At 32.0% G+C, this 126,566-nt stretch overlaps 5 protein-coding genes and 2 long non-coding RNA genes across 9 annotated transcripts; 2 read left to right on the top strand and 5 right to left on the bottom strand.

Annotated features, from left to right (window-relative positions):
- Nucleotides 1-5,159: 5,159 nt before the first annotated feature.
- LOC139501573 (glutathione S-transferase kappa 1-like) lies at nucleotides 5,160-37,170 on the bottom strand. The gene is made up of 8 exons (XM_071290691.1): nucleotides 37,061-37,170; nucleotides 33,951-34,035; nucleotides 33,497-33,600; nucleotides 31,364-31,492; nucleotides 30,811-30,846; nucleotides 13,271-13,387; nucleotides 11,700-11,793; nucleotides 5,160-6,259 (listed from the first exon to the last, which is right to left on the bottom strand). The coding sequence occupies exons 1-8, from the start codon at nucleotides 37,133-37,135 to the stop codon at nucleotides 6,210-6,212; spliced, it is 690 nt and encodes a 229-aa protein (XP_071146792.1). The 5' UTR covers nucleotides 37,136-37,170; the 3' UTR covers nucleotides 5,160-6,209.
- On the bottom strand, nucleotides 15,931-25,348 carry LOC139501572 (uncharacterized). Its single transcript, XM_071290690.1, has 11 exons — nucleotides 25,252-25,348; nucleotides 24,248-24,419; nucleotides 23,740-23,858; nucleotides 23,258-23,529; nucleotides 22,780-22,901; nucleotides 21,260-21,601; nucleotides 20,785-20,898; nucleotides 19,078-19,315; nucleotides 18,402-18,591; nucleotides 17,484-17,617; nucleotides 15,931-16,591 (listed from the first exon to the last, which is right to left on the bottom strand). The coding sequence occupies exons 4-11, from the start codon at nucleotides 23,417-23,419 to the stop codon at nucleotides 16,244-16,246; spliced, it is 1,650 nt and encodes a 549-aa protein (XP_071146791.1). The 5' UTR covers nucleotides 23,420-23,529; nucleotides 23,740-23,858; nucleotides 24,248-24,419; nucleotides 25,252-25,348; the 3' UTR covers nucleotides 15,931-16,243.
- A 192-nt stretch (nucleotides 37,171-37,362) lies between the features above and the next one.
- Nucleotides 37,363-46,228, top strand: LOC139501571 (mitochondrial coenzyme A diphosphatase NUDT8-like). Its single transcript, XM_071290689.1, has 5 exons — nucleotides 37,363-37,446; nucleotides 43,248-43,710; nucleotides 44,381-44,513; nucleotides 45,031-45,114; nucleotides 45,649-46,228. The coding sequence occupies exons 2-5, from the start codon at nucleotides 43,403-43,405 to the stop codon at nucleotides 45,859-45,861; spliced, it is 738 nt and encodes a 245-aa protein (XP_071146790.1). The 5' UTR covers nucleotides 37,363-37,446; nucleotides 43,248-43,402; the 3' UTR covers nucleotides 45,862-46,228.
- A 6,262-nt stretch (nucleotides 46,229-52,490) lies between these two features.
- On the bottom strand, nucleotides 52,491-68,036 carry LOC139501476 (elongator complex protein 5-like). Of its 2 annotated transcripts, none has more exons than XM_071290552.1 (8): nucleotides 67,885-68,036; nucleotides 63,872-63,932; nucleotides 62,382-62,453; nucleotides 61,650-61,870; nucleotides 60,067-60,245; nucleotides 59,460-59,555; nucleotides 54,573-54,673; nucleotides 52,491-52,675 (listed from the first exon to the last, which is right to left on the bottom strand). In XM_071290552.1, exons 1-8 carry the CDS (start codon nucleotides 67,937-67,939, stop codon nucleotides 52,567-52,569), a joined length of 894 nt encoding a protein of 297 aa, XP_071146653.1. In that variant the 5' UTR covers nucleotides 67,940-68,036; the 3' UTR covers nucleotides 52,491-52,566. The 2 variants fall into 2 exon arrangements, with proteins under 2 accessions (XP_071146653.1, XP_071146654.1); XM_071290553.1 differs by lacking the exon at nucleotides 67,885-68,036 and adding an exon at nucleotides 66,852-66,902.
- A 120-nt stretch (nucleotides 68,037-68,156) lies between these two features.
- Nucleotides 68,157-73,922, top strand: LOC139501475 (uncharacterized). Its single transcript, XM_071290551.1, has 5 exons — nucleotides 68,157-68,309; nucleotides 69,838-70,018; nucleotides 71,313-71,532; nucleotides 71,814-72,375; nucleotides 73,104-73,922. The coding sequence occupies exons 1-5, from the start codon at nucleotides 68,183-68,185 to the stop codon at nucleotides 73,685-73,687; spliced, it is 1,674 nt and encodes a 557-aa protein (XP_071146652.1). The 5' UTR covers nucleotides 68,157-68,182; the 3' UTR covers nucleotides 73,688-73,922.
- A 1,680-nt stretch (nucleotides 73,923-75,602) lies between these two features.
- Nucleotides 75,603-76,106, bottom strand: LOC139501477 (uncharacterized). Its single transcript, XR_011658577.1, has 2 exons — nucleotides 75,979-76,106; nucleotides 75,603-75,720 (listed from the first exon to the last, which is right to left on the bottom strand). It is a non-coding gene; the product is annotated as an uncharacterized lncRNA (long non-coding RNA).
- A 9,806-nt stretch (nucleotides 76,107-85,912) lies between these two features.
- Nucleotides 85,913-94,933, bottom strand: LOC139501290 (uncharacterized). 2 transcript variants are annotated; one of them, XR_011658508.1, is made up of 4 exons: nucleotides 90,940-94,933; nucleotides 89,908-90,035; nucleotides 88,796-88,933; nucleotides 85,913-88,059 (listed from the first exon to the last, which is right to left on the bottom strand). It is a non-coding gene; the product is annotated as an uncharacterized lncRNA (long non-coding RNA). The 2 variants fall into 2 exon arrangements; XR_011658507.1 differs by having other exon boundaries at nucleotides 85,913-88,066; nucleotides 88,800-88,933.
- Between the last annotated feature and the right edge of the window lie 31,633 nt (nucleotides 94,934-126,566).

The raw sequence follows: 126,566 nt of genomic DNA, 5'->3' as shown, positions 1-126,566 counted from the left end.
ATTTTACTTTTGAGACCAAAAATGTAACTTTTACAGGAGACTTGTTTTTTGTTTTGTTTTTTTTAGTTAAATGTTAAGCCCCCAAGTCAAATCAAAGACTTAAAAACTGGTACTCCAAAAGGAAAAGATTGGTGACCCACTGTGGGCATTTGTCTTGGTGAACTAGCACCTTAAAAGTCCAGCTAACCCACAGGACAGCTGGCTAGTACAAGCAGACAGGTATTTTTAATACCATTTGGCATTTTTAAACTTTGGCTTTTTTCATTTGGCTTTTTTTTATGTGGATTTTTATACCATTTGGCATTTTTCATTTATGTTTTTTCATCAACACACCCAAAACACTTCAAAGTTTAGAGTTAGATATATACTTTTGGCCGTCATAATGTTTATCAATCAAAATAGCATTCTATTTTCAAATTTACATTACACAATTTGGCTTTCTGTAACTATGGCTGTTAATCTTTTGTACGAATGCTATGATGACCATTATGTGTAGAAAATAAGACTACATTTCTAAAAGTGGCTCAGGATCATATATTTATGTTTGATATCAATCAGTTCAAAATTTCTTTCATATTTCTAAAATTTAAGTTCTTCCATATCTGGTACATTTTATAATATTGTATTCCTCTACTAATCCAATTTTCTCATAGGGATTTAACACGACGAAGAAGGGGTATAGGTGGTACTATGTAGGTGGTTAAGGGTGTTACAAAAAGTTGAAAGTGAAAGAAAGGGAGGGAGAAAAATAAAGTGATGGAGAGGGTGAGGGTATATGATTGTGAGTGGAATATAGAGAGGGAGGGAATCTGTGAGAGAATATGATTTCATAGTAAGGACAGGATGTACTGTACTGGAAGTGCACTTTTCTATTTTGTCTCATGTAGTTTCTGTTTTCTTCATCAATTTGATAACTTTAAATATTGAAATTGCTGCCGTTTAAAACTTCACAGGTTAACAGCCTTTCTTGTTACTGTTTATGTGCTGCTTTTATATAAACATTGTAGCACTTCTCAGTGACTAGATAGAGTTGTAGCTTTTCATCAAATTAAGCAGGAGCTTCTGTACAGTTCATTTTGGAATGATGCCAAGTGCTGATAGCATGATACTTCTGTTGGTTTTTCCAAGTTGAGAACATTTCTTGTCTTTCTATGAATTGAACTAATAATTACACATGATTAAGCTTTCTTTTTTTGCAACATTTTATTCATCAACACGACCAAAACACTTCAAAATTAAGAATTAAAAATACATTTTTGCAGTTGTCTTCTCTTTGGTTGGGTTGTTGTCTCTTTGACACTCTAGTACACTAATTGATCATGTTTATGTCACCAATAAAGATTTGATACTAGAATCACATGTTGCTAAATTTTCAATAAGTGATCATTATCCAGTTTGTTTAACTAGAAAAGAAAAACATTCCTCTTATATCAAAAAAAATATTCATACTACCATTTCTTACAGAAATTTTAAAAAATTCAATGAGATAATTTTTCTAAGTGACTTAGCTATTGCACCTTTTGATAAAATTGAACATGAAAGTCACCCAAATACATGTATTCAGATGTGGTATGACATATTTAATGCAGTTCTAGATAAACATGCACCAATTGTTACTAAAAGAGTTAAAAGAGACAGACAACCTGAATGGTTCAATAATGAAATTGCAAATGCCAGAAAAATGAGAGACAAATACCATAAATTAGGAATGTGGTCCGAGTTCAAATTTTGGCGAAACAGGACAAAACACATAATCGATGAATCAAAAAGAAATTTTTATTCAAAGATGGTATAAGATTCAAAAGCTTCTAAAGATTTGTGGAAATGTATTCGAAGTCTTAACCCATCCCAACAAGAAAAGCCATATAAACTTTTAAATGAAGATGGTGTTAAAACTAATAATGTCAGTGACATTTGTAATGTTTTTAATAAGTTTTTTACATCTTGTGTTGAAAACCTGAGGACTGACAGATGTATGAGCAAAACTCATGATTATGCAAAATTAAATCAATTTGTACAAAAGAGAACAAGTAAAATTTTCAATTCCACCAGTCACAATAAATGGTCTATTTAATGAGATGATCAAACTTGACATTTATAAATCCACCGGATCTGATAACATAGGACCAAAAATTTTAAAATTGAGTGCTCCTTTCATAACGTCATCTTTAACTTACATTTTTAACAGAATAATAGATACAAGTACATTACCCAGTGTACTAAAGAATGCAAGAGTAACCCCTGTTTTTAAAGCTGGTGAAAAATTCATGGCAACAAATTATAGACCAATTTCTGTACTTCCCGTTTTATCAAAACTTTTAGAAAAGCATGTTTCAAAACATTTGTATGACTACCTAAAAAAAAAGATCTTTTACACCCAGCACAGTCTGGGTTTCGACAAGAACACTCTTGCCAAACTGCCCTTATCAATATCATAGATAAATGGATACAGGATATGAATGATGGTAATATCAACTTAGCAGTCCTGTTGGATTTTAAGAAAGCTTTTGATGTAGTAGATCATGATATTCTCTGTAAAAAACTTGAAATTTATGGATTTGATAATACTGCTGTTTCTTTTTTTTAAATCATATTTGAATGAAAGAACTCAACAAGTACAAATTGGTAATGCTCATTCTGAAAAACTTTATATCAAGTATGGTGTCCCCCAAGGCTCCATATTAGGCCCCCTTCTGTTTATATTATACATAAACGATCCTCCTATTTATATGCAAAATTGTTGCACTGATTTATATGCCGATGATTCAACTTTACATCTTTCTGGTAATTGTTATCAAACTCTACAGTCAAAGGTACAAGAAGATTTACATGGTGTAGAGGAATGGTGCAATGATAACAATATGTTCATCAATAAAAATAAAACAAAATATATGATTATTGGAATGAAGCAAAGAGCAATGCCACATTAAAATGAGAGTTGTTTAACTATTAACAATCAAGTGATACAATCTTCCACATGTGAAAGTCTTTTAGGCATTAAAATTGACCCTTCCCTCACATGAACAAACCAAATTGATGTGATCTGCTCAAAAATATCATCTAGACTATATCTACTATTAAAGATTAAAAAATTTCTAAATCTAAACTGCAGAAAATTATTCTATAATGGTTATATCTTGCCACTAATTGATTATTGTTGTATAGTGTGGAGTAGTTGTAGCAGTGAGGGTTTAAAAAGGATATTAAAATTACAAAAGAGGGCTGCTAGATTAATACTAGAAACAGACCAATTCGCTCCTTCTGCACCCTTATTCAAACATTTAAACTGGATGACAGTTGAACAGAGAATAAAATATCATAAGTTAGTGATGACATTTAAGTGCATTAAAAATGATGCCCCATCATATCTTACTAACAAGTTTCATTATGTTTCAGACAGAAATCCATACCCCTTGAGTTGTTCAAGGAAACCTCATACTCCCTAAACCAAAAACAGAATCGTTCAAAAAATCTTTTATGTATTCTGGACCATTCTTGTGGAATAATTTGCCAATACCGTTAAGAAATATTACAAATGTTAATTCTTTCAAATACAAAATAACAGATCATTTATTGAAATCAACCTAGCTATATCAATAATATTAAAAACTGATCATGTCATCATGTTTATTTTTTTTCATCACATTTTATCAAGTTGTATTAAACATTATTATCATACTTGACTTTTTTTACTAATGTATGCAATGTATATGTTTGCATTTTGTTTGATTTCTCATGATGATGGCCTCAGGGAAGATTAATTATATAGCTAACTGTGTAACCCTCTTAAAATAAAGTATTGTTGTTGTTGTTATTGACACATTCTCCATTACCATTCTCATTTTATTCTCAAATTTATTGGGGGAGGGGGGGGGTCAATATACAACAGCATAGCAGGGGCGGATCCAGCCATTTTAAAAAGGGGGGGGTTCCTAGCCGAGGACAAAGGGGGGGTTCCAACTACATGTCTCCATTCAAATGCATTGATCGTCCAAAAAAAAGGGGGGTTCCAACCCCCGGAACCCCCCCTCTGGATCCGCGCCTGCATAGTGTATTGCCAAAATCAAAAATGCGCTCGGCAAAGCAATTTATTTTAAATACAACCGGAAACTTCATGTGACAATGGTTGAATTTAGTCAAGTGAATCCCTGTTTAATGACGTAATTTATGTGTGATTATAACCAATGTATATATAAAGCAAATCAAAAATACACCATTTGGTGGTGTGCCTGACAGGTGCAGAACATCTTGAGTAAGTAGAAGGTAAAAAGTGACATTCTTGGTATCAGTATTGGATTTGACTAGAACTTGTTAATTATTGGTAATGTTTACAAGTATGTGGAAAACAAATGGGCCTGGATTGGTGCAATTTTTATCAATCCCCTATGTCCTTTATAAGTTATATATAAAGTTGAATTCTTTGATTTGTCTTTGATTCATCGTGCTGACTAACAAATTGGACCTTGTTATTTTAGTATCATGGTGTTTTAAACATGTGGGGTCAGCGCTTATTCTCATAGATACTAAATTCTTGCTTCTAGACATCATCTTTTACCTTGAATATCTGAGTATATATTTCTTCTTGATAAACTTCTTGGAATGTTCATTGATAGAATAATAAATGTTGTGCTAAAAAAGAGGCAAAAGATACCAGATGGACATTCAAAGTCGAAAAATAAACTTACAATGCCATGGCTAAAATAGAAAAGAAAAGACCAACAAACAACAGCTCACAAAATAGAAAACTAAAGACTGAGCTACACAAACTCTGCTATTTGTTTGTCTACCAGTTGTCTGGAAGTGATATCTATCTATATTCAAAGCAGAAAGTACCTAATCAATTGGCAAAATCAACAGCTTAAACACATCAAATGAATGAATAACTACTGTCATATTCCTGACTTGCTACAGACATTTTCTTATGTAGAAAATGGTGGATTAAACTTGGTTTTATAGCTACCTAAACCTTTTGCTTGTATGCCAGTCACATACAATTCCATTATATTGACAACCCAGTCACACAAGGGTCCTGATTGCATGAACTCAATTTCTACTCTCCGAAATTCTTAACAATTACAATTAGTATACAACTAACATACATATAGGGATGTACAAAAGTAAATAAATCTGTCCCAGCAAAGAATTTAAAATTACAGAGACCCATTAGCATAATCTTTTATTCATATTTATTATAAAAAATAACAAAAATACATCTTAAAAGTTTTTAATTATTTTTGCATAGATCTAAACTAGAATTCTTTCATTGCATTGTCAATGTTACATTGTACATGTAGTTGCATTTTGCGTTTTTAGTGTTAGACTAAACAAAAGCAAAGGAATTCTGGTAATATTGGACAATATCAAGAATGTTGGAACTATGTACTACCATACAATAATAAGACAACTAACAAATTAAAAAGGTATAATTAACATTCTACCCTAGAATGCATAAATTTCATGTCTTTCCAAAGATTACCAAAGATTTTGTAATTCCATTCTGGTCTTTTCAAAAATCTTGAAGACAATTTTCTTACAAATACCTTTACATGAAACCCTGAGTAAATAATAAATATATTAATTGTATATATATTTGGTAAAAACAAAATTGATAGATTGTAAAGTTAATACATAAAATGGCATTTACTGTGGATTCATCAATAAAACTGAGGTTCTAATTTTCATTGATAGATATATTGGTAATCATACCATGAAAAAAAAAATTGTATCTCCTTAAGGGAAGAACTGTCCTCAGACGTCAAACAGTAATTTTTGGCCCGGATACCGTCAAATTTCGTTAACATTGTATCATGATTCATCAAAGATTGTGATTGTGAAAGTATCCTTATCTTGATTCGTCAGATGTCTCAATTTGTTATCTGTTACCTTATTTTTGGAAAAATTTATCATGAGTCTTCAAAATCAGTTGATTTTTTATCATTATAAAGAAAGTGTACAGTTTATCTTCATGCACAAAAAATTACCATTAATGTCATTTGGCAAGATATTTCTCTGTTATTTGTGATGAAGGTATCCCCATTACAAGCCTCATATCTTGGTTACACATTTGATTATTATCACAGATATTAACAACCAGATTTTCACATTGTTCTTCCAGTCAACTGTCACTACGACTTATGATAATCAAATTTATTTAAATAATCACTGAAAATCACTCTATATCTTCACACTTGTAGGTAGCTTTCCATACACTATAATTTACATTTGGACAGCTCTGCTTGTGGTCCTTTCCATTCTTCGTCTAAAAAAGTAATAAATTCAAAGTATATTCTTAAATCTTGAAAAAAAATAAAAGGTGCTCTCTACAATTACATTTATATATACATTTACAAACATGGCAGAACGTAAATAAAACAACTAAAAAGGTTTTTTTTCCTGTGAATTCTTGCTTATACTATTTCAGTATAAATACTATTTTACTCTACAATTCCCATCCCTGTCTGGCAATATAAATTTTGGAGTAAAAGATTGTGAACACTACATGACCTAATTTGGTATATACATGTACATATCTTTTCAGTGGTTGTCTTATTTCATACCTTCAAGTTGGGTACTTATAAAGTGAGAAACGGAATCGAAACGAAACGAAACGAAATATAACGAAACGAAACGAAATACAACGAAACGCAACGAAATACAACGAAACGAAACGAAATATAACGAAACGAAACGAAATGTAAAAATGAAGAAACGAAACCCTCTTCAAAAGCATCAAATATATTGCCCCTCCCCAGCCCTTTTAGTTCAAAAGAAATTTTCCTCAATCATAATACAAATACTTCAAAATAAAACTATTATATAGAAAAGATATTTTCAAATTCAATTATACAAATGTCATGTATAAAGAAGTCTTTTCAACGACCCTGTAATTGGGCAGGTCCATGATTTCAATACGGGTGGTGTAAAAGGGATTGAATTTGCCGTGCAGAAAGAGTCACGAACACAACATTTAAATGGTGACGCCCCTCACAAGAAAAAATGATCTCCCCTTTCTCAAGTTTCTCCGATTTACCGAATTTAATAATGCTATGTAAGTACTTATATTCGAAAAAAATTATTAGGACAGGAACTTGTTTTTCCCCAATAGTACCGACCGTGCAAGGGCTTTATAGCCAGTCAAAGTAGTTAAAAACTCCCGTAGTACCCAATAGTTCTCCGTTTCTGATATAAAGGCAAAAAGATTTTTTTCAACGGCTTTTTATAGTTCGTTCCTATATTGGACGGTCTTCAACAATGAGCAAAGCCCGTACCGCATAGTCAGCTATAAAATGCCCCGAAATGACAAATGTAAAACCATTCAAACGAGAAAACTAACGGCCTAATTAATGTACAAAAAATTAACGAAAAAAAACCAAATACAATGTATGTAACACAGCAACAAACGGCAACCACTGAATTACAGGCTCCTGACTTGGGACAGGCACATACATGTACATATACACATACATGCATACTGTGGCGGGGTAAACATGTTAGCGGGATCCCAACCCTCCCCTAACGTGGGACAGTGATGTAACAGTAAAATATAGGAACGAACTATAAAAATCAATTGAAAAGGGCTTAACTCATCAGATGGATACAAATAGAAATACATAGACAAAAACCAGAGTGGAATCGTTTTCGAAATTCTTGCACAAAACAGGGTAAAACATTCATATCTTATTATATTAAATGTTCTCGTCCTGAATATTTATTTAACTTGCCACTGGACGTTAAAGACCATTTATATACATTAACCCTCAAACCCCTAAAATACTCTTAAAATAAATCATTTTTTTATTCACAATTTATTATGACCTGGGCTATTGAAATATTTTGCCATTATGGTCTATAAAGATATCAGATATCAGCTGGTTAGCTACTAAAAATTGCAATGACTCAACATCAAAATGTTTTTAAGTTCTGTTTCCTTAACTACTAACACTGTCGAAATAAATTTTAAAATGTACATGTATAAGGGTACTTACATTTTCTTTTCCTTCTCATTGGGCTCCATTTTGCGTAATAACGGTTGAATAAAAAATATTCCTTTTATATATACCCGGCTGGAGCCCGTGCAACATCTGGTGCTGAATGCGTTTTAGAAAACTTCAAAGACCTTTGATTTTTTTTCTCACGCTCACAACTTACCCATATATAAACTCAGGCATGATAAAGGGAGCCGACAGGATGAAAGACAATGCCTTTAAAAAGTATTTTTGGAACATCAAAGTGTTATATTGTACGTCAGAACGGGTAGCACGTCCATACGGGGTTGTAGAAAAGTATGCAGTCTTTCAATAAACAATAAATTAATTTACAATCCTCAATTAAGAGATCAAAGGAGTTTTTCTTTTCATCTTACATACTGTTTTAGCGTGGTTGTAACAATGATAACTACATCAACAGCACCACACAATTGCATAACATAAGGGTCAGATTCATTTCGTTGTATTTCGTTTCTTCATTTTTTCATTTCGTTTCGTTTCGTTATATTTCGTTTCGTTTCGTTGTATTTCGTTGCGTTTCGTTGTATTTCGTTTCGTTTCGTTATATTTCGTTTCGTTTCGTTTCGATTCCTTTTCTCACTTTATAAGTACCCCTTCAAGTTTTGGTATTTGGAGAATTTGATATTGGTTGCAGATTTGTTAGTTTTGGGAATTATTCGTAATTTTCTGCACTCAGGACACTTTAAAGCTTGGCATATTGTTTAAACACCTGTCTATTGTTTAAGACTTATTGCCCTCCAAAATTATATGTGTCTTTGAGGTATTTCTCCACTTATCCTTTCATTCATTTATATATATATATGGTTTGTTTATCTCAGTTCTTCATAATCATGATTTTTAAAATCATGACGTCAAATTTTCTTGCTTTCCTCTGAAATTCCTATTGTGACTTCTTTTTGCAGGTTGTTCGAAAAGAAGGATTAAGATTGTATGCATATCATTTAAAAATCATTAGAGAAACAGATTCCACCACCAAATCTTGAGCTATACAATATTTATCCACTCATGACAGGTAAATTTAAATTATTTAAAACGCTCAACAAGCCTCACGTTTTAAATTTGAAAATTTAACTGTCTCGAATGGATAATTATATTATCACTAGGGATGGCAACGAGTTCTCGAGTACTCGGGTACTCAATCGGAATACCGAGTACTCAAGTACAGTTTTAGTACTCGGATACTCGTTTGCCTGTTATACATCTTGAGATATTATGTTCTCTTCACATTTCCACTCCCTTTAGTTCCGTTGAAATATCACATTCGTAAAACTTAATAAAACAATTAAGAGCATACATATGTTTATCATGAGGTTTCTATTTGTTATAGTAGCAAAGTTCTTTTCTTCCAAGGGAATGTTTTCGTGTGCACTACTTGTAACAAAAAATCAAAGAGCTGAATAGCTCTGAGGGGAAAGACGGCCCTTGTTTCTATTTCATTTTTTTGGGGGGTTGGGGTTGGGGTGGGGTTATCTTTTGATAGTCTTCATATAAAGAATGAAAAAAAGAACAGCTAGAACATGTGGAAGGTTGACACTATTGGAATCAATTGTTTAATGTAATTTCGTTTCTTTAGTTTAGAATTCAATTTAGACCAATGGAAGAGATCTGCATCTTCTAAATCTAAACATTCAATCAAAGTTGATAGTTAATTATCTAAAATTCAACTAGTTGAATTCAGTCATTTAACAACAACTACAATTATTTTTGAAATCTTAATAGTGTACGACTGAACTGTAGGCTAGGGCCATTTTCCATTTTTATGATTATCATAGTACTCTTAAAATTTGTTTCTTAAGAAAGTTAGGACTGAAAAATCTATTCAGTTTTAAATTTCCATTGATAAAGTTCCCAGTTATATCTCTCATCACAGGGATACAGGTACTAATAAAAATAACAATATGATTGATGTAAACTGTGTGAAGCTTGTTTCCAAATCCTGCATTTTGAAATATTTGTAAAATTTCATGAATAAATAGGTTTAAACCACAAAATGCAACATTTGTAATTTTTTTGTAACTATTACAATGATTATGTTGGTACACAAAATTTAGTTTTAATGAAAGACTACTTATCATATACTAAATGTCACATTTTAAGTGTTTATTTTAGTGGATAATTAGCTCATAAATTGAGGTGCTCCTAAATTGGAGGAAGATTCTCAAAACAGAGTTTTACAGAAAAAAATTGAAAAGATCGTTTCTGTCCCCGATCTCATGTAGCCCCTCGGACTTCCTCAGTGTTTCTTTGAAAGTTGTTGACCTACAAATTAAAGTATTGCATGTTGATGTTTAAATCATCTACAGCAAACATCATTATGTTTAAATTCAATAAATACTATTTTTTAATAAGTGCACAATCTTTGAGAATGATTTAAATAACCAGTGAAGGATATCCCTGCTTATGCGTAGTGTGGCATTCCAACAATGACGTCACTATAAAATATAATGTAGGTTGGATATATTTAGAATATCTCGTCATACTGATTTTTCCGGATTGTAAAAGAAACGTAAATAGTGTAAAGGAGAGCTTGATATACGATAATTTCGAGAGAAACAGAAAGGAAATGTGTAAAAAAGTATTTAAAGTCAATTTATTCATTTGTGTCTCCCCATCTCATCATTCTTAGTAAGATTTGTTGGGGGGTTTTCCACACTATAAAAACAAAATGAATGATGTGAGGGAATGTCACTCTGGTCAACCCCATTGGAGATTGACGGCTTGAAGCCGTCTTCCCCAAAAATGGAAAGTCAACCAGTCTTTCGTCTGAAATGGTTGACCATATCATATTATTAAACAAGAACAAAATCAGAGTGACCTGCGGTAAACCATACGCAACTGATTGGAGACATTTTTGACGGTGTTTTTACACAGATTAATATTTTCATGGATTACTAATTAACTCATCACACAAGCCGTAAAACTTATCTTTGTTTGTTAATCAAGACTTCTATGTATTTAAACGTGATTGGTATGCGATTTACATTTAAATCAATTTGATTACACAGTATTTGAAATTTAACTATAATTGTTTAATTTACAATTAAAAGATAGGCCAATATATGAGAGCGGCATTCAAACTCAAAAGTCGAAAAACTGCTGACAACGTCGTGGCTAAAAAAAAAGAAAATCAGACAAACGAATGGTGCCAAATAAAACCAAACAACACAAAACAAGTAAGACTGAGAGGCACGAAAAAGCACAAGTAATTTGTAGACCAATATTCCTGATGACAAGTTAATGGACAAGTCGTATCATAAAAAATACCAATTTCCCAGAAACACTGTGTCGGACTTTATATTCAAATTTTTTTTTTTATTTTATTGAAATTTGGTTCATGAACACGTACACAAACAAAGATTGGTATTATGATAGATATGATATTTTTAGAAATGGCGGTTGGTAATTCATTGTTAAATTGACACAAACAAAAAACAGAAGAGCAAGCTATGTTTGTAAATAGTTTGACTTATGGTTATGAAAGGTAATAACAAAAGCACTGCATCCCACCTTAAATCTAAACTTTTTAATAGACGTTTGAGATTCATCCGAGTACTCGCGAGTACTCGAGTATCTTGACCGAGTATCCGAGTCAGTAAATGGTTTCATTATACATCAGGATGAAATGGAAACTACCAGAAATCTTTTTATTTCTTTTTCTATATAATAAAATATGAATTACAGAACATAAATTACCTAATAACATGGCAAGAATTGGGAATCTATCTGATCCAAACACTAACTCTGGTTTGTTATTTACATGAGCTATTATTGTTGGTGCACCAAATGTCTGGAAAAAAAAACAACATGTAAAAGATAATCTGATCCAATTCAGCTTTTATTTTCATGTGTGAAAGTGACTGTTGTTAGAAAATAAAAGCATGTCAAATAAGCATGCATTTTTGTTTAGGTACTTTTTTTCTGTTAAACTAATAGGATAGGTGAAAAAAAGGTAATATCGAAATAAAAAAAGAACTAAATTACAGAAATCACTTAAATTTTACAATAGTTTAGTTTAAGTACAGCTTTTTCGAAAAACATAATAAAAAATATAGGTCACCGATGAGTTAAAAAAGATATTTCAATTTTAATGCAAAAAATGGCATGTTTTCACCAAAGGGAGATAATTTGGAGCTTTTTCAATGATATAAACATTTTAAAAGTCGTTTGGGGCCTAAACGAATTGATTTTTTTTGTCCTTAAGGGTTATGTATTTCTTTGTTTTAGTCAATACCCTCAGGTACTATCAGTGGCAGAAAATTTGCACAACTAAAGGTGGTATTAAACACTATGACTAAAAAATTATTTTGACGCATTTAAGCGAGCCGCTGGTCTAAAACAATTTTTATTTTAAATATAGGATTTCGCTTTTTTTTCTATACATAAACTTTATCCTATACTTAATGGAAAAATTAAATAAAATTTTGGGGTCACCGTTAATTTAAGCTCACAATGTGCCTTTGAAAGAAGCATGCATTTTTGTTAAGGTACTTTTTTCTGTTGAATTAATAGGAGAAAAAAAGGTAAAATCGTAATAAAAAAAGAACTAAATTACAGAAATCGCTTAAATTTTACAGTAGTTTAGTTTAAGTACGGTTCATTTGAAAAAAAATAATAAAAAATATAGGTCACTGATGAATTAAAAAAGTTATTTCAATTTTATGCAAAAAAATTGCACTTTTTCACCAAAGGGAGACACTAAGGAGCTTTTTCAGTGTTATAAACATTTTAAAGTCATCTGGGGCTAAAACAAATTGATTTTTTTTGTCAATTTTTGTACCATATCATAAAGTAACAACTAATAGTGTAATAAATAAAATTTGTAATGAAAAAACAAATGTTTCAATTTTTTTGCTGATTTTTTTGTACCCTCGAGTCTCCTTAATTTACATAGAATGTTGACTAAATATTTACTTTGATCGGCTTTAACAAAAATGTAAAAATTTGAAAAAACTTAAACCACACATGTTATCGGAATAATTTCACTGGATATATAGCAGTTTGACACACAATGATTTTGTTCTTTGAGAAGCTTCATATTTCCTTAACAATAGAACATGATTAAAAGTTCAGCTGATTTTTACAGAGTTATCTCCCTGTAGTGTTATGTACCACCTTAAAATGAATTTAAAACCATGTTCTATATTAGAGCATTACTAGGACAATGTGATTATATGCACTGGTGCCCTGTTGCTTGTTTCACAATAATGTAAACTGGACAATAATTTCTGAGTTTACAGTATAAGGGGCAATAAAAGAAACCATACCCCATAATTTAAAGCTTCTGTTGTGTTTTTCTTCAATCTGTTTTTCACATCATCATCTTTTATTCTAGCTAAAGCATTCTTAGCAATCTCTTCACTTATTCCAACTTTCTTGGCTGCCTGTTTGAATGAAATTATATTGAAATATAAATTAGGGTAGCACTATTTAAACAACCCTATGACATGTGTAACCAGACATTCCAGTTAAAATTGCAGTGTCTGGGACTCAAACCCAGGAACTCTATATTCCAAGGCAGGTCTTTGACAGTTAAGGCTAAAGAATTTCTTCTTTGTTCAACCACTATCTACCATATATGTACTAAGGTAAGCAATCATGTCACACATGTATTGTGTCCCTTTGTAATCAGGAACTCCATCATTGTTGTCTTTGCTCATATGCAAGTATTTTGTGTTATGAATATTTCATGCCATATCTTTGATAATCTCTATTACATGTATTAAATATATTCAAATCACTTATTTGTCATCTTTAAGATGTCCTAAGTCTAAATCTGTTGGGTGTTTCCTAATTGATAATTTATTCTGGGAAAACGTTTTTTCTTCACTGGTTGTGATTAGCTTCGTAAACTGCCAGTGTCTTGGAATGGTACTTATTTGTCTTTTGGTCTTTTTTTATTTTGTACCGCATGCAGATCTGATGAGTCTTTCCATTTCAAACTGATTTTTACACTTTATTATGGAATGCTTTAACAGGCTAGCACTTACAGACATGTTTAAATCTACAATAAACATTAAATTATTTAAATTAAGAGTTTATTAAGAATTCTAGAAAATGGAAAGGTTTAGACCATGGGATGTTACTCCAGTGTTGTCATTAGTTTTCTTCTTAAAAAAAGGCTTTCCATTGGCCAAAAACTATTTTGTGATCATGTATGTATGGTTACACACCTGTGATCATGTATGTATAGTCACACCACTGTGATCATGTTATGTATGTGTGGTTAAACCCGTGATCATGTATTTATTTGTCACAACACTGTGATTATGTATGTATGGTTACACACCTGTGATCATGTATGTATGGTCACACCACTGTGATCATGTTATGTATGTGTGATTAAACCCGTGATCATGTATGTATGGTCACAACACTGTGATCATGTATGTATGGTTACAACACTCAAGCATTGTGGTTTTCAAACTAGTTTATGTAATGGTCAATGTGCTGTTACCATTCTGGAAAAGTTAAATTATTGTTGTCATTTTATGATTATCAATGTTGTGTTACCATTCTGGAATAGTCAATCTAAGGATACTTTTGAAAGATCAATTAAATGATAATTAACACTACATTGACCATTCTGGAATGGTAACACTACATTGACCATTCTGGAATGGTAACACTACATTGACCATTCTGGAATGGTAACACTACATTGACCATTCTGGAATGGTAACACTACATCGACCATTCTGGAATGGTAACACTACATTGACCATTCTGGAATGGTAACACTACATCGACCATTCTGGAATGGTAACACTACATTGACCATTCTGGAATGGTAACACTACATCGACCATTCTGGAATGGTAACACTACATTGACCATTCTGGAATGGTAACACTACACTACATTGACCATTCTGGAATGGTAACACTACATTGACCATTCTGGCATGGTAACACTACATCGACCATTCTGGAATGGTAACACTACATCGACCATTCTGGAATGGTAACACTTCATTGAACATTATCAAAAACAATACTTTGAACAATGATTGCATTTTTTGTAGATCCAGATTGGTAGTACAATAAAATGAAGGTGATAATAGAACCTTAAGATATGTAAATTAATAATCCATCACTGAAAACTTTAAACTAAGCATACTGCTCCAATTAGAAGACCATAGATTCCATTGACAACGTCAGCAAATGAGCCAGATGTAAATTTATTAAACTATGTCACCTACTATAGAAGCCAATACAGAGGTAACCTTTAAGATAAAAATTGATTATATTACTTTTCATTTTGATTGTCATTTTTTTCACTTTAATGTTTACATATATGTAGTTAACTTTTTCAACTACAAATTCTAAATGAGGATGAAGAAATGTGTCAGTGTTATGGAGGTAGACTGATTTTATCAGTCTAAATAATTTTCTGAAGATTAAATTTCAGTGGATAATAAAAATATTCTGACAGATATGTGACCCAACCATAAGTCATATATTGAGTCTGTTACTTTAAGTGCATTTCCAAAACCGAGATACTTAATACATTAGCACCATTTTTTGTTTATTACAGTTTGACCTGACTACACTCCTGACTTATTTTTAATTACAGATAGAACAGCAAACAAGCATATACTTTCTTCCTGGAATTGATCAAGTTTGTTTTTGCTCATTGTTGAAGGATGACCTATAGTTTTTAAATTCTATGACATCTGTTGTCTGGGGGAGAGTTGTCTAATTAGCAATCTTACCACATCTTAATTCAGTTCACCTGCATCAGATTAACTATTTGACTTATAGTGGGAAAGGGCAGTTCTATAAAAAGTATACTGGGAACCCAATGAATGAAAAATTAAATTTACCACTTTGAATGGGTGACAATTTCATATTGTAGACAACTATCAATACTAGATCCAATCTGCCCACATCTAAATTTTCATTTTTACACAACTAAAACAAATACAGGAATTTAAATCACCTTCTATGGATTGCTACTTTATTTTCAATGTGCTTTTCATGAATACTAAGTGTCTTTTAATAGTACAGCTGCTATGAAGTGTTTGTGGTAAATGATGAGTTTTTTTCGTAACAGATGTTGCTGTTTTATTGACTCCTTTCCCACATCACCTTTTATTCATATAATCATCATTTATTTATGATTGCAAATTATGGTTGGTAACTTTAATTACTTCTAGGCTCTTTTAAATAATAAGTTGCTATTCATAAACTTTTTTAAAATAATAAAGTGCATTCTATCTGTTAAAATAAATATTTTATTCAATATCTGTCAATTGCATCCTTGACAGATTTTGGTAGGTATCCATTGTTGGTTAATTGGAAACCACTTTTCCAAATTTGGTCCCGTGTTACTGTTTCAATGAACGGCTCCCTCTTTCCTCTTTGTCCTGAAATAGGCATTGTGCATGGAGACCAGCTTGTCGACTTACTGCCCTTATACCATAGTATATGTATATTGTGACCACAAATTGAAATTACTTTTCCAATTTGTGGCCACTCATCGCTGTACTTTTCCAGATTTGTTAAAACAAAATCATCTGCCTTGAGACCTTCCTCCATTATGATTGGTTGAGACTTGGCAGGCTTTGTTTTCTTCCCAAGGATAACCTAAAAAAGATGAGCAACCAGTTGAAGTGCATGGTTGATACATTTATTATAAGATAATAAAAAATATGAATATTTGTAATATCTGTTTGATTAAATGTACTTGATATGTTTTATTTTTTAATGAATATCTATTGAGTTGTCAAAATCTACTGTACATGTATTAACCAAATAATCAAAAAGAATGGTATAATGCATGATGTATACAGATTTGACCCTGATTTAAGTTCAATGGTAAGAGGTAAAAAATGTTTAAGTTATCATAAAGACATGTGAGAAAGTTAAATAGAACTATTTGTGTCAAAGTTTTATTCGAAAACGATGATTTTTTCATCCTAAATAGGTCAAAAGTAAGTGAATTTGAGGAAATTTGACAAAATTGTCCAGATTTTAACCAAATTTAGGACCAGTAAACATAGAGTGCAGGTGTCAAGAAACTAGATATTCAAGGTTTAACATGTAAAATGTCATTACAAACTCTTTTTTCAAAAAATCAATTTTGTCTACATATGTGCTTTAGGTTTCTTGTCCAAAAACATAAAATTTACTAATTTTTATTGATTTTTCATGGACAATAAAAATGAGTACTGTTTATGACGTCATCAGCAGAACACAAGAACTTCAATTTTCAACAAAAAGGCATCGTTTGTACCTTGTCACTATTTTAGCTATTATTCATTGTGATAGTGGTCAATAAATCCAAATTTGAAATTTAGTGTAAAAAAGAGAGCTATTTAAGGGCCTTATCAAAACTACTCCTTTTGTATATATTTATTTCCAGTTCGTGTACCAACAAAGTAAAATAAAGTGTCATGATATTCATATATTTCATATGTAATATTCATTTATTGCAAACTATAGCAATGTTGAGGAACTTATGAAGAGTTCAACTTACAGGTGGCATGACATCTCTGTTTACTACTATCTCTGGCACTGAAAATGTTGTTATATCAGGAAGTGGTCTTTGCGCCACAAATCGGGCCAATTCAAATAGTTTAAAACTCGAGTCATCATCTTCATATTCCAGTTCTGCAAACATTAAATATTTGAAATAAATTTCACATAACTAGTTTAAATTTGATGTACCAAAAATAGGCATACAATTACTACTTTTAAAAAGTATGGGTGTCCTTCTCATTCTTCGATTTAAAAAAAACAAGAATATAAGTTCCAGATTTTCAAAAATTTTGATGCAGGAATACAGCTGATGAATGTGAATAAGCATTTAAAAGAACTAATTTATAGGATTATAATTCATAAATATTCATATCTTTACATGCAAAGATTACCTTTTGCTCTATTTTGATTGTTTTTGAATTTACATTTTAAGGGAAGGTAACTCTAAAATAGTGCATTTTCTGAAGGAAATTTCCTGGAATTTTGCTATTATTTTAGCTGGAAAAACACCTGGTTACCCTGCCTTTTTTTTTAAATATTCTCAGAGCATTTTATTCTTGTATTTTGTTTTACAATTCTATTATTTAGTTTAGCTTATGTTCACATAATGATGTTTTTTTCGTGTATAAGCAATACAAAATGTGTCATTTTGTCACAACCTGTAGCATGAGAAAATGCCTGTTAACCTATCATTTTTATTATTTTTTTATTAGATATAAAAATTTACCATGAACTTATACATTCAAATAGCAAACATCCTTGGAAGCAAGTTAGAATTTCTTTTCAGCTCTGTTTTACTCAAATAAAGGAAAATATAAGGAAAATGAAATTCTAAATAAAAGACAACAGTCATAAACTGCAGGTCTACAAATAGTTTGTGCATAAATAATAATAACTCTGAATAACCAGGCCTTACCTTCATTATGTTTTTCCTGGAAAAATCTCTCCCACCATATCATATCTTTTTTATCTATAAATTTCCTTGCTCCCAAGATTGAGCTTTCCACTTTGTCTAAATCTTGGAAATTAGGTTGTAAAAGTTTTGGTTGAGTAGTGGGCAGCCTTAATAGGGGATATCTATCACTGCCCTCACATTCTCTCCAAGCCTATAATTAAAATTAAAACATGAAAAGTAATCATCAATTATTTTAAGCTGACAATTATAATACCAGTGAAAGATATTTCATAGTTCTATTAAATTACAGTAAAAGGCTTTCGAGCCTAATGAATGACAAAGAAACATTTTAAATTGTGAACTTTATTTTTTTTAGCGGCTATTTATAGACCACATCTAATTTTTTTAATTTATTTTATGTATAACCAATTGACAGTTTCCACCTTGGAAATTAAATTTAAAATTGATAAATAGTAATTCATCCAAGAAAGAATACCAAATTATCTCAAATATGAATTGAATTTATGCGTGACACAAAACAAGTCACAAAATTTTTAAATGCCTTGTATATATAAAATAAAGGACTTTTTGTTCTTGATACTGACTTTATCACTGTTAAATATCTGGTGAGCCTGAAGGAAAAAGATCGAAGTAAATATTCCAGGATCTAGTGAATAATATATTAACAATGTATTACCTTTGTAGTTGTCCATTCTTTGAAGACCATTTTTGTTTTGCCATTTTCTAGTTTGAACTTATAGACATGGTGTCTAGAATGCCCACTCATTGGTGCAAGGTAGGGAGTAATCCATTCAGAATAATTATATACTTGGCACGTTTTGATACTGGTTGGTTTGGGGTTATAGCAGTTTTGAAATCCATTCATTAGTGAATCCATGGTTTTACAACTATTGTGGTTTAACCAAATGGAAAACCTAAAATTGAAAAAAATTATAAAGAATTCAAAATGAGCCATGTATATATAACATACGAAGTAGGTCTGGAGTCTTTTTCTTGTACATGTTGGAAAAACATCTAGTTTGAATTAATTTCACACCTATCATTCAATATAAAACAGAAACCCTAAAAAATGTGAATTTTAAAAAGTTAAAGTGTCTTAGAACAGATTTAAAATTGTATAAAAAAGTCATTTGAAAGTCAAGTGGAGATAATTATATTTATTAACCAACCAAAAGTGCATTATTGCCAAATGTGACTTCATTAAAAACTACATATTTTCTGTAATGGCCCTGTTTTTTTGTGTAATGGCCCTGTTTTTCTGTAATGGCCCTGTTTTTTCTGCAATGGCCCTGTTTTTCTGTAATGGCCCTGTTTTTTTGTGTAATGGCCCTGTTTTTCTGTAATGGCCCTGTATTAATGCCCAGTTTGTTTGTATTAAGCCCTGTTAGGGTTTTTAATAAAGTTAATAAAACTAAGTTGTAAAGAGTATAATACCTTTTTGTATTTTATTTAATTTTGTAACAAGCAACCAACATTAAAGAACCATATAAAGGGATCACTGTTCATCCTGTTTTTTAACACATATCTCTTTCAACTTAATATCTTGGATATTTGGTATATTTAAAGCTTTATAATGGTGAAGTGCAAATTATTTTGTTCAAACTAAACTGTCATTAAAAGAGTAAGATAGTACATCAAGTTAGCAGCAACACATACACTTTTGTTCAGTTGGTTAATAAATGTATTAAGAAATGGGTGTTTTTATAATGGCCCTGTTATATGTCCTCGACCATTATTACAGACCTTGGACATATAACAGACCCATTATAAAAACACCCATTCATTAATACTATAGTAATTTGATAGGAAAGTCTGTGTTTTGTTGTTTTGTCTGCAAATAATATTCATGGCTAGCTTTTATTAATTGATAGATTAGTAGTAACCTATATCTACCAGATACTCTGCAGGGCGCAGCTTTATACGACTGCAGATGTCTAACCCTGAACAGTTGGGGCTAGTAAAGACACAACATTCAAACTGGATACAGCTCTGAATTTGGATTGTGATTAAATAGTTGACACAGCATAGGTTTCTGACACAGAATGAATGTGGTCTAATGAACTTAAAATGTTTTTTTTTGCTTTGAGCAATTCAGTATGCTGTTGAATAGTGTTAAACTTTGGAATATAAGTTTCATTGTATTATGCAGTCAATTGAATGAATAATATGAACTATAACGTGGACATCTTTGATACAGATGAGGAAGTGTAGCTAGGTGTTACAGATGTTAACAAAGATGAACATCTACATTTATGTTAGTTGATATGTCTTGTATATGCCTTACTTGTTAACTCACACATCATGTGACCTTTACAGTCATGACTTTAAAAAGTTTTAAAAAAAATATATACTTTTCAACTCTTATGTATAGATTATACTTTACCTTGAAAACATTTGATCTATGTCTTCATGAGTGTGGCCCACCATAAGGAAACTTAATTTTATTTTCCTGAATACCTTCAGTTCCACTAAGAAGGCCAGGAAAGACATCAGATATCTGAAAAAATTGTTTGATGCTAAATAATAGACATAAAAACTTCAAAAGGTTAACATTTTTTTAGGTAGTCAATAAAGTATGATCGTCACTGTCCCCCATTTATGACAAATTCTGGATTCCCAATTGTTTTAAGAACTAAGAAGATTGAATATTTACAATATGCTTGTTGAAATATTGTTTAAAAATCAAACAGCTCAAAAATTTTCATAACTATGAATCCTGGAATTATTTAAAGCAGTTAATTATTACAAAATCAGTTTCATTTCTATGAAATAGGTACATCAAAAGAAGACAATGGGGAATTTTAGAGATTTCTATTTGTTCATTGCATTTGTCACTATTCTTAATATAATAATCATACCGGTTTTTGTTCTCCCTCCCACAGTTATCCATCTGAAGGTATAGCACTTCAGGTAACGAGTCCTTCATCATGAACAGAATATTCATTAAAGTTGAAACGGTTAAGTTACTGCCATGAGGCCATTGAAATATGTCAAAAAATCCATAAGCACCTATCCCATGGACAATGGCACCAAGAAGATGGGTTTTAAGCTTCCACATTCCGTCTGCAAACTTTGGTGTTGCTGTGAAATGTGGAATCATAGTCTTTGCTTGGTCCATTGCGTCCATGATAATAGATAGGTACTTATCAGGATTCCTCCTGGCCTTCATGGCATGTTTGTAGTACTTTTCTCTTTCAGATCTGAAATATAAAATTAATAGAAATAAAAACATAAAATGTTACACTAGTAATTTTGGGGCCCTTTATAACTTGTTGTTCGGTTAGCCTGGGGTCCTGGTTAATCTTGTTGCAACGCACAGCTAGTTTGGGCCCGGATGCCAGGCTAGTTGTTTGGTGTTAGCCAAGGCTTAGTGTTGAAGCCCGTACATTGACCTATAATGGTTCATTTTTTTAAACTGTTATTTGGATGGAGAGTTGTCTCATTGGCACTCACACCACATCTTCCTATAACTATATAAAGAAATAAAATGCTTTACTCCTTCATGAATTGGGCAATAACCCCCAAACTCAATCCTGGGCTTTCCTTTTGTGATATGGAACCTTGTGGTACAATATAAGACAGATTCATACACTTACATACAAGTTATTGCCCAGAAATTACAAAAATGTTAGTTTTTGGTCCCTCTTCAATTCCTAAAGTGTAAGCACCATAACCCCTTAAATGAATACAAACCTTCTACTTGAGGTATAAGACATTGTGGAACAATTTCAGAGCAATCAAAATATTTATAATTATACACAAGTTATTATCCTGTTTTGGGCCCCCAATTCCTAAACTTTTTGGACCATCATCCCCAAAATCAACCCCAACCTTCATTTTGTGGTATGAACCTTCTTATAATATTTCAAATAAGATCCATTAATGTCAACTAAAGTTGTTTTCCATAAACCAATGATATTGTTTTGTGGTAATAAGCATTGTGTGTAAGCTTCATGGCATTTGGTTGAGACTAACTAAAGTTGGAGATTGGAAACAAGAATTTAATATTTTTTCCATGTGTAAATGGGCATAACTTCAGAACAGATGAAACCAATGTTTACCAAATTTCAAACTTGATCAGTGGTTTGTGTTAAAAAACATTTGTGTATAAGTTCCATAATTTTAGGTTGATGCAAACTGAAGTTAGAGAACTAATGTGAAAAGATTGGTTAGCAGGAATCAAGAAGCTATTCACTTTTTTTATTTTTGTTTCTGTTTATTTATCTATTTAATTATCTATTTATTTATTATTATTATTTTTTTTTTTTTTTTGGGGGGGGGGGGATATTTAATATTTGGTGCTTTAAATCTGTATACCTAATAAATTTAATTAGGAGTACCTATGATAAGATATTTCAAAGAATGAACAGTAACTTACTTCTGTTGTTTAAGATGTGTATCACGTTGCTGCATCAGCTGCTTCCGTACCTCCTTATTCCTTGTAGATTCTATTTCATTTTTCAGAAGAACACAAGTATTACATTCTGAAAATCTTGATCTCTGCAAAATATTATAAGTAAAATATCAAATGATTTGCATGAATTTGGAGATACAAATTTATCTATAATAAGAAAAAACTAATATGACGCGTTTCATAACAAATTCCCAATGACCATCATCATAAATAATCATCCATATCCCCCTTTTTCAAAAGAACATTAAGGTCCAAGTCAGTTAAATTTAACAAAAAAGTTTTAATTTTCATCTTATGTTCGCTACTCTGTTTTAAAATAACAAGCTTGTGTTTGCATATATCTTGAAATAATTTTTTATGGAAACATAGTTTGCTTGGGCAATAATGAATTTGTACATTTCTATGAATAAAATACAGTTCCAATTATAACTTCATGACTTACTCTTGGTATTGCAATATGGCGTAGTTCTGTTCTCCATACAAGAAGGAAATGAGACAGTGATATACATTGTGAAGTTGGTCCCTCCAATTCACTGACCATTGTACTGTAAACTGAAGATTTTGTTAAACAACAAGGTAGATGAAGCTGCTTACTGTCTGGCATAAAACCGGCCTAAGAGTTTGCAAAATCCTGAAGCCACGCTAGGGCAGTCAATGTTTTTGGCTCTACACTTCCTAATGGTCGTCCACTTTTCTCTGCTGTTACCTTTCCATCTATAAAAAAAAAAGTTCAAATTTTATTGCTTAATTTATATTTTTTTTTTTACATGTTTGAACCAAGTAAATAGGGTTGACATACAGACACAGTATGCTTTTTAGAATTTGTGTGTTGAAATTAATCTCATGATATTTAATAGGTGTTTATGATTATGTTTTCATACACATTTCTGAAAAAGGTAAAAAAGAGTAAAATAACATTCCTACCTAAAACCTGCTTTTGAATAGTATAAAACGTTGACTCTGGAATTCCTAAGGTAAGCCTCCATGCCTTCAGACACACATTTTTCGATCCTACAATCCATTGTCTTTCACTTCCTCTTGAACTAAAAATTGAGACATAGATTTGATTTTTGATCATAGCCATATAAACACAATATTGTGATAAATTCTTTCATTCCCATAAAAAGAAAGTAACATTTTTAAGTAATTGTTTCAATCATATGAAAGACAATTTTATTAAACTTTTTCTATCATTGCATGTTTTGTATCTATAGATTTAAAATAATATGGCCATTTTAATTATCAAAATGTTTTAGTAAAAATAAATAATAGATATACTCCCTTAAGGTGGTAACTTACACTACAGGGAGATAATTCTGTAAGAATCAGCTGACCATTTAAATCAAGTGGAATTGTTAAGGAAATATAAAATTAACAAGCCAAATTAATATTAGTAAAGGTGTCAGGTACCACTTTATGTCTTGAAACTCACTTTGAAGATAAAATAATCCAGTCAATTATACATTGGCTTCTCTCAGATTTTGTTTTTTCTTGGAAAAGGTTTCTTGCCATTGCTAGATCTTCAACTTTCACACCTGACAGGCAAAATACAGAACAACAAAATACTACTTGGAGTGTGTCTAATGCAAGAATCTTCATTTTTCCTGTAAAATAAAATGTATTTTAGCCATAAATATATAAAATCCTAAAACACATTTCACACAATCTTGGATGCTGTATGGGTTTTACTCAATGTTGATGGCTATGTGGTGGCCTATATTTCAATGGCAGTCAGCAGGGTTTAGGAACATCAGTTGTTTAATCTGCTAGTCAAATGCGTTTTGTTAAAATATATTTTTTCACTATTTTGTATGTGCTGTATTTAGACCATTCTACAGTGAAATTTGTTACATGCACACGTATAAAATTTTCATCTGACAAAATCATAGGTTGAACATTGTTTTCAATTAAGATTTGTATATACTATATATATAATGTATAAGAAAATGGTTTTTTTTATAATTAATGCATATATATGAATATCCAAATAAAAACAGTTTTTTTTAAATATATATAAATATGCGTGATATGCATAAAAAAAATAATTTTCACATTTGCAGATACATATATTCATAAAATAAATAGTAAACAAGTGAAACTGCGAGCTACTGCTCACTGATGATACCCCCGCCGCAAAAAAAATATGCAAGTGTTCGGTAAACAGGAAGTTGTCGAGTGATGAATCTGAAAACGCATCACACTGTATAGCTGACTTAGATAAACCCTGAAACCAAATTTCAGAAATCCTTGTATTGTTGTTCTTGGGAAAAATGCGACAAAAATATTCATGGGACGGAATATTGACTGACTGACAGAAGGACGGACTGACAGACTGACGGAAGGACAGACAGAGGTAAAACAGTATACCCCCCCTTTTTTATTAGAAAATGGACAGACATATTGACAGAAAATTCTTATGAACTATTCCATATTTACCTTTCCTCTCTGAATGCCTGTCATCCATTGTTCTTTTTTTGGGTAATGTTTCAACAGAACCTATAATTCATGGAGAAAAAAAAATGTGTATAACTGATAAGCTGCCTCAAGTTGTTGTATGGGTAATAGTTTTACATAGGAATATTTACTTGGGACAGGCGCAAAAATGTGGCGGGGTTAAACATGTTTGTGAGATCTCAACCCTAAATGAAAATATGCTTTCAAGTATTAATGCATTGAGAAAAACAAATACAAATATTTCATCAAATAAATTTAAGTCAGATATTCCTATGATATTCCTTTTCATATTTGATACAATTTTATTTAGTATACTGCAAACATATAAGAGTCATAGTTCTTCAACTGCGGTACTACACAGGCGTCAAAAGGCGTTATTAAGGAGTAAAGGGTGTGGCGTCAAAAGGCGTCACTATGGAGGAAAGGGTTAAAAATTGTTAATAGGTATAATGGATACTTTTAAGCTGAATCCTAAAAATAATTTGGTGTGTATCCTAAAAATAATTTGGTGACTGGATTATATGGTTTTCTGTTTAGAATGGATATAATTAAAATAGCAGCACACATTTTTGTAAGAGTAAATGTAGAGTATTGGTTTGTATAAATATGAAACTGGTTAGCTGATTTAGGCCAAAATAGAGTTTGTTATATAATATGAACATTTCTCTTTTGTTGAATACCATACATTCACTTTGTATCTCTGGTTGAGTTTTGTTTTGTTGTTTTGCTGTCTGATTTATCAGTATCAGCAGCCTCATTAAATCTCATCTTACTTTAAATTAACACATCATAGATACCAGGATTAAATTTTTTATTTATGCCAGATGTAGTTTTTTCTTTAAAAGACTCTCGATTTTCTTATTTACATGTTTACATTGAAACATTATGTGATTTACAAATCAAGATCAGAATTGATATTGACCTTATTTTATTGGATCCCATTAAGTTTATGTGATACTTGTAGTAAAGCTTAATATTTAGGACTATTAAAATAATATCAATAATTAGTAAATAAGACAAGACATTTCAGCATGTACACTCTTGTTTTCTACAAATCAAAGCTGTGATAGGTTTTTCCAAACTGGTTTATTGTAGAAGTATAATACATAGGAATCATGATGCAGACTGATTAAAGGTTAAGAGCCTCTAAAATATAAGCTATTTTATAATTAGTTAATTGATGTTATACACAGTCATGACCAAAGCAACTGTTTTAATAATTGTTTTGTTTTTTTCAGATTTAGATATTACAAAAAATTGTATTCCATCATCATTTGTTAGTTACTGCCAGGAAGCCGTGGACACAGCGGATCTGGACAACACCCTTCCTGAAGATTTCAGTCCAGATATTAACATTAACATTAATCTAAATGGAACCAATATTTCAAACAATACAATTGTAAATAATATCATCAATCATATAAAGAAACATACACTTAAAAAATTATTGAGTAAAAAAAAATATATTTTGGAATCCATTGTTGATAAAAATGATATATGTGATAGTGATAATAATGATATTTGTGATAGTGATAATAATGATATTTGTGATAGTGATAATCATGATAATACTGCAGATGATTCTGGATTCCCAGATACCTCTGAAATGAATATTAGCAGTTTTGATACTGAAATTGATTTGAATAGTATATGTACAGAAAGTAATGCTGAAACCCAGCAACCTGAAACCTCAAGTATTGTGTCTCAGGACCTATTTGTTGATTGATATTTTTAACCTTTAAGGATGTACTTAGGTGAGGTATTTGAATAAGTGTTCAGACTCCTTGATGTTTTTCCATATGATACAAGGTAAAATGTTTTGCCCCATAACACCTACATGACCTATTATCTTTTTTCATAAGACTTTATAGCTCATAAAAGATCATTTGACAAAATTTGAGCAGATTCTTGATTTTCTTTCTTTTGATTTGAGACGAAAACAATACCAATGCAAACATGAGGTAAAAGTCCAATTCAGCCTTTTCCCGCAAATTTTATAAATCAAATATTTTGAAAAAAAAGCTCCATGACCTATCAATATTTTTAGCTTATTTTGATCCTGAACTATAATACTCTTCCAGCTTAAAGTATCAATTTTGAAATCTTGATTTATTTAACTATACATAAGATTGCCTAAGTACATCCTTAACAAAATTATTATTCAAAAATTGAATCATGAATAAGACTTATAAGTTAATTGAAGTACAATATGTGTAATAGTCATATAGAATATATCAAATGAATAAATTATTATCAAATTCATACATGTGATTTTATCGATAACAACAGATGAGAATATGCTCAACAGAATAAAAGAGCATTTCAAATTAAAAATGTATATAATGTAGACATTAATAATCAAAGGTTCAGGTATTGTGCTGTATCATAACTGGGATATTTAACTCTTGTTTAGTAGCTATAAGAACATATTGGTATGTGATTCTTGTTATGTGGCTCTTCTGTGTTGTTCAAAGTGTAGATCTGTAATGTAATCTCATCTCATTTGGGACCTAGTTAATTCTTGGCTTCTGAACTGAATGCATTCTTGGATACATTTTTGCAAAGGCTACACTGTAAAATGGGATTTGTTTAAAATGCTCTTCATTATGGAATTCCAAGGAATGATGTGACATTTTTTCTCATTTAATGGTTTGATAAGTGAAATAGTAAAAGACTTCATCATACACAGACAATTTTGGTATGCCTTCAAATTAAAATAGAACTAAAAAAGGTGTATCAACATTTACATGGACATGTAGGTAGATATACTATATAAATCATCAGACATGTATGAAAACAAACCAATGCACATTATGATTATATTGATGTGTACAGTTAATTACACATACTTTCCTAGTTTGTGTTCCAAGAAATTATTGGAAATTGCATACCATCTACAGAAAAGACAGTGACATTCAGCTTGTTTAAATTACCCTAAATACTGTTTCCAAATACAGTTAATATAGCATCAAAGAATTATCAATGTGGTAGCAGTGTTTGACCATTCCAGAAAAGTCAATGTGCTGTTACCATGGTCGATGTAGTGTTACCATTCCAGAATGGTCGATGTAGTGTTACCATTCCAGAATGGTCAATGTAGTATTACCATTCCAGAATGGTCGATGTAGTGTTACCATTCCAGAATGGTCGATGTAGTGTTACCATTCCAGAATGGTCGATGTAGTGTTACCATTCCAGAATGGTCGATGTAGTGTTACCATTCCAGAATGGTCAATGTAGTCTTACCATTCCAGAATGGTCAATGTAGTATTACATTTCCAGAATGATCAATGTAGTGTTACCATTCCAGAATGGTCGATGTAGTGTTACCATTCCAGAAAGGTCGATGTAGTGTTACCATTCCAGAATGGTTGATGTAGTGTTACCATTTCAGAATGGTCAATGTAGTGTTACCATTCCAGAATGGTCAATGTAGTATTACATTTCCAGAATGGTCGATGTAGTGTTACCATTCCAGAATGGTCGATGTAGTGTTACCATTCCAGAATGGTGGATGTAGTGTAGTGTTACCATTCCAGAATGGTCAATGTAGTGTTACCATTCCAGAATGGTCGATGTAGTGTTACCATTCCAGAATGGTAAATGTAGTGTTAATTATCATTTAATTGATCTTTCAAAAGTATCCTTAGATTGACTATTCCAGAATGGTAACAGCACATTGACCATTACATAAACAAGTTTGAAAACCACAGTGCTTGAGTGTTGTGATCATACATACATGATCACGGGTGTAACCATAAATACATGATCACAAGGGTGTGACCGTACATACATGATCACAGTGGTGTAACCATACATACATGATCACAGGGGTGTGACCATACATTCATGATCACAGTGGTGTAACCACACATACATGATCACAGGGGTGTAACCATACATGTAACCATGTTGTCTGTGCTATGATAGAGTTGTTGTCTCTTTGACACATTCCCCATTTCCATTCTAAATTTGATACATGGTCACAATAATGTATGTGGCCAACAGAAGGCCTTTTTTCAGAAGAAAACTAATGACAACACTGGAGTAACATCCCATGGTCTAAACCTTTCCATTTTCTAGAATTCTTAATAAACTCTTAATCTAAATAATTTAATGTTAATATTCTTTATATACACATCCCAATCAGAAGCCTGTAATTCACAGGCTGTTGTTTGATTACTATGTCATTTTTCTTTTCTGTTTACTGTTTTAGTATAAATCAGCTGGTTGGTCTATTTCTTGTTTCAGATGTTTCACATGTTGTCATGCAAGGGCCTTCTATAAGCTATTGGGGTGTTCAAATTGTTAAAGGCAGACAGTGTCATACAGTGGCTTACATACCATGCAACATTTCAAAATGTCCTGGACCTATGGGGGTTTAATTTGCAAGAGGGCTCTTATAGTCCAACAAAACCTTCAAGAGTGTCTTTAAATGTATTTTAATGTTGTTTTTGGCTTCTTCATACTTGTACATTCTTAAAGCCATGGTAAAACTGATTGTTTTGCTTAAAATTGTAGACAAAGTTGTTCTATCAAAATTTCCGTTTGGGAGCTTTCATGGGGGAAATCCCCCTCAAATAGTGACAGTTGGCAGGTAGTGGTTTACATCGATGTCCATTGGTCTCTGGTGGATAGGTTGTTTCATTAGCAGTCATACCACATCTTCCCATTTTTATTGATATGAGTTAGTTCAAGTTGGTATAGTTTGTTCAGTGATTTAATGTTTTTTTAGTGCATATATTTTAATCTTCAGTTTCATTTCATGAAACTATGGGTATTGAGTTAAAAAATTTGTAAGGGTTCCGCGGAACCCAGTGTCTCGCCTACTTTTGCTGTTAATCACACACTCATCAAAAATGATGAAAAAAATCAATAAAATTATTACTCTCAATACTATCTTTTGATTGTCAGAAGCCTCTGTCCAAGTTTGGTAAAAATCCAGGCTAGTTTTAGAATCTTAAAAATGTTTTAAATACTTTAACTGCAGACTGTATGTAATGTTAACTGGAAGAAAAACTAAGTCGATTTATAAGTAAAATACGGAAAAAATGGAATTTTATTTTTACAAAATTTACTTCTAAATACTATCTCCTGATCATAAACAAGCTTCTGGCCAAGTTTTGTACATTACCAGGATAGTTTAAGAAAGTTATGAAATTTTAAAAACTTTAACCACAGAGTGAATTTTATGTTTCCTGGCAGAAAAAACTAAGTCCATTTATAAGTAAAATATGGAAAAAATGGAATTCTATTTTTACAAAATTTACTTCTGGATACTATCTTATGAACATAAATAAGCTTCTGTCCAAGTTTCGTACAATTCAAGGATAGTTTAAGAAAGTTATTAAAATTTCAAAAACTTTAACCACAGAGTGAATATTTGTGGACGCCACCGACGGAAGGTAGGATCGCTATGTCTCGCTTTTTCGACTAAAGTCGAAGGCTCGACAAAAATGAAATGTGGTAAAATAGAACAATGAACCATGTGACCATAAAGAGTAATTCCATGTAAGCTTTCAAAATATGATATAATCTTACCTCTAAGAAATCATTCTGGTTAAAGATGCCTTCATCCTGTCAAAAACAAAACTGTGTATAAAAACTTTGCTTCAATGATGTTTGATATGCTTCTAAAATGTATACAGTTGACAAAACAATTCCTCATTTTTCAATGTATATAGTAAATGTATTTCAATTTCTTGATATTCTCATTTTTCTTAATTTTAACACCCTAATATGTCAATTGTTTTAGATATACATATGATTAAAAATGATAGTTTAAAGTATAACTATTTGAATGTGTACTTCATATCTAATATTGAATTTGCTTGTTTGTTAGGTGAACCATGAATTATTTAAAGGCAATTGGAAATGTAGAAAACTGTTTTTTCAAACAATATTTCAGTCATCCTTTTTGTTAACCATTCAATGATTTGAATGGTTAAATAGTTATTTTTACATTTTTAACTATAATTCTGGATAATACTAGGTAGTCCTATCTTGCACAAGGGTACAAAAACCTGACCTACCATCCATAGGAATATTTTGTAAAGAATCCCTTACTATAATAACATAATTTGTTTAGCCTTACCCTGCACCAAGCTCTCATCCATAGTTCTCGTGACAGGTTTTCTGTACATTCTGGATGGTCAATATCTACTGCTGTTATAAATCTCATGGCTGTCAGAGACCCTTTCTCAAACATTACTTCAGATGGATTCTGTGAAAAAAATAATAATACCATAATCCATGAAAATTGGTACATGTATCAAATGATCAATCTACAGTTTTGCAAAATAATCAAAGACATATTATCTTAAATGGACATTATGTATGTGTTTTTCCTAATTCAAGAGCCTTTTCTTCAGTGGTTTTTATTGGTCAGTGTCATATTTGCTTTTCATTTTTTCATCATGTTTGTTTAATTTATTCATTTTTAATTGAATTACATTCTGCCAATACAGGCATTTAAAAATAATGAGATGTGGCATGATTGCAAATTAGATAACTATAAATAAGTGAACAACTATTATGGAATCGCACAATTATTCATCAAAAAGCAAAAACAATCCTGCTCTTCTGAACCCCATCAATGGTCTTATTGTAGTGTTGTTGTTGTTGTTGTTGTTTTTTTTTTTTAGGTCAGAAGGTCATTGAAACAAGATAAGAAATATACAGTGAAACCTGAATAATCAGAATCCTGCATAAACCGAAAACCTGTATAAACCAAACATGTTTTTAAGCACGTCATACCAAATTGTATGTGTTGTGAACCTGATAAAACTGATTATCGGCCAAAACCGAACAAAATTTTAAGTCCCGAAGAGGTTCGGTTTAAACAGGTTTCACTGTAAAAGTAGAGTGTATCAATGTTGTTTTTTTCATGTTTGCACTGAAACTCAGAAAAATATGTTCACAAAGAACACCCTTATGTAAAAATGTAAGTCTCTGGGACAAGGCTTCCAAAATTTCCTGACGACAGCCGGACATTTTACAAAGAAATATTTTTGACGGTCAATGATCAGCTGGATACTTAAATGTAACTGAGAGGATGCATAAGATATATGTGTCTAAGTAATTAGAAGTGTTATATGCAATAAAATTATTTATAACTGTTTTGTTTTCTTCATTCTAAAAATAAATTAAATATTATCCTCGGTATTGTGTCATTTTTCTGTGTATCGTAATACAGGAACCATCATTGCATCAGTCAGCTTAAGTACCTGACTTTCTCATGTTTTTTGTTTTTGTTTATATAATCTGTCTTCTCTCTGTTAAACCGTGTAAAATCTACTGAACAGTGATAACATTTTTCTTTGTACAATTTTCAAACCTGATTTAGAAAATAAGGTATAAATAAAAATATACTCAGTTTTAGAGTACCCCAGTATTTAACACGATGTACAGTGTTAAATAAATAATATATATCTGATATCATACTTATTCATTTATAAATAGACTTATTTGAAGAATAACTTTTAAATATCAGGAAACTTTGTTAAACTGAATGCTCATTTAAAATAATATCTATAAAGCGTAATTAAATAGGATGTTGTTCCGTACACGCTTACATATTTGACCTCGTTACCTGATCACCTTTATGTACATTGTTATGCATCATTAGTTCTATTGATAAAGACAGCTAAGGACACCTCATCAAAGGTAACAAACCTGTAATCAGTGAATGATTTATGGCTTCAATATAACTTATTGAAGGGATAATTGTATGACAGCTTGTTGTTATTTAAATAAAAGAAAACATGTTTTTTCTACTTTTTATTGATGTACACAAGCTTAAGACCAAGCCGTACATTTATGAACCCAGATAATTAGACTAACTGAGACACTTCAAAGTATCTTAAATATGCTGCATCTGTTGTAAATAAACCCAATTATGACCAAAATATCTTTGTGAAATAGTATGCCCAAGCGGACATGTCCAAAGCCCCAAACGTACATTTTTAATGATCAATAGTTGATCAAAATTAAAATGACCGTTTTATGAAAAATGCCTTGAATAACAAACTAATTCTATTTGACCGTTTGAGGCTGAGAGCAGCCAGACTTTTTATGAAAGTTTCGGTCAAGTCCGGAATATATGACCGTTTTGGAAGCCTTGCTCTTGGACCAACACTGTGAAACAATTCCAAATCATTACAGAGGATATGATAGATGTTTCATATCTTGCTGGAGTTTCTGTAAATCAAATACATCTTAGACTTACCTTTGGAATTTTTATAGGCACTTGATAATACGTTCCTAGTCTGGGAATATCATATTTCATCATGTAAGCTCCTTTAGCAGGTACCATAGCTGGTGGACGATTTGCTGTGTGTAAAAAAATACTATAATTATCACTGCGACATTAGTTCCTCTTTTCATTTTTAGCATCATATGACATTTTTGTTCAAAAAAGTTTAACATCCAGGTCTAGATCAATCAAATTAAAATCCTATCCTTAACCTGGTTGTTGAAGTCAAGGTTTTAAGTTGTATCCCTAATTTTTTAAACCTTTTTTCTAATTTTCTTGTTGCAGTCAGAGGAGCTGAAAAAGGCATTTATGAACACAAAACAAGCTGTGAATCTCTGCCTTTAAGCTGTCAGTCTGAACAACAATGTTCCAGTATGTTTATAAAAGTCTGATTTTTGAAAACCAAAATCAATTAAAGAATACTTACAGGATTCATTCATGACACCTCCAAGAAAAAAAGGCCTAAGTTTTAGATCCATGTTACCCCATACTGACTTATATCTGGTTAGGACCTGAAAAGATAAACCAGATTTTTCTTACCAGTCAAGACCATCCATATAAGCAGTTATTTTTTAAAATAATTTGGTTTAAGTCGCAATTCAAAAGTTAATTGATTAAGGTTACCATGGTTACTAAGGATTCTTTTAATTTTATGGGTACCATTTGAAGGAAAAATTCAGTTTTGTTGCAGTCTGCACAATTAGCCACTAGTCCGATGCCCTAGACTAGTAAAATTTCAATCGGACTAGTAAGTTTTTGCAAAACTTTGTTTGGACCAATAAAAGAAATGTCAGAATATTGGTCTTCGGACTAGTAGTTGAAAAAGTTTTTGGTACAGACTGTTGTTGCTATTTGATCATGTTGATATTGTTATGCCAGTGTAATTTGTATTTCTTTTAAAATTTCTTTAAATTGTACCTACATTCATGACATTGTTTATATCCATGAAATCCTTGAAAATTGGTATCCCTTGAATAAAATGTATCCACAGCATTTAGAAACTATGTTCTGAAAATGGTCAATATTCAATGTCGTTTCCCTCAATAAAACAATAATCATCCAATGTGGAATGACCCTTCACCTCTGTGAATTACCAACAGTTTTCTACTAAAGTACATTGTTGTTTAAGAATGTGTCAAAGACTCCCAATAGTAAAAACCTTGGGATATTATATTCAAATTAAATTGATATCTTTCAGACACAATAATATTAACAGAGATTAATTGCATCATTCTGCATATCTTAATGGACCTTGAAAAAAGGAGGTAAACATGTAGTTAAAAATATCAGCATGCTCAGAGACTCTCCAATAAAAAAAAACTTCCAATTACTTTGATTGCTCTTCTGAATAAAACTAACAATACATTTGGAAAATAACTAAATTTGGATATACTCAAGATTTTCTGGAGACCCTTTTAATGCTAATTAAGACCTAATCTTAATTATATAAAATAACTGCTTTTTTTATTACCCAAAAACATGAAAACTGGAGAGAAAAATGCTGATAATATTATAGGTAAAATTATAATGTCTTTGATCATCTCACTAATTGTTATATTGTAAGGCCAAACAAAATATTTTTCTGTTTAAGGATACATGCTTTAAAAAAAAATAGTATAGTAGGTCGGTATTTTCATTTTATTTTATTTTTTCATTTTATTTTTTGTGACATGATTTTGAGTGTGCTTTTTCATCTTGTTGTGGTCCGAGTTGATCATGGGCCAAGTTTACCCGTTATTTTTATGATTGGATTATTTACTTTGTTATTGATTGGAAAAAATTCGCAGCAAAATGTTTATTTCATCACACGAGTCACGAATTTCCTTAAAACAGCTATCATATTCATGATTATGAACATTGGGATGTATCAGGCAACACTATCTTCACTTTAAACACAAGTTCAGTTTTTTTTTTCACTTTACAACAGAAATAAAAGGGCTTAGGGTCAGCGCTCAAAATAGGGTCCGTCGGGTAACCTTAAACAGACATATATTTTTTTTTGGCCTAAGCCAAAAAAGTGTCCCATGCATTTGTGTCTTCTTGAACTATATTTCACAGTTCATCTGTGAAATTTCATCCACGTGACAGAATATCACATTTGTGAACTATAAAATAGTGTCTCCTTTAGTGAAAAATTGTCCCTAGTACTTGGACATAATTTTATGGATGTTTTATAAAAATATGTCACAAGGGACAATTTTTCATAGTGTAGCTTTTTTTTCTGTCCTTAAAGGGAAATAATTTAGCAAACATTGAAATATTTTTCTATTAGTTAAATCATAATTGAAATTTAAATCAAGACAACACAGATGTAAAACAAAAATGGAAAATGGTGAATATAAACAGTTATATGACTTTCTTGTGATGGTCAATACCCTCCAGAGTAAAATAATAATGAAAGAAGATCATTTAGAATGAAGGCCAAGCACTTTGAAATTAAAAACAATGAAATGTCTATTAAGACTTATCATTTTTTGTTAATTAAATTATTTGGTATTAGACAAGACTTTTATGCAATTTGGATATGATTTCACTATGAAATGTCCATGAAACATCATTTAATGGGGGATACTATTTAATCCTACAATATCATATGTAGCCTATACGGTATTTGTTCAATTCACTATAGTGCACCCTATTTCAGTATTTGATCTGAAGCTAAAAATCTTGAATGAAACTAAACAGAATCATTTTTCTTATATGGCAACGAAGTCCCCTATTACAGTAAAAAAATCGATAAAAAAAAAAAAAAATATTGGGAAAATTTCCCGAAATTTTCATTGTCATTGTAATAATAAACTCCAAATCGTTCAAACTTTCTTTGTCGCTTTTTTTAATTCCTTCATTTGCGTAGAACGCAGAAATCTACTTCCTTCTTCAGGACTCGTTGTTGTGAGACTTTGATCGATCGAGTAGTCTAGTAAAATATAGGAACTCAAAGGAACACAATACCAATATTTCATTTTTAATAATTCTTTGTCTTTGATTCGAATTGACGGTACCTGATGAATTACATTTCTTTGTTTACATTGAACATAACGTCATAACTTAAATAACGTCACAAGTAAAATCCCTAACAACAGAACCAAAATTGGAAACGTTACGGTATTTCCCTTTCTCTTTTTAACAAATATTTAAGTTACACCAAAAAATAATTCATACAGACTTCGTCCCCATACACCTTATCGGTATTTGTCCACCATTACTGGATATCACACAGGTTCCCGTAAAATTTGAGGTCATAAAACAAAATATCTGACGCCACAATGGAAAAGTGATTGTTGTATGCGTCAAAAGTTCAAGACCATAGATGGTCGGCAAATAGTAAAAAAATAACATCAGGACCAAATAACATAAGGACCTAAGAGCTACGGTTCCGCAGCTAAGGTAATGCCTGCCTTATATTATTGATCTTGATCTGATCTGATATAATTAGAGCTGAAAGAATGTAAATATACAATGTCATCGTGTTCCGAATGTTTTATGGAATATTCTAAAGGGTTATTTTACTAAGTAACATAAATAAAATCTAAATACTTCAAACGCTATCCAAGAATACGGCGAAACAACATCGTAAAACAATTCCACAGTTTTCTTCATGGGCGCAGCCATCTTTAATTTAAAAATTCAAAATTAAGATAAATAAAAAACGAAACTAAATTATACATAATATTTTTATATTTGAGGTAACTTATATTTATTTTATAAAAGTTTTTCACTTTAAAAAGATCTATAAGAAACTTTGTTTGAGACAATAATTCGTTCGTAATAATTTTAAGAAAAATTTACTGCCTATAAAGGAAAGTTTCGTTTTTTGTATAATTCTGTAAATTGTATTTGCTCTAAAAACAACGACCTTTGACAAAGGCTTTGAGCCAGTAGTTGTTGCAAATTGTCCTGATAGATAATTTAACTGTAAGAAAGTGAGAAGCATTTTTTCTATGATGAATCTCTATAAAATTTTTAATAAAAGCATACATATAATGTCAGAAGACCGTTGGATAAATGTACAAATATATCATATTAACATGAAAATTTTAAAATTGAAATGAAATTTATTAAGATCTGATTTAATCAGTTAATCACTAAATTAGACAGCAAAACAAGAGTTCAGACATAACGTAGTATTAAATGCCCTATACCGTCAGGCGTCAGACAGATATTTCGGCTAATATGAGGCAGGCATTATCTGTAAATGGGGATGAAGTCTGTATTCATTTTTTTTTTAATCAAACATGTTGATAAAAGAAACGGCAATACCGTAACGTTTCCGATATTGGTTTTGTTGTTAGGGATATAGTTGTGATGTTATTTAAGTTATGACGTCATATTCAATGTAAACAAAGAAAGGCTGTTATCAGGTAACGTTTTTTTCATATTATCAAACACTTATTAAAAATGATTGGGTGTTGAATTCCGTCCTATATTTGTTGATATGTTGATAAATATATATTTTATTCTAAGTCTCATGCAAACAAGACCAGAACAGGAAGTAGATCTGAAAAAAAAGTTAACGATTTTGAGTTCATTAGTAGAATGAAAAATTCTGGAAATTTTACCGATTTAAAAAAAAATATTTTTTATTGATTTTTCTACTGTAATTGGGGACTTTGTCCCCATATCAAATTGATTAAAATTTTACTGCGATTTGTTAATTTAAAATGTCTTTATCGTTCGTGTAATTTGTCAGAGGTCTCAATTAATACTGTTGGGAGTTTCCTCTATCTTGGAGTAAAATTAAAGTGAGTTGTCAAGATCAGTCGATTTTTTTATTGTCTATATGAAAGTGTACATTTTATCATCATTCACCAAAAATTACCTTTTAAATAATGTCATTTGGCAAAAAATTTTACCGTTAATAATCATTAAAGTGGTCCGCATAATTTACGACCCTCAACATGCTCAAGCATACCAACCACTATTAACAAATACAACCAAAAATATTCATACAAATTCTCATTTTATCCACACTCAATCTGGTCAATATATAGTGCAATGGAACCTGCTTTCAACTTCAGCAATTCTTTGTACGACTGTTAATGACCCCTGCATATGGAGTATAGATCTCTAAGTTGGAATGATATGTAACAGAGCTTGCATTTCCTTTTATGATTTCTTTGATAGATGGTTACTAGTCACAAGGAATCTTTGGAACCAAAGGTTCCAATTCATGAATGCATTCCTTCAAAAGTTTGATAAACATGATGAACACCACTACAAGTAAAGTGGGTTGAATGTTTTTATGGGCTGAGCTATCTGTGTGTTAGGTGCCTACAGATATTGTTCAATTGTCGTAACCATAATCCTGTCTGGTTTTCCTAGATTGTGCCATCATTGCTTACTCTTTTGGACTAGGAGCACATGAGTTCACCCCTGGTTTTTGTATGGTGTGGTTCATGTTGCCCAATCTTTAGTTTTCTATCATATGTATTTTTTGTGGATTTTCATTTTTCAAATTTTGCAATGGTGCTGTCAGTTTTCTTCAAATCAAGGATTTGTATAGTAAGACAATACAAATCCTTGTTCAAATTAATTTATTTACTTTTTTTCTTTAAAATTATTTTTGATTTAGTACCGGTAGTATAAAAATATTCTTGAAGCCATATATTTGTATTCTTTTTGTTGCGATAAGTAACACATTTTTTTCATTTTAGTAAGTCTTTAGTAAGAACTTGAAGGTTATATTAATCCCATTTGGCTCCAAGTGGTTTTTCTACTATTAAGGTGGCTCGGGACTATTTGACTGCGCATAATTTCACGCATGAATTGCAAAAGTATTTGTCGTAAATTCAACATAATTTTTCTAAATATTTTGATGGATTAGAAATGTTAAATCATTGTTGTTATATGACTAAAAGAATATTTTCGTTATTATCCGTATTTTTTAAAGGGTCAAAGTGACATTTCACCCATTTTCACCATTTTCTCGCCAAAATTTGGGTTTTAAGGCAAAAATTTTTTTTTTGCTTATCGGTGACCTATTTTTTTTGTTGGCTCATTCTTTGAAGCTATATTCCAGCTTTTCATATTGCAGTTTTGGACCAATTGTCATAGAACGTTTTTTTGATATTCCGATAAAAATATGTCAACACCTCCATTTTCCCTATCATTTCATTGAAAAATGGTCCCTTTAACATACCTGTTTAAAAGTAAAATTTTGAGCTTAAATGGTCCGTGACCCCCTATTTTTATTCGATCAATTTGATTCATTTTGTTTAAAGAATAAAATAACCAAAAATACGGCACTTCTGATAGAAACTTTGAATAGGCCCGAGCCACCTTAATCATGATTAAAACCCATACTAATTACTATATGATGTAAAATTGAGAATGGAAACAGGGAATATGTCAAAGAGGCAACAACCCAACCAAAAGACAGAAAACAGACTTTAAAAGTTATAAAAGGCTCAAAGTTGAATTAATGAGATATGCATGAATGAATTTAAAAGATACATGTAACACCTACAATGTATTAACAAACAAAACAGAAAATGATTATTGAAGCAGGTTGAACATTTTGTTTTGTTTTTTTATACGACCGCAAAATTTGAAAAAATTTTCGTCGTATATTGCTATCACAGTCAGGGTACTTGTACAAGTGTATTTTATTTACTTGAAGAAGTAAAAAAAAATATACACATATAAGTAAATAAATAATGTTTGAATAATCTCCCCTTAATTTTCTAAAAAATTTACTTGTATAAGTAAATTTTTCTTACAATCCCACAAAAATCCTCAAGTTTTGAGATGTGAAATCATGCCTTTAATGATTTTTCCCAGGTTTGCTTAAATTTTTTCATTAAAGTTCAATGTTTCATCTCATTAATTCATCAAAGAAACTGATTGAGCAAAGATCTTATATATTTGCGCAAGGCAATCGAAAATTGCTCCTTTGGGGCTTGTAAATGAGCAGTGTTATGAAGGTAACAGACAAATGGGATTTTCATTGTCCATGAAATTACACTTAAATGATTAGTAAAGACATCTGTAAAGGGTACACAATTTAAAATTCTATTAGAGCAAATAAATCTTAAGAATTCAAGAAAAAAAGAAAGGATGATTTTTTTACTTATAAATACAAGTAAAAAATTCTGAATGCCTAAGGGACATAACTAAGCCAATTTTTTTTTAACCTATACAAGTAAATAAAATTCACTTGTATAAGTATCCTACAAATTTACTTGTATGTGTATATTTTTTTTTACTTCTTTAAGTAAATATAATACACTTCTACAAGTAGTACTCCTGACTGTATCACGTTGGCGTCGTCGTCGTCGTCGTCGTCCGAATACTTTTAGTTTTCGCACTCTAACTTTAGTAAAAGTGAATGGAAATGTATGAAATTTTAACACAAGGTTTATGACCACAAAAGGAAGGTTGGTATTGATTTTTGGAGTTTTGGTTCCAACATTTTAGGAATTAGGGGCCAAAAAGGGCCCAAATAAGCATTTTTTTGGTTTTCGCACAATAACTTTAGTTTAAGTTAATAGAAATCTATGAAATTTTGACACAAGGTTTATGACCACAAAAGAACGGTTGGGATTGATTTTGGGAGTTTTGGTTTCAACAGTTTAGGAATTAGGGGCCAAAAAAGGGCCCAAATAAGCATTATTCTTGGTTTTCGCACAATAACTTTAGTTTAAGTAAATAGAAATCAATGAAATTTAAACACAATGTTAATGACTACAAAAGGAAGGTTGGTATTGATTTTGGGAGTTTAGGTCCCAACAGTTTAGGAATTAGGGGCCAAAAAGGGACCCAAATAAGCATTTTTCTTGGTTTTCGCACCATAACGTTAGTATAAGTAAATAGAAATCTATGAAATTTAAACACAAGGTTTATGACCATAAAAGGCAGGTTGGTATTGATTTTGGGAGTTTTGGTCCCAACAGAATAAGGGGCCCAAAGGGTCCAAAATTAAACTAAAATTTTATCCAAAATTGAATAATTGGGGTTCTTTGATATGCCGAATCTAACTGTCATGACTGTGTATGTAGATTCTTAACTTTTGGTCCCGTTTTCAAATTGGTCTACATTAAGGTCCAAAGGGTCCAAAATTAAACTTAGTTTGATTTTGACAAAAAATGAATCAGTTAGGTTCTTTGATATGCTGAATCTAAAAATGTACTTAGATTCTTGATTATTGGCCCAGTTTTCAAGTTGGTCCAAATCAGGGTCCAAAATTAAACTTTGTTTGATTTCATCAAAAATTGAATAAATGGGGTTCTTTGATATACCAAATCTAACTGTGTATGTAGATTCTTCATTTTTGGTCCTGTTTTCAAATTGGTCTACACTAAAGTCCAAAGGGTCCAAAATTAAACTTAGTCTAATTTTAACAAAAATTGAAATCTTGGGGTTCTTTGATATGCTGAATCCAAAAATGTACTTAGATTTTTTATTATGGGCCCAGTTTTCAAGTTGGTCCAAATCAGGATCTAAAATTATTATATTAAGTATTGTGCAATAGCAAGTCTTTTCAATTGAACAGTATTGCGCAATGGCAAGAAATATCTAAGGCAGCAACCATTTGATTTTCTGGGGGGGGCTATGGGGTTTTTTTCTGTGCAAACTTTTTTTTTCGCCTTCGGCGAAGAACAATCTAGTTTTTTAGCGACAAACCGAAGACAATTTTTTTCTTTCAATTTTAGCATTACATATAGTGGCAGCTGAGGGTGAAACAAACAATTTTCTTTACTCAGGGTCCAAAACAAATTATTTTTTTCACCAAGACCTGGAAACAAACTTTTTTTTCCAAAAAAAACCATAGCCCCCCCCCAGAAAATCAAATGGTTGCTGCCTAATTGCACAATATTGTGAAATAGCAAATTTTTTTTTAATTAGAGTTATCTTTCTTTGTCCAGAATAGTAAGCAAGAAATATCTAATTGCAAAATATTGTGCAATAGCAAGTTTTTTTTTAAATTGGAGTTATCTTTCTTTGTCCAGAATCAACTTAAATCTTTGTTATATACAATATACAATGTAACACATGGCCAGCGAAAGCTCTTTTTTGAGAGCCCAGGTGGTCGTGTGGTCTAGCGGGACGGCTGCAGTGCAGGCGATTTGGTGTCACAATATCACAGTAGCATGGGTTCGAATCCTGGCGAGGGAAGAACCAAAAATTTGCGAAAGCAAATTTACAGATCTAACATTGTTGGGTTGTTGTTTAGACGAGTTCAATATACAATGTATATTCACTTTTTACTACACACTGATAAATTAAAATAATCTTTACCATTCAGTGATAACAAGCAGTTTTTTTACATCTTAATATTTTATGATGTATTTAAATGAGTAGTTATTGTTGCAAACTCCATTAGAAATTTTAATTGAGATTAGTTTTGGAATAAGAGAAAGGGGGATGTGATTACAAAAATTGGGTTCAATTTTTCTCATTTGAAATTTCATAAATAAAAAAGAAAATTTCTTCAAACATTTTTTTGAGAGGATTAATATTCAACAGCATAGTGAATTGCCCTAAGAGAAAACAAAAATTTTAAGTTCATTAGAACACATTCATTCTGTGTCAGAAACCTATGCTGTGTCAACTATTTAATCACAATCCAAATTTAGAGCTGAATCCAGCTTGAATGTTGTGTCCATACTTGCCCCAACCGTTCAGGGTTCAACCTCTGCGGTCGTATAAAGCTACGCCCTGCGGAGCATCTGGTTTACTCATGATTTAGTTAATACTGTCTTAGTTTTGCTTTTATATTTTTCAGGATTATTTTAACAGCCAGCATAATTAAAGAAATTGTCAGAGTCTAAAAGAGCTAAACCACTTGTATATATGCTTACAAGTACTTGCTGAAAATGGTTTAAAGAGAAATTAGACTTGTAGGATACTTGTTCATTTTAAATCTTTTGGACTTTTGAAATGAGACTACTAACTCATAAATGGACATGTGCTCTGTGTAAATGTTCTTCTTTTATTAGCAAAAATTTAGCTGCTAGACACATTTCAAGTTCTGCAAATGTCAGTCTAAAGAATGTTTTCAGTGAAGATAATAAAACTGCAGTACAAAAGAAGTTATCCACTTACACTAATAAAATTCCTGAGAAATTCAAAAAGAAAGGGGCAAGGAATGCCTCAGTATTAATTCCGTTATGTACAGTAAATGGAGAGCCCTCATTGTTATTTATGGTACGTCCAATGACCATGGCAAAACACAGAGGAGAAGTATGGTAAGAGACTTTTTGGTTACTTTGGATTTATTAATTTAAGTTAGTATTTTTTGTGGATACAGACCGGAAAGATAATATTTTACTATGTCATGGTCACTCATGGATCTTATAATGTTATAGTTCATGTGGTATTTGTAGTAAAGTCTTAATCTAACTTTTAACATAAACTCAGTGGTCAGTAAAGCAGGTGAGACATTTCAGTTTTTGCACTTTTGTTAAAAACAAATTATTTTTTAAATCCTTTGTTAATGCCCCTGTTGAGGGGGCATTTTAAGTGTTACTCTTGAACAGTAGTTTCCATCCTCTAAGTGATGAAACTTATACACAATGCTTGTTATCACAAAACACAGATCAAGATGAATTTGATGTGCTCCTTTTTTACTGTTCTTGAGTTAGGCCCCGTTATAAATGGGAAAATTGCTGAATTTTTTGTTTTCATTCTCTAACTTTAGTTTGCCTCAACTAAATGTTATGAAACTTATTCACAATGCTTATAAACGTAAAAAAGAAATGAAACCAAATTCAAATTTGTGTGGCATCACTTTTACATTTCTCTAGTTATGTCCCTTAATAACATTATAGTCAAGCAGGGCCATCATCTGTGTCCCATGAACACATTCTCAATTTTTTTTAAGGAAAGGAAAAGGGACATAATTATAAAATTTCAAAGTTTTCCAGGTGGCAAAGAAGATGATGGTGATAGAGATTTGATACACACAGCTTTAAGAGAATCACATGAAGAGATAGGACTACTAGAAGGGAATGTAGACATATGGGGACAAATGATGCCTGCACCAAGTAATGTAAGTTGGTAATAATTGAGTCCTGTTAGGGAACTGTAAATACATACTTAACCTAAAGTTTTCCTCTGTTAATGCATCAAATAATTTCTCATAAAGGGCACAGGTTTTTCTTCTTGAGGCCTTTATGTATAGATTATTATATATGAAATAATAATCGTGACTAAATTGGTTACTAGTCAGATGTGAAATGGCCTTGACTTTTAAATTTTTTCTTTTAGCCTTTTTTGAGTGCAGGTGAATAATGGTCATGCACCCATACATCAAAAAATGTTTAACTTATTAACTTTTATGCATCAACCATTAAACCCCTTTTTGTCTTGAAATAACAGCCTATAAATAGGGGGCAAAAAGGACCTATATAAATTACTGAACCTTTTTAATAATTCAAATTTTTGTGTTGGATATATGCATATTTGCTTGTTATTTGAATGACCTCTTCATTGTCCAATGCTATCTTCCTATTTATTTTTAGATATCATTTAAGGTGTATTCTTTTAAAAATTTGATTTTTTTTCAGCGGGACGGTTCATTAAATGTGGTACCTATTATTGGTCATTGTGGAGAAATAGATCTTAGTTCACTTCACCTCAATAAAGATGAAGTGAGTATACTTTATGTGAAAATAAGGAGATGTTGTTAGATTGCCAACAAGACATCTATCCCTAAAGTTCTAATAACGTGGAAGCAAACAATTAAAGGCAACTATCCGGTGACCACCAAAGTTTAAATGAAGTGGATGTAAGCAATTAAAGGCAATCATAAGGTCTTCAATAATGAGAAAACCCATACTGTAAAGTCTGCTATAAAAGGTCAATGACATAAACAATATGAAATATGTCAATTAAAGAAGCTTACGGCCTAATTTCAATTAAAATGAGCCCTGATTTTGGGGGTATTTATACTTCTTTCTTAAAATCAAAAAAGTTTCAAACAGATTGTAGTATTAATATAGCCATTTTAATTTTGAAATTAAAATGGCCTTCTACTTATAAAAGTAATCACTATGAAATAAAATAAAAAGATGTGATATATATCTCTGTGACCACTGTTAATTTCAATAGATTATGTTGATAAATTCTTAAAATTCATAGCAATGATTGAAGTACATTTGCATGTGTTTTTTTTTTCTTTTTAGGCTACATCTGTTTTTACCAGATCAATAGATTCCCTGTGTAACAATGTCCATAGTACACAGTTTCGAAGAGACATTAAGTCAGTTGAAGGATATACTTTACCTGTCTATACTGGAGGTCAACACAGAATTTGGGGACTTACAGCTATTTTTGTACACCAACTATTAGGACTTATAGTTCCTGAACTTTATCATTTTAAACTTAGGCATAGATGATCCTGATCTTTACCAATTTAAACTAGGCATTATTTTTTTTTAAAGATTGTTCATTAAATATCAGTGAAGAAAATGTTTTAAAACTTAGGTATATATCTAGTACAAAGAGATGCATAGAGAAATGAGAAAAAAGAATTAAACAAACTTACCAATTATGAATAAAAGTGAGGGCCTTCAGATCATATATATAACTGGTTTTAAAATTGGAAGGGAATATATGAAGAATTATATGAAAAATAGGTTGTGATCTGAAGACTTTGTTTTATTGATTATTTATTTGAATTTGTATTGTTCCTGTGATTTGAAGGTTACAAGCTTGTATCTAGCTATTGTTATTTATCAAAATCAATAAATTTATTATATTTTCTGTTGAATGTTAGTGAATATAAAAAAAAAAATGAGATGTGATATTATTACTAGGGCAACAAATAATCAACAGAGACTAAAGAACCAGGATGTAACCAAATATAGGTCATTGTACAACTTTCAATGATAATTAAAACATATATTGTATTAGTCCTCAGCATCATCATGCATGAAAAAAATTGAAAAAAATCAACAAGAGTGCAAACGTCCACTTGTATTTTTGTGCATCTGATGAGTTAAGCCTTTTTCAACTGATTTTTATAGTTCGTTCTTATGACGTTATGTTGTACTGTTCCACTGTCCCAGGTTAGGGGGAGGGTTGGGATCCCGCTAACATGTTTAACCCCGCCACATTATTTATGTATGTGCCTGTCCCAAGTCAGGAGCCTGTAATTCAGTGGTTGTCGTTTGTTTATGTGTTACATATTTGTTTTTCATACATTTTTTTACATAAATAAGGCAGTTAGTTTTCTCGTTTGAATTGTTTTACATTGTCTATCGGGGCCTTTTATAGCTGACTATGCGGTATGGGCTTTGCTCATTGTTGAAGGCCGTACGGTGACCTATAGTTGTTAATGTCTGTGTCATTTTGGTCTTTTGTGGTTAGTTGTCTCATTGGCAATCATACCACATCTTCTTTTTTATAAACACTGAAATGTCTCGCCTTATTTACTAACCATTGATTTTATGTTGATTGTCCTAAATATAAAGCTTTCCTACAAGTATCACATAATCTTAACATGAAAGAAAATGAGGTCAAGGTCAAATAAACCAAACAAATAATACACGTTCACCTTACAATCATTCAATAAAACAAATGTAGTTGACCTAGTGCTTAAAGTTTCTAAAAAACAGACTGAACCAAGAAAACCGAACATTAAACAATTAACCATGAAAATGAGGTCAAGGCCAGATGACCTGAAAAAAAAAAATCAAGAGTGCAAACACTGAAATATCTTGCCTTCTTTACTAACCATTGATTTTATGTTGATTGTCCTAAATATAAAACTTTACTACAACATAAACCTAACATGAAAGAAAATGAGGTCAGTGTCATATAAACCAAACAAATAATACATGTACACCTTACAATCATTCAATACACCAAATATAGTTGACCTATTGCTTATAGTTTCTAAGAAACAGACTTACAATTTGGAGTTTAGTATGGCATTCATTATCACTGAACTAGTATATGTATTTGTTTAGGGGCCAGCTGAAGGATGCCTCCGGGTGCGGAAATTTCTCGCTGCATTGAAGACCTGTTGGTGACCTTCTGCTGTTGTCTGCTCTAAATATAGTCGGGTTGTTGTCTCTTTGACACATTCCCCATTTCCATTCTCAATTTTATTAACTAAGAAAACCAAACATTGACAATTACCCATGAAAATCAGGTCAAGGTCAGATGAACAATGCCAGACAGACATGTACACCTTACAATCAATCTGCATTAAATATAGCTGTCCAACTGCTTATTCAGTGTAGTATGTAAGAAACAAACCTAACCATGGAAACTTAACATCGACCAATGAACCATGAAATTGAGGTCAAGGTCAGATTATACCTGCCACATGGACATATTGACCTAACAATCCTTCCATACAACAAATTTAGTTGACCTAAGGCTTATATTTAATCTTAACATTAAGCAATGACCTGTTAAATGAAGTCAAGTTCAAATAAAACCTGTTGTTGGGTTGCAGTGTCATTGACATTTACCTAATATATCCTGTAGTCGAAGATTCTTCTGAAGAATGAAAAGAAGCTAGCATTATCCTTTATTTTCATGTTTCCATTTATAGATGATGTCCTTCCACTTAATAATTTAAAGTTGGGTGACTATGTCATACACATCATCCCAATGAACTTGAAATTAATAATAAAACAGAAACAGCTTACTGGGATTCATTATGATTCGTCATATACTAATTTCCCCAGGAATCATGAATTCAAATGTCCAACAAACTACAAATTTAGTACAGAAATTTATGCAGACTTTTAAAAAACAATGAAATCAAATATGCCTGAAAACTCAAGTTTTCCTCAGTCAACGATTGGTAGCAAGAAATTAAAGAATCCGCTGTAGTCTGAAGCATATCTTGTACCTTGTATTGAGTATATATCTCCCTGTTGATATGATATTCCAGACATTGAAGCTTATAAGGCAGCAACCATTTGATTTTCTGGGGGGGGCTATGGTTTTTTTTGGAAAAAAAAGTTTGTTTCCAGTTTTTGGAGAAAAAAATAATTTGTTTTGAATTCTGAAAAAAAAAAATTGTTTGTTACACCCTCAGCTGCCACTATATGTAATGTTAAAATTGAAAGAAAAAAATTGTTTTCGACTTGTCGCAAAAAAAATAGATTGTTTTTCGCCGCAGGCGAAAAAAAAAGTTTGTACAGAAAAAAAAACCATAGCCCCCCCCCAGAAAATCAAATGGTTGCTGCCTAAGAAGGCATGACACAAGAGTTCCAAGTGGTGCAGTAAACATCATGAGTTGGTTAACTGTTATGCCGTATTTGTTTTACAGATGACAATGGATACTTTCCAATTGTTTTTGCCTTCTTTTCATTGAAGGTCACCTTCTGAATTAATACTTATCACCAGGTTTATACTTGCATCAGCAACACAACAGGTCCCACATGTGGAGCAGGATGTGTTTACCCTTTGGCAGAACCAGAGATCTCCCTCCATCTGCATGAGTAAAATAACAGGTGCCACATGTGGAGCAGGATATGTTTACCCTTTGACAGAACAAGAGATCTCCCTCCATCTGCATGAGCAACACAACAGGTGCCACATGTGGAGCAGGATGTGTTTACCCTTTGGCAGAACAAGAGATTACCCTCCGTTATTGGTAGAATTTGTGATCAACATGACAGGTGCCACATGTGGAGCAGGGTGTGTTTACCCTTTGGCAGAACCAGAGATCACCCTCCGTTATTGGTAGAATTTGTGATCAACACGACAGGTGCAACATGTGGAGCAGGATGTGTTTACCCTTTGGCAGAACCAGAGATCACCCTCCGTTATTGGTAGAATTTGTGATCAACACGACAGGTGCCACATGTGGAGCAGGATGTGTTTACCCTTTGACAGAACCAAAGATCACCCTCCATTATTGGTAGAATTTGTGATCAACATGACAGGTGCCACATGTGGAGCAGGGTGTGTTTACCCTTTGACAGAACCAAAGATCACCCTCCGTTATTGGTAGAATTTGTGATCAACATGACAGGTGCCACATGTGGAGCAGGGTGTGTTTACCCTTTGGCAGAACCAGAGATCACCCTCCGTTATTGGTAGAATTTGTGATCAACACGACAGGTGCCACATGTGGAGCAGGATGTGTTTACCCTTTGACAGAACCAAAGATCACCCTCCATTATTGGTAGAATTTGTGATCAACATGACAGGTGCCACATGTGGAGCAGGGTGTGTTTACCCTTTGACAGAACCACCCTCCGTTATTGGTAGAATTTGTGATGCTCAGTTCCATGTTTTTATACGACCGCAAATTTTGAAAAAATTTTCGTCGTATATTGCTATCACGTTGGCGTCAGCGTCGGCGTCGTCGTCGTCGTCGTCGTCGTCGTCGTCGTCCGGCGTCCGAATACTTTTAGTTTTCGCACTCTAACTTTAGTAAAAGTGAATGGAAATCTATGAAATTTTAACACAAGGTTTATGACCACAAAAGGAAGGTTGGTATTGATTTTGGGAGTTTTGGTCCCAACATTTTAGGAATTAGGGGCCAAAAAGGGCCCAAATAAGCATTTTCTTGGTTTTCGCACTATAACTTTAGTTTAAGTTAATAGAAATCTATGAAATTTTGACACAAGGTTTATGACCACAAAAGAACGGTTGGGATTGATTTTGGGAGTTTTGGTCTCAACAGTTTAGGAATTAGGGGCCAAAAAAGGGCCCAAATAAGCATTATTCTTGGTTTTCGCACAATAACATTAGTTTAAGTAAATAGAAATCAATGAAATTTAAACACAATGTTAATGACTACAAAAGGAAGGTTGGTATTGATTTTGGGAGTTTAGGTCCCAACAGTTTAGGAATTAGGGGCCAAAAAGGGACCCAAATAAGCATTTTTCTTGGTTTTCGCACCATAACGTTAGTATAAGTAAATAGAAATCTATGAAATTTAAACACAAGGTTTATGACCATAAAAGAAAGGTTGGGTTTGATTTTGGGAGTTTTGGTCCCAACATAATAAGGAGCCCAAAGGGTCCAAAATTAAACTTTTGTTTGATTTCATCAAAATTGAATAATTGGGGTTCTTTGATATGCTGAATCTAACTGTCATGACTGTGTATGTAGATTCTTAACTTTTGGTCACGTTTTCAAATTGGTCTACATTAAGGTCCAAAGGGTCCAAAATTAAACTTAGTTTGATTTTGACAAAAAATGAATCAGTTAGGTTCTTTGATATGCTGAATCTAAAAATGTACTTAGATTCTTGATTATTGGCCCAGTTTTCAAGTTGGTCCAAATCAGGGTCCAAAATTAAACTTTGTTTGATTTCATCAAAAATTGAATAAATGGGGTTCTTTGATATACCAAATCTAACTGTGTATGTAGATTCTTCATTTTTGGTCCTGTTTTCAAATTGGTCTACACTAAAGTCCAAAGGGTCCAAAATTAAACTTAGTCTGATTTTAACAAAAATTGAAATCTTGAAGTTCTTTGATATGCTGAATCCAAAAATGTACTTAGATTTTTTATTATGGGCCCAGTTTTCAAGTTGGTCCAAATCAGGATCTAAAATTATTATATTAAGTATTGTGCAATAGCAAGTCTTTTCAATTGCACAGTATTGCACAATGGCAAGAAATATCTAATTGCACAATATTGTGAAATATCAAAAAAAAATTTAATTAGAGTTATCTTTCTTTGTCCAGAATAGTAAGCAAGAAATATCTAATTGCAAAATATTGTGCAATAGCAAGATTTTTTTTTAATTGGAGTTATCTTTCTTTGTCCAGAATCAACTTAAATCTTTGTTATATACCATGTATACAATATACAATGTATATTCACTTTTTACTACCAACTGATAAATTAAAATAATCTTTACCATTCAGTGATAACAAGCAGTTTTTTTACATCTTAATATTTTATGATGTATTTAAATGAGTCGTTATTGTTGCAAACTCCATTAGAAATTTTAATTGAGATTAGTTTTGGAATAAGGGAAAGGGGGATGTGATTAAAAAAATTGGGTTCAATTTTTATCATTTGAAATTTCATAAATAAAAAAGAAAATTTCTTCAAACATTTTTTTGAGAGGATTAATATTCAACAGCATAGTGAATTGCTCTAAGAGAAACAAAAATTTTAAGTTCATTAGAACACATTCATTCTGTGTCAGAAACCTATGCTGTGTCAACTATTTAATCACAATCCAAATTTAGAGCTGAATCCAGCTTGAATGTTGTGTCCATACTTGCCCTAACCGTTCAGGGTTCAACCTCTGCGGTCGTATAAAGCTACGCCCTGCGGAGCATCTGGTTGTATACTGTTGTTTGTCTTTTGGTGTTTTATAAGACTGCAATTTTTTTTTTTAAAGTTTCAAGAAGAAATCTTCAATTTTACAGTATTGTGCAATAGATTTGTAAGATCTTTAACCACATTTATTTTGTGTCAGAAACCTATATTATGGCAAAAATGTGATCACAATCCAAATTCAGACAGTATTAAGCTTGAATATTGTGTCTAAATTTGCCCCAACAGTTCAGGGTTTGACCTCTGCAGTCGTATCAGGCTGCCCTCAGCAAAGCATTTATTTTTTTTGCCATGGAATTGTCAGTGCGTATTTGACTAGAGTTTAATGATCCCTGTGGTATCTTTTGCATCCTTCACTAGTTTGATCCACAGAAATTTTCATTGGTGTATATATAATATGAGGAAGGCGCTACCTTAAATGCCAGCTTTATACTAAGACAATGTCCTATATACATGATATATTGATTGGTTGTTGGTTGTTTAACGTCCAGTGGCAAATATTTCATGCATGTTCAGAACGAATGTCCTAGGGTACATTAACATATTGTTTATGTCTAAAAGAAAATAGTAAGTTCAGATGGAAAATGTTTAGGGAACAAACATTGAACTTGAAAAGGCATGAGGGGTTATGGTATTTTTCCTGAAACAAATGCAACAAAATGGGTCAATTCAAGACAATATTGCAGCAAATTCCACACTGAAAAATGTTATGATGGTTGGATGATGGCATTGGTTAAAAATTCTAAAATAGAAATATCATAATTGCACTAGATTTATTCAAAACAAAATAATATTTTGCAAGAATTTGATGAATTTAATAGATGCTACAGTCAAATGTCCAGGTCATCATCAGGGTCTTCCTCATCAAAGTCATCAATTTCATCCGGCTGGTAAAATATCTTTCCTTCTCCAACAGACTTGCTCAAAGTATCTTCCTGTCTGTAAGCATATAAAGAAAATACAATATTCTTATAGTAATTTAAGAGGAAAAAAATTTCTTGTGAGAAAAATAGTTGTGTATATAAAAAAAAATTTTGTAAGGGTTAACGGAACCCAGTGTCTTGCCTACTTTTGCTGTAAATCGCAGGCTCAACAAAAATGAGGAAAAAAATCCATAAAAATATTCCTCTTGATACTATCTTATGATTGTAAGAAGCTTCTGTCCAAGTTTGGTACAAACCCAGGATAATTTAAGAAAGTTATTAAAATTTTAAAAACTTTAACCACAGAGTGAATGTAATGTTTCCCCGCAGAAAAACTAAGTCCATTTAAAAGTAAAATACGGAAAAAATGGATTTATTTTTTTACAAAATTTACTTCTGGATACTATCTTATGATCATAAACAAGCTTCTGTCCAAGTTTGGTACAAACCAAGGATAGTTTAAGAAAGTTATTAAAATTCTAAAAAAACTTTAACCACAGACTGAATATTTGTGGACGCCTCTGCCGACAACAACGACGACGACGGAATGTAGGATTGCTTAGTCTCGCTTTTTCGACTAAAGTCGAAGACTTGACAAAAAAACAAGCCACTATAAAAACTTATATGTCACTAGAATACTAAGAATTTGAACTTTTTATGTATAAAATGGTTGTGTGTTCACCAATCAGTTATCAACCTAAACATAAAACAAAAGGATCCAGAGGTTACCTTTGTTTTTTTACAATCCATTATTTTTTTCAAAGCCAATACAAGGCTTATATGACAGTTATGTTATAGTCATTCTGTTGCTTAACAAAGTAAAGTATTTGGTTTTGACAGTTTTTACAGAATTTCCAATTCTAAGTTTACCTTGAAGTTTGGTGTTTTAGCTTTTAGTTTTTTTTAGCTAACAGTACATTAAACATCAATCAAACATTATGTAATGGGAGCATCCGTTAGTCAATGAGCCATTCATATTATGCATGTGTGTGTGTGTGTCTATAGGAAGATGGTTTTTAAAATATAATGTTCAAGATTTCTTTTGATAAATACTGTAAATAATATACTACTGTGGATTTATTATTATTTGTTGGATAATTTTCGTGGATTTTGTGAGTACAGGTGAACCACGAATTTAGATGTTCAAGGAATATAAACAAATTTTCTATAGGCTAGAACCCAGAATTTGGAAAAACCAAGAAATTAAATATCCACGAACATGTAAATTTTCCTTAATCCACGAAAATTGGTACCAATGAAAATAAATGAATCCACAGTATGCAAAACATGAGGTACTCATGAGTTGGTAACTTTTAGTAAATAAGACCACCTTGATACATAATATAGATACATTGTTTCAGAAGGATAGGGAATTCTAATGATTACAAACATTCTGTGATACATTGTACCAGTAAAATAATCACTGAACTGGAAATAAATGGTAATTTGATTTATAACTTGTCATGGTGTAAAATATATAACAAATATCAAGTCAATATCTTCAACTATGATGGGAATAAAATGTGGAAAATTGATTATTTGAATGAAAGTCCAAGGACCATAACTCTGCACAAAATCATCAGACTGGAACAAAATTTGAACTTGATCTGTAACTTGTCAAGCTTAAACTATATATATACCAATCGTCAAATCATAATCTTCAATCATGACAAAATAATATTGGAAAACTGATTATTTGAGTGTTGAGATTATTCAAGGACCATAACTCTGTATAAAATTGATAGACCAAACAAAATTTGAACTTGATCTGTAACTTGTCATGATTAAACAAAACACCTACATACTGAGTGCAAACCTGAAGTGCCCTTCTGCTTCGTCAGTAAGGGACCAATAACCTTAACCAGTACATAAAGCTATGGTACTACTAAACAACAGGTAATGTAAGGACTCACCTTTGTTGGTCATATGTATAGGGTAACTTGACTTGACTTCTCGCTTTCTTTTCCTTATCTGTTAAGGTCAAGTTAAAGGTCAAATTTGCAGCAGGGTCAACCTAAAATAAAAGAATAATGGACAGTCTATAGAAACTGGTACAATTTTACTAAAATACTAGAACACACCCGTGATATCACGGGTCCGTGACTGAATTAAAATATATAACTATGCGCAAGCCTTATTTTAAGTCATGCTGATTATAAGATAAACAGTTTTTCTTTGCTTTCAAGTCTTTCTGTTTGAACCCGTCGAACTGAAACAATAATATTAATTATTTGGAAAACAAAAGGTTCTGGAATGGAGTATTTTTTAATCAACAGCATTGTCCTATATAAGTTATAAATAAAGTTGAATTCTTTGCTTCGCTGTTTTACGTCATGCCCACTAACAAATTGAAAACTGTACCTATACGCCTTATTTTTAGTCCAGATTTTTAGTATTCGTATTGCTATCTTAGAAAGTCTTACTGATTAAAATACTACAATAGGTAACAATTTGACAATTTAGTAGTGTCAACCCTGTGGTTATGACCCGTGTATATAGCATATTAATCCTGAATACAACGTTTGGTGGTGCGCCTGTCAGATGCGGAACGTACAGATAAGGTAATAGGTAACAGGTGAATATACTATTGGTATCGGTAGCGGACTCGACCCGGAACTTCTTAATTATTGGCAATATTAATTACGTGGAAAACAAAAGGGCCTGGAGTGGTGTAATTTTAAATCTACACCTTTGTACTATATTAGTTATATATAAAGTTGAATTCTGTGATTCATCGTTTTTTACGTGATGACGGTTGACAAATTGGACCTCGTAATTTTAGTATTATAGATAATATAATGTCTCCTCAGTAAGAAAAGTTCATTAGTCAGTTGGACAAGATTTTGAACTACTAGGGGACATTTGAGCGCCAACATTAGAGCCCATTTTAGCGCGGGATTAATACGTTCATCTGTATTTTCAATAGCCCATTTTAACGAAAACTTACCTGGTTGAATAATACTAACTAAGCTTTGGGCAGAATTTCATTGTATTTTAAAGGAAACAAATTATAATCCAGAGTCGTCCCATGACCATTATAGTGAGCAATGTTATAGTTGTCACCCAGCTATTTATGTTTGATACTATTATCAAATTGCAAACAACAACATATACAAAATTACGGAGTAAAGAGGAATGTGCGTCAAAATCTAGACAAGATAAAGAGAAATAACAGTTCCTAATACAATTCAACAGTATTGTACAGGGGGTATATCCAGAGCCCATTACGTCCATTCTCTAGAACATAAATTCCAGGCTAGAACAAACTTTTAACATTTGATTAAATCGTTTAGCCATTTAGTGCTGTATTTTAATTGGACATCATGTTTTATATTGTGCTGTCTTAAGTCTATTTATATTTAATTTATTTATATATATAATAAAGTGTTTAAAATATTTCACTAAAATGGGTTCTACTTTGGCGATAAAACGTCTGATTTTTTTTCACTCAAATGTCCTATCAATGCACTAAAATGTCCTCCGCCGTAAGTTTTATATTTTTCATGGTGAAAGATGACTGTGGTTTATAGGAATTGTATGGGAAGTAATGACTGTGAAAACTTGGAAATATATAAGAAATAACAAGAATTTCAAAATATTTCCATACCTGCCAACTTTCACAATTTAGGCGTGCACTACACGATTTTGACCCTTTGTCACGATTGCACGATCGTGATTGTGAAAAAACACCTAAAACACGATTTTGTGAAAATGTACACAAAAATTTGATTGTTCCCGATTTTAAACTGTATCCAAGGGAAGACAATCGTGTTCAGCTAATCAAATTCTGTTTCTCGTGATCAAATTAATGAGCCAATCAAAAACCTTTTCTCTCAAGATTATTCTTACATGCTAGATTTTGAACTTGTGTTGCATTCCTCTATGTGTTAGTCAGAATTGTAAAATCGTGAACATGGCAGGTGATTTTTCACCTTCAATGAGGTTCTTACACAGATTAAGAATCAAAGCATGGTTGATTTACAATTTCAATGATGCAGTACATGTACTACCATAAAGATAATAAACAGAAGATTATTCACTAAATTATTGACATTACACTTGAAGTAACATCTGTTATTTATGTATTCAATTAAATTACCAAATCATTTAAGTACATTGTACTATTCTTTATTTTTCACAAGTACCAAACAAACAGGTTTGGACCCCCCCCCCCCCCCCCCACATAAGGGGTATCCCTTAAATGAGGGACTGTCCCTAAGACATGGGGTCATTTTACTATTGTAAAAAATAAAATAGAAAAATTTAGACTTTCTTACTTAAAAATGGAAAAATTCATTATAATTTATTTTTGGAACAACTTTTGTAAATGAGGGGTTCAATTATTTTGAAAAATAAAGAAGTTCAAGTCCAAGAACACTTCAAAATTCTTGTACATGTGTTGAGCATATAATAACATTTATCATAAGATGTATAGTTTCTTTTAGATTTTTTCAAATAGTATGAATATGTGTTCATTTGTACTAAAAAAAAGTGGGTTTTAATGTCCTTACATTGAGGTGTTGATAAAGGTCCTTCTTTTTGCATAATTTTAAATTGGAAAAGGTCAACAATCATGTCATATCCTTACACATGGAAATAAATCCTGGGCTTATAGCTACATGTTCATCTTTTCTACTGATATAATAATTAGAATCATGCAAAAAAAACTTAATAAAAAGGCTTGAAAGCTCATCATACAAATATGACACTTTTTCAAAACCACAAAACAGCATGCGCAAAAAACGGTGAAAGAATTGTAACCTTTGAAATTGTTATCGCGCACTAAAACCCCCATGGGCACTTCCAAAAGTTGGCAGGTATGTATTTCATTAATAGTGTATTTGAGACATGATTTTTAAAAAGAATAAAGCAAATTTTTCCAAAAGTGAGAAATTTTAAATTGGATTAAACCACCGACTATTATGACCTATAAAATAAGTTGAATAAACAAAATTTATATTATATAAATGCAAAGTTGATAAATGTATTACTGGTTAAATAAAAATCATCAAATTTAAAAATTACAGTTTAGGCCACACCAATTTAATTCCTTGTTCGACGGACCCGCCCGCACCTATTTTTTTCAAAACAGAATTTTTTTATTTTTTTTATATTCCCGCTTCCCGCATCGGGAAATGTAATCGTGTCCATTTTCCGTACCTTTTTTTGTAAATATTATAAAAAGATATATACAGTCTCACCTGTATATAACGATTTTAAACATATAAGCACCCCATTTGTGTAAATATTTGAAACAATATTTGATTCAGCATGATACACATTTATCCCAAGACTAAAATGGGAGTGCTCCGATAGAAATATGTAACAGAGGAAAATACCAGTCAAAACAAAACATTGGTTTCCTTCCCCTTACTTATATTCTCTATCAAGAAATTTTTGTTGTTAGAATAAACTTCAAAGAACTTCGGAAAGAAATGCCTTCAACTGCAATTATATTGTATGCTGGCAATACAAAACTAATCCATACCCGCCGCATGTTTAAGCACCTGTCCTGATTGATTCAGGGACCTGTCGCTCAGCAGTTAAAATGTAGATATCGTTTGTTGATGTTCATAAAAATTATTTGGTATTTTCCCATTTGTATAAATAAATAAGATCGTTGGTTTTCCAGTTCGAATTGTGATTGCTCTATGGTCGGGTTGTTGTCGCTTTGACACATTCTCCATTTCCTTTCTCAATTTTACTTATAATTTTGTGTCCCTTATAGCTTGCTGTTTGGTCTGGGTCAATGCCCAGTGTTAACAGGGCTCATATGGGATCATTTTACTGTTGTAGAAAAGAAATACCAAGGATTTGTATAGTGCTTCTATACAAATCAATTGAAAAACTTCAATTTTATTACTTAAAAAGAGGAGAAATACATTATATTTTAAACAACTAGAGGGGTCCACTTGTTTTAAATAATAGTTGAAATGGCTAAGGTCCAGGAAAATCACAAAATTCTTGGACATGTTTTTATCATTTAATACCAGATAGATATATAGTTCGTTGGGAAAAGATGAGCCCTTTTGTACTTAAAAGTGTTATTTACAAAAAAATACATTATAACTTATATTGACCCCTCATAAAAGGGATACTTATAAAATTGTTTTTAGGATGAAGAATTGTCTCATTAATTGGCACACATACATATAGCAATTCTAATTATTCAATTATATCTTGGTGAACAGGGAAAAAATTCTTCATAAATTAAAGAAATGTCAACATGGTCAAAGTACAAGTGATAAATCAAGTTTTAAAATTGTCAAAACCTACTATTTTATGTTTACAAAAAAAAAATACTTTTCAAGCTTCGATCGCCTCAAAAATTTGCAAATCAAATATTTTTTTATTAAAATTTTCAAATCGCTCGCTCGCCCCAATTTTTGAAGTCCAAAAATTCGTAGAACAAGAAATTAAATTGGTGTGGCCTTATTGGATTCTAATAAAAAAAAAATCATTTGATGAGATTTTATATCCCTATCCAGAAACTCATTTTGGAATCAATTTTGACTCTAAAAATATAATTTGAAGTAGTTATTTCCCTTGTTGGGAAGTGAAACTGATAAACAGTAACTAAATTCAAGTCTTTTGCCTTCCAATATACGTGTTTTTAAACTTGATCATGAAGCTTGACTTATTACTGAAAACCAATTGTTTTCACCATTGCTCTGCTTTTCAGCAAACCAGTTTTCTTTCCAACAAGGGGAATAATAATTTTCAATTGAAATTTTAAAATCAGATTCATGCTTTTGGAAATGTGTCCAATAATTAACGCCCCTGCCATTGTTTCTGCTTACCTGACTGTCGTCTGCAGAACTTTGCAGACTAATCACCGTTGAAACTTCTTTTACATCCTTAATTTCAAAGTTATCTGTCAAACTGAAGTTTTCACTCTGAAATATATACATGATTTATGACAATTTTTTGCAGGTAATGTACTTTTGACAGTAAAAAATTATGTTTCATATAATTCATAAATATCATGCACAATAACTGTCAAAATGTGAAATTTTAATTAGAATGGAATGATTACATTGTCACACTTCGAAAAAAAAAATCCCATTCCAACACCAGTCTTGGCAATTCATAGTGTTTAAATCTGGTACATGTACTGTGGATTCAGTAATTTTCGTGAAAACCAGTTTTTGTGAATTGAGGTAGAAATCACTGTAGAACTGCTGATCAAAAGACCAAATATGAAGTTATTCATTATAGTAGTATAGCAGAAATGTGTGACAATGCATTTCTAAGTTCATTCAACACAGTGAAAAATCAAAATAGCGGCAAACAGGAAATATATAACTGACAGATCTGAAAAGTGTACAATGCCATTTGGACTTTCGTGTCTTATGGAAATCATACAAAATCTCCCTATTTTTTTATTAATAAACAAGGAATAATTACAATCTGGGTTATCTTCCCTGAAATCTTTTTATGGAACACATCACAGCCATGAGTATGTTGATCAGTACTGGGCTTTTTCATCTTAATTATTGTTGATGCAGTATGTTCAACCAGTGAGGAGGTCATGTGATCATGTAAATCTTCATGCAGCAAGCAGACGACCTGTTCCACTTCACAACCTGAAGTAATTAAACACAAAATATTAGTATAATAATATTTAATTGTCATGCATACAAAAGTTGAAAAGTTGAATATATAATTCATTTTGTTTTATGTTTAATAAGGATTGCAAGCAGCCAGTGGTAACATGTTAGTCTCCTCACATGCTTGTGTTACTCATCTTTAGTTTGCTATGTTTAGATAGATCATATGTTTTTGTACATTATATAAATTTGTACTATGTATACTTTTTTAATGGAAAATAGCAGGAAAACCGATGAAATGAGTGTTGTGTGTACTATTTTAGATTTTAGTCTTTTTGTCTGCTTTTCTTTTACCTTTGGTTATTGATTGCCCTTAGTTTCCCTCTTCCTTTTTGGGTCCTTCCACCATTCTGAGGAAGACCTTTTGAAATTAATTTGATAATCATTTTTTTGTTCAGCCACTTCTGTTTCTGTAATGTTGCTTTTATCTCGCAACATGATGATAGTTTATTTGAAATATGCTATTCAACAATTATAACGCTTTTGCATATTGGAGTTATCTCCCCATAAACTGTTCCTCTTGTTATTGCTTGTCGTCTGCTGAATCCGAATAAGATATCACTTTCTTTAAATTTTTTACCAAAAATAAGGTTATGGCGTAATATGATAAACGCAAATTTAGTCTTAGATGCATGATTATTTTTAAAAGCTGTTAATGGCTTTGACCTAGCTGTCAGAAACTGGGAGAAGGCTTTGCTCATTGTTGAAGGCCATAGGGTGACCTATGCTTGTTAATTTATGTGTTATGTTGGTCTCTTGTGGAGAGTTGTCTCATTGGCAATCATACCACATCTTCTTTTTTTTATATTAGATCTGTACTTTGTCTTTATGTTGTTGGGATGTACAAGGTACCTGGCCCCATCAACTCAGTGTTTTTGTTGGATGCATTTCTATTTGAATCCATTTTATGAGTTAAGATATTTTCAACTGATTTTTTATAGTTTGTTTTTATGTTGTATTGTTACACCACTGTCCAAGGTTACGGAAGGGTTGGGATCCTGCTAACATGTTTAACCCTGCCACAGTCAGTATGTAAGTGCTTGTCCCAAGTCAGGAGCCTGTAATTCAGTGGTTGTCATTTGTTGCTGTGTTACATATTTGTTACTATTAAGTTATGTGTCATTTGGTCTCTTGTAGCTGTCTCATTGGCAATCACACAACATCTTATTTTTTATATAATGTTAATTCAGATACTATTGCGATTTTTTTTATCAAGTTGCAAAAAATGCAACACGATTATAATCCCAATAATTTAAACTCGCATTAAAAAACTTTTGTACGAATTATACAGGATTGTTTTCAAAATCGCAAAAATTAAAATCCTAAATTTCTGAATTTACAGTACACACACTTTGTGTTGCCCCATACAACTTATTTTACCTAAACACTGTGTATACGCCAACTTATGGATGACTTGACATGTGTATGATGCAGATCTGTACAAAATCAACTGGCTAAGTGAATCAATCACCACTGCAATTTTCTTGTTGCCATGGATATTATTTTTTTCTATTAGGAATGGTATAATATCAATTGTTGCATTTAGACTAGGAGTGTTATTCCAATTCAAAATGTCTGAATGTCCATCATATATCTTGCACCTGATAAAAAATTATTAAAAAGTTCTTTTTGTTTTGCTCTGTTATTTCATTCAAGTATACAGTCGTAGCCTATGATTAAATTTGATTTTTTTTAAATATAATATGTTATTTCATTCAAGTATACAGTCATAGCCTACGACTCATAGGTCAATAATATAGATTTTATTTTATCTTGTAAAAAAACTATTTCTTATGTTTCTTAAGATAAAAAAAAAATTATTGTACAATATTCTCAAGAGAAATTACTGGAAGGCGTATACATACAACAATTTAAATTAAGGGTGGTTAATTATAATTAAAGATGTATTAAACAAGTCAGAAACAGCAAAATTGCAAGAAAATTTGAAAAAATATAATCACAGGAAAAATATAAAAAATTTATAGCAAATGCTTGCTTAAATTTGATTTTTTTTAAATATAAATATAAATTTATATAAATTTATCGACAGATTCATTTAGGATAGGTTTAATGAAACAAAAGTTATAACGATTGGTTTTATAAAAAACATACCTGCTAACATCAATGTGTGACTTGATATCTCTTGACCTGCCATCATAACAGACAATATGTACCTCATCAACTCTAAAATAAATATATATGATATTATTGTAAGATCATCATGTGATTATAAATTATGGTAAACATGAGCATGATAAAATGCACTTATTACATTGGTTTCCAGGTGATAATTTCACATGTGAAATAAATGTGGTTATTTTCACTCATCTGAAGTCATACAACAATAGGCATTGTCAAGACTTTGTCCATTTCGTCAGATCAAAGCAAATCGTGAATGTGTAGAAAAAGATAAAGTTCCTGACATTTTATTTCATAAGAATGACATTTGCCAATGTAATATAAATAATAACTAATCAAAGATTTCAAATATTGAAAAATATTCAACTTGTGACCGAAAAAAACTGATAATTTACTCATGTGCTACAGGCATTTGTAAATTAATGTGTTTTTCTGTCGCTCATCAAATACATTTCTCTATTTGAATTCTTCAATTAGTTATATTCTATCAAAGCTTTCAAAAAATAATTGGACAAGATGATTTTTTGGTTTATCAAATCATATTATTATTGGTCATTTTTTTGTCATTTGAACTCTGGTCATGATAGTTTCATTTCATTGCCTCATTAGCAATCCAACAGCATCGCTTTAATTCAATACCTTAATTTTTGTGTTTAAAGTTTAAATATATTTAAAGAAAAAAATTCAGCTAATATTTAAATGGTAATTTAAAAAAAAATCTTTCTCACTGTAACTTCATCCTTAATGTTAACTTAATACATTTTGTATCAGGTTATCCCAGAAAAATATCGCAGTTAAACTTCAACACAACCAATTAATTGCTTTTTTCTCAAGAGTCCCTCCCCCAAATCATCCTCTATAACTTATAAATTTCAGGAATCTGAGAACAACAAAAAAAAACCACCTACACACCTTCCAAAAGTCCTTAGGGATGTGTAGAAAATGGGAAACAATTATTGTAGGTCAATAAAATATTCATGATATTAATAAGGTCATGAACATGATGAAGGTGTGTTTTATTTTTCATGATTTAAGGATGTACTTAGGTGAGGTTTTGAAATTTGTGTCAAATGTTCGGACTCCTAGGTGTTTTTCCATACAATACAATGTAAAATATTTTGCCCCATAACACCCATTTATTTTTTCATATAAGACTTAATAGCTCATGAAAGGTCATTTACCAAAATTTTAAAAGATTCTTGATTTTCTTTCTTTTGTTTTGAGACCCAAATAATACCAATGCAAATATAAGGTAAAAGTCCGAGTCAGCCTTTTCCCGCCATATTTTAAATCTCAAATATCTCAAAAAGGAGGTCCATGACCTATCAATATTTTTAGCTTATCTTTATCCTTAATTGATGCTCTACCAGCTTATAGTATCAATTTTAATTTCTTAATTTCCTAATTTTTACTTAACCTCACCTAAGTACATCCTTAATTCTAATACAATATACATAATGTACCTCTCTGCAAGACTAGATATGAAAGAACACAGAACACCTCTACCAAGATAGTCTGATGAATCTGAAATACAAATACTAAACAGTTTTACAAATAATTAATCTTGATTATCATGATTATCTTGACTCTATTCAGTCATTTGTCAGTACTTAATTAAACAAGTTAAGCAATAAATATTTTTAATACATGTATCATATAATTTGAAAAATAAATCATAAATACTATAAGTAACAATAACTAAACTATTGTAACGAAGAAATAAACCATAAAGTGCAACGCCAAATCAAGCATGTTATATGCTTTTTGCCTGCCATTACTGGTCATTACTGGAAATCACAAAGGTTACTTGGGTACCCATAAAATTTTGATGTCACAGTAAAATATAACTGAAGCCACGATGAAAAAGTGACTGTTGTATGATGTCAATAGTTTAAGTGGGGCAGATTTTCGGGTCAAGCGATACAGATTTCCAAAATTATAGCGATAAGGTGTATAGTTGGGAATTATAGTTACCTGTACCATTGTTAACTCGTACCAACGTGACCCCAGAGGAAAGTAACTGATATATGAAATAGTACCTAAAATCATCCTCAGCTTAAAGTGGGGTTTGAGTTGCATAGTTTTTCGTTTTCTATCATGTGGTTGTGTCTTGTGTGCTATTATTTGTCTGTTTGTCTTTTTATTTATTAGCCATGGCGTTGTCAGTTTATTTCTTTTTATGAGTTTGACTGTCCTTCCGGTATCTGTTCTAATGGTATTGTGAATAGCGAGTAGACGTCATGGTAGCGTTGGCAGCATAATATTGTCAGTTTATTTCTATTTATGAGTTTGACTGTCCATCTGTATTCTGCATGGCCAGTAGGCTTAATGGTAGTGTTGGCATAATAACAAAGGATATATTTCATTTTGATGCTTTATTTACCACAATTTCATAACATCATAACATTCATTTAGAATGAAAGTTTAGAAAATTGATTAAAAAAGGTCCCATTGCAATTTTATTGAGTTTTAACGAAGAAGTCAACGGAGTTTGTCTGGTTATGTCACCTCGATTTTCAAACTTATTTCAAAGCAGGAAATCATATATCTGAACTGAAACTTAAAACATTTTTAATTGTAAAAATTTGTATACTGTAAAACGCAGGGTTGGGAGTTTAAATACACAATATAACAAAAAAGTTATGACCATTTAATATATGTACCCCATTCATTTTCATTGATAACCAATTGGCTATAACTGATATACAATGACGACTTCAGTATGTATATTAATGAAATTTATCCTGTTGAACTTACTTTAAATAAAGCTAATACTAACAATGACCACTGCCCTTTTCTCGATCTTGATATCTATATCACTAATGGAAAGCTGAATACTCAAATTTATGATAAAAGGGATGATTTTTCATTTCCTATCGTTAATTATCCGTTTTTAGATGGTGACGTTCCCTTGTCACCATCCTACGGTGTTTATATATCTCAACTTGTACGATTCGCTCGTGTATGTAACAATGTTTTAGATTTTAACGAGAGAAATTTATGTATTACTGAAAAATTATTACACCAGGGTTTTCGATATCACAAACTAGTCAAAACATTTACTAAATTTTATCATCGGTATAAAGACATCATTCGTAAATATAGCTCAACATGCAGACTTCTAATACGTTCAGGTATTTCACATCCAATTTTTTATGGTAATATACTTTATAAAGCACAAAGGTGTCAGTATTCACCTCAGAAACTTACAAAACCTTTGAATAGACTTATTAAGAAGGGATATAATTACGATACTGTTGTCAAGTCATTAAAGATTGCATATTTTGGCGTTAATATTGAGTCACTGATAAGGTCTTTGCATCGGAACTAAACACATTTTTTTTTTTTTTTTTTTTTTTTAAAAACAGTTGTTGGCATGACACGGGTTATGTTCTTCTCATATATGTTATGATGGTATGATACTAAACCCCTAACGGGAAGGATTGTGCCTGATGTTCATATGATGAAATCATAATCTTTCAGTCAGTTTAATTGAAGTCTGGAGCTGGCATGTCAGTTAACTGCTAGTAGTCTGTTGTTATTTATGTATTTTTGTCATTATGTTTATTTTCTTTGGTTACATCTTCTGACATCAGACTCGGATTTCTCTTGAACTGAATTTTAATGTGCGTATTGTTATGCGTTTACTTTACTACATTGGTTAGAGGTATAGGGGGAGGGTTGAGATCTCACAAACATGTTTAACCCCGCCGCATTTTTGCGCCTGTCCCAAGTCAGGAGCCTCTGGCCTTTGTTAGTCTTGTATTATTTTAATTTTAGTTTCTTGTGTACAATTTGGAAATTAGTATGGCGTTCATTATCACTGGACTAGTATATATTTGTTTAGGGGCCAGCTGAAGGACGCCTCCGGGTGCGGGAATTTCTCGCTACATTGAAGACCTGTTGGTGACCCTCTGCTGTTGTTTTTTATTTGGTCGGGTTGTTGTCTCTTTGACACATTCCCCATTTCCATTCTCAATTTTAACTTAAGTGTAAAAGTCACGTGATGACCAAGATAGTTGGATATGTCCCACAAGGCGATTATCTGTCCCTGGACTGCTCGGACCTTCTTCCATTGACACCTTTTAGCTTGCCCTTACTGATCAGTTCATATTTTTGTCTAAGTTTTCATTAAAATCCTGTATAAAATTCAAGTATTTCAACTTTTTTTTTTTTTTAAGTTTACAAAAAAAACAACATAAAACATTCATATTTTTTAATATATTTTTAATGGTACGAGTTTGCAGTGTTACGTGTTCTGAATGGTACAAGTTTACGTTGGTACGAGTTAACTATTTTGGTATGAGTTACTGTGGTACGAGTTAACTTGCTTCCATAGTTGGTGGTCATCTAAGTCCTCTGGCAAGGAAAGTGTCCCAGAAAAAAATTAAAATAGCCTTGCCAGACGTCATAATTATTTGGACTAGTGGTCATCTAACTCACATTTTTTTCTCATACTTTCGTTTAAAAACTGGAACAAATTTATTCATCACAACATCAGTCAACTTGATGTTGGGAAGAAGTCCTCAATAGCAGTAGAAAATTCAATAAAAATTGTACTAATGAACTCAAAATCATTCATTTTTTTTTATGTCATGTTTTGAAAACCCCAAACATGCGCAGAAATGTAAGATGAACTTCCTTTTTCCGGTCTCGTTTGTATGAAACTTTGAGTAAAATATATATTTATCAGTCTAGTATAAAATAGGAAGGAACATGCAATACCAATTTCATTTTTAATAATTCCTTGATATGAAAAAACGTTACCTGATGATAGCGTTTCTTTGTTTACATTGCATATGACATCATAATTTAAATAACGTCACAACTAAAATCCCTAACAACAGAACCAAAATCGGAAACGTTTCGGTATAATTTCCATTTCTTTTTTTTTAACAAATATTTAAGTTACAAAAGAATAATTCATACAGACTTCGTCCCCATTTACAGGTAAGGGAGCTACCATTTGATTTTTATGGGGGGGCTAGGATGAGAAATTTTGTCCTGCATTTTTTTTTAGCTATAATCTCTGTCCTGCCTTTTTTTTTAGCTATAATCTCTGTCCTGCCTTTTTTTTTAGCTATAATCTCTGTCCTGCCTTTTTATTTTTCATGTTTTTCACTCTGTTCGGTCCTGCCTTTTTTTTTTAGTTTATCCTGACTTTTTTTTACCTTAATTGTCGTCCTGAATTTTTTTTTTTTTGCAAGTGTCTCATCCTGCCTTTTTTTTTACTCAAAATTCCTGTCCTGCCTATTTTTTTCAAATTTCATCCTAGCCCCCCCCACAAAAATCAAATGGTAGCTCCCTAATGCCTGCCTCATATTAAATGCAAAAGAACAGGACCCAAAGAACAATATGAAGAAAATGTATGGACGAATCGTCTGTGGCCGAAAGTTGAAACGACCAGTGCAAGTGGACGAAACATCTCGAAAGCAAAAGCTGGCTTATTTTGAGATCGTATCTTTCTAAAACTTGCCTTCAATCAGAACAATGTTAGACTTGTCTTGCCCCTTGGCCAAATCCCCAATCATATCGATAAGAACAATCTTTTTCGTTACTAAAAAGTTGCAATATTGACTTCTATGGGCGCAGACATCTTTCAGAATCGCAGAAAATACAAATGACTTTTGATGTCCTTTTAAAAAAATGAATTATACAGTAAATTTTAAACGAATTTAATTATAGTTATAGTGATATAGTTTTTTGATAATTCTGTATTTTTTAATTTTGACCAATGAGGTCGAAAATATTTGTTAACGAATGATGTAAACAACATGGCGGATTCTTGTCGTCCTGCTAGTCGTCATGGAGGGAGGTACAGCGCAAATCATGACCATGCAGACGTCCAGTACTCTGACAATCTTCCATCTTACTCTACAGTGGAATACAGAAATGTTGACGGTGCTTAAACCCTAATCACACCCTTTTACATTGCATTTTTCATAAACTGACCTTGTTATTGCGTCAAGTTCAAGGCAATCTGCTCCAGAGGAAACATATGGACTGACCATGTTTAAAGATGATATGTTCAAAATATTTACATAACCCCTTTTAACTTCTATGTGTGTATGGACATGTGTTATTAGTGCTAAATGAGACATTGAGACAACTCTCCATCCAACTGGAAGACCGTATTGTATGCGCAGATACAGTTGAGAGCTTCAAGGCTGCTCTCCAACACAGCCAATAGGTGTCTCTCTCTCCTTTTGAGTAAAAGCCAAAATTGGTGTCTTCAACATACACATAGAGATACAGTTACAGAACATGTCCAAGATACAATTTGCAATTTAAGTAAACATTATTATAGGGCAAAGTATGGCCGTGGCTCAAACAGAACAGCAAGCTATAATAAAGGGCCCAAATGAATGACTAGTGTAAAACCGATTCAAACAGTAAAACCAACTGTCTAATTTATATAGGGGTCTAAGCGTGAGGCATGATTGGTAATTTTTTTATAAGAGTGACACATGAAAGTCGAATAATGAAGCGTGAAAACTGAAAACGTAGTCTGGCAGGACACAGGAAATTACATGCACTAGTATGGCAACAAAAAGTGTGCCAACCTTAAGCTTCACCCTATCCTAAATTTATAGTGATGTTAATAGTGAAACATCACAACATAGAAAGACACTCTATAAAATATCAGTTGAAATGGCTATAACTTTATTAAAAGATACACTGAACAAATAAACTTGTAGATTTTACAATGTAATTACAAAATTTAAAAAAAGGGGGGACTAGTGAGATGTAAAATAATATCAGAAAGACAACTTTAAAATTCCACTTTGTTCTTCAGGTCAGCACTTGGTTTTCGGGATAAGGCCATAAAAAGATTGTTTGTTTGCCCTAACCCTACCTACCCAGAAAATAGCTGCCTACTCAAAATCTTTTATTGCCTTGATTAGAAAAGTCTTTTTTTTTAATCGAATCTGCTGCTTTTCTGCATGACAAAAAAAAACATCCAACACTTCCATTTCTCTTTCTCAAAATAAAAAAAATTGCCTACCTACCTACCCACTATCTCTACTTTTGGGTAGGGTTTGGGCAAACTAAAACATTTTTAAGTGTGGCCTAATTATTTATTAATTTTTACAACATGAGGAGTTATATTGAAAGTTGTAAAACAACAGACACAGAAGCAGTCAAATCTAGTGTGGTCAAAGGAAAAAGATAATTAAACGTGAAAAATTACACTTTTATCAGTATATCTAGGTATGGGGACATGATTGATTCCCCAATTAATTGGGACCTTTAAAATGTGGTTAAACGTTATTCAATATATATCAGATTTCTAACTAACACAGATTCTAAAAACAGGACTTGCATCATTTTAAAAATTTAAAGTCAGATTACATTGCATGTAAAGATTCACACAGCAGTAAGCCATAAAAGATTTGCTTTCTTTTTTATATAGATTTTCTAATTTCAGAAATGTATAGACAAAACCACAGTCCTGTCCTAATGGAAAGAACAATGGAACGTCCGAGAACTGGACGAGGATATAGACAAATTCGACCACAATCTCGTGGAGGCAGAGAAGAAATTTTTGATGAAACAAAAACTGGAAGACCTACTTCAAGAGTGGGATTTAGACCTGATACATATGATAGGTATAAAAAGCATGTGGTATTAGAAAATTTATTCATGTAAATAAGGTATTTTTTTGAGAAATTGTATCATGTACAGGAATAAAACCACTAATTCATAGCCCCATTGCAAGTATTCACAGCTGTTTTGTTGAAAGTTCAAATAAAGTGGCCATCATTTCTTTCAAAATTATATACATTTTGATGCCTTATCCTAACTTGTCAATGTGCTGAAAAATTCAACAACTTTTAGTGCAAGTTAGACCACACTATATGTTCCCAGATGTCATGTACAGTGGGCTGTATCTCTCACCATGGCTTATACTTAATGTTTGCGAGACAACAGGCAAATCCCAAATAAAAGATTGGTACTCCCTCATATGTCAAAATTTTATTGAGTTTAAATAATATGCTGTTTCACAGACACAGGCTTTTAAAAAATTTCATGCCACAGACACAGATGTTCACATTTTAACATATACTTTTCAGAAATAAAATATGCAGCTTCATGATAGTTATACAGATAAAGATAAAATTGAGAATGGAAATGGGGAATGTGTCAAAGAGACAACAACCCGACCAAATAAAAAAACACAACAGCAGAGGGTCACCAACAGGTCTTCAATGTAGCGAGAAATTCCCGCACCCGGAGGCGTCCTTCAGCTGGCCCCTAAACAAATATATACTAGTCCAGTGATAATGAACGCCATACTAATTTCCAAATTGTACACAAGAAACTATAATTAAAATAATACAAGACTAACAAAGGCCAGAGGCTCCTGACTTGGGACAGGCGCAAAAATGCGGCGGGGTTAAACATGTTTGTGAGATCTCAACCCTCCCCCTATACCTCTAACCAATGTAGTAAAGTAAACGCATAACAAAACGCTCATTAAAATTCAGTTCAAGAGAAATCCGAGTCTGATGTCAGAAGATGTAACCAAAGAAAATAAACAAAATGACAATAATACATAAATAACAACAGACTACTAGCAGTTAACTGACATGCCAGCTCCAGACTTCAATTAAACTGACTGAAAGATTATGATTTCATCATATGAACATCAGGCACAATCCTTCCCGTTAGGGGTTTAGTATCATACCATCATAACATATATGAGAAGAACATAACCCGTGTCATGCCAACAACTGTTTTATAAGTTACATGAAATCAAATATCTTACAAGATATTTTTTTCCCTCAATTCAAGAAAGTTAGCTAAAATGACATCTGTATAAAGATTGTTTACAAAAAAAATCGTGAATTTGAATAGAAAAATCTTAAATCTCAATGATATTTTTATTTCTTTTTATTATAGACATGACTATGATGAATTTTCAAGACAAGAACCAAGAGTGGTTTCTGACAGTAGTGATTCAGAGAATTCTTCACCAGGGGGAGGTAATAACTCTCCAATTGGAAACAGTCCCTCGCAAAAGATGTCACCATCACAAATGTCTGTATCACCAGCTGAGGGATATTTGTCTGCTCAGTCTCCCTCTGCATTTAGATTGTTATCTAGAGAAACTGTTTCCCAGGTATTAAAATAGAAATACAGTAAAACCTACTTATAATATGGAATCTGTGTCCCATTGACGCATTCTCTACTTTTTAACATCATCATTTATAAGAAAGCCAGATTTTCAAGAACTAAATTGTCTTCTTTATATAAATCTATTTGATAAAATCTGCAACTACATAAAAATATTTATTTTAAGTCTTAGAATCTGAAATTTTGGTTTAATATTTAAATCATTGTTCAATTAAAAAAATATAAAAATGACTTAATTTAACATAAGATACAAAACTTATATTACAGAGAAGTCCTCTTGGAAGTCCATACCAAACACAAACAAATCAAATGAGTCCATTAAGTAGTCCCCCTTATCATGGAGAAACTGGACTTCAGAAAAGTCCCCTGGGAAGTCCTTATCACAGTCATCGATCACCTAGAAGACAACAGCAGCCTGATTATGCAAATGAAGAACAAGTTTTTGACTTTGACGGCAATTCATATGACAAAAGATATGAGAATCCCCTCTCTTATACAGGAAATGAACAATATCAGTACACTGATACTCATCCTCAGGACAGCCAATCATATGGTGATTATGGGGTTTCCTCAGAAAATCCACCGGATGGTTATGCCCCAATTTTAAGCGGTAAAAATAGATATAAATATGGACATTATCAGAATGTGGATAATTCAGATACATATCAGTCCGATGTTATGCCTGTTCATGAAGAGCCTCAAACTCCTAGACCCCCATCTTCTAGACCACGGTCATCACGACCAAAGTCGGCAAGAAAAAGACCACAAAGTGGTAGAAAACGGCAGGAAGAGCAATATGTAAATGACGATGCTTACAGCCAGGCAGCTGGTAAGATAAATACATGAAAAAAGAACATAAATTTGAAATCTCTGGAATTATAATCATTAAATTGCGCTGGTTATCTGTTAACAATGTTACACTTATACTGTTTGACATCAAGATGGATGTTTCATAAGATTCCTTTTAGTTTTTATTTACAGACAACAATTGTTCTATTATATTAAACTAACTAAGTTAATTTCCAAATAAAAGACATGTATCGATGTTCTCCATAACAATTACAACATACAGAAGACAAACTAAAATCTTTATTCATGTTTTTATTTCATTGTTGATATGGTCTACACATAATTGTTTTTTTTAGATACGAAGCATTTCCATAACTTTATACAAAATATACTTGATTTAGCTCTTTTACAACCAAATTACATTAAAAAAAAAGAAGCATTCAGATCTGAAATTGAATATGAAGTGTAAATTAAAAAACAAAACATTTTCAGACTGCTTAGAATTTACAGAATTTGAACAGTGTTCCAGTTTGTTTTAAATATCTGTCAAATTTCACAAAATCTTACTCACACTCACATGATTTTCATTTGCACCTCCTATTTCATTTAATTTCCACATCTGAATAATTTTGTGGTTTCTCTTATCAAAAAAGGGACTTTGCAAGGGGCAAAATTTCATTTTGTGAGCTTTGGTTGCAATGCCTCTAGTTTTCTTTGGCCTTAGTTGTAAAAGTAAAGTTTTGTAATTTTGATGCTTTTCTCTTTTAGACTCAACAATGGTACGACCTCATTCTTCCTTCTTACGCTACAAACCACTTCCTGCAATAGGGGCTAATGAAACAATGTCCAATCAGGAAAGAGCTGACGAACTTGCCGAACAAACAAAACAATTGCATTTACACGAGCAGCAGAGATCAGGATCTGCTGCTAGTAAAGGCTCCGGATCATTTACTCAACAGCCATTTTCATCAGCAAAAGACATATTAAACAGTGGGCCGAATAATCTGCAGAATACGTCAGATCAGGAGGATTCAGGTGCTAATGAAGACCAAGAACAACAAAGTAGTTTTCAACATTTCAGACCTCATAGATTGTCAGACGAACCAGGAGATAACGAAGAAAGACTGTTATTGGCTGTTAAACTTCCAGATGGTAAACGGGTCCAGCGGCATTTCCGCATCGCTGAAAAGTTAGAATCTGTGAAACAATACGCTGAAAATGTTCTATGTTCAGATTTATCACAGTATACTTTGTCTTGTAATGCACCAAAAGCTGTTTTTACTGACTTGTCACAGCTTATTGGTGAAGTTGGGTTACAAGATAGAACTTTACTTTTATTGATAGAAAGATAAGACTTAAGTTATTTTTAGAACAACATTTATTTGTTTATCAGGATTATGAATCTCATCTCTTTGTTTATTGATTGACAGAATATTTTGATTTTGTAACAGTAAATTTCGTAAAGAGTTAAGTTGTTTCATCAAATCTTTCATCTATCCATTAGATTGGCATAGATAATAGTTCTGCCTTAAGAGGTTAAAATAATCATTTATATAATTAATACATGAGGAAATGTAAAAAAAAAAATAACAACTTGTTCCACAAAGACAATGCCGTTGTCTCAAATAAATTCTGCAATTCTTCAATAAGGAAATATAAAATCAATAAATTTTGATACGACACAGAAACTCGAAATTTACTTTATCCATAAGAAGTTGTCTATCTTTGATAAAGTATATATTATAAATGAAAATAATCTATTATTATGATCAATTTAAAGTTTGAAATATTTTAAGCTGTTTAGTTGCTTTTCAATTGAACCCTTACATGATTTTAAAACTTTTTTTGAGTCTTTTTGAAAATAAGTACATCATCTTTTCATGCTGTACTCAAAGAATGCAAGACATTGACATACTTTTCATGATTCATTTGTAAATGTTAAGTTTTAATGATTAGGTCTGTTTCTGATATTCTAAAAGCAATAGGTCAAGAATGTGTTGTATATAGAATGATTGTAAGGTGTACACATCCATCTTTCATGGTGTTCAGACATTTACCTTATTTTCATGGACAATTGATAATATTAAGTTATTGTGATATCTTTCATAAAAACTTAGATTTTAAAGACTTTTAATATGAAAAATTAATCCTGATCAATAACACAGGCCAAACATTTGAGTTTTTTTCAGTTTTTTAATTTATTTGCATTTGACAATAGTATCTTGCTTTACCAAAGACACAGCATATATAGACATTGGCACTTATCATGCTTATATATATTTTTTTCTTTTTTGGGGGGAAATTTATACACACTGTGACAGTATATATTGTTTTTCATAGTAAAATATCTGGTTAACATATGAACTGCGTTTTTTAGAAATCGACCTATGCAAATGAATATCAATACATCTATTAACCTATGCAAATGAATATCAATACATCTGTTAACCTATTTCTGCCTGAAAAAATCTATTTGAAAAGTCTGTAACTGTTTGACAATTCAAAACAGTAACCTTACAAAACTTTTTATCTTTTATTTCGTATTTGAATGTTCTAAAATCAATTAAAGTCTTATTTATGAGGGGGGATAGGAGGGGTCCTGATCCCAAAATCCCAGGCTTGAAAAAATGAAATCCCAAAATCCAGGGCTTAAAAACGCAAAATCAGTCCCGAAATTCGGAAAAAAGAATTCCCGGATCCCGCAAGGGTCAACCCCGAAATCCCAAGCTTAAAAACACCTGATCCCGGAGTCCCGATAAAGGTCTTATCTCCCCTCATTTATGTATACAAGCAATTACATAAGCTTGATTTCTATCTGACACAGATCATATGTATAATAAAATATTCTAGCTAATATTTTCTCTGTGAAGTTTGAGGTAAAAATAGTTGTCAGTTTTTATGGACTTCCCCTTATTGAATGTAACTTGAGTCGTTTGTAACTTGAGTCGGTTTTTTTGTTTTACTACTTGTAAAATTCGAATTTTGTTAATTTTATTTTGATTTATTTAACACTTTGACAAATACTTTTTGGTACATATTGTATATGAATTGTGTAAAAGATTATAAACATTTAAAAAAATCTCATGTAATACCATAAAAGTCTTTTAACTAAGACTCTTGGTGATTTAATGCTTGCCAAATTTATTTTTGTAGACAACTGTCTATTGTTTAAGACTATATCTTGACTATTATATGTCTTTTTGTGTCTTTTTTTTTGTCATGGGTTGCTGTCTAATTGACCTTTATCCCACATCTACTTTTGTTTCATACATAAATTTAAACAAATTCTTATTGGTGGAGGAAGCTGGAGTGCTTGAAGAGAACCACAACTTTTGCCTGGTAAACTGTAAATCAAACTCAAATGCACCTGCTTCAAACTCACAACCTCAGAGTTTACAAACTAGTGATAATGTAGCCAAACTCACATCCTCAGAGTTTACAAACTAGTGATACTGTAGCCAAACTCACAACCTCAGAGTTTACAAACTAGTGATACTGTAGCCAAACTCACAACCTCAGAGTTTACAAACTAGTGATACTGTAGTCAAACTCACAACCTCAGAGTTTACAAACTAGTGATACTGTAGCCAAACTCACAACCTCAGAGTTTACAAACTAGTGATACTGTAGTCAAACTCACAACCTCAGAGTTTACAAACTAGTGATACTGTAGTTCAACTACTTAATTAGGCCACAGAGGCCTTCAGAGTTACCGAAATCTTTTTTTCCTTGGTGCTCCTTAAAGAAAATCTGCTGGTCCTTACTATTAATTCTATTGAAAAATACTAAAATTGTGTCAGTCCTATGCTAAGTTTTGATGGTAAAATCCTGAGGACCGCCACTTTTCGTGAACTCTGGGCCTTATAATTTAAAGCAATTGCTTGTAATATATATTGTCTTGATTTAACAAAAACTTAGAAATAAATCTGTCACAGAAGTAAAATTTCTTCAAAATTTATATAAAATAAAACTTTTGGAGACAAATGATGTATTTTTTTAACAGATAAAGAAAAACAATTTCAAAAAACTTTAACGAACATGATTTTTTTCTTTGTATTTAAGTTAAAGGAGTTGTGATTGATTGTTTGCTGGTGTTTCAGATATAAGAAATTGTGGGATAGAGGTCAAAGAAAGAGCAACTGTACAAAACAACAAGATCTGAAAACAACACTTAGTAGTCAATATATTGTAAACTTATTCATGGTCAGCAGTATTTTTTTATACATTTAAGGTGGTACCTAACACTACAGGGAGATAACTCTGTAAAATCAGCTAAACGTTTTAATTATGTTGTGTTGTTTAGGTAATATTAAGCTTCTCGATGATCAAAATAAGTGTTTGTCAAACTGCTATATAACCAGTGTAATTTTTCTGATAAAACGGTTGGTTAAAATTTTTTGAAATTTTTAGATTCTGTCAAAGGGTCAAAGTAAATACTTTGTCAAAATGTTATGAAAATTAAACGAGCCAAATTAATTTTAGTTAAGGTGTTGGGTACCACCTTAACTGTCATCCGTCATCATCATATATTTTTATATGATTATGTGATACAATAAAATGTGATATATTTGTTTATCTGTGATATTGTTGTCGATTTACTTTTGTATGATTTATTTTTAAGGTTCTTTTTGCCATTATTCATTTTTACTTGTGCATTGTTAAGATATTTTTTCAAGGGAGACTACTGAGACTACAGATTTTATGAATTCTTGACCAAAAAAAAAACAATTTAAGAAATAAGTTTGCTGATTTCTGTCATAATTTTATCTGCTGTCATTAAAAAAAAATAATATATATTGTTTCCAGATAAAAGATGTTAAGATTCATTCAAAAAAAAATTTTGAAGCCAGTTATGTCCCTTATTAAACATGTTAAAACTGGTGTACAGTAGCTTCCATTTATAGTATGTAACTGCATATTGATCAAATTATGTGTATAATTACCATTTGTAAATATAGCATTTTATTCATTATACAAAGGTCAAATTGATTGTATATGTGTACACTCAAAGGTCAAATTATATGTGTGTATAAACAAATTTTTAAAAGTCAAATTGTTTGTATATGTGGTATGTGATACTCTATATAATTAACAGCAATCTAAGTAATAACCATTTGACCTTTTAAGGATGAAAGGAAACGTTTCACCATATAAGATTTTCAACCCAACAAAAGGTTAAATGTCCAGTCGCTGAAAATAAATAAAAATAAAAATTTCTTAGACTATGTTTTTTTCTTTCACTGATAAAATTTTGAAATAGTTTCCGTATACAATTATAGAAAATTCATTTCTTTTCAAAGGTTAACCTCCTACATTAAAAAGTGGCATTATATTTAAAAGTGTTTTGACTTCTTAGGGGTAGAGAAAATATGAATGATAAGTAACTTAAAGCTATAAATATTCAATTTTATGTGAACATTTTCAATAATGGGCATTAGATTTTAGAAAAATATTAAGTCCTTAAAGTCAAATGGTTGTTTCTTCAATGATTGTTAGTTGTGCCATATTTTTGTTATTGAAGTGATTCACTAGTTAATTTTGATAGATCACAAAGCTTTAAATAAACAGGAAAGATAAATCCGTTCTATTTATAGTTGCCTGCTAACTATTTTGGAGAAAGGGGAAGATACCAAATGGTTATTCAACTCATAAGATGATGACAAATTTAAAACTCTATGGCCCAAAAAAAATAACACATCTATACATGTACAAAAAAAATGATAAAAAGATTTTCAACGGTACACAAAACACAATGACATCAAAATTATCAGTGGCGGATCCAGAGGGGGCGTAGAGGGCGTACGCCCCCCCTTTGCTTGGACTTTTTTTTTTTGTAAACTGATTAATCAGACAAGACTTCAAGAACTTTGCCATTTCCCGTATATTTATTTTTTATGCGACAATTCTTTATTTATAATAATATGTTTTGCTGTTATATACTGATTATGTCAAACTCATGTGATTCGCTATGGTGGAGTTGACCAGTTCGCCGTAAAAACGTCGCTCAGTCATTTTGAAATTCAAATTACAGTAACACATGGATAGACTGAGGATGACAATAATGACATCTTCAAAGCGACACAGGATTGAGCAAGAACATATTGACTTCTATTTCACAAATCCACAAGACAGAAAGATATACTCTATTACACTTTCATGATAAAAAGTTCCTCAGCAATATTGTTTACCTACGAAAACATGTGTAACCCCAAACGCCCCAGCCTATTTTAACTAGAAATAACATAGCTGAATGATGATCCCCAGTCAAAATAAGCTCTAGATAGATTTATATTTATATTCTTTGCCATAATACTTACTCCAAGGTTTTTGAACTTTGTGACATTTTTGTACACAAACATCGCAAAACGCACGACAATATCAATGATAAAACATGCTTGGTATTTTTAAATATTCAAAACTTAATGTTTCTCGTGCCTTATAGTTTTAAAATAAACATTTTTGAAAATTTTCATAATTTTAAATTAACAAATTTATAAAGATCTTTGGTTTCTGTTGTATCTAGAAACAAAAAAATACAAGTTTAAAAGTGTCTTCATTTTCATGTTGTGTACGCTTCATTGTCATAACACCTTTTTATACTGTACGCTTCGTTGGGACAATATTGCGTTTGTCAATGAATTTTGCATGTCTTAAATTATGTTTTAATATGATTTCAACCGATATACATGTTTTTAAAAAATTAATTTACCACCATAACATGCAGACAGCAACCCATTATATCCATTGTATTGTCGAAACACTCTTGGAGGTATTTTGTACTAAATGTATACGAAAGTTTAAATTGGTAGGAAAACACAATTACAATTAAGTGTTTTACATTTGTCATTTCGGTGTGTTTTATAACAGACTATGCGGTATGGGCTTTGCTCATTGTTGAAGACCGTATGTTGACCTATAGTTGTTCATTTTTGTGTCTTTTGGTATCTTGTGAAGAGTTGTATCAAAAACAAATCTTTTTGATATAGACAGCAATCAAAAATAATCAATGTATTATAGGCTTTTGGCCTGAATAGCAGAGGCAAGTCCAGGGGAGTCATGGATTACAATAGAGTTACATTAAGGCTAAAGAGTATGTGTATACAATGAACATGTAATTTGTAGCCACCGTTGATAAGTAATAAAGTTTCTTTAATGTGGAGATATACAGATGAAAAGATAATTCTTAATATCAACTGGTTTGCTTTCTTCCATTATGGCTTTTTTTTAATTTTTAAGGTATAAAGAATATACTTAATTTCCTCGAACATTTCAGTCTTTCTACTGTGGTGCCAAAATCTAACTAATTGGTCAGTTTTGTTATTTTAAGCATCTTTAAGTCTATAATCATCATCCATATGCATTTCATTGAAATTTTGACTTATTTTCGGAGAAGACCAAACTTTAAGGGACCATATTTATATTCTAATTTTACCCTTGACATTATCGGTAAATTATGCGGTTGAGCAAAGCATCAATCATTAAGACTACTTTACATTTGCTTTGTTGCATCTTTCATGTCTTTATAGTCATCAATAAAAAATGAAACGTTTCAAAGTTGGTACTGAACAATTTCTAGACCCCTTTATTTGTTAATGACACGCGTACGTAATGGCTGATTGTTGGTTGCTTAACGTTCACTTGAAAATATTCAGGATAATCACAAAGCAGCAACACATACTTCATGTATGTCCAGGAAGGAGGCCCTCTGGAATTACATCAGGGAAGTTTGGACTGCCACTGGATAAAATGAGGTATATTGAATGACACAAATTTTGTCTTGCAACATTGATTGATTGATTGTTGGTTGCTTAACGTCCAGTGGCAAATATTTCATGCATATTCAGGACGAGAACAAGTTCACAATAAATACAATAGGTAGGTTGTTGTAATAGAGCTATTAGAGGCCATTTAGGATGATGGTCGGGGAAATTTGGACTGCCACTGGAAAGTGAGGGTATATGTCTTGCAACAGGCCAATTATGGACCCCTCATAAAGTTTTTGCAAGGTTCGTACAGTGTAGTGAGCGTAGTGCTCTCTCTATACGATACATTGGATCTTGTATTCCCATTCGAACTGGACGTGACTGCGTACTTTTTCATCCCACACATCGAAACGGGTGACCAACTTCGGGCAGGTTTTACTGCCGGTCGGAAAAAGACCAACGTGATCATATCTACTAGTAGATCTCTCAGTCACCATTTTCCAAATTCTTACATAGATGAACAAAAATAATTTGGCTACAATGTAGAAAGTTTTGCTGTACCTGTTAAATCAAAACATCACTTAACATTTTTACAATATATGCACACTTATGAGAACTCATAAGATCGTATATACTCTTGATACTGTTTATTATATTTGGCATTGCACGTCAAGTTAATGCGTCTTATTACGTCTTTACCTGTTTGCGTTGGATATATACTGACTGATACTTTAGTGTCCTTTAGTAACATGATTTAACTTTTAGTTGTAATATGCTTTGAAATAACTTTCAGCTACTACAATAACACTTTTGTCAATATTTTATGTATATGGTTTTTCAATCTAATTAAAAACCGATCTCTCATCGCTCCTGTTTCTGATATGTCGCGTGGGAGATCTAACGAAATCCGCTTTGAGGTCACATGTGAGTGACCTCGTAGGTGTGTCTTTTTCGACCAATGAAATTGAGTCTTCCACGATCTTGGAAGTTTAACGTAAGGCAAAGGGACGTAACTCATTTTATTTACGACGAAATCGTCAGTCATAATAATTCATAAACTTTTTTGATTGGCTTATTAATAGGTCGTCAACTCATTTGCATATCTTTATAAATTCATGACTTTTAGTTCACTCACATGTGACCTCAAAGCCGGTTTCGTTAGATCTCCCACGCGACATATCAGAAACAGGAGCGATGAGAGATCGGTTTTTAATAAGATTGATGGTTTTTGTGCCTGGACCGACATTTTGAGTTGAGCAAATTGCAATTATACAGTTGTTTTAATCATGTTGTGCTGTTACACCAGTGTCCCAGGTTTAGGAGAGGGTTGGGGGCTCACATGTTTAATCTCGCCGCATTCTTTTTTGTGTCTGGTCCACAGGGACTCGGTTAGCAGATTAAAATTTTGTTAATGATTTTTATATTTTTTTTAGTATTTCCTGTCTATTTGTATTACTTCATTTACGTATTTGACGATGCCACCGAGATTTCTTTGTTTTCTAGCAATGTGCACTTTGATTACTATCCATATCCGTATACTGAAAAAACCTTTCTAAAATCCTGGATCCGCCCCTGCTTACAGGAAACTATTCACACCGTTATCCTTTGGAATTATTGGTAGTTGTCTTATAACCATATCAAATCTCCTTATTCTTACATTTCTTTTTAACTAGATAAAGGAGGATAAACATCCAACATGTTCAATCAAATTATGATTTTTTAAACGTTATTATCCTTATAAGGAAAACAAGAGAACACATACTAAAATGAGATATTCCAATGCTTATACAACTATACCAATTATCACGAACTTACAGTACTACTAGTGGTTCTCCATAAACTGACCTAATCACAAACTTAATTATACATAAAAATTAAGCATAAATTTCAGTCAATAAACCATGACTTAGGGGGCGGGGCCAAATAATCTCCATGGAAATGATATTTGCCAATGCTGATACAATTGCATACCAATTATATTTAACTTACTGTACCACTAGTGGTTCCCCATAAAATGACCTAATCACAAACTACTACATGAAAACTAAGCAAAATTTCAAAACTGAGGAGACAGGGTCAAATAATCTCAATGGTAATGAGATGTGCCAATATTAATACAACTGCATACCGAATATCTTTGACTAATTACCACTAGTGATTCACTATAAACTAACAAAATCAAGGGAGACAATAAATAAAGCCAGATCTAGACAACTCACAATCATAACAAACACCAAATATAGTTGACGGGGTCCTATTTCCTATAGTATACAGGTACACCAAATATAGTTGACGGGGTCCTATTTCCTATAGTATACAGGTACACCAAATATAGTTGACGGGGTCCTATTTCCTATAGTATACAGGTACACCAAATATAGTTGACCTATTGCCTATAGTATACAGGTACAAGAAACAGACCAAATCATGAATATGAGGTAATCTGCTAGATATGTTCACCTTACAATCATTCCATACATAATTTACACCAATTTAAAGGAACTATTTTGTTTTTTAAAAATATGTACTACTTTTCAGTATGTTCATTTTCTTAATTAATCTGGCCCGATTGCAATCATCTTGCAATGTATTCTACTCGAAATACTGCTAGGTGTTATCTTAAAAGTTGCAGTGCAAGTGAGGCAATTTGTGTTTGCTATGTGTGTAAGGCCGCCTCACTGTGATTGAGATGAAGAAAAACAATAAAAGCTCTTTTCCTTGAGACTTTCCTAGGTTAGGAGAGGGTTGATCCCTTCTTAAATCCTCCCACATTCTTTAAGTACCTGTGACGAAGTCGGGAAGTTGTAGTTCTATGGCTGTAGTTGGTTCATGTTTTTCACAAATAGTTTTGTTATAAATTAGGTCGTTTAAATTGTTTTATATTTGTCATGTCAGTGCCCTTTAAAGCATATTACAAGTTTTTCTCACTGTTGAAGGCTGTTCTATTGCCTATAACGCTTACATCCACGTCATTTAAACTTAGTGGATTATCAGCATAGTTAATTGCCTCATTGACAACCATACCACATACATGTGTATAACCACACCTTTTTATATTTACTCGGAAAACTTAACATTCAGAGAATGAAAATGAGGTCAAGGTAAGATAAAGCCTGCCAGACTGACAGGTACACCTTATATAGATATAGGAAGATGTGGTGTGAGTGCCAATGAGACAACTCTCCATACAAATAACAATTTAAAAAGTAAACCATTATAGGTTAAAGTACGGCCTTCAACACGGAGCCTTAGCTCACACCGAACAACAAGCTATAAAGGGCCCCAAAATTACTAGTGTAAAACCATTCAAACGGGAAAACCAACGGTCTAATCTATATAAACAAAATGATCATTCCATACACCAAATAAAGTTGAACTTCTGCTTACAGTATCTGGGAAGCAGATCCAATCATGTAAATTGCACCATGATCAATGAGGTTGAGGTCAGGTGAACCCTGTCTGAAGAACAAAGACATAGCAATGACCCATATATCAAAATCCTATGACTCATCATTCAAATTCAAATGAAAACCAGATGCTCCGCAGGGCGCAGCTTTATACGACCGCAGAGGTTGAACCCGGAACGGTTGGGGCAAGTATGGACACAACATTCAAGCTGGATTCAGCTCTAAATTTGGATTGTGATTAAATAGTTGACACAACATAGGTTTCTGACACAGAATGAATGTGGTCTAATGAACTTAAAATTTTTGTTTTGCCTTTGAGCAATTCACTATGCTGTTGAATATTAATCCTCTCAAAAAAATGTTTGAAAAATGTTCTTTTTATTTATGAAATTTCAAATGAGAAAAATTGAACCCCCCCCCCCCCCCCCCCCCTCAATTTTTTTTTTCACATCCCCCTATCCTTTATTCCAAAACCGATCTCAATTCAAATTTCTAATGGAGTTTGCAACAATAATCACTCATTTAAATACATCATAAAATATCAAAATGTAAAAAAGTGCTTTTTATCACTGAATAGTAAAGATTGTTTTAATTTATCAGTTGGTAGTAAAAGTGAATATACATTGTATATTGTATAAAACATTGATTTAAGTTGATTCAACTACTATTCTGGAAAAAGAAAGATAACTCCAATTGAAATTTCTTGCTATTGCACAATATTGTGCAATAAGATATTTCTTGCTATTGCGCAATACTGTGCAATTGAAATAACTTGCTATTGCACAATACTGTGCAATTGAAGATTTCTTGCTATTGCGCAATACTGTGCAATTGAAAATTTCTTGCTATTGCACAATACTGTGCAATTAAAGATTTCTTGTAATTGCTGAGTACTGTGCAATTGAAAATGTCTTGCTATTGCACAATACTTAATATAATAATTTTAGATCCTGATTTGGACCAACTTGAAAACTGGGCCCATAATAAAAAATCTAAGTACATGTTTGGAATCAGCATATCAAAGAACCCCAAGAATTCAAGTTTTGTTAAAATCAAACTGAGTTTAATTTTGGACCCTTTGGACTTTAATGGAGACCAATTTGAAAACAGGACCAAAAATGAAGAATCTGCATACACAGTTAGATTTGGCATATTAAAGAACCCCATTTATTCAATTTTTAATGAAATCAAACAAAGTTTAATTTTGGACCCCGATTTGGACCAACTTGAAAACTGGGTCAATAATCAAAAATCTAAGTACATTTTTAGATTCAGCATATCAAAGAACCCAACCGATTCAATTTTTGTCAAAATCAAACTAAGTTTAATTTTGGACCCTTTGGACCTTAATGTAGACCAATTTGAAAACGGGACCAAAAATTAAGAATCTACATACACAGTTAGATTCATCATATCAAAGAACCCCAATTATTCAATTTTTGATGAAATCAAACAAAGTTTAATTTTGGACCCTTTGGGCCCCTTATTCCTAAACTGTTGGGACCAAAACTCCCAAAATCAATACCAACTTTCCTTTTATGGTCATAAACCTTGTGTTTAAATTTCATAGATTTCTATTTACTTATACTAAAGTTATGGTGCGAAAACCAAGAAAAATGCTAATTTGGGTCCCTTTTTGGCCCCTAATTCCTAAACTGTTGGGATATAAACTCCCAAAATCAATACCAACCTTCCTTTTGTGGTCATAAACATTGTGTTCAAATTTCATTGATTTCTATTAACTTAAACTAAAGTTATTGAACGAAAACCAAGAATAATGCTTATTTGGGCCCTTTTTTGGCCCCTAATTCCTAAACTGTTTGAACCAAAACTCCCAAAATCAATCCCAACCTTTCTTTTGTGGTCATAAACCTTGTGTCAAAATTTCATAGATTTCTATTAACTTAAACTAAAGTTATAGTGCGAAAACCAAGAAAATGCTTATTTGGGCCCTTTTTGGCCCCTTATTCCTAAAATGTTGGGACCAAAACTCCCAAAATCAATCCCAACCTTCCTTTTGTGGTCATAAACCTTGTGTTAAAATTTCATAGATTTCTATTCACTTTTACTAAAGTTAGAGTGCGAAAACTAAAAGTATTCGGACGACGACGACGACACAGACGACGACGCCAACGTGATAGCAATATACGACGAAAATTTTTTCAAATTTTGCGGTCGTATAAAAACAACATTTTTCAAGCATGCAGTTGCTGAACCATGAAAATAAGATCAAGGACAACAGACATGTGACAGACAGAAACTTCCAAACATATGGCATCTGTCTGTATTAATGGTATGAATCCTCCAAGCCTATCAATTTCTGAAATAATAAGCTCAATACAAATAGCTTCTGCCGCCGTAAATCTTACGTTTTGTATTCTGAAGCTTTTGTGGCAGGTGAGACAAAAACATTTATTAACAAATATCCCTAAAATAAATATCCCTAATGACAAAGAATAACAAGAAAAATTGGCATCACATTTTATTTCAATACTTAATGGAATTCAAAGGTTACAAGTTTGAGTTAACTCAATTAACTAGGACATTCAAAATCACAATATTGCCAAATTTGAAACACTGTTACACAGTTTACAGAGATGATGGAATTTATCTCAAAACATCCATTTTAACATTCAAACTTTAAGGCAATCTAAGAATTCAAAATTTACCCACTTTTTACACCACCCTTTATGTTTATTATCTAGAACTCTGTTTACAATTTTTGTTTTCACATTATTTTTTGTTATTTTTCTACATGTTTTTTTTTTTTTTTTTTTTTTTTTTTTTTTTTTACAGAGCTCTAGATAATAAAAATATGGGATGCATGTCTAAGGTTAGAGGTATAAGCAAAGACATTCAAAATAAGAATAATGCAAATCTATGACACTTTTAGACTGTAATAAATAAAGAACAATAGGTTTTATCTCTAAATATGTAAAATCAAAAGAATTGTACGTCCAATTAAACATTTTCGTTTTGAATTTCATAAATATCTTTGATGAAAAAAAGAAAATTTAAAATATGCCCACTTTTTACACCACCCTTAATGTTTATTATCTAGAACTCTGTTTACAATTTTTGTTTTCATATTATTTTTTGTTATTTTTCTACATGTTTTTTTTTTTTTTTTTTTTTTTTTTTTTTTACAGAGCTCTAGATAATAAAAATATGGGATGCATGTCTAAGGTTAGAGGGATAAGCAAAGACATTCAAAATAAGAATAATGCAAATCTATGACACTTTAAGACTAATAAAAAAAGAACAATAGGTTTTGTCTCTAAATATCTAAAATCAAAAGAATTGTACGTCCAATTAAACATTCTCCTTTTGAATTTCATAAATATATTTGATGAAAAAAAGAAAATTTAAAATATGCCCACTTTTTACACCACCCTCAATGATTATTATCCAGAATTCTGTTTAAATTTTGTTTTCATATTATTTTTTACATTTTTTTTAACAGAGCTGTAGATAATAAAAATATCAGATGTCTAAGGTTAGACACATTAGGGACGACATCAACAGATCGATGTAGGATAAAAATCTTAAATCAAATAGTTTGGGGTGGGGGGGGGGTCAACATTGCTGCAAGTTTTGTTAATCTAAAATCGATTTTACATATATCCCTATTGGTCAATCAATTTTTCCCAAATTAAGTTAAGAAGGGGTGTGTGGGGGTCAGTGAAAAAACTATGTGAATTAAGTTTTTCATCCTTCATTGAACTTTTGATGTCGTCCCTTATCATAAGCCATGTATTTGGTTAAAGACAAGTTTAAAGTTGCAATATTTCTTCTCTCTCATCATCATACATGAGTGTGCTCCCTTTCCCACTCTTGCCCATTCTACATATTTCTCTCTCTCCCACTGACCATATGCAATTATGAAATTTCAGTCATATATTTTAATTGACAAGAATATTAGTCTCCGACATGTTCATTGTTTTATTATGCTGTTAATATTGACATGTTCATTGTTTTACTATGCTGTTAATATTGACATGTTCATTGTTTTACTATGCTGTTAATATTGACATGTTCATTGTTTTACTATGCTGTTAATATTGACAGGTTCATTGTTTTACTATGCTGTTAATATTGACATGTTCATTGTTTTACTATGCTGTTAATATTGACATGTTCATTGTTTTACTATGCTGTTAATATGTTAAATGTCTATGTCTATCAGGTGACTATGTCTATCAGTTGACTATGTTCATCAGTTGACTATGTTCATCAGTTGACTATGTTCATCAGTTGAGTCAGCTCTAACCTCTTAATTGGTGATAAGGTAGCTGACATGTTCATTGTTTTACCATGATGTTAATATGTTAAAGTTTGTTCTATGTTCATCAGTTGACTATATATATCAGTTGACTATGTTCATCAGTTGACTATGTTCATCAGTTGACTATGTCCATCAGTTGACTATGTCCATCAGTTGGGTCAGCTCTAATCTAAGTCAGCTGGTATGTTGGTTAGTTTCAGGTTTTTTTTTCTAATTTCATCTATCCTTTACTCTATGAGTTGGTCTTTTTTTTCCTTATTCTATGTGGGTCTGTTTTTCTTGTGTACACCATTCAGATGTGTATTAGTTCATCACTTCAATTGTCCCTCCTCCTCCCTACAAACAACAATTTAATCAGTAAATTCAATTGGATAATAAAAATTGCAAAAGAAAATAGGAACAGTACTTGAATTTGGAAGGTTTTACAGCAACAATGGTGAGCAGTTCAGGACTATTCTTAATACTTAATTACACCCCCATAGAAATGTTTCCCCTGATTTTGTTTGCTCAACAGGCTCAATATAAAAAGTCTTAATACAGCCATGCAGATATGAATACAAGGAGGTGAAGTGTATGAGAAAAATAACCAAAATACATCTAGACTAATTTCTTTCACTTCTAATATTCTTCTATCTAATACAGTTGATACCTCCAGTTGGAGTAATGTTACCATTATTGAACATACAATGTTCTAGTTGACAATAGGGGTTGTCTTGACATTATTGCTAAGCATAAGCATTTCAGTACATAGCTGAAGACACCGCAGCAACTGTTATGATAAAGAACAACAGTAAAAGTAGTTACTTTAATCAACTGGTTATTTTCCAGTACATCATATTCATAAGTTGACCCAGTGAAACAGCTAGTTTTTAAGCAGCTCTGTCTCATTGGAACTCAAAGTTGCCAACCATGAAAGATATATATTTTGTTAACTTCTTCATCATTTTGTCTCTGATAGAGAGTTGTCTCATCAGCAATCATACCACATCTTCTAATTTTTATTAGAACATTGCGACATCAGATGGATGGACAGATAATTGATTCACTATGGAAGTTAACGAATACCAACCTTGTATGTTTTACTCCCATTAAATAATTTTGCTGATTATCAACCTTGTACGAAGCGAGATTCAGTGGTATGATTTACTCCTATCAAGATAAGTTTTGCTGGTTTGATACTTGAGGCAGGAATTGGTCGTACATCTGAAACACAGAAAATATTTCATAGTTTTTGGGATCATCTGATTAACAATATTTATTTATTCCAAAAGACAAAGAAATGCATTTGAGGTGGTTCATAACACAACAGGGAGATAACTCTGCAAAATCAGCTGAACGTTTTAATTACGGCCTCTTGTTCAGGAAATATTAAGCTTCACCATGATCAAAATTGTTGTTTAAGTCAAACTGCTATTTGTCTAATGAAAATTTGACGATAAAGTGTGTGGTTCCAAGTTTTTTTTAAATCTTTATATTTTTGCCATATGGTCAAAGTAAACATTTTGACAAAATTTTCTGAAAATTAAACAAGCCAAACTAATTTTAGTGAAGCAGTTTGGTACCAGTACAATCTTAAGACAGATAAATGTGAATGATGTCGAAATTTTTGTATTCACTTTTATAGATAAAGAGCAATACACCAATCATCAATTGTCTACTTGGCACATGGTATAACTTATCTTAATTGCAATACACAGTTAATAATCTGCTGAATACCCTTGAAAATTAATTGTTTTGGAATGACAACTAGAAAAGACAAAAGAAATCTTCAGTAAAAGATAGCAAAAACAATTGTCTAGATGGTAATTGGGAACCCATATTTTATCTGATTTATTGACATGCTCTAGGATATTCAGAATTTTACAGTATTTTGAAAACAGTGAGAATACCCTTAAACACTTAAAACAATTTGAACTCATTATTTGGACCAATACATCTCACATTTATCCAAGTAGTACTTTTTTATCAATCCAATCAAAAATGCCAAACAGATTGACACTCAATTACAAGAAATTACTAGGTATTTTGAAAATAGATTTTGTTTAGTTTTGAATATTAAAAAGCATATGCTGGCTTCTATTATAGTGCTGTAAAATGGTTCCAATTCCATATTAATTCAGGTGTTATGCATAATGGACCACAATCAACCCACTATATTCCTTAATGTAAACACTTACCATTAATTTATCAGAATATTTTCCATAAGTCTTATATCTGTAGATATCCAGTATTGGGATGGATCCGTGATTTGAGATGTCCAGCATAAATTTTTAAGAATTTCTACTTTCAGGTTGAACATTGAAATCTGGAATAAAAATAATGCATTTTTATAAATGGCAGTCACATACTTAGACTTGAAATAATCTTTTAAATTAAAACTATTTAATTAAGATTTCATATGTTTTTTTAAAATTCTATAATAAGGCGATTGTCAAACTAATTGATTTCATTTGGTCACTGCTATATAGATGTCTCAATTGGCAATCATACCACATCATCTTAATGTCACAGATATGACATTATTGTTAAATATATATTTTTTTTTTTCTTTTTCTATCAATACTATATATATTCATTATTAGTTTTTCAATAAATGTTGGAAAAAGATTCCCATTTTGCAAAGAATTCCCTCAGTTTGGTAGTTGGTGCCAACTTTAACTTGCAGTAAGATGTAAGCCTGGTACAGTTCTTACTTTTAAGCTTTTTCAAGTGCTAACTGGTATTTTTCTTTTAAAATAATTTGATATATTATTTCCCCTTGTTTGCATTCAATAATTTTTTTTACACGTAAAATCAGTTTAGGCTGACCATGCAGATAACCAACATTCAAAATAGCATGCTGCCTTACAATACATTCTGATGAAATATTAACCTATTGTTTTTATAGGCATTTTCAATGTTTTCAACTGAGGAAAAGAATTGCCAAAAAGTATTTATTGAAAGTTTTAATATAACTTTTCTTTTCATTATCTTATCAAGTCATACACAATTCAAACTTCTTCATATTCAACAGAAAAAAATTACAAAACACTATCAAAATGATATTACAAGGGAGAAATTTCCATCACTTTAATCTAAATTATTATTCAAAGAGGATCATAAATCTAGAACTAGAATATCACAATAAATCCACACTAACAGGTTTGGCCATTTAAATTCTTAAATTGTGTGCATATATTAAACTTTTTACAGACTTAAACTATCAGTACCTTGTGTTTTTCTTGAGAAAACAGCAGAATATGTAACGAAGAGCTGGAAATCTTCTGGATACTTCATTGCAAAATGAAACACTGTCTGTCGTCTGAACACTTCATTGCAACTAAGGAACATCTGTTTGTGCTATAGAACATCTTATTTCACCATAGAATATTATCTAGAAATGTGTCTTCACTATAAAATGTCTCACTATAGACCATTATGTTACGAGAAACGTGTCTTCATTATAGAACAGTATGTAGAAACATGTCTTTCACAATAGAACATAAATGTTATTATACAAGTTCATAGTTTTATTTAGCTATTACTTTTAGCTTTAGTGTGCCAGTTGTTTGTACATTTCCATCAATCTCAAAGAATACTAATTTGAGCTTTTAGTATTTCTCAGTCTTTTGTCTCTTTAGATATCATTGATAACTGTTGTTGGATCTTTCTTGATATAAAAAAGTATGTTTCTTCACAGAGCAATATTCTATTGTCCTCCATTGCACTGACCATCATTGAAGATTGAATATAGACATCTCAACACAGTTCTAAAGTTTCACAATTTCCCAAGACTTCACAATAAACATTTTACAAATTATACAGTGCACTATTCATAATAATATTTTTTTTTAAAATATGTCTACTTTTTACACCACCCTTAATGTTTATTATCTAGAACTCTGTTTACAATTTTTGTTTTCATATTATTTTTTGTTATTTTTCTACATGTTTTTTTTTTTTTCTTTTTTTTTTTTTTTTACAGAGCTCTAGATAATAAAATATCAGATGTTTTAGGTTATAGGTTTATACAAAGTCATTCAAAATAAGACTATGTTAGCGTGTAATATTCAGGGAAGATAAATGTTGTCTCCAAATTACTAAAATTGAAAGAATTGCACTTCCAATTAAATATTCCAACTTTTAAAGCCATTTTTGCCATACAAAATATACAGCTTGACAAAACAACAAGTTAATATACTTATGAAAGAAAAAACTAATTCAGCACAAAAGAATTCACCAACAACTGTGAGTTGTATTCAAATATTGATGAAATGAAGTTTTAAATATGCCCACTTTTTATACCACCCTCAATGTTTATTATCTAGAACTCTGTTTACAATTTTTGTTTTCATATTATTTTTTGTTATTTTATTTTTTTTCACATTTTTTATTTTTTATTACAGAGCTCTAGATGATAAAAATATCAGATGTTTAAGGTTGTAGCTTTAAACAAAGCGATTCAAAATCAAATAATTGCAAAATTTTAAGACAATGTTAGCATGTAATATTCAGAGAAAATAGATGTCTCCAAATTACGAAAATGAAAAAAAAAACTGCACTTCCAATTAAATATTCCAATTTTTAAAGCCATTTTTGGCATACAAAATATACAGCCTAAAAAAATGGCAAGTTAATACACTAATAAAAGAAAAGAACCAAAAACTGAGTTGTATTCATAAATAATAAAATATTGAATAAAAAGAAATTTTATATATGCCCACTTTTATACCACCCTCAATGTTTATTATTTAGAACTCTGTTTTCTATTTTGCTTTCATATTATTTTTTGGTATTTTCTTTTTTATATTTTTTTTTCTTTTTTTTACAGAGCTCTAGATAATAAAAATATCAGATGTTAAAGGTTGTAGCTTTAAACAAAGCGATTCAAAATCAAATAATTGCAAAATTTTAAGACGAAGTTAGCATGTAATATTCAGAGAAAATAGATGTCTCCAAATTACTAAAATGAAAAAAAACTGCACTTTCAATTAAATATTCCAATTTTTAAAGCCATTTTTTGGCATACAAAATATACAGCTTAACAAAATGACAAGTTAATACACTAATAAAAGAAAAGAACTATTCAGCACAAAAGAATTTACCAAAAACTGAGTTGTATTCATAAATAATAAAATATTGAATAAAAAGAAATTTTATATATGCCCACTTTTATACCACCCTCAATGTTTATTATTTAGAACTCTGTTTTCTATTTTGCTTTCATATTATTTTTTGGTATTTTCTTTTTTATATTTTTTTTTCTTTTTTTTACAGAGCTCTAGATAATAAAAATATCAGATGTTAAAGGTTGGAGGTATAAAAAAAGTCATTCTCAATCAGAATATTGCAAAATTTTAATGTAAGTGGATTTTCTCATTGTTGAAGCCCATACAGTAACCTATTTTACATTAACACCATTTGGTCTCTGTAGGATAGTTGTCTCACATCGCTTGATATTACAACAAATCAATTTGTAGGTTCTATAAAGTGGGCCAATGTTCACACATTGTTTTTATTTGAACAGCAATTTTCAGATCTCAGGACAAGTTCTTTGGAACACATTATAAATTTTTGTTTTTCAAATGATTTCAACTGACATAAACAAGACTGGAAAGGTCGAAATTACCAAAATGCTAATTTCACTATTATTGGTTCTTTTGTTGTGCCCAGCTCTTAAAGATGGAAAACCCTGTATCACAGTAACATTCCTTTAAATGAACTGGAGAAGTCTTGATTACAATAATCATATTGCTTTTTACTTTTCAACACTATTGGATCTTGTGTCATACCAGCTTTAGATGGTGGATGGAGTATATGGAGGTGTTCCTGCTACCTCTCTATATGTAGACAACGTCACTGTTGTTGTGACGTTCTTATTTCTAAGCCTTAATTTATGTCCGTTACAACGCCCTTAGGGAGGAAAACTACACCCTCAAATGAACTGTAGAAGTCCAGATTACAATAATGGTACTTTCAGCACCATTGCACGGTTTGGTTGTCTTGCCCAGCTCTTAATGGTCCAAAATGCTGTACAATGGCTTATGTTTTACAGAAAGGACCTATACTTTTTAAACTGCCATTCCAATTTTTGTTTTGTTTTAAATATGATAACTTTAGAAGACTTAAAGGCGGGGGTCATAAAAATATCAAAATAATCCCACCCTCAATGTTTATTATCTAGAACTCTGTTTTCTATTTTGCTTTCATATTATTTTTTGGTATTTTCTTTTTTATATATTTTTTTTTTTTTTTTTACAGAGATCTAGATAATGAAAATATCAGATGTTAAAGTTTGGAGGTATAAACAAGTCATTCTAAATCAGAATATTGCACAATTTTAATTTTAGTGGATTTTCTCATTGTTGAAGCCCATACAGTAACCTATTTTACATTAACATCATTTGGTCTCTGTAGGATAGTTGTCTCACATCTCTTGATATCACAACAAATCAATTTGTAGGTTCTATAAAGTGGTCCAATCCTATGGTGAAGGGAGGGGAAATTTTGACGGCCAACCGAGGAGGATATTTTTGGACAGAAATTTAGCCTAATGCAACAAGCCACATCCTACTGACACCTCAAAAGAGTTGTGACAAGGGTTCTTTAATGTGCAGAGTGGCACTGTCTGTCCCTACAAATAGGACCTATACTTTCCCGCTACCTCTATGTGTAGACAACATCACTGTTGTTGTGACATTCTTAATTTTAACCTTAATTTATGTCCGTTTCAACGCCCTTAGGGAGGAAATAGTAGCAGATAGTACTACACCCTCAAATGGATTGTAGAAGTCCAGTTTACAATAATGGTACTTTCAGCACCATAACCCGCTTTGGTTGTCTTGTCCAGCTCTTAATGGTCCAAAATGCTGTACAATGGATTATGATTTAAAAATTGAAGATAAAAGATTAAGTTTTGAATATATCTACTTTTTTTCTTTGAAGATGGCAAATCAAATTATTAATTCATTAAAAATTCAGAATAACTCAAATCTTTACACCACACAAATGCGCCAACAAAGAATGTGCAATGAAAAGAATTGAGTTATTGTTTGAAACATCAAAAATGTTAAAGTTTCACGCATTGTTTTTTATTTGAACAGCAATTTTCAGATCTCAGGACAAGTTTTCTTTGGAACACACTCAGGACAAGTTATCTTTGGAAGACATTATAAATTTCTGTTTTGCAAAAGATTAAAAGTTTTGGATACTTTCTTTTTTTCTTTGAAGATAACAAATCAAATTATTAAAAATCTAATTATTAATTCATTAAAAATTCAGACTAACCCAATTGTTTACACCACACAAACTTTCCGCAGTATCATATTTATTTTTTGTCCATTCTTTTTTCTTTCTTTTTTTCTTTTTTTTTAAATATACCGCAGTGCCAACAAAGAATGTGCAATGACAAGAAATGAGTTATTGTTTGAAAATCAAAAATGTTAAATGTTCACACATTGTTTTTATTTGAACAGCAATTTTCAGATCTCAGGACAAGTTCTTTGGAACATATTATAAATTTTTGTTTTTCAAATGATTTCAACTGACATAAACAAGACTGGAAAGGTCGAAATTACCAAAATGCTAATTTCACTATTATTGGTTCTTTTGTCGTGCCCAGCTCTTAAAGATGGAAAACCCTGTATCACAGTAACATTCCTTTAAATGAACTGGAGAAGTCTTGATTACAATAATCATATTGCTTTTTACTTTTCAACACTATTGGATCTTGTGTCATACCAGCTTTAGATGGTGGATGGAGTATATGGAGGTGTTCCTGCTACCTCTCTATATGTAGACAACGTCACTGTTGTTGTGACGTTCTTATTTCTAAGCCTTAATTTATGTCCGTTACAACGCCCCCTAGGGAGGAAAACTACATCCTCAAATGGACTGTAGAAGTCCAGATTACAATAATGGTACTTTCAGCACCATTGCACGGTTTGGTTGTCTTGCCCAGCTCTTAATGGTCCAAAATGCTGTACAATGGCTTATGTTTTAAAAATTGAAGATAAAAGATTAAGTTTTGAATATCTTCTTTTTTTCTCTGAAGATGGCAAATCAAATTATTAATTCACGAGCTCTAGATAATAAAAATATCAGGTGTTAAAGTTTGGAGGTATAAACAAGTCATTCTCAATCAAAATATTGCAAAATTGTAATGTTAGTAGATTTTCTCATTGTTGAAGCCCATACAGTAACCTATTTTACATTAACATCATTTGGTCTCTGTAGGATAGTTGTCTCACATCTCTTGATATCACAACAAAACAATTTGTAGGTTCTCAAAGGTGGGCCAATGATGAAGGTAGGGGAAATTTTGACTGCCATCCGAGAGGAGGATAATGTTGGACAGAAAGTTAGCCTTGCAACAAGCCACATCCTACTGACACCCCAAAAGTGTTGTGGCAAGGGTTCTTTAACATGCAGAGTTGCACTGTCCCTACAGAAAGGACCTATACTTTTTAAACTGCCATTCCAATTTTTGTTTTGTTTTAAATATGATAACTTTAGAAGACTTAAAGGCGGGGGTCATAAAAATATCAAAATAATCCCACCCTCAATGTTTATTATCTAGAACTCTGTTTTCTATTTTGCTTTCATATTATTTTTTGGTATTTTCTTTTTTATATATTTTTTTTTTTTTTTTTACAGAGATCTAGATAATGAAAATATCAGATGTTAAAGTTTGGAGGTATAAACAAGTCATTCTAAATCAGAATATTGCACAATTTTAATTTTAGTGGATTTTCTCATTGTTGAAGCCCATACAGTAACCTATTTTACATTAACATCATTTGGTCTCTGTAGGATAGTTGTCTCACATCTCTTGATATCACAACAAATCAATTTGTAGGTTCTATAAAGTGGTCCAATCCTATGGTGAAGGGAGGGGAAATTTTGACTGCCAACCGAGGAGGATATTTTTGGACAGAAATTTAGCCTAATGCAACAAGCCACATCCTACTGACACCTCAAAAGAGTTGTGACAAGGGTTCTTTAATGTGCAGAGTGGCACTGTCTGTCCCTACAAATAGGACCTATACTTTCCCGCTACCTCTATGTGTAGACAACATCACTGTTGTTGTGACATTCTTAATTTTAACCTTAATTTATGTCCGTTTCAACGCCCTTAGGGAGGAAATAGTAGCAGATAGTACTACACCCTCAAATGGATTGTAGAAGTCCAGTTTACAATAATGGTACTTTCAGCACCATAACCCGCTTTGGTTGTCTTGTCCAGCTCTTAATGGTCCAAAATGCTGTACAATGGATTATGATTTAAAAATTGAAGATAAAAGATTAAGTTTTGAATATATCTACTTTTTTTCTTTGAAGATGGCAAATCAAATTATTAATTCATTAAAAATTCAGAATAACTCAAATCTTTACACCACACAAATGCGCCAACAAAGAATGTGCAATGAAAAGAATTGAGTTATTGTTTGAAACATCAAAAATGTTAAAGTTTCACGCATTGTTTTTTATTTGAACAGCAATTTTCAGATCTCAGGACAAGTTTTCTTTGGAACACACTCAGGACAAGTTATCTTTGGAAGACATTATAAATTTCTGTTTTGCAAAAGATTAAAAGTTTTGGATACTTTCTTTTTTTCTTTGAAGATAACAAATCAAATTATTAAAAATCTAATTATTAATTCATTAAAAATTCAGACTAACCCAATTGTTTACACCACACAAACTTTCCGCAGTATCATATTTATTTTTTGTCCATTCTTTTTTCTTTCTTTTTTTCTTTTTTTTTAAATATACCGCAGTGCCAACAAAGAATGTGCAATGACAAGAAATGAGTTATTGTTTGAAAATCAAAAATGTTAAATGTTCACACATTGTTTTTATTTGAACAGCAATTTTCAGATCTCAGGACAAGTTCTTTGGAACATATTATAAATTTTTGTTTTTCAAATGATTTCAACTGACATAAACAAGACTGGAAAGGTCGAAATTACCAAAATGCTAATTTCACTATTATTGGTTCTTTTGTCGTGCCCAGCTCTTAAAGATGGAAAACCCTGTATCACAGTAACATTCCTTTAAATGAACTGGAGAAGTCTTGATTACAATAATCATATTGCTTTTTACTTTTCAACACTATTGGATCTTGTGTCATACCAGCTTTAGATGGTGGATGGAGTATATGGAGGTGTTCCTGCTACCTCTCTATATGTAGACAACGTCACTGTTGTTGTGACGTTCTTATTTCTAAGCCTTAATTTATGTCCGTTACAACGCCCCCTAGGGAGGAAAACTACACCCTCAAATGGACTGTAGAAGTCCAGATTACAATAATGGTACTTTCAGCACCATTGCACGGTTTGGTTGTCTTGCCCAGCTCTTAATGGTCCAAAATGCTGTACAATGGCTTATGTTTTAAAAATTGAAGATAAAAGATTAAGTTTTGAATATCTTCTTTTTTTCTCTGAAGATGGCAAATCAAATTATTAATTCACGAGCTCTAGATAATAAAAATATCAGGTGTTAAAGTTTGGAGGTATAAACAAGTCATTCTCAATCAAAATATTGCAAAATTGTAATGTTAGTAGATTTTCTCATTGTTGAAGCCCATACAGTAACCTATTTTACATTAACATCATTTGGTCTCTGTAGGATAGTTGTCTCACATCTCTTGATATCACAACAAAACAATTTGTAGGTTCTCAAAGGTGGGCCAATGATGAAGGTAGGGGAAATTTTGACTGCCATCCGAGAGGAGGATAATGTTGGACAGAAAGTTAGCCTTGCAACAAGCCACATCCTACTGACACCCCAAAAGTGTTGTGGCAAGGGTTCTTTAACATGCAGAGTTGCACTGTCCCTACAGAAAGGACCTATACTTTTTAAACTGCCATTCCAATTTTTGTTTTGTTTTAAATATGATAACTTTAGAAGACTTAAAGGCGGGGGTCATAAAAATATCAAAATAATCCCACCCTCAATGTTTATCATCTAGAACTCTGTTTTCTATTTTGCTTTCATATTATTTTTTGGTATTTTCTTTTTTATATATTTTTTTTTTTTTTTTTACAGAGATCTAGATAATGAAAATATCAGATGTTAAAGTTTGGAGGTATAAACAAGTCATTCTAAATCAGAATATTGCACAATTTTAATTTTAGTGGATTTTCTCATTGTTGAAGCCCATACAGTAACCTATTTTACATTAACATCATTTGGTCTCTGTAGGATAGTTGTCTCACATCTCTTGATATCACAACAAATCAATTTGTAGGTTCTATAAAGTGGTCCAATCCTATGGTGAAGGGAGGGGAAATTTTGACTGCCAACCGAGGAGGATATTTTTGGACAGAAATTTAGCCTAATGCAACAAGCCACATCCTACTGACACCTCAAAAGAGTTGTGACAAGGGTTCTTTAATGTGCAGAGTGGCACTGTCTGTCCCTACAAATAGGACCTATACTTTCCCGCTACCTCTATGTGTAGACAACATCACTGTTGTTGTGACATTCTTAATTTTAACCTTAATTTATGTCCGTTTCAACGCCCTTAGGGAGGAAATAGTAGCAGATAGTACTACACCCTCAAATGGATTGTAGAAGTCCAGTTTACAATAATGGTACTTTCAGCACCATAACCCGCTTTGGTTGTCTTGTCCAGCTCTTAATGGTCCAAAATGCTGTACAATGGATTATGATTTAAAAATTGAAGATAAAAGATTAAGTTTTGAATATATCTACTTTTTTTCTTTGAAGATGGCAAATCAAATTATTAATTCATTAAAAATTCAGAATAACTCAAATCTTTACACCACACAAATGCGCCAACAAAGAATGTGCAATGAAAAGAATTGAGTTATTGTTTGAAACATCAAAAATGTTAAAGTTTCACGCATTGTTTTTTTATTTGAACAGCAATTTTCAGATCTCAGGACAAGTTTTCTTTGGAACACACTCAGGACAAGTTATCTTTGGAAGACATTATAAATTTCTGTTTTGCAAAAGATTAAAAGTTTTGGATACTTTCTTTTTTTCTTTGAAGATAACAAATCTAATTATTAAAAATCTAATTATTAATTCATTAAAAATTCAGACTAACCCAATTGTTTACACCACACAAACTTTCCGCAGTATCATATTTATTTTTTGTCCATTCTTTTTTCTTTCTTTTTTTCTTTTTTTTTAAATATACCGCAGTGCCAACAAAGAATGTGCAATGACAAGAAATGAGTTATTGTTTGAAAATCAAAAATGTTAAATGTTCACACATTGTTTTTATTTGAACAGCAATTTTCAGATCTCAGGACAAGTTCTTTGGAACATATTATAAATTTTTGTTTTTCAAATGATTTCAACTGACATAAACAAGACTGGAAAGGTCGAAATTACCAAAATGCTAATTTCACTATTATTGGTTCTTTTGTCGTGCCCAGCTCTTAAAGATGGAAAACCCTGTATCACAGTAACATTCCTTTAAATGAACTGGAGAAGTCTTGATTACAATAATCATATTGCTTTTTACTTTTCAACACTATTGGATCTTGTCATACCAGCTTTAGATGGTGGATGGAGTATATGGAGGTGTTCCTGCTACCTCTCTATATGTAGACAACGTCACTGTTGTTGTGACGTTCTTATTTCTAAGCCTTAATTTATGTCCGTTACAACGCCCTTAGGGAGGAAAACTACACCCTCAAATGGACTGTAGAAGTCCAGATTACAATAATGGTACTTTCAGCACCATTGCACGGTTTGGTTGTCTTGCCCAGCTCTTAATGGTCCAAAATGCTGTACAATGGCTTATGTTTTAAAAATTGAAGATAAAAGATTAAGTTTTGAATATCTTCTTTTTTTCTCTGAAGATGGCAAATCAAATTATTAATTCACGAGCTCTAGATAATAAAAATATCAGGTGTTAAAGTTTGGAGGTATAAACAAGTCATTCTCAATCAAAATATTGCAAAATTGTAATGTTAGTAGATTTTCTCATTGTTGAAGCCCATACAGTAACCTATTTTACATTAACATCATTTGGTCTCTGTAGGATAGTTGTCTCACATCTCTTGATATCACAACAAAACAATTTGTAGGTTCTCAAAGGTGGGCCAATGATGAAGGTAGGGGAAATTTTGACTGCCATCCGAGAGGAGGATAATGTTGGACAGAAAGTTAGCCTTGCAACAAGCCACATCCTACTGACACCCCAAAAGTGTTGTGGCAAGGGTTCTTTAACATGCAGAGTTGCACTGTCCCTACAGAAAGGACCTATACTTTTTAAACTGCCATTCCAATTTTTGTTTTGTTTTAAATATGATAACTTTAGAAGACTTAAAGGCGGGGGTCATAAAAATATCAAAATAATCCCACCCTCAATGTTTATTATCTAGAACTCTGTTTTCTATTTTGCTTTCATATTATTTTTTGGTATTTTCTTTTTTATATATTTTTTTCTTTTTTTTTTTACAGAGCTCTAGATAATAAAAATATCAGATGTTAAAGTTTGGAGGTATAAACAAGTCATTCTAAATCAGAATATTGCACAATTTTAATTTTAGTGGATTTTCTCATTGTTGAAGCCCATACAGTAACCTATTTTACATTAACATCATTTGGTCTCTGTAGGATAGTTGTCTCACATCTCTTGATATCACAACAAATCAATTTGTAGGTTCTATAAAGTGGTCCAATCCTATGGTGAAGGGAGGGGAAATTTTGACTGCCAACCGAGGAGGATATTTTTGGACAGAAATTTAGCCTAATGCAACAAGCCACATCCTACTGACACCTCAAAAGAGTTGTGACAAGGGTTCTTTAACGTGCAGAGTGGCACTGTCTGTCCCTACAAATAGGACCTATACTTTCCCCCTACCTCTATGTGTAGACAACATCACTGTTGTTGTGACATTCTTATTTCTAAGCCTTAATTTATGTCCATTACAACGCCCTTAGGGAGGAAATAGTAGCAGATAGTACTACACCCTCAAATGGATTGTAGAAGTCCAGTTTACAATAATGGTACTTTCAGCACCATAACCCGCTTTGGTTGTCTTGTCCAGCTCTTAATGGTCCAAAATGCTGTACAATGGATTATGATTTAAAAATTGAAGATAAAAGATTAAGTTTTGAATATATCTACTTTTTTTCTTTGAAGATGGCAAATCAAATTATTAATTCATTAAAAATTCAGAATAACTCAAATCTTTACACCACACAAATGCGCCAACAAAGAATGTGCAATGAAAAGAATTGAGTTATTGTTTGAAACATCAAAAATGTTAAAGTTTCACGCATTGTTTTTTATTTGAACAGCAATTTTCAGATCTCAGGACAAGTTTTCTTTGGAACACACTCAGGACAAGTTATCTTTGGAAGACATTATAAATTTCTGTTTTGCAAAAGATTAAAAGTTTTGGATACTTTCTTTTTTTCTTTGAAGATAACAAATCTAATTATTAAAAATCTAATTATTAATTCATTAAAAATTCAGACTAACCCAATTGTTTACACCACACAAACTTTCCGCAGTATCATATTTATTTTTTGTCCATTCTTTTTTCTTTCTTTTTTTCTTTTTTTTTAAATATACCGCAGTGCCAACAAAGAATGTGCAATGACAAGAAATGAGTTATTGTTTGAAAATCAAAAATGTTAAATGTTCACACATTGTTTTTATTTGAACAGCAATTTTCAGATCTCAGGACAAGTTCTTTGGAACATATTATAAATTTTTGTTTTTCAAATGATTTCAACTGACATAAACAAGACTGGAAAGGTCGAAATTACCAAAATGCTAATTTCACTATTATTGGTTCTTTTTTCGTGCCCAGCTCTTAAAGATGGAAAACCCTGTATCACAGTAACATTCCTTTAAATGAACTGGAGAAGTCTTGATTACAATAATCATATTGCTTTTTACTTTTCAACACTATTGGATCTTGTGTCATACCAGCTTTAGATGGTGGATGGAGTATATGGAGGTGTTCCTGCTACCTCTCTATATGTAGACAACGTCACTGTTGTTGTGACGTTCTTATTTCTAAGCCTTAATTTATGTCCGTTACAACGCCCTTAGGGAGGAAAACTACACCCTCAAATGGACTGTAGAAGTCCAGATTACAATAATGGTACTTTCAGCACCATTGCACGGTTTGGTTGTCTTGCCCAGCTCTTAATGGTCCAAAATGCTGTACAATGGCTTATGTTTTAAAAATTGAAGATAAAAGATTAAGTTTTGAATATCTTCTTTTTTTCTCTGAAGATGGCAAATCAAATTATTAATTCACGAGCTCTAGATAATAAAAATATCAGGTGTTAAAGTTTGGAGGTATAAACAAGTCATTCTCAATCAAAATATTGCAAAATTGTAATGTTAGTAGATTTTCTCATTGTTGAAGCCCATACAGTAACCTATTTTACATTAACATCATTTGGTCTCTGTAGGATAGTTGTCTCACATCTCTTGATATCACAACAAAACAATGTGTAGGTTCTCAAAGGTGGGCCAATGATGAAGGTAGGGGAAATTTTGACTGCCATCCGAGAGGAGGATAATGTTGGACAGAAAGTTAGCCTTGCAACAAGCCACATCCTACTGACACCCCAAAAGTGTTGTGGCAAGGGTTCTTTAACATGCAGAGTTGCACTGTCCCTACAGAAAGGACCTATACTTTTTAAACTGCCATTCCAATTTTTTTTTGTTTTAAATATGATAACTTTAGAAGACTTAAAGGCGGGGGTCATAAAAATATCAAAATAATCCCACCCTCAATGTTTATTATCTAGAACTCTGTTTTCTATTTTGCTTTCATATTATTTTTTGGTATTTTCTTTTTTATATATTTTTTTCTTTTTTTTTTTACAGAGCTCTAGATAATAAAAATATCAGATGTTAAAGTTTGGAGGTATAAACAAGTCATTCTAAATCAGAATATTGCACAATTTTAATTTTAGTGGATTTTCTCATTGTTGAAGCCCATACAGTAACCTATTTTACATTAACATCATTTGGTCTCTGTAGGATAGTTGTCTCACATCTCTTGATATCACAACAAATCAATTTGTAGGTTCTATAAAGTGGTCCAATCCTATGGTGAAGGGAGGGGAAATTTTGACTGCCAACCGAGGAGGATATTTTTGGACAGAAATTTAGCCTAATGCAACAAGCCACATCCTACTGACACCTCAAAAGAGTTGTGACAAGGGTTCTTTAACGTGCAGAGTGGCACTGTCTGTCCCTACAAATAGGACCTATACTTTCCCGCTACCTCTATGTGTAGACAACATCACTGTTGTTGTGACATTCTTATTTCTAAGCCTTAATTTATGTCCGTTACAACGCCCTTAGGGAGGAAATAGTAGCAGATAGTACTACACCCTCAAATGGATTGTAGAAGTCCAGTTTACAATAATGGTACTTTCAGCACCATAATAAAATCAACGGTACCAATTTTGTTGCACCAGATGCGCATTTCGACAATTCATGTCTCTTCATATCCCGCTTTGGTTGTCTTGTCCAGCTCTTAATGGTCCAAAATGCTGTACAATGGATTATGATTTAAAAATTGAAGATAAAAGATTAAGTTTTGAATATCTTCTTTTTTTCTCTGAAGATGGCAAATCAAATTATTAATTGACGAGCTCTAGATAATAAAAATATCAGGTGTTAAAGTTTGGAGGTATAAACAAGTCATTCTCAATCAAAATATTGCAAAATTGTAATGTTAGTAGATTTTCTCATTGTTGAAGCCCATACAGTAACCTATTTTACATTAACATCATTTGGTCTCTGTAGGATAGTTGTCTCACATCTCTTGATATCACAACAAAACAATTTGTAGGTTCTCAAAAGTGGGCCAATGATGAAGGTAGGGGAAATTTTGACTGCCATCCGAGAGGAGGATAATGTTGGACAGAAAGTTAGCCTTGCAACAAGCCACATCCTACTGACACCCCAAAAGTGTTGTGGCAAGGGTTCTTTAACATGCAGAGTTGCACTGTCCCTACAGAAAGGACCTATACTTTTTAAACTGCCATTCCAATTTTTGTTTTGTTTTAAATATGATAACTTTAGAAGACTTAAAGGCGGGGGTCATAAAAATATCAAAATAATCCCACCCTCAATGTTTATTACCTAGAACTCTGTTTTCTATTTTGCTTTCATATTATTTTTTGGTATTTTCTTTTTTATATATTTTTTTCTTTTTTTTTTTACAGAGCTCTAGATAATAAAAATATCAGATGTTAAAGTTTGGAGGTATAAACAAGTCATTCTAAATCAGAATATTGCACAATTTTAATTTTAGTGGATTTTCTCATTGTTGAAGCCCATACAGTAACCTATTTTACATTAACATCATTTGGTCTCTGTAGGATAGTTGTCTCACATCTCTTGATATCACAACAAATCAATTTGTAGGTTCTATAAAGTGGTCCAATCCTATGGTGAAGGGAGGGGAAATTTTGACTGCCAACCGAGGAGGATATTTTTGGACAGAAATTTAGCCTAATGCAACAAGCCACATCCTACTGACACCTCAAAAGAGTTGTGACAAGGGTTCTTTAACGTGCAGAGTGGCACTGTCTGTCCCTACAAATAGGACCTATATATACTTTCCCCCTACCTCTATGTGTAGACAACATCACTGTTGTTGTGACATTCTTATTTCTAAGCCTTAATTTATGTCCATTACAACGCCCTTAGGGAGGAAATAGTAGCAGATAGTACTACACCCTCAAATGGATTGTAGAAGTCCAGTTTACAATAATGGTACTTTCAGCACCATAACCCGCTTTGGTTGTCTTGTCCAGCTCTTAATGGTCCAAAATGCTGTACAATGGATTATGATTTAAAAATTGAAGATAAAAGATTAAGTTTTGAATATATCTACTTTTTTTCTTTGAAGATGGCAAATCAAATTATTAATTCATTAAAAATTCAGAATAACTCAAATCTTTACACCACACAAATGCGCCAACAAAGAATGTGCAATGAAAAGAATTGAGTTATTGTTTGAAACATCAAAAATGTTAAAGTTTCACGCATTGTTTTTTATTTGAACAGCAATTTTCAGATCTCAGGACAAGTTTTCTTTGGAACACACTCAGGACAAGTTATCTTTGGAAGACATTATAAATTTCTGTTTTGCAAAAGATTAAAAGTTTTGGATACTTTCTTTTTTTCTTTGAAGATAACAAATCTAATTATTAAAAATCTAATTATTAATTCATTAAAAATTCAGACTAACCCAATTGTTTACACCACACAAACTTTCCGCAGTATCATATTTATTTTTTGTCCATTCTTTTTTCTTTCTTTTTTTCTTTTTTTTTAAATATACCGCAGTGCCAACAAAGAATGTGCAATGACAAGAAATGAGTTATTGTTTGAAAATCAAAAATGTTAAATGTTCACACATTGTTTTTATTTGAACAGCAATTTTCAGATCTCAGGACAAGTTCTTTGGAACATATTATAAATTTTTGTTTTTCAAATGATTTCAACTGACATAAACAAGACTGGAAAGGTCGAAATTACCAAAATGCTAATTTCACTATTATTGGTTCTTTTGTCGTGCCCAGCTCTTAAAGATGGAAAACCCTGTATCACAGTAACATTCCTTTAAATGAACTGGAGAAGTCTTGATTACAATAATCATATTGCTTTTTACTTTTCAACACTATTGGATCTTGTGTCATACCAGCTTTAGATGGTGGATGGAGTATATGGAGGTGTTCCTGCTACCTCTCTATATGTAGACAACGTCACTGTTGTTGTGACGTTCTTATTTCTAAGCCTTAATTTATGTCCGTTACAACGCCCTTAGGGAGGAAAACTACACCCTCAAATGGACTGTAGAAGTCCAGATTACAATAATGGTACTTTCAGCACCATTGCACGGTTTGGTTGTCTTGCCCAGCTCTTAATGGTCCAAAATGCTGTACAATGGCTTATGTTTTAAAAATTGAAGATAAAAGATTAAGTTTTGAATATCTTCTTTTTTTCTCTGAAGATGGCAAATCAAATTATTAATTCACGAGCTCTAGATAATAAAAATATCAGGTGTTAAAGTTTGGAGGTATAAACAAGTCATTCTCAATCAAAATATTGCAAAATTGTAATGTTAGTAGATTTTCTCATTGTTGAAGCCCATACAGTAACCTATTTTACATTAACATCATTTGGTCTCTGTAGGATAGTTGTCTCACATCTCTTGATATCACAACAAAACAATTTGTAGGTTCTCAAAGGTGGGCCAATGATGAAGGTAGGGGAAATTTTGACTGCCATCCGAGAGGAGGATAATGTTGGACAGAAAGTTAGCCTTGCAACAAGCCACATCCTACTGACACCCCAAAAGTGTTGTGGCAAGGGTTCTTTAACATGCAGAGTTGCACTGTCCCTACAGAAAGGACCTATACTTTTTAAACTGCCATTCCAATTTTTGTTTTGTTTTAAATATGATAACTTTAGAAGACTTAAAGGCGGGGGTCATAAAAATATCAAAATAATCCCACCCTCAATGTTTATTATCTAGAACTCTGTTTTCTATTTTGCTTTCATATTATTTTTTGGTATTTTCTTTTTTATATATTTTTTTCTTTTTTTTTTTACAGAGCTCTAGATAATAAAAATATCAGATGTTAAAGTTTGGAGGTATAAACAAGTCATTCTAAATCAGAATATTGCACAATTTTAATTTTAGTGGATTTTCTCATTGTTGAAGCCCATACAGTAACCTATTTTACATTAACATCATTTGGTCTCTGTAGGATAGTTGTCTCACATCTCTTGATATCACAACAAATCAATTTGTAGGTTCTATAAAGTGGTCCAATCCTATGGTGAAGGGAGGGGAAATTTTGACTGCCAACCGAGGAGGATATTTTTGGACAGAAATTTAGCCTAATGCAACAAGCCACATCCTACTGACACCTCAAAAGAGTTGTGACAAGGGTTCTTTAACGTGCAGAGTGGCACTGTCTGTCCCTACAAATAGGGCCTATACTTTCCCCCTACCTCTATGTGTAGACAACATCACTGTTGTTGTGACATTCTTATTTCTAAGCCTTAATTTATGTCCATTACAACGCCCTTAGGGAGGAAATAGTAGCAGATAGTACTACACCCTCAAATGGATTGTAGAAGTCCAGTTTACAATAATGGTACTTTCAGCACCATAACCCGCTTTGGTTGTCTTGTCCAGCTCTTAATGGTCCAAAATGCTGTACAATGGATTATGATTTAAAAATTGAAGATAAAAGATTAAGTTTTGAATATATCTACTTTTTTTCTTTGAAGATGGCATATTAAATTATTAATTCATTAAAAATTCAGAATAACTCAAATCTTTACACCACACAAATGCGCCAACAAAGAATGTGCAATGAAAAGAATTGAGTTATTGTTTGAAACATCAAAAATGTTAAAGTTTCACGCATTGTTTTTTATTTGAACAGCAATTTTCAGATCTCAGGACAAGTTTTCTTTGGAACACACTCAGGACAAGTTATCTTTGGAAGACATTATAAATTTCTGTTTTGCAAAAGATTAAAAGTTTTGGATACTTTCTTTTTTTCTTTGAAGATAACAAATCTAATTATTAAAAATCTAATTATTAATTCATTAAAAATTCAGACTAACCCAATTGTTTACACCACACAAACTTTCCGCAGTATCATATTTATTTTTTGTCCATTCTTTTTTCTTTCTTTTTTTCTTTTTTTTTAAATATACCGCAGTGCCAACAAAGAATGTGCAATGACAAGAAATGAGTTATTGTTTGAAAATCAAAAATGTTAAATGTTCACACATTGTTTTTATTTGAACAGCAATTTTCAGATCTCAGGACAAGTTCTTTGGAACATATTATAAATTTTTGTTTTTCAAATGATTTCAACTGACATAAACAAGACTGGAAAGGTCGAAATTACCAAAATGCTAATTTCACTATTATTGGTTCTTTTGTCGTGCCCAGCTCTTAAAGATGGAAAACCCTGTATCACAGTAACATTCCTTTAAATGAACTGGAGAAGTCTTGATTACAATAATCATATTGCTTTTTACTTTTCAACACTATTGGATCTTGTGTCATACCAGCTTTAGATGGTGGATGGAGTATATGGAGGTGTTCCTGCTACCTCTCTATATGTAGACAACGTCACTGTTGTTGTGACGTTCTTATTTCTAAGCCTTAATTTATGTCCGTTACAACGCCCTTAGGGAGGAAAACTACACCCTCAAATGGACTGTAGAAGTCCAGATTACAATAATGGTACTTTCAGCACCATTGCACGGTTTGGTTGTCTTGCCCAGCTCTTAATGGTCCAAAATGCTGTACAATGGCTTATGTTTTAAAAATTGAAGATAAAAGATTAAGTTTTGAATATCTTCTTTTTTTCTCTGAAGATGGCAAATCAAATTATTAATTCACGAGCTCTAGATAATAAAAATATCAGGTGTTAAAGTTTGGAGGTATAAACAAGTCATTCTCAATCAAAATATTGCAAAATTGTAATGTTAGTAGATTTTCTCATTGTTGAAGCCCATACAGTAACCTATTTTACATTAACATCATTTGGTCTCTGTAGGATAGTTGTCTCACATCTCTTGATATCACAACAAAACAATGTGTAGGTTCTCAAAGGTGGGCCAATGATGAAGGTAGGGGAAATTTTGACTGCCATCCGAGAGGAGGATAATGTTGGACAGAAAGTTAGCCTTGCAACAAGCCACATCCTACTGACACCCCAAAAGTGTTGTGGCAAGGGTTCTTTAACATGCAGAGTTGCACTGTCCCTACAGAAAGGACCTATACTTTTTAAACTGCCATTCCAATTTTTTTTTGTTTTAAATATGATAACTTTAGAAGACTTAAAGGCGGGGGTCATAAAAATATCAAAATAATCCCACCCTCAATGTTTATTATCTAGAACTCTGTTTTCTATTTTGCTTTCATATTATTTTTTGGTATTTTCTTTTTTATATATTTTTTTCTTTTTTTTTTTACAGAGCTCTAGATAATAAAAATATCAGATGTTAAAGTTTGGAGGTATAAACAAGTCATTCTAAATCAGAATATTGCACAATTTTAATTTTAGTGGATTTTCTCATTGTTGAAGCCCATACAGTAACCTATTTTACATTAACATCATTTGGTCTCTGTAGGATAGTTGTCTCACATCTCTTGATATCACAACAAATCAATTTGTAGGTTCTATAAAGTGGTCCAATCCTATGGTGAAGGGAGGGGAAATTTTGACTGCCAACCGAGGAGGATATTTTTGGACAGAAATTTAGCCTAATGCAACAAGCCACATCCTACTGACACCTCAAAAGAGTTGTGACAAGGGTTCTTTAACGTGCAGAGTGGCACTGTCTGTCCCTACAAATAGGACCTATACTTTCCCGCTACCTCTATGTGTAGACAACATCACTGTTGTTGTGACATTCTTATTTCTAAGCCTTAATTTATGTCCGTTACAACGCCCTTAGGGAGGAAATAGTAGCAGATAGTACTACACCCTCAAATGGATTGTAGAAGTCCAGTTTACAATAATGGTACTTTCAGCACCATAATAAAATCAACGGTACCAATTTTGTTGCACCAGATGCGCATTTCGACAATTCATGTCTCTTCATATCCCGCTTTGGTTGTCTTGTCCAGCTCTTAATGGTCCAAAATGCTGTACAATGGATTATGATTTAAAAATTGAAGATAAAAGATTAAGTTTTGAATATCTTCTTTTTTTCTCTGAAGATGGCAAATCAAATTATTAATTCACGAGCTCTAGATAATAAAAATATCAGGTGTTAAAGTTTGGAGGTATAAACAAGTCATTCTCAATCAAAATATTGCAAAATTGTAATGTTAGTAGATTTTCTCATTGTTGAAGCCCATACAGTAACCTATTTTACATTAACATCATTTGGTCTCTGTAGGATAGTTGTCTCACATCTCTTGATATCACAACAAAACAATTTGTAGGTTCTCAAAAGTGGGCCAATGATGAAGGTAGGGGAAATTTTGACTGCCATCCGAGAGGAGGATAATGTTGGACAGAAAGTTAGCCTTGCAACAAGCCACATCCTACTGACACCCCAAAAGTGTTGTGGCAAGGGTTCTTTAACATGCAGAGTTGCACTGTCCCTACAGAAAGGACCTATACTTTTTAAACTGCCATTCCAATTTTTGTTTTGTTTTAAATATGATAACTTTAGAAGACTTAAAGGCGGGGGTCATAAAAATATCAAAATAATCCCACCCTCAATGTTTATTACCTAGAACTCTGTTTTCTATTTTGCTTTCATATTATTTTTTGGTATTTTCTTTTTTATATATTTTTTTCTTTTTTTTTTTTACAGAGCTCTAGATAATAAAAATATCAGATGTTAAAGTTTGGAGGTATAAACAAGTCATTCTAAATCAGAATATTGCACAATTTTAATTTTAGTGGATTTTCTCATTGTTGAAGCCCATACAGTAACCTATTTTACATTAACATCATTTGGTCTCTGTAGGATAGTTGTCTCACATCTCTTGATATCACAACAAATCAATTTGTAGGTTCTATAAAGTGGTCCAATCCTATGGTGAAGGGAGGGGAAATTTTGACTGCCAACCGAGGAGGATATTTTTGGACAGAAATTTAGCCTAATGCAACAAGCCACATCCTACTGACACCTCAAAAGAGTTGTGACAAGGGTTCTTTAACGTGCAGAGTGGCACTGTCTGTCCCTACAAATAGGACCTATACTTTCCCGCTACCTCTATGTGTAGACAACATCACTGTTGTTGTGACATTCTTATTTCTAAGCCTTAATTTATGTCCGTTACAACGCCCTTAGGGAGGAAATAGTAGCAGATAGTACTACACCCTCAAATGGATTGTAGAAGTCCAGTTTACAATAATGGTACTTTCAGCACCATAAGCCGCTTTGGTTGTCTTGTCCAGCTCTTAATGGTCCAAAATGCTGTACAATGGATTATGATTTAAAAATTGAAGATAAAAGATTAAGTTTTGAATATATCTACTTTTTTTCTTTGAAGATGGCAAATCAAATTATTAATTCATTAAAAATTCAGAATAACTCAAATCTTTACACCACACAAATGCGCCAACAAAGAATGTGCAATGAAAAGAATTGAGTTATTGTTTGAAACATCAAAATGTTAAAGTTTCACGCATTGTTTTTTATTTGAACAGCAATTTTCAGATCTCAGGACAAGTTTTCTTTGGAACACACTCAGGACAAGTTATCTTTGGAAGACATTATAAATTTCTGTTTTGCAAAAGATTAAAAGTTTTGGATACTTTCTTTTTTTCTTTGAAGATAACACATCTAATTATTAAAAATCTAATTATTAATTCATTAAAAATTCAGACTAACCCAATTGTTTACACCACACAAACTTTCCGCAGTATCATATTTATTTTTTGTCCATTCTTTTTTCTTTCTGTTTTTCTTTTTTTTTTAAATATACCGCAGTGCCAACAAAGAATGTGCAATGACAAGAAATGAGTTATTGTTTGAAAATCAAAAATGTTAAATGTTCACACATTGTTTTTATTTGAACAGCAATTTTCAGATCTCAGGACAAGTTTTCTTTGGAACACATTATAAATTTTTGTTTTTCAAATGATTTCAACTGACATAAACAAGACTGGAAAGGTTGAAATTACCAAAATGCTAATTTCACTATTATTGGTTCTTTTGTCGTGCCCAGCTCTTAATGATGGAAAACCCTGTATCACAGTAACATTCCTTTAAATGAACTGGAGAAGTCTTGATTACAATAATCATATTGCTTTTTACTTTTCAACACTATTGGATCTTGTGTCATACCAGCTTTAGATGGTGGATGGAGTATATGGAGGTGTTCCTGCTACCTCTCTATTTGTAGACGTCACTGTTGTTGTGACGTTCTTATTTCTAAGCCTTAATTTATGTCCGTTACAACGCCCTTAGGGAGGAAAACTACACCCTCAAATGGACTGTAGAAGTCCAGATTACAATAATGGTACTTTCAGCACCATTGCACGGTTTGGTTGTCTTGCCCAGCTCTTAATGGTCCAAAATGCTGTACAATGGATTATGTTTTAAAAATTGAAGATAAAAGATTAAGTTTTGAATATCTACTTTTTTTCTCTGAAGATGGCAAATCAAATTATTAATTCACGAGCTCTAGATAATAAAAATATCAGGTGTTAAAAGTTTGAAGGTATAAACAAGTCATTCTCAATCAAAATATTGCAAAATTGTAATGTTAGTGGATTTTCTCATTGTTGAAGCCATAATACAGTAACCTATTTTACATTAACATCATCTGGTCTCTGTAGGATAGTTGTCTCACATCTCTTGATATCACAACAAAACAATTTGTAGGTTCTCAAAGGTAGGCCAATGATGAAGGTAGGGGAAATTTTGACTGCCATCCGAGAGGAGGATAATGTTGGACAGAAAGTTAGCCTTGCAACAAGCCACATCCTACTGACACCCCAAAAGTGTTGTGGCAAGGGTTCTTTAACATACAGAGTTGCACTGTCCCTACAGAAAGGACCTATACTTTTTAAACTGCCATTCCAATTTTTGTTTTGTTTTAAATATGATAACTTTAGAAGACTTAAAGGCGGGGGTCATAAAAATATCAAAATAATCCCACCCTCAATGTTTATTATCTAGAACTCTGTTTTCTATTTTGCTTTCATATTATTTTTTGGTATTTTCTTTTTTATATATTTTTTTCTTTTTTTTTTTACAGAGCTCTAAATAATAAAAATATCAGATGTTAAAGTTTAGAGGTATAAACAAGTCATTCTAAATCAGAATATTGCACAATTTTAATTTTAGTGGATTTTCTCATTGTTGAAGCCCATACAGTAACCTATTTTACATTAACATCATTTTGTCTCTGTAGGATATTTGTCTCACATCTCTTGATATCACAACAAATCAATTTGTAGGTTCTATAAAGTGGTCCAATCCTATGGTGAAGGGAGGGGAAATTTTGACTGCCAACCGAGGAGGATATTTTTGGACAGAAATTTAGCCTAATGCAACAAGCCACATCCTACTGACACCTCAAAAGAGTTGTGACAAGGGTTCTTTAACGTGCAGAGTGGCACTGTCTGTCCCTACAAATAGGACCTATACTTTCCCGCTACCTCTATGTGTAGACAACATCACTGTTGTTGTGACATTCTTATTTCTAAGCCTTAATTTATGTCCGTTACAACGCCCTTAGGGAGGAAATAGTAGCAGATAGTACTACACCCTCAAATGGATTGTAGAAGTCCAGTTTACAATAATGGTACTTTCAGCACCATAACCCGCTTTGGTTGTCTTGTCCAGCTCTTAATGGTCCAAAATGCTGTACAATGGATTATGATTTAAAAATTGAAGATAAAAGATTAAGTTTTGAATATATCTACTTTTTTTCTTTGAAGATGGCAAATCAAATTATTAATTCATTAAAAATTCAGAATAACTCAAATCTTTACACCACACAAATGCGCCAACAAAGAATGTGCAATGAAAAGAATTGAGTTATTGTTTGAAACATCAAAAATGTTAAAGTTTCACGCATTGTTTTTTATTTGAACAGCAATTTTTAGATCTCAGGACAAGTTTTCTTTGGAACACACTCAGGACAAGTTATCTTTGGAAGACATTATAAATTTCTGTTTTGCAAAAGATTAAAAGTTTTGGATACTTTCTTTTTTTCTTTGAAGATAACAAATCTAATTATTAAAAATCTAATTATTAATTCATTAAAAATTCAGACTAACCCAATTGTTTACACCACACAAACTTTCCGCAGTATCATATTTATTTTTTGTCCATTCTTTTTTCTTTCTTTTTTTCTTTTTTTTTAAATATACCGCAGTGCCAACAAAGAATGTGCAATGACAAGAAATGAGTTATTGTTTGAAAATCAAAAATGTTAAATGTTCACACATTGTTTTTATTTGAACAGCAATTTTCAGATCTCAGGACAAGTTTTCTTTGGAACACATTATAAATTTTTGTTTTTCAAATGATTTCAACTGACATAAACAAGACTGGAAAGGTTGAAATTACCCAAATGCTAATTTCACTATTATTGGTTCTTTTGTCGTGCCCAGCTCTTAATGATGGAAAACCCTGTATCACAGTAACATTCCTTTAAATGAACTGGAGAAGTCTTGATTACAATAATCATATTGCTTTTTACTTTTCAACACTATTGGATCTTGTGTCATACCAGCTTTAGATGGTGGATGGAGTATATGGAGGTGTTCCTGCTACCTCTCTATTTGTAGACAACGTCACTGTTGTTGTGACGTTCTTATTTCTAAGCCTTAATTTATGTCCGTTACAACGCCCTTAGGGAGGAAAACTTCACCCTCAAATGGACTGTAGAAGTCCAGATTACAATAATGGTACTTTCAGCACCATTGCACGGTTTGGTTGTCTTGCCCATCTCTTAATGGTCCAAAATGCTGTACAATGGATTATGTTTTAAAAATTGAAGATAAAAGATTAAGTTTTGAATATCTACTTTTTTTCTCTGAAGATGGCAAATCAAATTATTAATTCACGAGCTCTAGATAATAAAAATATCAGGTGTTAAAAGTTTGGAGGTATAAACAAGTCATTCTCAATCAAAATATTGCAAAATTGTAATGTTAGTGGATTTTCTCATTGTTGAAGCCATAATACAGTAACCTATTTTACATTAACATCATTTGGTCTCTGTAGGATAGTTGTCTCACATCTCTTGATATCACAACAAAACAATTTGTAGGTTCTCAAAGGTGGGCCAATGATGAAGGTAGGGGAAATTTTGACTGCCAACCGAGAGGAGGATAATGTTGGACAGAAAGTTAGCCTTTCAACAAGCCACATCCTACTGACACCTCAAAAGAGTTGTGGCAAGGGTTCTTTAACATGCAGAGTTGCACTGTCCCTACAGAAAGGACCTAATCTTTTTAAACTGCCATTCCAATTTTTGTTTTGTTTTAAATATGATAACTTTAGAAGACTTAAAGGCGGGGGTCATAAAAATATCAAAATAATCCCACCCTCAATGTTTATTATCTAGAACTCTGTTTTCTATTTTGCTTTCATATTATTTTTTGGTATTTTCTTTTTTATATATTTTTTTCTTTTTTTTTTACAGAGCTCTAGATAATAAAAATATCCGATGTTAAAGTTGGAGGTATAAACAAGTCATTCTAAATCAGAATATTGCACAATTTTAATGTTAGTGGATTTTCTCATTGTTGAAGCCCATACAGTAACCTATTTTACATTAACATCATTTGGTCTCTGTAGGATAGTTGTCTCACATCTCTTGATATCACAACAAATCAATTTGTAGGTTCTATAAAGTGGTCCAATCCTATGGTGAAGGGAGGGGAAATTTTGACTGCCAACCGAGGAGGATATTTTTGGACAGAAATTTAGCCTAATGCAACAAGCCACATCCTACTGACACCTCAAAAGAGTTGTGACAAGGGTTCTTTAACGTGCAGAGTGGCACTGTCTGTCCCTACAAATAGGACCTATACTTTCCCGCTACCTCTATGTGTAGACAACATCACTGTTGTTGTGACATTCTTATTTCTAAGCCTTAATTTATGTCCGTTACAAAGCCCTTAGGGAGGAAATAGTAACAGATAGTACTACACCCTCAAATGGATTGTAGAAGTCCAGTTTACAATAATGGTACTTTCAGCACCATAACCCGCTTTGGTTGTCTTGTCCAGCTCTTAATGGTCCAAAATGCTGTACAATGGATTATGATTTAAAAATTGAAGATAAAAGATTAAGTTTTGAATATATCTACTTTTTTTCTTTGAAGATGGCAAATCAAATTATTAATTCATTAAAAATTCAGAATAACTCAAATCTTTACACCACACAAACGCGCCAACAAAGAATGTGCAATGAAAGGAATTGAGTTATTGTTTGAAACATCAAAAATGTTAAAGTTTCATGCATTGTTTTTTATTTGAACAGCAATTTTCAGATCTCAGGACAAGTTTTCTTTGGAACACACTCAGGACAAGTTATCTATGAAAGACATTATAAATTTCTGTTTTGCAAAAGATTAAAAGTTTTGGATACTTTCTTTTTTTCTTTGAAGATAACAAATCTAATTATTAATTCATTAAAAATTCAGACTAACCCAATTGTTTACACCACACAAACTTTCCGCAGTATCATATTTATTTTTTGTCCATTCTTTTTTCTTTCTTTTTTTCTTTTTTTTTAAATATACCGCAGTGCCAACAAAGAATGTGCAATGACAAGAAATGAGTTATTGTTTGAAAATCAAAAATGTTAAATGTTCACACATTGTTTTTATTTGAACAGCAATTTTCAGATCTCAGGACAAGTTCTTTGGAACATATTATAAATTTTTGTTTTTCAAATGATTTCAACTGACATAAACAAGACTGGAAAGGTCGAAATTACCAAAATGCTAATTTCACTATTATTGGTTCTTTTGTCGTGCCCAGCTCTTAATGATGGAAAACCCTGTATCACAGTAAACATTCCTTGAAATGAACTGGAGAAGTCTTGATTACAATAATCATATTGCTTTTTACTTTTCAACACTATTGGATCTTGTGTCATACCAGCTTTAGATGGTGGATGGAGTATATGGAGGTGTTCCTGCTACCTCTCTATTTGTAGACAACGTCACTGTTGTTGTGACGTTCTTATTTCTAAGCCTTAATTTATGTCCGTTACAACGCCCTTAGGGAGGAAAACTACACCCTCAAATGGACTGTAGATTACAATAATGGTACTTTCAGCACCATTGCACGGTTTGGTTGTCTTGCCCAGCTCTTAATGGTCCAAAATGCTGTACAATGGATTATGTTTTAAAAATTGAAGATAAAAGATTAAGTTTTGAATATCTACTTTTTTTCTCTGAAGATGGCAAATCAAATTATTAATTCACGAGCTCCAGATAATAAAAATATCAGGTGTTAAAAGTTTGGAGGTATAAACAAGTCATTCTCAATCAAAACATTGCAAAATTGTAACGTTAGTGGATTTTCTCATTGTTGAAGCCCATACAGTAACCTATTTTACATTAACATCATTTGGTCTCTGTAGGATAGTTGTCTCACATCTCTTGATATCACAACAAAACAATTTGTAGGTTCTCAAAGGTGGGCCAATGATGAAGGTAGGGGAAATTTTGACTGCCATCCGAGAGGAGGATAATGTTGGACAGAAAGTTAGCCTTGCAACAAGCCACATCCTACTGACACCCCAAAAGTGTTGTGGCAAGGGTTCTTTAACATGCAGAGTTGCACTGTCCCTACAGAAAGGACCTATAATTTTTAAACTGCCATTCCAATTTTTGTTTTGTTTTAAATATGATAACTTTAGAAGACTTAAAGGCGGGGGTCATAAAAATATCAAAATAATCCCACCCTCAATGTTTATTATCTAGAACTCTGTTTTCTATTTTGCTTTCATATTATTTTTTGGTATTTTCTTTTTTATATATTTTTATCTTTTTTTTTTACAGAGCTCTAGATAATAAAAATATCAGATGTTAAAGTTTGGAGGTATAAACAAATCATTTTAAATCAGAATATTGCACAATTTTAATTTTAGTGGATTTTCTCATTGTTGAAGCCCATACAGTAACCTATTTTACATTAACATCATTTGGTCTCTGTAGGATAGTTGTCTCACATCTCTTGATATCACAACAAATCAATTTGTAGGTTCTATAAAGTGGTCCAATCCTATGGTGAAGGGAGGGGAAATTTTGACTGCCAACCGAGGAGGATATTTTTGGACAGAAATTTAGCCTAATGCAACAAGCCACATCCTACTGACACCTCAAAAGAGTTGTGACAAGGGTTCTTTAACGTGCAGAGTGGCACTGTCTGTCCCTACAAATAGGACCTATACTTTCCCGCTACCTCTATGTGTAGACAACATCACTGTTGTTGTGACATTCTTATTTCTAAGCCTTAATTTATGTTCGTTACAACGCCCTTAGGGAGGAAATAGTAGCAGATAGTACTACACCCTCAAATGGATTGTAGAAGTCCAGTTTACAATAATGGTACTTTCAGCACCATAACCCGCTTTGGTTGTCTTGTCCAGCTCTTAATGGTCCAAAATGCTGTACAATGGATTATGATTTAAAAATTGAAGATAAAAGAATAAGTTTTGAATATATCTACTTTTTTTCTTTGAAGATGGCAAATCAAATTATTAATTCATTAAAAAATTCAGAATAACTCAAATCTTTACAACACACAAACGCGCCAACAAAGAATGTGCAATTGAAAGAATTGAGTTATTGTTTGAAACATCAAAAATGTTAAAGTTTCATGCATTGTTTTTTATTTGAACAGCAATTTTCAGATCTCAGGACAAGTTTTCTTTGGAACACACTCGGGACAAGTTATCTTTGAAAGACATTATAAATTTCTGTTTTGCAAAAGATTAAAAGTTTTGGATACTTTCTTTTTTTCTTTGAAGATAACAAATCTAATTATTAAAAATCTAATTATTAATTCATTAAAAATTCAGACTAACCCAATTGTTTACACCACACAAACTTTCCGCAGTATCATATTTATTTTTTGTCCATTCTTTTTTCTTTCTTTTTTTCTTTTTTCTAAAATATACCGCAGTGCCAACAAAGAATGTGCATGCAATGACAAGAAATGAGTTATTGTTTGAAAATCAAAAATGTTAAATGTTCACACATTGTTTTTATTTGAACAGCAATTTTCAGATCTCAGGACAAGTTCTTTGGAACACATTATAAATTTTTGTTTTTCAAATGATTTCAACTGACATAAACAAGACTGGAAAGGTCGAAATTACCAAAATGCTAATTTCACTATTATTGGTTCTTTTGTCGTGCCCAGCTCTTAATGATGGAAAACCCTGTATCACAGTAAACATTCCTTTAAATGAACTGGAGAAGTCTTGATTACAATAATCATATTGCTTTTTACTTTTCAACACTATTGGATCTTGTGTCATACCAGCTTTAGATGGTGGATGGAGTATATGGAGGTGTTCCTGCTACCTCTCTATATCTAGACAACGTCACTGTTGTTGTGACGTTCTTATTTCTTAGCCTTAATTTATGTCCGTTACAACGCCCTTAGGGAGGAAAACTACTCCCTCAAATGGACTGTAGATTACAATAATGGTACTTTCAGCACCATTGCACGGTTTGGTTGTCTTGCCCAGCTCTTAATGGTCCAAAATGCTGTACAATGGATTATGTTTTAAAAATTGAAGATAAAAGATTAAGTTTTGAATATCTACTTTTTTTCTCTGAAGATGGCAAATCAAATTATTAATTCACGAGCTCCAGATAATAAAAATATCAGGTGTTAAAAGTTTGGAGGTATAAACAAGTCATTCTCAATCAAAACATTGCAAAATTGTAACGTTAGTGGATTTTCTCATTGTTGAAGCCCATACAGTAACCTATTTTACATTAACATCATTTGGTCTCTGTAGGATAGTTGTCTCACATCTCTTGATATCACAACAAAACAATTTGTAGGTTCTCAAAGGTGGGCCAATGATGAAGGATGGGGAAATTTTGACTGCCAACCAAGAGGAGGATAATGTTGGACAGAAAGTTAGCCTTTCAACAAGCCACATCCTACTGACACCTCAAAAGAGTTGTGGCAAGGGTTCTTTAACATGCAGAGTTGCACTGTCCCTACAGAAAGGACCTATACTTTTTAAACTGCCATTCCAATTTTTGTTTTGTTTTAAATATAACTTTAGAAGACTTAAGGCGGGGGTCATAAAAATATCAAAATAATCCCACCCTCAATGTTTATTATCTAGAACTCTGTTTTCTATTTTGCTTCCATATTATTTTTTGGTATTTTCTTTTTTATATATTTTTTTCTTTTTTTTTTACAGAGCTCTAGATAATAAAAATATCAGATGTTAAAGTTTGGAGGTATAAACAAATCATTTTAAATCAGAATATTGCACAATTTTAATTTTAGTGGATTTTCTCATTGTTGAAGCCCATACAGTAACCTATTTTACATTAACATCATTTGGTCTCTGTAGGATAGTTGTCTCACATCTCTTGATATCACAACAAATCAATTTGTAGGTTCTATAAAGTGGTCCAATCCTATGGTGAAGAAAGGGGAAATTTTGACTGCCAAACGAGGAGGATATTTTTGGACAGAAATTTAGCCTAATGCAACAAGCCACATCCTACTGACACCTCAAAAGAGTTGTGACAAGGGTTCTTTAACGTGCAGAGTGGCACTGTCTGTCCCTACAAATAAAACCTATGCTTTCCCGCTACCTCTATGTGTAGACAACATCACTGTTGTTGTGACATTCTTATTTCTAAGCCTTAATTTATGTCCGTTACAACGCCCTTAGGGAGGAAATAGTAGCAGATAGTACTACACCCTCAAATGGATTGTAGAAGTCCAGTTTACAATAATGGTACTTTCAGCACCATAACCCGCTTTGGTTGTCTTGTCCAGCTCTTAATGGTCCAAAATGCTGTACAATGGATTATGATTTAAAAATTGAAGATAAAAGATTAAGTTTTGAATATATCTACTTTTTTTCTTTGAAGATGGCAAATCAAATTATTAATTCATTAAAAATTCAGAATAACTCAAATCTTTACACCACACAAACGCGCCAACAAAGAATGTGCAATGAAAAGAATTGAGTTATTGTTTGAAACATCAAAAATGTTAAAGTTTCATGCATTGTTTTTTATTTGAACAGCAATTTTCAGATCTCAGGACAAGTTTTCTTAGGAACACACTCAGGACAAGTTATCTTTGAAAGACATTATAAATTTCTGTTTTGCAAAAGATTAAAAGTTTTGGATACTTTCTTTTTTTCTTTGAAGATAACAAATCAAATTATTAAAAATCTAATTATTAATTCATTAAAAATTCAGACTAACCCAATTGTTTACACCACACAAACTTTCCGCAGTATCATATTTATTTTTTATCCATTCTTTTTTCTTTCTTTTTTTCTTTTTTTAAAAATATACCGCAGTGCCAACAAAGAATGTGCATGCAATGACAAGAAATGAGTTATTGTTTGAAAATCAAAAATGTTAAATGTTCACACATTGTTTTTATTTGAACAGCAATTTTCAGATCTCAGGACAAGTTCTTTGGAACACATTATAAATTTTTGTTTTTCAAATGATTTCAACTGACATAAACAAGACTGGATTAAGGTCGAAATTACCAAAATGCTAATTTCACTATTATTGGTTCTTTTGTCGTGTCCAGCTCTTCATGATGGAAAACCCTGTATCACAGTAAACATTCCTTTAAATGAACTGGAGAAGTCTTGATTACAATAATCATACTGCTTTTTACTTTTCAACACTATTGGATCTTGTGTCATACCAGCTTTAGATGGTGGATGGAGTATATGGAGGTGTTCCTGCTACCTCTCTATATCTAGACAACGTCACTGTTGCTGTGACGTTCTTATTTCTAAGCCTTAATTTATGTCTGTTACAGCGCCCTTAGGGAGGAAAACTATATACACCCTCAAATGGACTGTAGAAGTCCAGATTACAATAATGGTACTTTCAGCACCATTGCACGGTCTGGTTGTCTTGCCCAGCTCTTAATGGTCCAAAATGCTGTACAATGGATTATGTTTTAAAAATTGAAGATAAAAGATTAAGTTTTGAATATCTCCTTTTTTTCTTTGAAGATGGCAAATAAAATTATTAATTCATTAAAAATTCAGAATAACTCAATTCTTTACACCCCACAAACGTGCCAACACAGAATGTGCAATGAAAAGAATTGAGTTATTGTTTGAAAATCAAAAATGTTAAAGTTTCACACATTGTTTTTATTTGAACAGCAATTTTCAGATCTCAGGACAAGTTTTCTTTGGAACACATTATAAATTTTTGTTTTTTCAAATGATTTCAACTGACATAAATAAGACTGGAAAGGTGGAAATTACCAAAATGCTAATTTCACTAATATTGGTTCTTTTGTCGTGCCCAGCTCTTAATAATCACATTAACATTCCATTAAATGGACTGGAGAAGTCTTGATTACAATAATCATATTGCTTTTTACCTTTCAACACTATTGGATCTTGTGTCATACCAGCTTTAGATGGTGGATGAAGTATATGGAGGTGTTCCTGCTCCTCTCTATATGTAGACAACGTCACTGTTGTTGTGACATTCTTATTTCTAAGCCTTAATGTATGTCCGTTACAGCGCCCTTAGGGAGCAAAACGTGGCAGATATTACTACACCCTCAAATTTAAATGGACTGTAGAAGTCCAGATTACAATAATGGTACTTTCAGCACCATTGCACGGTTTGGTTGTCTTGCCCAGCTCTTAATGGTCCAAAATGCTGTACAATGGATTATGTTTTAAAAATTGAAGATAAAAGATTAAGTTTTGTATATCTTCTTTTTTTTCTCTGAAGATGGCAAATCAAATTATTAATTCACGAGCTCTTAAGATAATAAAAATATCAGATGTTGTCTATTCATTTTGGTCTCTTGTGGAGACAATTTATTAAGGAGGTAAGTACAGCACATGATAAGAGTGGAATAATCAACATGGAGATACAAAATCCATATATTCAAGTATACCTGGATTATTGCTACATAATAATAGTAGGTTCACAAACAGAAAAAAAGAAGTCTCCTTTGTTGTAATTTTTTATAGATCCCAACTGACCTCACCAACGACCCCCAGGCTTAGGTCAAGATATTGGCCAGTCTTCCTATATCGGATGCTCCTTACAACTAGGTATATATGAATTACAGAAGGAATAAAAAATGTCAACAAACTTTGAATTATCTTTATATAAATGAAAACCAATAAAAAAAAAAAAAAAAGTAATTTTGAATTTTGAAATAAGAAATGCCTAAATTGTGGAATGTGAAGTAAAATACAATGCAAGATCCTCTGTTTTCCCTAAGAAGCACCTAAATCAAGTCTACTTCATATATAAAGATGGACAATAGGATGGATATCTAACACCAGCAACATACTTGTCACAATGGCAATCATACCACATCTGATGTTTATATGTAAATGTGATTTGAATATGATATGTTAGGTCATTGCTCCATTGTTAAAGATCCTGCATCAATCTCTGACATGTGGATTTGATAAAGAGTTTGTCTTATTGGCAATCATATCAGATCTCCATATTTGTATTGTTGAAGACAGTATGTTAACTTAGTTATTATGTGTCTTGGCCAAATTTGGTAAGTTGCTGTCTCATTGACGTTAATTACCCCACATATATCATTTAAAACATATGCCGAGTCATTTTTGGAACAGTTACTAGATAGGATGAAGATTCATCTAGTCTTTTTCAAAGTCAACTTGTCTTTGGTCTTTCTCTTTAGGTTTCTTTGGGTAGTAAACGAATAGCAATACCAATTTAGAAGTCTCTTAACTTTGACTCAGCAGGGGCGGGGAATAAAGGATTATTGAGACTGCTACAGGGAGATGACCAAGACTAGAAGAGGAGCATACTGTGAACCAACTCATTTTTTGGACAATTTATTAAGAAGACTTCAAAGAAAAAAAGTAAGCCAAATATAAATCACGAGTATTTCAAAATAGAAATGAAATAATCCCAAAAATTAGATAATCACGATATTTATCCAAAAATGCTAAAAATGGCTAAATGGTCCTTGAGTGTGTTTGTTTGAATTGTTTTATATTTGTGATTTCTGGGCCCATCAAAGCTGATTATGCACTTTGGTTTTTGCTCATCATTGAGGGCCGTACAGTTACATATAGCTGTTAATTTCTGTGTCATTGAATTTCTTGTGGAGAGTTGTCTCATTGGCAATCATACCACATCTTTTTTTTTTAATATAAAAGCAGAAAAAGTCTCGTGAAATATGATAGAAATGGCAATATGAGAAAAAAATATCAGCTGAGAAATATGATAGAAATGTCTGTATGGTCGTAAGTTTTGTGGTTTGAATTGTTTTACATGTGTGATTTCTGTGCCTAAATAGCTATGCAGTTCGGGCTTTGCTCATCATTGAGGGCCATACAGTTACCAAAAGTTATTAATTTCTGTGTTATTTAGTCACTTGTGGAGAGTTGTCTCATTGGCAATCATACCACATCTTCTATATATATATATATGGCAAAAAAAATTCCTAAGTGACATATGAAAGAAATGGAGATACACAAAAAAATATCAGTTTTTTCGTTTGAATTGTTTTGCATATGTGATTTTGTGGCCTTTTATGGATGACAATGCGGTTTGGGGTTTGCTCATCGTTGGCGGTCGTACAGTTACCTTAAGCTGTTAATTTTTTGAGTCATTAAGTCTCTTTAGAAGAGTAAAGTCTTATTGGCAATCATACCTCATCGTCTTTCTTATATTTACATGAAAAAAAATCTTAAGTGAAATATAATAGAATCGGCGATACACGAAGAAAAAAAATCAGCTGCGAAATATGATAGAAATGACAACACAATTCAGAGGTCCATAAAATAAGTTGGTTAACAGTAGTTGGTTCCTATAGAAATGTCAACTGCATGTGTTACAAAAATAGGATATCAAATTGGTGATAAATTGATTTTAAAAGGAAGATGGCCATTTATCTGTTCCCCATTAAATTAAAATTGGAATATAAAAATAATGGTCAATCGAAATGAAAAGAACAAATGTAAACAAAATTCTAAACGTGAATAGATCTGAATAGAGAGCATTTTTCCAATTTTACATTTCATCACGGCCCAAAGAGATTCCATATTATAAGTTAATATAAAGGACTTGGTTATTCTGGGTTTTTTATAATTTGTCCTTGGCCATTATTAATTGAAAATGACTTTAGGGATTATATTATTGAGACAGGAACTAAACAACACAAAAAACCGGGACCCCAGAGGTCAATATAGTCTCCAACAAAAACAAATTTCTATACTTTAGGTCAAGTACTTAATTGTATGTTTTTGTGGGTTTCTTTACAACACAAAATTGTTTTAATAGAGTGAATTTTTTTTACTCAATTTTAATGAAAGGAATTCCGAAACACGCATAAATGTTTAAACGAAAGGTTTCTAATTAAATTTTCAATTGATATTTAAAAGGTACACTTTGGTTCTTGTTTGACAACTTTAAGAAAGACCACTTTAATGGTTAATTTGAACACTGGAATATCTTTATTAAGAACTGAAAGTTTAAACGGGAATATTTTTTCATTATTATTTTTATCCAAAAGTAAACTTCAAAGCAACAATAAAATCATCACAACAATGTGAATACAACATTAACACATAACTTACTTCATTCAATAGACAGGAACTCTTTCCCCATTCATTCTTTTATCTCCCCCTGTTCACCAGCCCGTGGATGTAACCTTCTCCCTCTTTTATCTCCGCAAATACACCAGGCTCTGGATTTCCCCAATCCTTTTATCTCCCCACTTCACAAGAGCCACTGGGTTTCCCCTCCCCTTTCTTTAAGCCATAAAATCCCAGGCCAAGGTATTTCCCTTATTCCTCCCTACCTGCCCAAAATCCCAGTCCCAGGTCAATTTTAAATAGATGTTGCTATATTGGGCTAGGGGTTAATTGAATAGAACAATGAAAGAAAACATCAGCAAGCCAGCATAAGCTTTACATGTTAATTTATAAATGCAATGCTAATTATCCTATGCAGGTATGCAGGTTTATGCAGATTGTGCAGTGTTAGATACATTGTTATACTCGACTTGCCAGTGTTAACTTTGGATATACTTTATATTTTTGTAAAAAATAAAGAAATTTGAACCCAGCAAGTTATGTAATAATGTTGTACTCCGACACTATAATAATGCAATATCATTCACATCAAGTGGGTGAAAGCCCAAATCT

The sequence above is a fragment of the Mytilus edulis genome, chromosome 13 (assembly GCF_963676685.1).
Source record: "Mytilus edulis chromosome 13, xbMytEdul2.2, whole genome shotgun sequence".
NCBI lineage: Eukaryota > Metazoa > Mollusca > Bivalvia > Mytilida > Mytilidae > Mytilus > Mytilus edulis.
Note: the sequence above shows the minus strand (reverse complement) of the source record. Positions and strands in the feature narration are given on the sequence as shown.

Excerpts from the sequence above, each read along its gene's own strand:
- LOC139501573 (XM_071290691.1), bottom strand. The coding sequence starts at position 37,135 with ATGGCTGCGCCCATGAAGAAAACTGTGGAATTGTTTTACGATGTTGTT. Across the intron at positions 34,036-37,060 it reads ATTCTTGGATAGCGTTTGAA|GTCCTAACCAGATATAAGTC; the intron begins GTATTTAGATTT and ends TTATCTTTTCAG. Across the intron at positions 31,493-33,496 it reads TGCCTATAAAAATTCCAAAG|AATCCATCTGAAGTAATGTT; the intron begins GTAAGTCTAAGA and ends TTTTTTTCACAG.
- LOC139501476 (XM_071290552.1), bottom strand. The coding sequence starts at position 67,939 with ATGATTGGGGATTTGGCCAAGGGGCAAGACAAGTCTAACATTGTTCTG. Across the intron at positions 59,556-60,066 it reads CAGGGAAGATAACCCAGATT|AGTGAAAACTTCAGTTTGAC; the intron begins GTAATTATTCCT and ends TATATATTTCAG. Across the intron at positions 54,674-59,459 it reads GTTCTGCAGACGACAGTCAG|GTTGACCCTGCTGCAAATTT; the intron begins GTAAGCAGAAAC and ends CTTTTATTTTAG.
- LOC139501475 (XM_071290551.1), top strand. The coding sequence starts at position 68,183 with ATGGCGGATTCTTGTCGTCCTGCTAGTCGTCATGGAGGGAGGTACAGC. Across the intron at positions 70,019-71,312 it reads AGACCTGATACATATGATAG|ACATGACTATGATGAATTTT; the intron begins GTATAAAAAGCA and ends TTTTTATTATAG. Across the intron at positions 71,533-71,813 it reads CTAGAGAAACTGTTTCCCAG|AGAAGTCCTCTTGGAAGTCC; the intron begins GTATTAAAATAG and ends CTTATATTACAG.
- LOC139501571 (XM_071290689.1), top strand. The coding sequence starts at position 43,403 with ATGAGACTACTAACTCATAAATGGACATGTGCTCTGTGTAAATGTTCT. Across the intron at positions 43,711-44,380 it reads AAACACAGAGGAGAAGTATG|TTTTCCAGGTGGCAAAGAAG; the intron begins GTAAGAGACTTT and ends AAAATTTCAAAG. Across the intron at positions 45,115-45,648 it reads TTCACCTCAATAAAGATGAA|GCTACATCTGTTTTTACCAG; the intron begins GTGAGTATACTT and ends TTTTCTTTTTAG.
- LOC139501572 (XM_071290690.1), bottom strand. The coding sequence starts at position 23,419 with ATGCCAGACAGTAAGCAGCTTCATCTACCTTGTTGTTTAACAAAATCT. Across the intron at positions 21,602-22,779 it reads ACACATCTTAAACAACAGAA|ATCTGAAAGAGAAAAGTACT; the intron begins GTAAGTTACTGT and ends TTTATATTTCAG. Across the intron at positions 16,592-17,483 it reads ACAGAGATGTCATGCCACCT|GTTATCCTTGGGAAGAAAAC; the intron begins GTAAGTTGAACT and ends CATCTTTTTTAG.